The sequence below is a fragment of the Lepidochelys kempii genome, chromosome 22 (genome assembly GCF_965140265.1).
Source record: "Lepidochelys kempii isolate rLepKem1 chromosome 22, rLepKem1.hap2, whole genome shotgun sequence".
In the NCBI taxonomy this organism is placed as follows: domain Eukaryota; kingdom Metazoa; phylum Chordata; order Testudines; family Cheloniidae; genus Lepidochelys; species Lepidochelys kempii.
This window is the reverse complement of record NC_133277.1, coordinates 16,087,030-16,203,818: the sequence shown is the minus strand read 5'-3', so window position 1 is coordinate 16,203,818 and position 116,789 is coordinate 16,087,030. Positions and strand designations below refer to the sequence as shown.

At 46.2% G+C, this 116,789-nt stretch overlaps 5 protein-coding genes across 18 annotated transcripts in view; 3 read left to right on the top strand and 2 right to left on the bottom strand.

The window, feature by feature from the left end:
• Window positions 1-12,394: 12,394 nt before the first annotated feature.
• On the top strand, window positions 12,395-54,553 carry USP28 (ubiquitin specific peptidase 28). Of its 6 annotated transcripts, XM_073320519.1 has the most exons (26): window positions 12,396-12,501; window positions 20,774-20,851; window positions 22,727-22,859; window positions 27,022-27,127; window positions 27,993-28,155; window positions 29,355-29,441; window positions 30,067-30,204; window positions 30,711-30,784; window positions 31,926-32,002; window positions 32,519-32,667; window positions 34,860-34,987; window positions 35,188-35,283; window positions 35,538-35,717; window positions 36,473-36,693; window positions 37,032-37,102; window positions 39,569-39,797; window positions 41,643-41,849; window positions 43,271-43,410; window positions 43,602-43,787; window positions 45,208-45,303; window positions 47,416-47,594; window positions 47,687-47,765; window positions 48,399-48,478; window positions 49,830-49,953; window positions 51,008-51,206; window positions 53,296-54,553. In XM_073320519.1, the coding sequence occupies exons 1-26, from the start codon at window positions 12,442-12,444 to the stop codon at window positions 53,469-53,471; spliced, it is 3,456 nt and encodes a 1,151-aa protein (XP_073176620.1). In that variant the 5' UTR covers window positions 12,396-12,441; the 3' UTR covers window positions 53,472-54,553. The 6 variants fall into 6 exon arrangements, with proteins under 6 accessions (XP_073176621.1, XP_073176620.1, XP_073176622.1 ...); XM_073320520.1 differs by lacking the exon at window positions 35,538-35,717 and having other exon boundaries at window positions 12,395-12,501; XM_073320521.1 differs by lacking the exon at window positions 43,602-43,787.
• Window positions 54,554-58,847: 4,294 nt separating this feature from the next.
• Window positions 58,848-59,540, bottom strand: CLDN25 (claudin 25). The gene has a single exon (XM_073320872.1). The coding sequence runs from the start codon at window positions 59,538-59,540 to the stop codon at window positions 58,848-58,850; it is 693 nt and encodes a 230-aa protein (XP_073176973.1).
• LOC140901650 (G protein-activated inward rectifier potassium channel 4-like) lies at window positions 58,976-88,413 on the top strand. Of its 6 annotated transcripts, none has more exons than XM_073320869.1 (8): window positions 58,976-59,068; window positions 61,515-61,626; window positions 63,653-63,795; window positions 64,823-64,931; window positions 67,917-68,161; window positions 70,305-70,398; window positions 77,029-77,290; window positions 78,611-80,830. In XM_073320869.1, exon 8 carries the CDS (start codon window positions 79,086-79,088, stop codon window positions 79,941-79,943), a length of 858 nt encoding a protein of 285 aa, XP_073176970.1. In that variant the 5' UTR covers window positions 58,976-59,068; window positions 61,515-61,626; window positions 63,653-63,795; window positions 64,823-64,931; window positions 67,917-68,161; window positions 70,305-70,398; window positions 77,029-77,290; window positions 78,611-79,085; the 3' UTR covers window positions 79,944-80,830. The 6 variants fall into 6 exon arrangements, 4 of the variants coding, with proteins under 4 accessions (XP_073176970.1, XP_073176969.1, XP_073176971.1 ...); XR_012155916.1 differs by lacking the exons at window positions 58,976-59,068; window positions 61,515-61,626 and adding exons at window positions 81,431-81,531; window positions 83,665-88,413 and having other exon boundaries at window positions 63,279-63,795; window positions 78,611-79,854; XR_012155915.1 differs by lacking the exons at window positions 58,976-59,068; window positions 61,515-61,626 and adding exons at window positions 81,431-81,823; window positions 83,665-88,413 and having other exon boundaries at window positions 63,279-63,795; window positions 78,611-79,854.
• A 588-nt stretch (window positions 88,414-89,001) lies between these two features.
• On the top strand, window positions 89,002-107,907 carry ZW10 (zw10 kinetochore protein). 4 transcript variants are annotated; one of them, XR_012155895.1, is made up of 16 exons: window positions 89,002-89,219; window positions 90,298-90,432; window positions 91,585-91,686; window positions 92,583-92,660; window positions 92,815-92,974; window positions 94,644-94,793; window positions 95,525-95,716; window positions 96,681-96,844; window positions 97,988-98,170; window positions 98,752-98,990; window positions 100,949-101,020; window positions 102,478-102,647; window positions 103,902-104,032; window positions 104,548-104,679; window positions 104,756-106,056; window positions 106,192-106,273. XR_012155895.1 is itself a non-coding variant. In XM_073320624.1 (16 exons), exons 1-16 carry the CDS (start codon window positions 89,103-89,105, stop codon window positions 107,835-107,837), a joined length of 2,349 nt encoding a protein of 782 aa, XP_073176725.1. In that variant the 5' UTR covers window positions 89,003-89,102; the 3' UTR covers window positions 107,838-107,907. The 4 variants fall into 4 exon arrangements, 3 of the variants coding, with proteins under 3 accessions (XP_073176726.1, XP_073176725.1, XP_073176727.1); XM_073320624.1 differs by lacking the exon at window positions 104,756-106,056 and adding an exon at window positions 107,717-107,907 and having other exon boundaries at window positions 89,003-89,219; window positions 106,192-106,394; XM_073320625.1 differs by lacking the exons at window positions 104,756-106,056; window positions 106,192-106,273 and adding an exon at window positions 107,717-107,907.
• An 8,646-nt stretch (window positions 107,908-116,553) lies between these two features.
• The window catches only part of TMPRSS5 (transmembrane serine protease 5), a 14,170-nt gene continuing 13,934 nt past the window's right edge, over window positions 116,554-116,789 (bottom strand). Inside the window, exon 13 of the mRNA XM_073320880.1 lies at window positions 116,554-116,789. This exon is cut by the window's right edge and continues 266 nt beyond it. The gene's annotated coding sequence lies outside the window, so the exon portion shown is untranslated.

The window sequence follows — 116,789 nt, the reverse complement described above, 5'->3', positions numbered from 1 at the left end:
CAGGATTATTTCAAAGGCTGTTCAGGCCCCTTATGAATTGGCATCTGCAAATAAAAAGGGGATTAAGTGGTACGAATGCACTTGCTCTCTGTCCAGGTTTATGGTAGAAATGGGCCTGGATCCAAATACCCCTTTAACTTTGCAGCTTGGGCCCATTTCTGGGGTTTATGCTGCTGGTTAAATCTGGGGTTTATGCTGCCTGGTTCATTGTCCAGGCAGCTGCAGTGTCTCTGATGATGGTGTCAACCCAAATGGAAGTAAAGCTCCTAATTCTGGCAGTGGAGTTTCCCCTGGATAATGGGAGACATGTTTCCAGTGCTGGTTTGTATCCCCATGGGCCACCAGTGCAATGACAGAATGTCCCCTCTTCCTAAACAGCTCTTTGTTCTCTATGAACCATGCATGTATCAGTCCAGCAACTCTGAGGAATCCACCAGACCCTTCCTCTTGTCTGGTAACATGCCCTGTTACCCCAGAGCCAGGACTGAATCGGGGTCAGGGCATCTTCTGAAAGGTAAGAACATAAGAACGGCCATATTGGGACAGACCAAAGGTCCATCTAGCCCAGTATCCTGTCTTCCAACAGTGGCCAATGCCAGGTGCCCCAAAGGGAATGAACAGAGCAGGTAAGCATCAAGTGATCCATTCCCTGTCGCTCATTCCCAGCTTCTGGCAAACAGAGGCTAGGGACACCATCCCTGCCCATCCTGGCTAATAGCCATTGATGGACCTATCCTCCATGAATTTATCTAGTTCTTTTTTGAACACTGCTATAGTTTGGCCTTCACAACATCCTCTGGCAAGGAATATCACAGGTTGACTGTGCGTTGTGTGAAGAAGTACTTCCTTTTGTTTGTTTTAAACCTGCTGCCTATTAATTTCATTTGGTAACCCCTAGTTCTTGTGTTATGAGAAGGAGTAAATAACACATCCTTATTTACTTTCTCCACACTGTTACCCGAAATTGGGTCAGCTAGTCAGCTTAGGGAGGACTAATGACCCACCAGAGTTTGGCAGAAAGCAGCATGTTTATTATACTGATAGCTAAGTTCAAAAGAAGGGAGGGTCACACTCACACTCGCATACTCACGCTCCCAGGACAGCCACGGCACTGGAGATGTCAGGATCCTTCAAGGTAAGTGCTCCACAGCGCAGCGATGGACGGAGTGATGAAAGTAAGTCTTCCCGAGCACAATGAAATGCAACATGGCGAACCACTGGCCAGGCGGTCTGGGAGAAGGGCCTTCACGGGAGGTACAAGCTTGTGAATGCACTCGTGAGCACATGGCCCCTTCCCCTTTTAAGGACCTGCTCCTCATGGCCTGCGACTAGAGATGACTTGGCCACATCTGGTTGGTCACACTCCAACTCGGGCAGTGTCCATGAATTGGGTGTGTGATCAACCCTTGTCTACCTGGGAGCTCTTCTGATCTTCCAGCTGTTCAACCAGCCCATTCATCCCACAAGCACTCCAGGAGGGAGGGAGAGCAGGAAAGCCACTTCACAGGTATTCAAAGAGGGAGAGGAGACAAAAGTGGGGAGAAAGTGTAACAGACCTTTTGAGCATACAGGTTATACATAGCATAGTCATACAAATCACTGCTGCTCCTACAACACACACCAGTCATGATTTTATAGCCCTCAATCATATCCCCCACCCCCACCCCACAGTCGTCTCTTTTCCAAGCTGAAAAGTCCCAGTTTTATTAATCTCTCCTCATATGGAAGCTGTTCCATACTGCTCATCATTTTTGTTGGCCTTTTCTGAACCTTTTCCAATTCCAAAATATCTTTTTTGAGACAGGGCGACCACGTCTGCACGCAGTATTCAAGATGTGGGTGTACCGTGGATTTATAGAGAGGCAGTATATTTTCTGTCTTATTCTCTGTCCCTTTCATAATGGTTCCTAACATTCTGTTAGCTTTGCTTGGCTTCTGCTACACACTGAGGGATGTTTTCAGAGAACTATCCACAATGACTCCAAGATCTTTCTTGAGTGGTAACAGCTAATTTAGACCCCATCACTTTATATGTATAGTTGGGATTATGTTTTCCAATGTGCATTACTAAGAAGTTATCAACATTGAATTTCTTCTGCCATTTTGTTGCCCAGTCACCTAGTTTTGAGAGAGCCTTTTGTAGCTCTCCGCAGTCCGCCTGGGATTTAACTATCTTGAGTAGTTTTGCATCATCTGCAAATGTTGCCATCTCGCTGTTTACCCCTTTTTCCAGATCGTTTATGAATATGTTGAATAGGACTGGGCCCAGTACAGACCCTTGGGGGACACCACTATTCACCTCTCTCCATTCTGAAAACTGAAATGGGAAAGGCCTCCTTTCTGACTACCCAAGAGATAGCTGAGTTCACCAGTGTCTGATAATTTACCAGGATGACGCACTCAGACAGGATAGACGTGTCTGCTCCATTGCCCTCTGTTCAGACACACCAGCCTCTCCCTCTTTCTCCACTCCCCCTCTCCTTCAGGATCACCAAAGAATCACAGGTTCTTAGCATCATCACTGATCTGCAAACGCTCTCCTCCAGTGTGTCCAACTCCCACTCACTCTGTTTCAGATGCCGATTGTCACCAGGCAAAGGTGAGAGCGGGTGTGTCTGAGGGACTGAATATACCTGCATGAATGGATGTGTACAATATTTCTGTATGCAGAAACCTTCTCAGGGTATGTCTAAACTCCAGTAAAAGACACACAGCATGGCTGCAGCTGGTCCAGGTCAGCTGACTTGGGCTTGGGCTGCTGGGCTGTAAAATAGCGGTGTAGATGTTTGCACTCAGGCTGGAGCCTGGGCTTTGAGACTCTGCGAGGGGGTGTGAGTCTGAGCCCACCCTCCAGCCTGAGCCCAAATCTCTACATGACTATTTTTATCCCTGAAGCCTGAGTCAGCTGTCTTGAGTTCTGAGACTCAGTGTGGGGCGTTTTTATTGCAGTGTAGGCATACCCTTATAGGCCCAAATCCTGCAGTCCTTACTTTGGCAAAACTTCCACTAAAACCCCTCCCATGGAGGATTTCCCTGAGTAAGAGTGGCAAGGTTTGACTTAAAGTTCAGGCATTTTGATCAGAGTACAGTACTATTTCAAGTCCGGGTTCTCTTTGTTCTATTGCACAGAGTGTCACTAGATAGGTATTCATTCTAGGGCTAAGCTGAGATCTGCACAGAGATATGTAGCAAGCCTCTTGTCTGCCCTTCTTTAGCATGTTCTCTTGACCATCTGCCTGTCACCAGATGGCCATTGTTAATGATTTACAATCCATCACAACCTTCATTAACTAAAGTACCGTCAGCCTCGGGATCCCCAGCTTTATTATTCTTAGCAGGTAGACAATTGCTGCTAGAGCATGTGTCGCTTTTTGGTGACATTGATACCAAAGCAGTTCAGTGGATGCTAATCCCACGCTGTCCATCCTTCTGGAATACACTATGTGAGCTGGCCTTCCACTTCTGCAGTCATCTGAGTCTGCAGTTCTCTTCCCTCCATGCAGCCTCTCTCTCTAAGTCGGTCGATGTCTCTGTTGGTCATCAAATTGACGCATGTGTGTTTTATGAACGTTCTTCTCCTGGACTCCTTCTTTAAATCCACCCTCCCTAACTACAGAACAATCCTCTCCTCCACTGACCTTGGCTGTGATGGGGGAAGATCTGCCTACCCACCACATAATTCTTCTGTGCTCAGTTTTCTCTGTATTTCTCTTCTTGGATTAAGGAGAGGGAAAGGAAAGGCTTTGCCTATGGTAGACAACTTCAGGAAAAGGGTCTGCTTAGCTTTTGCAAATAGCAACTCCGGATGTATTCTCAGAGATTCTGAAAGGGATCCACTCCCTTAAGAGGGCATTACATGGAGTCACTATTGCATGCTGAGGATGGGGAGAGCGGGAGTAGGTGTCTGGAAGGGCCTCTTCTCTCTAAGCACTAAAGTGGTTTTGACTGGAACTCCATAGAAAGGAGCCAATTGCTGTGAGACCACGCTGAAAGGAGAGGAAGGATGCAGCACTGGGAGCCGGTAAGAAATGTGAGGTTTCAGAGTAACAGCCGTGTTAGTCTGTATTCGCAAAAAGAAAAGGAGTACTTGTGGCACCTTAGAGACTCTAAGTCTCTAAGGTGCCACAAGTACTCCTTTTCTTTTTAAGAAATGTGAAGAATTTGGTATGTGTCATAGAACAGAAGAATGGGATTCACTGAGTCTGCCTGATGTCCTGTGTTCCTTTCCTATTCTTCGCTTCCCTAGATGGCTGGACAGGCTGGGGTATGTCACTTGATGTCACCTGCTGGTTGGCACAAAAGCAGCAAGGTTAAATTGTTCATCCTCTTCTACACCCAAACTACTTCAGATTAGTTCTATCATCTTGATTTTGTTCTCTGACACACTCTACCCCACGCCCAGACCCGTTTTCCTTCTCTTGTCCTCCAGGTTGCACCTTGAGGTCGCCCTGTTCCCCGTGCTTTGGAGAGCTGGCTCAGCTTTCTCCAAAGCATGTCAGCATCGCTCCTGAGCTGGCTGGCTGCAGAGCTGTAAGATACATCCGCCCCCACCCCCAGGGGCTATGCACTCCTGTTCCTGGAAGGATTGGACAAGAGGCCAGAAGAGGTCTGCAGAGGAGCTGAGATGGGGTGCTGGGGAACTTTCCAAGAGAAACTGAGTGTGTTGCCTCATGGGGAGACAGTGTCATTGTCTAGATACTCCAGCAATGGGAACTTGGGAAACACCAGACACACAGAGTACATCTACATTGCATTAAAAGACCTGCGGCAGACCTGGGCCCGCTGACTCAGACTCATGGGGCTTGGGTTGCGGGGCTAAAAATTGCAGTGTAGATGCTCAGGCTTGGGCTTGGAGCCTGAGCTCTGGGATCCATCCATCCCTCATGGGGTCCCACAGCCTGGGCTCCAGACCAAGCGCTGTACGTCTACACTGATTTTTAGCCCAGGCAGCCACAACCATGCTACAGGTAGACATACTGATAGGGGTCACTGCGGAGCAACATGAGACATCTCCCTCCTGAAGGAGCTGGTTGTGCTGCCATCCCAGAGACATAAAGAGCCTTGAACTTGCCCTCTTGCCTACTGCTTGGTGAATCCTTGCCAAGGGTCTGGGGTAAGCTCTGCTGGGAATGCTTCCTTTCATCTCCTGTGCTCGGTTGCCCTCTGCATTCAATTCACTAGGAAGGCAGTGATGTAGCTGTGGCCCCTCCCAAATGGATGGCTGCCTTAACAGGCTGCGGAAGAGTTTATTATGCAAACGTAATAAACATAATAAGGGATGTGTTTATTATGCAAACAGCAACTGAGTTATGCGTCTTTTAAGACTACTAAATAGTTTTTAATTACTGCTATATCAGTAAATCCCATAAATATGCAAATGCAATTAGTTCACAAAATAGGCCCTAAATATCTTTATTCCTCTCCAACAAAGTTCTTTGAAGTTAATCGCCAGCTCCCTTTGTTCACTCCCTTGGCAGTTGTGCTGAAATTGATGGGAATTATGACAGATGTACAAATTCAGGGGTACCAGATTTTTTTCTGAGTGTCACATCTGGACAGGCAGGGACAGAAGACTGGGGGAGGGGGTGGTAAAAGCAGGTTGAGGGGCTGTTCCCTTCCAAACAGTAAGCTAGATCATCTTATATTTTACATGCCACATTTGTGCTCCGTGCTGTTCAAGACACGGATCTCAAGATAGCACTACACAGCCCATAACTAGAGCTGGCCAGACGATGACAATTCTGGTTCAGGACAACTTTTTGAGGTCTCAGAACTTGTATGTTTGGCATTGGAATGAAAACAGGACCTTTCAAATGATTGCATGAAATGCAAGTGTGCCGAAAAGGACAGGCTTTCAATTCCTCTCTCTTGCTCTGGTTAGAAATGAGCAGAGCGCCCTGGACCTCAGAAACTGTCCCAGCAAAAACTTAGTTGAAATTGACACGTGCCTGTGAAAACATTTCAACTTTGACAAAACAGCATATTTCAACAAAAATACATTTAGTCAAAAATGTTCAAACCAGCTCTACTTCCAGCTTACGAAAGCAAGCATAGAAAAAGAAGATGCACTGGCAGTCATTGTAAGTGTACTTTAATACTCTTATGCAAAGTCATTTTTCCTGTCCTTAGGAGTTTGGACTTCCTAAGATATTCCATATCTCCAGATCAACCTATTCCTCCTGCTCCTTCTTTCTCAGTACAACACTTCTATGTGGAGATGTGGCTCTCTGGAACCTGCAAGTCCTGTAAGTAACCAACAGGAGATGCTCCTTCTGGAATGTGCTTTATTTAGTATGTTTGGGTCAGATTTTTTTAAAGCATTTATTTAGGCACCTAACGATGCAGACAGGACACACAAAAACACGTTGGTCTCTAACTCAATGGGATTTTAAATACCTTTTAAAAATATGGCCCTTTGTGTTGTGGAAAGAGAGTCAGCTATTCACTGCATCTTACCACCAGGAAGTGGTTTCGTGTATGTCTGGATTTACTTATTTCATCTGAGCTGCTTCAACTACGTCTGTTTCATAAACTGCCACTCATTACCTGTTTCAGGTTAAGGTGATAGGAGACACTGGAATTAACACAGTTGAATGACAGAGCTTGACTTCACAGAAAGGCGGTGACTTCCCAGGAGCAGAGGCCTACACCTAGTTTGCTAAGATGAAGCATGTTGCAGCTAGCCACATTTTTAACAAGGAACAGCAACTGATGGGGAGAACCTCTCCCAACAAGCAGTGCTTCATCTTAAGTAGCTTCATGCTTGAACTTTCCACTCAGATGTAGCTGGAGCATTGCATGTTGGAAGCAGCAGTTTGCAAAGGATGCAGTTAAATACAGGAGAACCTCACAGTTACGAACACATCAGGAATGGAGCCTGTTCGTAACTCTGAGGCAGCCGAGCTCCCAGTGGGGAGCCAAGAAGCTTGGTGTGGCTGCCCCCTGTTCCTGGCAGGGGGAGATCCATGCCTAAGGCCAGTCAACTGCTGTGCTCCCACTGGGGAGCAGAAAGGCCAGGTGGAAGCCCAGCTGGGAGTGGGAAGCTAAGGTCTTGGGGTGCAGCAGGACTCTCTGCGGGAGTAGAGAGCCCAGGTGGCAGCCTGACTTGGAGTGGAGACTGGGCAGCAGCCTGACTGGGAAGCCAGGAACTGGCTTTCTTGTCAGTTTCACTGCTCCAGGATGACAGGCAATAAATTAAGTAATGCAATTTCTACAGGGACATTGCATTGTCTTAACTACTCCCACATAAGACTTACACCTCTTGTGGAGGTGGAGTTATTAGGTTGGTGTAGTAAGGCACTTACAGCAGTGGGAGCAAGGCCATAGGGTGTACGCTGACCTAATGAGGTCGATGTAAGGCAGCTTATGTTGACCGAGCGCTGTAGCATAGACCAGGCCTAAATGGAAGTACCAGCTAAACTGTTTGTTTTACGAAATCCGCATAGTCAGAGCGCCACCTTGTGGCCCTGGTGACAAACTTGGCTTTTTTTTCCCCTCTTTTTTTTTGGCTGTTATTGTCATGATCAGCCCTGGAAAAATGTGATCGGGTGAGATGGTGATCCCATACTGTGGAAACCAACTATGTTAAACATGCTTCTTTTTTTGTAACAGAAAATCAACAATGATTCATGAGAAGATGACCGAGAGAACTCTTTGTAAATGTGTGTCCTCTTACTATGGGAGTGCTATTGGATTCTCTATTGTTTTGTTTTGTTTTGAACTTCCCTTCCTGAAATTAGGTTGATGTGTTCTTCAGGGTAAGGAGGGGTTGGGCATATCCCCTTGCCCAGATGCTATTACTGCACCCCCTGGATAAGGCTGGGCTCAAGTAGTGGCCACAAATTTTGCCATGTGGTGGCTGCTTAGTGGACTGTATGAAAAGAGTTTGGGCTCAGGCCATTCCCCACTAGATAACAGTCCAAACCATATCAAGCACCAATACAACTGGCCCTCTTGTTGTCAATCCCAACAGAGAAGTCCTGCAGCATGAATTCCCCTCTCTCTTGAGGAGACCCCTCCTGCAGTTCAGGCGAGAGGCATAGGGGCAGTGTGCAGAATGGCAGGAGCTTGCCCTGCTGGTGCTTGTGCTGTACCTGCCCTGTGGATAAATGGAGGACTTCATTCTCTGGGGTTACTTACTTGATGTCTTCACCAGCATGCGCTTCATAGAATATCAGGGTTGGAAGGGACCTCAGGAGATCATCTAGTCCAACCCCCTGCTCAAAGCAGGACCAATCCCCAATTAAATCATCCCAGCCAGGGCCCTGTCAAGCCTGACCTTAAAACCTCCAAGGAAGGAGATTCTACCACCTCCCTAGGTAACGCATTCCAGTGTTTCACCACCCTTCTAGTGAAAGCTTTTCCTAATATCCAACCTAAACCTCCCCCACTGCAACTCAAGACCATTACTCCTTGTCCTGTCCTCTTCTACCACTGAGAATAGTCTAGAACCATCCTCTCTGGAACCACCTCTCAGGTAGTTGAAAGCAACTATCAAATCCCCCCTCATTCTTCTCTTCTGCAGACTAAACAATCCCAGTTCCCTCAGCCTCTCCTCATAAGTCATGTGTTCCAGACCCCTAATCATTTTTGTTGCCTTTCGCTGGCCTCTCTCCAATTTATCCACATCCTTCTTGTAGTGTGGGGCCCAAAACTGGACACAGTACTCCAGATGAGGCCTCACCAATGTCGAATAGAGGGGAACGATCACGTCCCTCAATCTGCTCGCTATGCCCCTACTTATACATCCCAAAATGCCATTGGCCTTCTTGGCAACAAGGGCACACTGCTGACTCATATCCAGCTTCTCGTCCACTGTCACCCCTAGGTCCTTTTCCGCAGAACTGCTGCCTAGCCATTCGGTCCCTAGTCTGTAGCTGTGCATTGGGTTCTTCCATCCTAAGTGCAGTACGCTGCACTTATCCTTATTGAACCTCATCAGATTTCTTTTGGCCCAATCCTCCAATTTGTCTAGGTCCCTCTGTATCCTATCCCTGCCCTCCAGCGTATCTACCACTCCTCCCAGTTTAGTATCATCCGCAAATTTGCTGAGAGTGCAATCCACACCATCCTCCAGATCATTTATGAAGATATTGAACAAAACCGGCCCCAGGACCGACCCCTGGGGCACTCCACTTGACACCGGCTGCCAACTAGACATGGAGCCATTGATCACTACCCGATTGATTCACATATCAATTTAAAAGTTAGACAAGAGCGTAAACTGTAGCAGCCTCAAGTTAGAGTGGTCATTCATGTAACTTTTCTAATGAATTACCCTGCTGTTAATGAAAAGTACATTGCTCTAGAATGCTGGCAGATTAAAAAATACAGCCTGGATTTTTTTCCTGATGAAAGGATACTTTGCACCACATAATCAGCAGAGAGGGAATCTAAAGTTAGTATGCTGCCTACAGGCTGACCACCATGGGGGGGAGGGAGTATCTTCCTCTGGTGTACAGTTTCTCTGCCACATCCCTCCTGCTGCAGATGGTGTGGCCAGAGAAATGTGGGTTAGACCAGCCTCAAATGCCAGACTGCCCCCTTGGCTGCTCCAGTTTACACCACTGGTTTGGTCTGGTACAAATCCAGCCTAAGATCAGGAATGCACAAATGGATTAAAGCTAGTTTGGCACCCCTTCTTGTGACTTAGGCTATCACCCATAGCAGGGGATTTTGCCCCATATGTATATTTTTTGCAAATACACTTCTTCCCTGCGTCATATCAGTAAAACAGCCTGAATTTTACCATTCTCCTTTATTTCCTCCATTGATGTGGGCATGTTTTTCACTTCACTGAGCTTGGCCAGTGAACAAAACAACTGAGTTTCATTTCTGTTGCTTTCTGGACACTTTTCTAGCTTTCCCACGCTAAGCCCAAGCTGCAGTGTTTGGTTTTCCCACAGGGCCAGGGGCATGTTTACAGCCAAACAAGCACTGTCTTCATTGACATATTTTCAAAACAATTTCATGACAATATTTCTGGGAAGGCTAAATGCTTTCAAAATATTTTGTTACAAAACTTAATGTGCCTGCCAGTGAAAGGGGTGGCAGCACCAGAATAAGGCATGTTTCACCAAAACCTTGAGAATTACACTTTGTGAACATGAGAGGACAAAAGCCCAGCATTGCAACAGTTGCAGTCCCATAAATAAAATATCATGTAGTCCTCTAGTCTAAAACACCAACCAGCACAGAGAGTTTCCAGGGCTGATTCTCTCCTCCTATTATTCTTTAGATTGCAGTAGCACCTGGGAGCCCCAGTGTATGGGCTAGGACCCCCTGTGTTAGGTGCTGTACAAGATGGTCCATCCCCAAGAGCTTACAATCTTAGTAACGAGGGCTCAGGTTTACAACGCTCAAAATGAATATGTAGCCCAGCAGCAATATCTAAAGAACTGGAGCTTGGCTAGCCAGTATGATAGTTAACCAGCTTAAACAGGTGAGGAGGTTTTCAGGTGATGGTTTGAAGGGACCCAGTGATGTTAACAGTGCAGTGGTGTTTGGACAGTCTGAACTAGACAGAATCTGCTAACTTTCAGAGCATGTAGCCAGGTCTATCCTTTTATGAGGGTTGCTGTGGAAGGGAATACTGTTTAAGGAAAGGGGGGAAGATGGGCCACTGGTTAGAGCACTAGCTTAGGATGGGGTGCTTCTGATGAAAGGACACTTTGCACCACATAATCAGCAGAGAGGTTAAATCTCTGATCTGCCACAGATGACCTGTAAGTAAGATGACTGGTAGGTAAGTACTTAGCCTCCCTGTGCCTCAGTTCCCGATGTGTAAAATGGGGCTAATAGCACTCCCCAAACTGCATTAAGGACTGTGAGGTGCTCAGACAGTGGGAAACGTGGGCCACTAACTCCCCTCGATAGATAGCTGTATGGCCTCATGGATGCTTGTTTGCTTTTCATAGGGATTACAGCGCGTTGAGCTTTCTGTGGGCTGCCTGGAGTACGAGAGCAGGGCCTCTCGTGGTAATACGTTCCTCTAGACCACGGGAGGGGATGGAGCTGGCGGAGTGGCCTAGCGACGCCTGGGGCGAGGCAGGGCTGTGACATAGCCAGGGCTCAGTAGGCGGGGGGCAGATGTGCTAGGGTGGTATGAGGCTGTGGGAAGCTGGGGGTGCTGGAGCGGGGGTGTGGGAACGTGGCCCCCTCGCCTCGGGCCAGAGCCTCAGCCTGCTGTGCCCAGGCTCCAACCTGGTGCGGGTGCCACGGCCGGGTGCTGGCTTGCAGGGGGCGGTGTGTGAGGGGGCGACACAGGGACTGGGTCTGTGCCCGCCTCAGGGAGCTTCCTGGAGGCTGTACCCACTGAGCAGGTGGGGGGGGCTGTGCCCACTGAAGAGTGTGTGTGGGGGGGTCTGTACCCACTGAGCAGGTGGGGGGGGCTGTGCCCACTGAAGAGTGTGTGTGGGGGTCTGTGCCCACTGAGCAGGTGGGGGAGGTGTCTGTGCCCACTGATGAGTGTGTGTGGGGGGTCTGTACCCACTGAGCAGGTGGGGGGGGTGTCTGTACCCACTGATGAGTGTGTGGGGGGGTCTGTGCCCACTGAGCAGGTGGGGGGGTCTGTGCCCACTGATGAGTGTGTGGGGGGGGGTCTGTGCCCACTGAGCAGGTGGGGGGGGTGTCTGTGCCCACTGATGAGTGTGTGGGGGGGGTCTGTGCCCACTGAGCAGGTGGGGGGTCTGTGCCCACTGATGAGTGTGTGTGGGGGGGTCTGTGCCCACTGATGAGTGTGTGGGGGGGGTCTGTGCCCACTGAGCAGGTGGGGGGTCTGTGCCCACTGATGAGTGTGTGTGGGGGGGTCTGTGCCCACTGATGAGTGTGTGTGGGGGGTCTGTGCCCACTGAGCAGGTGGGGGGGTCTGTGCCCACTGATGAGTGTGTGTGGGGGGGTCTGTGCCCACTGATGAGTGTGTGGGGGGGGTCTGTGCCCACTGAGCAGGTGGGGGGGGTGTCTGTGCCCACTGATGAGTGTGTGTGGGGGGTCTGTGCCCACTGAGCAGGTGGGGGGTCTGTGCCCACTGATGAGTGTGTGTGGGGGGGTCTGTGCCCACTGAGCAGGTGGGGGGGTCTGTGCCCACTGAGTGTGTGTGGGGGGTCTGTGCCCACTGAGCAGGTGGGGGGGTCTGTGCCCACTGATGAGTGTGTGGGGGGGTGTCTGTGCCCATTGATGAGTGTGGGGGGAGGGGGTCTGTGTCCATTGAGCAGGTGGTGGTGGGGGCTGTACCCATTGATGGGGGGGGGTCTGTGCCCACTGACGAGTGGGGGGGGTCTGTGCCCGGCGGGGGCGCGCTGCGTGCCCAGCCCCGGCGGGGGGGGAGGGGAAGGTGCTCGGCAGGGTTGAGGAGCGAGCGGGCGGGCGCGGCCCCGGGCGGCGGGGGCGCGCGCGGCGTTTCCCGCGGGCGGCGGCGGCGGCGGCGGCCGAGCGGGGCCCGGGATGACGGCGGAGCTGCAGGCCGCGGCCGCGGCGGGCGGCGCCGAGAGCCAGGGCACCACGGTGAGGGCCGGCGGGGTAGCAATGGGCTCCTGCTCACCTGGGGGGGGGGCTGATAGGCCTGTGAGGGGAGCCCCGCCCCGCCCCGGGGAGCGCGCGCCGCCGCCGCCGCTTGCGGGCCGAGATTTGGATGCGAGGCCCTGGGGGGCAGGCCCGGCCCGAGGCTCTGGTTTGGGTCCCGCCCCCGGGGATAGACCGGGCGGCGGGGGCCGGGGGGTCCTGGCCAGGAGGGTCCCGCTGCCGCCGGGCTCTGGTCTGTTCCATAACCGCTGCCCTCCGCCGCCTTGGGCGCGTTCCCGCTCCCCGGGGTGACCTCGGGGGTGAGGGCCTCGGGGCGCTGCCCCCCAGCTGTGGCCTTCAGGGGCGATGGGCGTTCCCCTCGCCCGGCGTCTGCCACCCGCAGAGCCGCCGGGTGACGGGGCCCAGGGGGGCGGGGGTTCGTCCCCTGGCGAAAGCTGCTCCCACCACAAAAAAGGCTAATTCCTTCCTTTAGTCCTGTTGTCGCCCGTCAAAAGTATTCCAGGCCAAAGAGACTCGCACCCAGGAAAGTTCAACCCATGCGCTTTCCTTTGCCGTCTTTTAAGTTAATACATTAAAAAAGTTACTATAATATGTGGCATGTACACACCGCACGTACCCGTTCAGTGCATTTTGCAAACTTCTTTGCTTTGCATGCTTATCACAAAATTAGCCCCGTTGTCCTGTTTACTTTATTGGGCGTTCATGATGCCGTCAGTTTATTTTTTGAAGGGCAAGAGATCTCTTTGGAAGACTTGCAGCATCTTTGAGGAATGATGATGTTTCCTATAATACAGGGATGATTTGCTGTGTATGGACAGATGCGAACATGAGTCATGTTCTGTCATCATTGTGCTGCACTAACATCCATGGATTTGTGGCTTAACATTGTACGTGATTTTAAAGCAATTTATGTTAGCTAGCTAGTGTCAAATGGGAAGAATTTTAAGATTTGAGAGATCAAAGATATTAATAAAAAGAAAAGGAGGACTTGTGGCACCTTAGAGACTAACCAATTTATTTGAGCATAAGCTTTCGTGAGCTACAGCTCACTTCATCAGATGCATGATGCATTTCTTTTTGCAAATATAGACTAACACAGCTGCTACTCTGAAACCTGATATTAATAAAGTTTTCTTCAGCTTTTTAATGGAAGTGCCTTAAACCTAAGCATGAATGTTCCTCTCGACTGGTTGGACTGAAATCTTTCGTGATGTCTTCATTTTCTTCACCACATCTGTGCATCTGAGACAGAATGGACACAGCTTTCAGAACACCTTGACTATGGAGCTTCATGTGTCTGTTGAAGATCTTGCTTGGGAGTGACTGTACCCAAGTCCACCCTGTATTCACACCCTACGCACTGTTCTAATAATCTTTGTTCACAGTATGCCTTGTAAGGTATCATTTGAAAACTAATAACCTGCTGGTCAGTAATGTCATGGTGAAATATATGTGGCAACGTTATATGTAAAGTTATGAACATAAGTTAAAATCACGATTGAAGTGTGTTTACTAGACAAGGTTGGGGAGTGGGTAAACCTGTTTCTCAAAGACAAAGGACAAAGCTGATGCTTCTAGCCAGGTGTCATCAAAGCTGATGGGCAGTCATTTATCAAATGGTCATTCTTTGCCAAGGAAAGGGGGCAGGAACAAACAGATATGCATCTTAGCAAACAACTCTATGGAACCTCTTTCACCACTAGGTTTCTTGATTCCATCCCCACAGCAGGAATGAACTTTATTTAGGGGTAACCCTCAGGAAAATGCTTTTCAAAGGTTGATTGAACTGTAAAGTGAGGGGCAAAAACACCCCAAATTATCTTTCCCTATCCATCTCTTGCCTTTTCACCCAAAAGACAAAAGAAACAACCATTGGACTTTGGGAGCAGATCCTGGCCTGAGAATTTGGTCAGCAATGTAGCTGGAAGCATGTGATAAGGGTCTTCATCTTGAACCAAGTTGAACTTGTTAAGTTTAGTACTAGGAAGCATTTTATCTTTTTCTCTTGTAACCATTTTTGACTTTCGTGCTTTATACTTATACTCACTTAAAACCGATCTCCTTGTAGTTAAATAAACTTTATTTTTCTTCTTTAATTAAAACGAATCCAGGATTGTGAATTGTTTTGGGTAGCTTCATTTAAGGTTGCAGACTGTGGTATATTGATCCCCTTAGAGGGCAACAGACCTAATATACCAGCAGAAGGCTGGACAATGCAGAACACATGTTTTTTGGGGGAAGAAATCCAGGACAGGGGCTGTGTTGGGATCACCCTGCAAGTAGTAGCCAAGATTGCTGGAAGCTGGAGTGTGGCTTGTTGTCTGCTGACAGACTGTTTGGGTCAGAGTTGCTGGACCAAGGCTGAGGCTACACACAGATAGACATTTAGGATGTGACCTGCATGCTGTTTCTGAGGAGCCCAGGTTGGGAGCTAAGGCAGCAAAGCATTGTGAGGCACCCCATGTTGCAGGGCAGGAGTGACAGCCCCTCACTGGTTTGGATTGCACCCCGAAATATCATAATGACAGGGTGTTTCCAGCTTCTGTCAGTGGGAGTTTTTCTTTTGCCTTCAGTGGGCTTTGGATCAGGCCTGTGGTGAACAGAGACCCATGCTTGAATCCTTAAGTGGGAGCAGTAAACGTATCCTGGGGGAAGGTAAGTTTAGTGTAAGGTTGCTGGTTGACAGTGCTGAAGACTGAATTATTCTATGGAAGGTGTACGGGACAAGCAGTGACAATGCGAGCCTCCCTCATCTCAGTATGTTTACACTGTCAATGTGCCTCAACACTGACTTGGAGGGACAGGTCTCAAGTGAAGAAAAGAGTTTGAGCTCCATGCTCATTCATTCCTTGTGCTTTCTGCCAAGGGTGCCGTTGGAGGGATCAGTTAGTAACAGGGCAGATGTCTACAAAGAACATCTGCACACTAGGAATCCCACTGAAACTCCCCCCCCCCCACCCCCGCTTGATTCATGCAGGCCATTGAAAAGAATAGCTATGGAAGTATGAATTTCTGTCTCCATGAAGGAGGCTAACCCCAGTGAATATTTATCTATCTGGATTCTAAAGTATACCTCTGCTGTTAACAGCATGAATTGTGTCTTGTTTCATTAGTGACTGAAGTGTTACATTTAAACAAACAGAAACAAAAGAAAACAAACAAACTACCACCAGACATCGTTGGAATGGCTTAGAATTTTCTTGGGACTCCACTTTTAAATTTTTTAGGTGGATTAGTACATAGGGATAAAATAATTTGCAAGAAATAACTTTCTGAAAAACTATCCACCACTCTATCTCACTGCCCAACTGGGAAAAATGTTTGGGAATACACTAGGGGAAGTATTTCCAGGGGGAACAAATATTTAATAATTTGCTTCTCAGTCTCACAGAGAAAGGTATAATATGATCCAATGGATGGATAATCCATCCAAAACATGATGCAAGTTGAAGCTAGACAAATTCAGACTGGAAATAAAGTGTACATTTTTAATGGTGAGAGTAATTTACCATTGGAACAATTTACCAAGGGCTGTGGTGGATTCTCCATCACTGACAGTTTTTAAATTAAGATTGGATATTTTTCTAAAAGCTGCTCTAGGAATTATTTTGGGGAAGTTCTCTGGCTTGTGTTATGTAGATGATCATAATGGTCCCTTATGGCCTTGGAAGCTACGAAGTCTGTGGACACCATTTCTGCCTTTAAAATCCCCCAGTAATTCATTTTACCTCTTGCCATTATTAAAACAGCCACCTTTAACTTCTGTGCCATGTACAAAGACATCTTCTGAAGTCTTTCTGAATGTAGGTTGTATTACTTGCCTTTAGAGGCACCAATTAAAACTATGCTGAAGGATGCAAGTTGTATGTCCATAGACGTGTAACACGAAGAGAACATGAATAGATTCACTTTCAATCTCATTTAAGTTTGAAAGGTCAGGGACTTGCCTAAGGTGCATTCATTGGAATTGAGCCCAATCCAAGATGTTCAAGGAACCTATGTTCTTGAGATAATTTGGCTGTTCCTTTGCTCTCCACTTCGCTCCAAAGCCGTCATGTATTTCAAAGCTCTTGTGGGTTCTGCACTGGAGAACTCTGTCGGAACAGGCGATTGATTTTGTTTGTGTTTCTAATTGTGCAGTATTTATGCAGTCCTAATGTCAAAATTGTGCAAGACTGGGAGTCTGCATATGGCCATTAAAGCAATGGCCAACTATTTTCATTCATTGCAAAAGGTTTTACTGTACAAATACTGCAATTGTTGTTGTTGTTCATTTGTAGGTTTTTAATCTTCTTGGTATCTATTTTTCAAGCATGATAAATGTGAAGTTAAAATGCAGGGGGTAAAGGTCACCTATTTTGTGTGCTGCTTCCATACAGGCCACTGTGTTGTCCTTCATGTTGACTGCTATTTCTGCAGTCCCTTTTTGGAACCTGTCTATCCTGCCTCTATCCTTTCCTGCTTTAAATCCCATATTACTTCAGGTAGTTTATATTCCATAGTCATTTTAACGTAATAAATCTCGGACTCTCATCACTCCCTTAGTTGACCACACCATCATCTTCCCCTCTGTCAGCCCCTTGTTTATCATCCTATTCTGTTGCATAGTCTTAACATATATTGTAAGTTCTTCTGGGCAGGGGACTCCCTTTCTTGTAATGTGCCAGGCATGTTTGTGGTGCTGCCGTATATTATAATTGTTTCAGTTACTAATGTCCAGTTTCCGAGGTGGCACAACACAAAGACAAGTCAGAACAGAGTGGGGATTTTTAAACCATATAATAAATATGACACTTAAAACATGCCAGTGCAAGTGTGTTGGCACTTGCCAATGCTCGTTCGCCATGAATGCAAACCCTCTTAATATGTTGTACAGAGGAAACCTTCAGTTGCTAAACCCTAGTCTTGTGACTAAAATGCTAGTGCAATAAAACACGCATTAGTTGAGCACTCAGAGGACCAACACAAACTGATTAGCGAGTAGAAAATAGTCTTTAACTGAAGGTTGGATAAAATTGCACCAGAAGCCTTCGGGATACCACTTACGACAGAGAGTTGCCTGTTGACTCTAGTTGCTTAGTCCCTCTTTTCACAGTAAGACTGTTCCTCCTCGAGTACACAACATGTCTTGTCCTGGCTTGAGTTTAGTTATTGTGCATTTTTTATTAACGTGGGTTAGATGTAGGTAAAAGTTAAGTTTTTTATGTTTTCCTCCAGACCAAAAAAAAATATGCCCTGCAGCTCAAAGGGGAGTTAAGCAACAGGAATACAACTTGGTGTGGCAGCAAAATTAGCAACATGATATAATGGGTTTGCCTTTGTGGAAGAACTGCAGCTCCGATCCTCAGAATGTTGGCATTTCATCAGCATGAAATTTCCCATTGTACTGCCTGCTCGTCCTAAGAATTTCCTGTTTCTTTTCTCACAGGATTAGCTTTGGGAGTGAGGAGAGTTTTTATCCAAGAATTAACCAAAGTGTTTATCTTTTGGGTGGGGCAGTAAGTTGGTTTTTACTCAATACTTTCTCAAGAATTTTTTATTTTTTATTTTTGGCTTTTTATATATTGTAGATTATGAAAAGGATAAAGAATGCGAGCTCTTTGGGGCAAGCGCTATGGTTCACGCTTTTCTGTAAAGCCCAGTGTAGGTTGATGTTGCTGTTTGTTTTACAGTGTTTCTAAGTGAAATAACAGGAATTGAATGACTGCTGTTTGTACTTTTGATGGATGGTTGGAAACAAAGGTGACTTGCTTAATTCCCATAGGAAAACATGACCCAAATTAGATCTGAATATGTAGAGTTACTGTTAGTCTTATCAGACTATGGGAAGGATCTTACAGTGGAATTGCAGAGCAATAGATTTAGGATCAAAGAATTGTACAAATTGGTGAGATTAAAATTCTGGATAGGACTGAGGGTGGGCTTCTAAAGAGCCTCATTAACATCAAGTATGTCAGAAGTGATGGTGGGTATTTCTTTCTGGGTGCTGATGTTTTTCCTACACTCGTGATTGCTGCATTGCAAAGCTGTATCTCATGCTCTCTAATTCCAGTTGAAACAAAATGCTAGCTTTAGAAGGTTGCTGAAATGTTTCTTGTGGAGGAAGAATTGTCATGGACTAGAATAATCAAGAGCTCTAACTCTTTATGGACAATTGACCTCTCTAGCTCACTGCTGTCTCTAAAGTTATTCATAGCACTGGGATGCTTAGACAGTAAAGCTGATGACCACTGCTACAAAAGGACAATCCTTTGATTCAGTGTTTATGCCAGAACTGGCAGTTAATACAAAGTAACTAGGTCTGTATGAAGCATTTATTAGTTTTCAGATGTGCAGTGGGTTATTATCATTAGGCTTGGCAGAATTCAGTTTTTATTTTTTTTATCATTTTGATGGTTAATATTGATTATTTTAAAACATTTTTTCATTGTTATCTGTTCAGATTTTCATGTGCAGGAGATTATGGGGCACCAGACAATAATTATTTAATGACAGTAAATATTGAGAGTCAAAAGTTAAAGATTTATAGCCCTTAAAAAACATATTGTCAACATTGTATGTCAAAATATACAAAGTAAATATCCATAGATCAAACTCTAATAAATTTTCAAGCAGCATTTTTCTTACTCTTTCTATCTGTAAATTTCAATAATTATCTATGGAAATGTTTTTTGTCAGTTTATGTGATTGTGATGAAGTTCAAGTTTGACATTTACTGATAAAATATAACCCTTTTATCTTACTCCATTGACCACAAATTCTTTGTCCGGTGATCCATATGGACTTTGGAGTTACCTCTGTGCAGTAGATGAATGCTTTTGTCTACCTGTAAGGCTGAAAAGCATCTTTCACCATGCTGTTATTGGAGCCCTAGGCTTTCAGATCTGACAGACCAAATGCTGACCATTCCTGACTAAAATTGTTTGACTCATTCTGAAGCGAATAGGATCACAGTGTGATCTGTAGAAAACTGGTGCCATGAACTCCCTCAGGTTATCTTCCACATTTTGCATAAGCTGTAGTGGTCAAGGGCATTCCCATCTGCCTTTCATAATAATTCAATGCGGAGGTTGGAAAGGCCTGGATTGCTCTGACAAGGATATTGCTCTCTCAATAGAGAGAATCTATCACACCTGTTAGACCAAGTGGAGGTTGGAAAAAAAGATTTCTGGCCACCAAAGCCATCTGTGACTTCTGGTCCCTTGACTGCTCCTTGAGCTTCTCTCAGCCACTCTTTGTCAATTACATTTGCAACTATCTCCCCCAATAAGAAGAGCATATACTGTCCCCACCATGCTCTTGAGCTGCTTCCACAATCAGCGGGAATCCCCTTCATCTTATCCAGTTTGAGCTTCAGCCACCTCATTATCATTCCAGCCCCTGTCTTGGCCAGGCTCTGAAAAAGTAGACATGCTGCACCACCCAGACTCAGTGAAAAAGACTTGTGAAACTGCAGATCACCCCCATATTGACAACTCCACAGCCTGGACTGCCCTGTTTATCCCCCATAGCAACCTCAGACACAGTAAATAAGGGAAATGTGGAATAAAGCGCTGAGGAGCCCTGTATAGGGTCACAGATATGAATTTTTTATTTTTCTGATATAATTTACTCCTGATGTTAGAGAGAAAAGAGAGAACTTGAAACCTAAAATAATGTTTTTCATGGTCAAGGGTTGGTTGTAGTCACTCTATTGAAAAATTTTTGAGATGTAACTCAACCAACAAGCAGCTAGCTAACCAAAAATTCAGAGCTTCTTGTGGGAAGAGGGGAAGAGGATTCTCCAGGCCCACTGTGCTGTATATCTCTGGCACCTTATTGTAAGTGAGAAGTGACACACACAAATGGCATGTGCAACTAGGCTTAAAATAGCCCTCCATCAAACCCACACAAATTCCCTGGGCTCCTTATATGTGGTAATGCACATGCTGCCTCTCTTTGAGAGGATTGATTTACATGGGGCACTGATGCCCTGCCCCTCTCCCCCAGTGTAGCTATTGGCATTTTTACCATTTCTTCTCAGATATGCCTTTTAACATTCTCTTTTAAATACAAACAAAAATTAATGTTAGTCTGTAAGCCAATTGGAAGAATTCTAACATATTCAGATTGAAGTCTGACAGTGTCATTATCTCAGAGTGTTCGGTCTTGTGTTAGTTAAAATCGTAAGTGAGCCCCTGACAAGCACGGCAGAAGCTTGGTATCTTTCTCATTCACCTCCTTACATGAGCTTTCTTTGTCCTTTGTACCACAGAATTTCCAAATGCTCTTAAACCGCTTGGGAGAAATCACAGGAATTCAGGATCCCTCATTCCTTCATGCAGCCCTGAAGGTTAGTATGGTTTGCGAAGATGCTGTGAATGTCGTCAATGTTCTGTTGAAAGGAAGTCTCTGCTGACTTTGTCTTGTTGTGTGCGCTGGTTCAAGCTTTAACCTGTATGTGAGCTTTCTGTAAATAGCATTTAAACTCCAAATGTTTGTTTGGCATTTGTAATATGCAAATATTAGAATACTGCCTTGCTTGAGATGCTCAAAACTGGACTCGACAAAAGTAGTAGATTATGTGCTACAGGGAACAATTCTCAGAGTAACAGCCGTGTTAGTCTGTATTCGCAAAAAGAAAAGGAGTACTTGTGGCACCTTAGAGACTAATAATAATAAATAAATAAATAATAAATAAATTGGTTAGTCTCTAAGGTGCCACAAGTACTCCTTTTCTTTTTAGGGAACAATTCTGTCCACATAGGAGGATGGATCAAGTCACCTATTAAGTTATCCCCTGTCTAACTTCTGTTCTTTTCAAGACATGAGACCTACATGAGTGGGTGGATACATGAGTGCAGCATATGATGTTATGGCTGAATGGGAGTAACCCTTCTTTGGATTAATAGCCATTCTTCTACATTTTGAATCAAAATACAACAGGAGCAGTCCCCATATTTTTCCAGTAGTAGGCTTTAAGAGTCTGTTCTGCAACTACAAGTATTATGCTGACATGCTGGAATCATTTCTGGGGAACACTGAGGTTTGTCTCAAGTGGGCTTTTTCATGTATGTACTGAAGCATAACAATAAATAAAAGTGTGGAGTAAAATAAGTTTTCCTTCAGCTAAACAGTCTTCACAATTCTCCACAGCTGAAACAACCACCACAGACTTATGGTTTGTGCTTTCAGCCTTGTGGTCGTTTTGCCAGAACTGGGAACAGAACAACGTAAGCTCTAAAGAGAGGCATATGAGAGGTCCTGGGTAGAAGAAGAAACACTTTCCTGGAAAGATCCCTACTGTAAATCATTGTATGCATTATAAATTGCAACAGAAAACTGGGAGGGAATGAAGGGTAGTACAGTACTAATATTACCTAGCGTGGGACCATTGGAGACTGTTCTCTTGAGGCCTGTCAGCCAGGAGGTGGCTGTTGATGCTGACTGTGCACAAGGAGACTTTTTTTTTTTTTTTTTTTAAAAAGAAGGAAACTAACAAATAACAAACAGAAAAGTCCCCTTCAATGTTTCTTCAAGTGGGAGTTGTAGTAAAATATTGGATTAAATTCAAGGGAATTAATTGATTACAGAGTTTTGGGAGGGAAAAAGCATTTTGTTTGTAAATTTTAACATTGCTTTGTTCCCTAAAACTAACTAGGTCTGTCTACCCATGTTATTTAAAGTTATTTCTCTTGTGATATGGGCTGTATGGGCTGTGTTTAACATGTGGTCCTTGTAGCTCCTTTACTCATTCTTACAATTATAAAGCAATGCAGAGGGCCACACTCATGACTTCTTGAGGACACAGTGCTTCCACCCATTAATAAGGCTTCCGTTGACTAAAATGCTGAGGCACATGCCTAACTTTAAGCACATGAGTAGTCTCATTTCAGTGGGTTACTCACATGCTTAAAGTTAAGTATGTGCTTAAATATCTTCCTGATATTCGAGCCTGTGAATGCCCTAATCTCTTTTAAGGGAACCAGAGTTGACTGAATGACACGGTGTAGAATGAACCCTAACTGTTTATCATCTGTCAAATTTCAGCCTTAAAATTTTAACTCCTTTCTGGTAGTCAGCTTTTTCTCATGGCTGGAGAAAGCTGACTTGGTGCCAGCGTGTTCTGTTTCACGTGCATGGTGTTGATTTTCATTCAGATGTATATAAAAGAATCTGGAATAATGGGTGCTTGGCTATTTCCCCCTTCCCCCCTTTCTCCTCTCAGGCCGCAAATGGTGACCTAACAGAAGCAGTCAACTTCCTCACTGAGGAGCGTGTTAAAGAGCCAGGCCAGGAAGCAGTCGCTGCGGAACCATCTGACTGTGAAGGGAGTGCTGTGGGCAAAGAGCGCCCCACCAGTAGGTGACAGGTGTCAGACTGATAGCCGTGTTAGTCTGTATCAGCAAAAAGAAAAGGAGTACTTGTGGCACCTGAGAGACTAACAAATTTATTTAGGCATAAGCTTTCATGGGCTAAAACCCTCCTTTATCAAATGCTTATGCCCAGATAAACTTATTAGTTTCTCAGGTGCCACAAGTACTCCTCATTTTTTTCCCACCAGTAAGTGGTTCATTCTTATCAGGAATATTGTGTGCATTCCTGGTCACTCTTTCTCAGAAAGTGAGATGGGTTTATCACTGATACAAAATTGCTGGGGGTGAAATTCACTCTGCTGGGCTACCACAAGGCTTGTGCCCTATATAAGCCCCACTTCGGCTCTTTTCACCAAGTGGATGAACTGTCACTTTGAATTCCTATAGCGAGGCAACAGAGAACAACTGAGTCCACTTTAGAACTCCACCTTTTTGTTTCACCCTTTCTGTTGCATAGGGCAGGTACAGCTCCGGCGCAGGGTGTCCTTGCTAGTTGAACCAATGTCAGTCAAGTGAAATGGTTAAAGAATGTGTACATTTAACAGGATTTGAAGTTGCTGAAAATTGGTTCAGTTTTATGGACCTCTTTGTTAGTGTTTATTTGTCTTGCGCAAACATGTGCTAGGCTCTTAGATTTTTTTTCTTTGTGCCCTCATTGCTTTACAGCATACTCTTTCACATAAAATATGAATGGTATGGCACAGTCGTGTAATTCTAGCAATAACAAATTGCTTAGTAATTGTCAGCCCTACTTTCACTCTACCTGATTTTTTTAAACTGATTCTCATTTATAAGATTATTTTCTTATTTATTTCCAGGTGGATGCTATTTCTCATTAAGAGTGCTCTCTTGTGTGTTCAGTTGGGTTTTAATTCTGTGGCCCTCTTGTACTTCAGGCTCCTGGGATCAGGCTCTGAATGTCCAGTGTTTCTGAGAGTACTTCCACTTAGCTGACATTTTTTCCCAGGTCAAGTAAACACCTCTTAAGTGATTGGCAAAACGCCCTATCTTCCATGCCCATGAGTTGCATGGTAGAACTAACAAACAGTGGTTGCTGATAACATACAGTTAAGAAGGAAACAAAATAATTACCAAGTAAGGTCCTGCCACCCAACTGGAAAACTAGAACATTATGGTCAACACATAAAATACAGACGGCCTTATTGTACAGCATTACAGAAGTTTAGTGGCTGAAGGACTTTGGCCAGGACTGGGTTTAAGAAGCTCTCATTGGGGAGGGCCTTGTAACTCAGGTAGCCAAAAGGAGCTTAATGTTTTCCATCCATTTCTAGTATCCTACAAGTAAAGAATAACTATAACTAAAGACTGGAATATAGGGCCATAAGCAGTGCTCAGCATGCCAGTTGTCCAGCTGAAATTATTTTCATTTTTAAAATCAGTTGTCTGCTAAGAACTAACAGCTCTTCCTGGAGGCTTGTGACCTTCTCTGATCGCTTCCCCTGCTTTGGTAGCCTTTTGTGACCTTAAGGCAGTCATACACCATAGCATAGAGAACTGAGGATAGTTGTTAAGACATGTACTTCTTTCTACAGATACCTGTTAGCAGCCTGGGGAAACCAAACTCCTCCATTTAGTGTTTTCTTGAGCATTTAAACTAGTCTTCAAGCACTTTCTCTGAAGCTTGTGTTCCACTCTTTGATCGGTCTTGCCCACTGAACAACCAGCTGCTTTTATCACAAGAACTTCCTCGCTATCCAGTTTCTCTTTCAGCTGGAGAAGTAGTTCTTCATTCACTCACACATTTACCATTTTTGAGCTTACTCCAGCCTCTAGGCCCCAAGAACCAGCAGGATAGTAGTCCTAAGTACCTGCGAGTGTGTCTGTACTATAAAATTATACTGATGTTAGAGCAACAGTGACATACGCAGCCACTAAGGGTAACATTTTCAAAAGCACCTGAGTGTCTTAAGTGTCTTGGGACCACTGCAAGTCAATAGGGTTTAGCTGATTTTGAAAATTTTACCTGGAGCAACTGGTGGAGACAGGCTTTGATGGCATAAGGTAAATAGCCTGTGCCCCATCTGCATTATATATTACACAATTGCTACCACAAGCACAGCTGTGTTGTTGATGTTAATTGCTGTAAAATCACTGCTGATTTTTCCTTAGAAGGTAGCTTACTGCACCCTTTTCCTGGAAACAGATAAATGCCAAGAGCTGATTTTTGCCAGAAGCATGGTTGGAAAGATAGTATCTGGCAGGGGCACGGAGCCATGCTTCAAATATCTAAAGATCAAATAAGTATTTTTAACTTCTGGGAGGGGCTTACTTTACCACATTTCAACGGGTTCTTGCTGCTCAGCAGCTAAATCTGTTTTGTGTTACTGCACAGCTGAATAACGCTACTGACAGCTAGAGCACCTAGACAATAGGCCAGATGACCTTCTCCCAGACAGATTACTGTGAACGAGGAGTTTGAATAACTGGAAATTGTTTTTAAAAGCAATTACATGCTTTAAAAACAAAACAAAACAAAACCCCAAGTATAAATATAAGCTAAAATTTAAGGAAACATATATATAAATCTAAACTTACAAGTAACTGGAAAGAATTTCCTTTAATCATGTAAAAGACAAATATGCTGCACAAACAATGCGTTCCCTAATTGAGCTGCCTGTTATGCACTAAACAGGTTTATAAAATAAGAAGCACCATATTCAGGAGTCGCTGGGGGGGGGGCAGTCAATTACATTTTATTCTGCTGTTTAAGGCCCATCTGTTTCAAAATGGCTGCTTTCTTCACTCTCTTACTCCCAAATAGGTGGCAAACCAAGTGACCTTGTAATTGGCTGAGCATTCGCAAGACTCAATATGGGACCAGTAGTACACAATGTCTGACTTGAATTTGATGCCAAGTCTTTGCACAAAATGTTAACAAACTAAACCCCTTTATTTCTTAAAGCCATTTCAGTAACTAACACTGGGGGGAGTGGTAATTAATGAAGAGGACTGGTCGCTAATACAGAACAATCTGGATTGCTTGCTAAACTGAGTGGAAGCAAACAATATGTATTTTGATAAAGCCAAATGTAAATGTATATATCTTGGAACAAAGACGTTAGGCCATACACACAGAATGGGGGGTTTCCTGGGAAGCAGTGAGTCTGAAAAAGCGTTGGGGGTTGTGGTGGATAATCAGCTGCACATGAACTTCCAATGTGAAGCTGTGGCCAATAGGGCTAAAGCAATCCTTGGCTGCATAAACGGGAATTTTGAGTAGGAGTCAAGAGGGTATTTTACCTCTGTATTTTGCACTGGTGCGACCGCTTTTGGATAACTGTGTCTAGTTTTGGTGCCCATAGTTAAGAAAGGATGTTGATAAATTGGAGAGGGTTCAGAGAAGAACCACAAGAATGATTAAAGGATTAGATAAAACACTTTGGAGGTATAGACTCAAGCAGTTCAATCTGTTTACCTTAACAAGAAAAGGTTAAGGGGTGATTACAGTCTAAAAGTACCTACACGGGGAACAAATATTTAATAACGGGTTCTTCAGTCTATCTTAGAAAAGTATAACATTATTCAATGGCTGAAAGTTGAAGCTAGACAAATTCAGACAGGAAATAAGACACAAATTTTTACTAGTGAGGGTCATTAGCCGTTGGAACTATTACCAAGGATTGTGGTGGATTCTCCGTCACTGACCATTTTTAAATCAAGATTGAATATTTTCTAAAATATATGATTTAGGATTTATTTGGGGGCAGAAGACCTCTGGCTTACAAGAGGTCTGACTAGATGACCGCAATGGTCCCTTCTGGCCTTGGAATCTGTGACTCTATGGTACTAAGAACTTTAATTAAGGCCCATTCACTTTCCTTTTGTTAGACCAATTCAGACTGCTGCTTATCCACTTCCCATGTCCTAATCAAGGTGTAAAGAAATCCTGGTCTTTCAGTAGCATCGTGGAGTGCACACCTTTTTCCCAGCTCACTGCTAGATTGTAGAGTATTTATTTTTTAAACTAAAAGGACATGGAGTTAATTTAAAGTTGTGATGTTTCTGCTGTTTGATTTAATTGCATTAATGAAGCAAAATTGTGTTAAAATTGTTTGGTCCTTGGCCTTTTTTTTAAAATGTTTCACTGCTTCTAGTGTAAAACTGATAACTCCACTTCAATTTCCAGATGTGATTGATCTAACTCCTGATAACAAAGATGACCTCCAGGCAGTCATTGCTCTCAGCTTACTGGAGTCTCTGGAAGTTCAAGCAGTAGAAAGAGATGCGAACAGGTCAATGAATGTGGATGTTGCTTTTTGTTCTTTGCTTCTACCTGGACCCTGGGGCTTTATGCAGAGTGCGTTCTTATCAACTGTAAAACAAATGTTATTCATTCAACTTAAGAGGACTTAGTGGTGATGGAAGGTGCTTCCACTATCACCCTCTGGGGACTGTCGCCAAGGTACTTTGTATCTGACTTGGAGAGACTGGCAGTACCGCACTACCATACTGAAGGCTAGTTATCCTCATGGCCAATCCTGTCCCTGCCACCTCTACCGATGTGACCAACGTAGAGGCTTTTGTGGGTCCTATCCATTAAGAACTGTACTGAGGCCTCCTGCCTTAATTTCTAGGCACTAGGTTACTAAACAGCCATTCACTTTGTCCCTTTTTAACTGGGTTGCGTTTGTTGAGTTTATCTCCATTAACTAATAAACAGAATATGCTCTGTCTACAAATCTGACATGTAGGTCTATGAAAAAAAAGTTTGTAGTACTGTTACCAGTTCAACCCTCCAGGCCCTATTTGATTCACCCAACTACCTCTCACCTTTAAGAATGGAAGCTCTGTGAGGCAGATGGGATGGCTGTGAGTATCTGTCAGCACAATGTGACCCTGACCTGTAATATAATAGATAGATAATAACATAATAGTCCTAGAGGTGACAGGCACTGTATGCCAGTCTGTGAGCCAGCTCCATGTATGTCTCCTGTTTGGGACTGCAGTAGTGTCCAATTCCTTTTGTCTTGTTCTGTTGTGGTTACTTGACTAGCCAAGCTTACATACCAAAATGAGTTTCTGTCCCTTTTAAAAGGCTGTCAAGACTCTGGGGATGCTTTCTTACAATGTGACGTTTGCATACTTGTCCTCTGACAGGCCCCACAAAGCAAATGCTGCTGAAAACAAAAATCGCTCCAAAAGGAAACGGTGTGAAGTCTGGGGAGAGAATCCCAAGCAGAATGACTGGAGGAGAGTGAATGACTGGCCTGTTGGCATGAAGAACATTGGAAATACATGCTGGTTTAGCGCAGTCATTCAGGTAATGCAGTGGTAACAGTAATGCTTTATACCCTTTTGTAACGCCTGCCATTTTGGGGTCAAAACGTGCCTTTCTTGCAATTAAATAAGCTTTGTGGCACCTCCACGATGGAAGTAATGTCCTCTTTTTGCAGGTGGGCAAATGTTAGCACAGAGAAGTTAGTTGACTTTTCCAAGGTCACAGTGAGCCAGCTAGCTAGTCTATATTTCTCCATATTCCTATCAGCAACTTCACATTAATAGAAAAAGAAAAACTGGGTGTCTTCACCCTGGGATGCAGTTTTTTTGAGAGACTTCAATTGCATAACTAAGATTTGAGAGCAGATTGTGCAGGCCCGCCAGGTTTCTGCTTCACGTTTTAAACAAAAATGATCTATAGTGTGATTTTCTTTATGTGGCAGAATATTTTACTCTGATCTTGTTCAAAAACAGCAGCCAAGTAGTCAGGGCAAAAATGAGATAAATGAGAAAAAAAGGCTATGTAAATATATCTATGTATTTATTATTATTCACAAATATGTGTCCTGTGTCATGGTGCAATGGTAAAATACTTCTTGAATGACAGAAGCCAGACTGGTAAAGTGGTGATAATGTAATTTTACTGGAGTGAATGCTGGCTCCACAGCATATGGTGTATCCGATTCCAGTTAATGGAGTACAGTGGCTTAGATGCCTGAAATAATAAGAAACTAGTCTGAGTGCATCATTAATGATTATTATTAGTGATTAGTAAAATGAGAAGAGACAGCAGAAAGAAGAACCAAACACACTTAATTCTTTGGGCTCTTTTTACATCAGCAGATAAGTGTCGGGGGTGGGTTTTTTTCTGTTTTTGGGGCGAAGTGGGGAACAGTTACCGAAATGCTTCTCTGGGGGTATGATTGATTCCCCTGCCCTATCATTCCAATTTCCAGTGTGAAATGGAAGAACTCTCCTCACTCTTTCTCAAAAGGTTTCTTTTAATTTACTTGAAAAATTTAGTTGGCATGGAGGGAGGGAATTGAGTCTTGGGGAAGAGGAAGGGCAGAGCTGTTAAAGGTTTTATTTCTTGAGGAGAAAGTCATTGAAGAATTTGGGGGTGGGTAAGAAAACATACAGTCTGCAAAGAATGACATGGACTTGGGAAATGAAGATGAGACCCAAGACCAGACTTGAGTTGACCAGCCCGGACAGTCTCTTTTAACCATTTTTTCCTTTCAGTCTCTCTTCCAGCTGCCGGAATTTCGTAGGCTGGTCCTTGGTTATTCTCTCCCACAGCGCATGCTTGAGAATTGTCGAAGTCGCAGTGTAAGTTCTCCTGGAAATGCCTGCCTCTTCCAGGGGATTCTGGCAGTTTGTATTCGTGACTCTATAAAAACTGAGCTGCTGCTTGTGGACAAGGGTGGGAAATTGCTCTTGAGGACAATGCGTTATCACAGAAATGGTTGAAAGTTTCTCATAAATTTTTCTCAAAAACTAGGAACTGCAGAGAGAGTGGAAAATCTGTGTCTTGTTAATCTGTTTTGGTGACTCTGGAAATTCAGGACTTGTTTCCTCTCAGTCTCCCCCCTACCTCTCCTTAATACCCCAAGTCTCTAGCTCAAGTCTGAACTTCAGAATATTAGAGTACAGCTTGGCCTTCTTATTCTAGATGCCATATTACTTCTGGCACCTCTCCTGATCCCAGATTTCCCACTTTGAGGAACCATTGCAAATTCTTCAGTTCTCCCATGTGCTTAATTCACGATCAGATTTGCTTTCAAGAAAGATCCTTGCATCATGGGGAAGGAGATATGGGTTCCTAACACAAGTTGGTCTCTTCTGAGACTGTCCCTTGTATTAACCTCCTATGTGCTGGCCCTGTAATTTACCTCTTCATATATGTGTCCTACTTTTATTGAGCAGTAGACTATTGTGCTCTCTTCTTTTCTAGGAAAAGAGAAATATTGCATTCATGCAGGAACTTCAGTGTCTCTTTGCTTTAATGTTGGGGACACATCGTAAATTTGTAGACCCCACTGCATCACTGGAACTTTTAAAAGGCGCATTTAAATCAGCTGACGAACAGCAGGTAAAATGGATACAATGCCTCTTGGCTTTTCTCAGAACAGCCCTAGCAAAGATGTAAACAGTCATATTTCACTTAATGCTACTATAATTCCAAACACTTGCCTGTCTGTGTTTCACCTGACAAGTGTGTGTAAAACTCTCTCTTAAAGATACATGACAGTGAAAGGTACGTGCCTACCAAAAAGACGGTTAAATAGTCAGTGTGAAATTTGTCCCTTCACTGCTATCGGAGTTGCTGTTGGGGATCATCAGATTTGGAACTTGACTTCTTCTCCATGTCCCCAGCATAGTTTCCTCTGACTTAGTACAGTGCAGGACAAAGTGTTCATCTTTGATCTAGAATAGTGGTAACAACACATAGCTCGTATAGGTCATTCACATGGTTAGAGATACCACAATAGTTTTGTGAGTATATTTGAAAAAGTGTGAGATTTTAATAAATCCTGCTTATATCAAAGCATTTTCTTGGTAGAATCTTTCACTGTCCAATTTCTGGCTCTCTTTTAGCAAGATGTGAGCGAAGTCACGCACAAGCTTCTGGATTGGCTAGAGGATGCATTCCAGCTTTCTGTGAATGTAAAGTGAGTTTTTATGTTTTGGGTTGTTTTTACTTAATGTCCAGAAAAATAGATTTTTAATGAGGCTGTTTGGCTAATAGATGTTAGAGTTTAAATTAATATTTTAGGCAAATGAAGAAACCATTTCTTCACTGCACCAGTCAGGATAATCCCTTTTCAATAATATTCAGCATTCTATGTTTGCATCAGCACTTCTTCCCTAGATAGGTGCTTTTATTCAGTGCCATTGTGACCTGCAGAGTACATAGGCTTTTATGGAACTCTTCAACATGGATTGTCCACCAGGTAATAAACTCCATATTGTATTTTTTAGAGTTGTTACAGCCAATGGGGTAAATTCATATTGAATAGTGCATTAATCTGTAGTGTGATAGTTACAATTATAATAAAAAGTCTTGACGTGTATGGGGTCACGCTGTATGAAAATCAGCTGCTTTTTACACTTAAATAACTGTTGATGATTTTTTTAAGTGCAGAAGAGTAATTTTTTTGTCCTTAAGGATAAAGGGGCATGTTAAAAAAGCATAACTGGAGTTCTGAGTGCAAACTTATCCAGAACGAGCAAGTATGGGTTAGAATAGAAGTCAAGTATCCAGGACTCCTGGGTTGCAGTCTTGTTTCTGCCACTGGCTTACTCTGTAACCTGATCTAGGCAAGTCACTCCCACCTCTGTGTTACCTATCTACATAAAAGGGATGATGATATTTACAAAAGCATCTTGGGATCCTTCTAAAGGCACTTTCAAAATATAGAGTATAATTATCAGTATTAGTACAAACTAATGGCTTTCTCTTCTTTTGGTTTGTTTTTAGGCACAAAGCCCAAGGCTGAGGTTTAGATGTTAAATTTAAGTCCATTTTAATACCTTGTGGCCTTAAAAAAAAAGGGGGGGGGAAGGGCAGCATATGTAATTCTTACTTATTAATTGAGGATTTAAACACACACACAACCTATTCCCTCATAGCTTGTGTTTTGAGCCATTTTTGCTACTTTTTCCTCCAGTTATATTAATGTTGGTTATATTTTGTTGATGCCATCAAAATAAAAATTCTAATATATGTGTATTCTTGTAAAGGCAAGTGTAACTCACCCATATGCTCCCTTTCTGTCTAACAAAATGCGTACAATCTCCTTTTGAAAACAGCAGCCCTCAAGACAAATCAGAGAACCCAATGGTGCAACTCTTCTATGGGACTTTCTTGACGGAAGGGGTCCATGAGGGTAAGTTAGAGATTTTTTTGTTTTACGTTTAATTCTTTTTTTGAGTGGTTTGATTGTTGCTGTAGTGTAGATCTATGATGTGATTTGTGACATTGTGTGTTATTGCAGTTTCTTGGTGAGATTGTCTGTCTGGTCCTTCGCTATTACAATAGGTGTATAGATAAGAGTATCTTTATATAGTTGTCCTAGTGCTGGCGAATATAATGTAAAGTTTGTTCTCCAAAGGGTAATAATCTCTATTAAATGCTTACCGTTATGAACATAGATTTGTAAAGGGTCTCACCTCTAGAGAAGATGAGCCGTAGGGGCCTAATTTCTCTACTGTGATGACATGTGTAACTTGCCTGCCCGATGAAAGATCTTGCGTGATTTGTTGCAAGATTTCGTGGAGCGTTACAAGCTGTTGTTTTGGTAGGAAACACATAGTTGTATATGATAAAATAAGTTAGAGAAGAGAGAGTGTTTTCTGTTGGTGTTTTAAGGTGGTTTATATTTTTTTCCTTCTCCTTTATTCAGGCAAGACCTTTTCCAAGATAGAGACCTTTGGCCAGTATCCCCTTCAGGTAAACGGTTATCGAAACTTGAACGAATGTTTGGAAGGGGCCATGGTAGAAGGGGAGATTGAGCCACTACCTTCTGATCAATCAGTGAAGTATGGACAAGAGGTTGGTTGCATGTATTGTTTGCTCTTCTTGAAAGGATGCAGTCAATGTAGTGCAGGGAGGTCCTGTTTTATCCTGGTAACTTAAAATGGTGACTGTAAACATTCCCTCTTCACCAAATGTAAAACATTACATGGTCAGTCTGTTAAATGTACATTACTGTTAAATGTGAGTTGATATCTAAGCCACCAAGCCCTAGTTTATTTGTAAAGACGTTGTTGTCCAATGTAACTTACTCCAGGAGTTTACCCTTTTAAAAAGGCGCCTGCTTCTGATGTGTAAGTGTGATAAAGTCTCTCTCTTTCTATTGAAGCCTACCTGTACCTGAGTAGGGGAGAACCACTGCCTCCATATTTTCGGAGGGTAAAAGTACAGTGCTTAACTCTATGGTATGCCATTTGGAATTTGTATTTTTTTTCTCCCTGTTATAGTGTGCATTTTTCTCTCTCATTGTAACTCTTAACCTTCTGCCTGTGCTGATTATTTTTTCCTTTTTTTAATTACTCAAATCATGAGCCGATCATAAGCTGCTTAACTTTGTGACAAATTAAAAAGTTAAGATACACACATTGCATTCAGCCTCACTTTATAGATAAAAGCAATGGGAAAGTTAGACTACAGAGAAGGTCAACTAAAATGATGGAAGGATTCATGTGATGTGAAGGCAGACTGAGGGAAATTAGCTTGTAGGCCATGTTAAAAAGGTGCTGGAAGATAATGCTAAAGAGATGTTTGCAAGGGTTGGTGGTAACAGGGGGAGGGGAAAAGAAGTTTCACTCATTAGATGAATGCCTGAAAGATGAGTTGCAGTGACTTGAATTAAAAAAGGAAAAAGAGGTTTGACTTCAGGGTGAGCTTGTTTTAAGGCCCATCTAACTTTGGAATCAACTACCTGATTTTGGTGATTGCTGCTCTTGTGTTAGTGCCACATGGACACAGTTGAAGCAGACTTCTGGTAGGATTGGTGTAGTGCAAAATCTTGAGCAGTGTGAGCAAGATGGAGTTAAACAGGTGATGGGAGAGGTCCATGGCACGTAGTTCCTTTAAATGGTTAACTGAAAAATAGGGGAAAGTGTCTCAAACCAGGACATGCATCAAGGACTTTCACTTTTATTTTTAAGAGATGTGATTGGAAAATCTGTGCTCATTAATTTAACTTCTCAGGATATCCTGACTAGTGGACTGCATGATAGGGGACGTGGAAAATAAAGTGCATTTTATCTTTTGAGACCTTAGGTGAGTGTTTTGAAGCCTGATTTGCAGCAGGATTAACTGGAAATCTGTTTCTTTACCTCAATAGCAGGTTTATAAACATTTCCCTTCTGTTGTTGTTTATGAGGATGTTTGGTTGATTTTTCTCAAAAGGGTCATGATAAATGGCAGCTTCCCTCTATATACATTAATATTGGCCGTCACTGTCAATATTATTGGTGCATTTTGATTCCGCGGATGAACTGTTGTGTTCTGGCTTTCTGATATGGATCTTTCAGAGCAGTACTATCTTAGAGTACTATCAGGAGCCCAAAACGGGGAGGGTACTGTCTGTCTGGCACTGCGTAAGAATGTGTGAAATATTCTTCTGGCAATGGATGTTAGAAATATTCTTGAAAACTGGGAGCCGGGGAAAGTATAAATGCAACTACGGATAATCTTTTCAGTGTGGCACTTATTGCACACTCCAAATATTGAGAAGTTGGGTCTGTTGTCTGTGCCTTTTAAGCTAAACAGTTTCTGAATAGACCAAGAGTCGCTGAATAGCTGAGTGCACAGAGATTGGTTACGGGCTGCTATTTGTTGATGTTCATTGCGTGCCAACAGCATTGTGAAGTAACTCTCCTTCTCTGAGGCCTTGGGCCTACATACATTGTTTCAGTGTAGCATTAGCCAACTTATTCTAAATTCGCTCCTTGACTAGATGGTAGTCTATCAATCTGAGTGCCCTGGACATCAAATATTGACTTTCTGGATATTATTTAACTATGTTTTGTATGGTGAAGGTCTAAAATGAAAGTGGAAGTCTTATATTTTGTAAAATTAGGTTTTCTAAATAGCAATTCATATTGATTTAGTACACGCTTCGTATGTATAAGGGAAAAAAATTATTTGGGGGCAGAATAACTTGTCAATATAAAATGTGCCATTCAGCAATCCTCTCAAAACCTGTGCCCTGGTTGGGGCATTTCTTTTTGTTACAGCGTTGGTTTACAAAGCTCCCTCCCGTGTTAACCTTTGAACTCTCCCGGTTCGAGTTCAATCAGTCACTAGGGCAGCCAGAGAAGATTCACAACAAACTAGAATTTCCCCAGATTATTTATATGGACAGGTGAGATTTTACAAGACTGTTGTATTTCAAAACTGATTCCTCACACTTTGCTCTGTTTTATTCTAATTAGAGAAATAGAGGGGTGGGTGGGTCTGTGAGCAGGGAAATGTTAAAATGTATGCATATGAGAGACAATGCAGAGCTTAGAGGTATACAAATCTCACTCAGTCACTTTTTTGGGGGGGGCGGTATTCGTTTAGGTATTTGTACAGCAATAAAGAGATTATTCAAAGGAAGAGAGAGGAGACCAGGAAGTTGAGGAAGCAAATAGCAATTCTGCAGCAGAAATTGGAAAGGTAAGCATCCAACTCCCTCCCCCAGGAGTTGGTGTTTTTCTCTTTAAACAAGGTATGAAATTGAATAAGGGCTATTTGTATTCAAGATCTTAATTTAAGTAACACAGCAGTTAGTTATTTGTATAACCAGCAACTACTAGGCATTTATATTTTATAATAAATATGGCTTGCTCATACTATTTTCCTTTCCATGTACAATGAGTTGTGTGAGGATTCAGTTAACAGACCTCTGCTGTCTTGCTTCTGTTCTTTAGATACATGAAATATGGCTCTGGCCCAAGCCGCTTCCCATTACCTGACATGCTGCAGTATGTTCTTGAATTTGCCAGTACAAAGCTACCTTTAGTTGTTCCCTCTGCTCAGGACTCTCAGATGATGCCCGCACAGTCCCCAGCTGAGTGCTGTGGTCTGAATGAACCTCTGCAGCAAAATAGGTGAGGAAAGAAAAAAGTTTGTTGGCTAAAGAGAGAGCTTTCACCTTTTGAGCTAAAGAGTCCCGGATCATTGCTCCAGGAGCTGTTATGTCGTGTGATTCAGTTGTCTAGGCACTCAGAACCTTGGGGATGTGTGGTATGAATACCAACACAGTTAGTCCCTGCTTTTGAGTATCCCTGCTCCCAGATGGGTGCTACCAGTCTGTGCAGATAACACTCTGCATCCAGTTTGTGCTTTTTTCCTCTCCAGATACAAAGTCAAACTGCTATGTTTAAGCAGTAATCTTGAGATAAATTATATGAACTCTTTGCACAGTGTAGTAATCATTTGTTTTGTTTCATCAACCATTAAAATAGTGCAATATTGAATTATCACAAATCTGCCCACCATGGTTGGCTTGCGCTCTAAATTTAAGCAAGCAAGTAAACGAGTTCTCTGGTAAAATGGGAAGGAATTGTCAGTGCTGTGGATTGTGGCTCTATGCTTCACTGTGGAGTCCTGTAAGAACTTGAACTTTTACATCACCTCTTGTCTTGGGATCTGGTCTTCTCAGAAGTGACTGCACTTTAATAAGCTTATAGGCTGCCAAACTGTTTCCTGACTAGTGAATAAGTCTAAGCCTGGCATCATCTGGGATGGAAACTTGCTTGTTCAGATCTTGAATATTTTTTTAAAGCTATGTGAACTTGCATATGCTCTCTGGAAACAGCAGCCTGAATGATGTGTCCATCAGTATGTGGTTTTTGCTTCATAGTGTATTAGAAACAGAAAATACTGAGAACACTGAAGGCGCAGAATCCACTCTGATAAACCCTCCAGCCCAGCAAGAATTAATGAGCAAACTTCCCCAGCCCTCCTGTTTACCAGCTGAAATGCCTGAATGCCCAGCTCCTCGTGTGGTCACAGAGGAGGAGATGAGCCTAGTTAGGACGTGCCTGCAGCGATGGAGGAGCGAGATTGAGCAGGACATTCAAGGTTGGCCCCAAGTATTTATCGTGCATTTCAGCCTTTTGCTAACCTAAATTCCTTCTGGTAGCTTCAGCTAGATAACTCCTGAACCATGCTCCACCCCAGAGGTGGCTGCTTTTCAGCCGTTAGTATAGAAATATCCTTATATGTCTTGTGACAGGGCCCTGGTCTATCACAGGATAAGCATGCACAACTTTCCATTAACTTCTGTGGTAGTAACTGCATGACTGTATCCGAGGGCAGGCATGGGCCTGTGTTCTGAGTATCTCTGTGCTGCCATGTATTTGGGGTTAAGGGGGCGCTATCTAAACAAAGTTGATGATCAGTGTTGTTCTTCTCAATAGATCTCAAGGACTGTATTACCAGAATCAATCAATCCATTGGTCAAATGTATGGTGACCCTGTCCTCCGTCAGGTAGGAAGTGTGGCTTTGTTAGGTTTTCATATAGGGGCTCATTAAAATTATATAGTTCTGCTGGTGTGTGCCTATAGGTCACGTTAATATTAGGAGAAATCGCATGCATGTACATAGGAAGGGTGTGTGTGTCTAAATGTTTTGCCAAGTTCACTTTGAAATGAAACACATGCCTTTCTGAGGAGGGAAATAACTTATTTAGAATGGTGTTCTTAGTAGGTGAATAATAGGATCCATGAACCTAAAAACAAACTGAATATAATGCACTTAATATAATCTTAGATAAATACTTGTCTCTGTCAGTTTCTTCCATTAGCATTTGGGCACCTGCACATGCTAAGATGAATGTTGTAGAGTCATAGATATCTGGATTGGTCAAAGACCATGAAGGATGAACTCCCCATGTCACTGCAGAGTAGCAGGGTAGTCATGCTCTACTATGTTTACCAGTTGAACAATGTCCATTGTCTAAAGTGAAATCCAAGTTGTTGGTGGTCAATTTACTTTTTCTGCGTTAGCATATTTCAAAAATTCCCCAGGAAAATCTTGTTTTGAAAAATTTAAGGATTTTCAAGAAATAGTGTCAGTGTTTTTCCCCCCTAGCTTTCTTGATGAAAACTGAGGTAAACGCTAACCTTTATTTCGCTGCCCTTTCCCGTTAGTATGTAACAGGTTAGCCCCTTTGTGTGGTCTCGGTTGTAGATAGCTGACTTCTCGGTGCAAGATGGCCTGGCTTAGGGCTCAGAATTCTTCTCTCTACTGAATCGCACTTTGTAGTTCTACCTACTTACATGACACCTTCTCAGTAGATACCTGATGTGAGATCTCTTGCCCTGCTACTTGGTGACTGGACCTGTTTCAAAGCTGTTGGGGATGGGGCGAGAGGTAGTGTGGGAATGAGCTCTCTTCCAGTTTTCTAGAACCAAGAGTCCAGAAACTCCTCCACTGCCAACTGTCTCATTTCTGTGCTTTTCAGTCTCAGTGGATGCAGAACCTAGTCATCTCCCTGTATTAGGATTAGAGTTTTAAAAAAGGGATTGTCATTAGCTTTTTCTTGTTTTGTGTTTGGATTTTTTCTGACAATTAAATTTTCTGTGCCTGGGAAAAGTGTTCAGATTTCAAGACTTCTGTCCTTGACCTAATATTTCTATCAAGTCACCTTCACTGTGGATGCCTTGCAATGTATATAACACCTTAGATAGGCAATTGCTCCATCTGCCCACCAGCCAGGAACTGCATTGCCAGTAAATACTGCAAACAGATAATAAAGGCTTTCCAGCAAGAACTGGCCTAGGAATGAGCCTGGATCTTGGGCCCACATAAGCAGGATGGGACTTTGTCAGACCAAGAGGGCACCTAAGTCTTTGCCTGAGAGGTCTCTGATCTATTGGAGAAAGAGCCTGGTGGTTTTGAGTCTGAGCCTATCTGCAAAAGAACTTCTTGCATCCACCAGGGCATGAGGTCTCTGAATCTTTACCTGCGAGTAGAGCAGCCAGTTACTGAGAGTCCCAGGCTCTTCTTGGATTCATTTGTTTCTGTATCAAAGAACAGGAAGCATAGGTTGAACAGGCATCTGAAAATTATACACTGATGTCCTCAGAGTTGTGTTAGATTCCCAAGATCTGAGAGTGATGAAGTATCCTCTGATCCGTGTCACTCAGATACTTTGGGCGGGAAGGACCTTGGGAACTACCGTCCTCTGAGTAGACTCTACAGAGAGGGCATTATTTTTGGATGGGTTTTGGTTATCAGCCTAGACTATTCTCTCTGATGTGAGAAGCGGGTCTTTGGGTAGTGTACTTTGCAATACGTTCTGTCACCACATAGCAGTGCAGGTAATCTTAGAGTTTGGAATTACAGAGGTGTGTTCAGAGAATCAAAGCCACTGTAGGAAGTGTATTTTTAAAAATATATGCAACAAACACTTGCAGGATGCTGCTCCAATTTTAATCCTGAAAATACTTTTTGTGCCAGGCACAGGGCTCTGTTACAGGCAGCCAGGCTGATTGCTTGAGAATTTTTGTTTCAGATTTTAATGCAAATGCAAGGGGGCTTAGCTCCAAGTTCCAATTATCTTTCGCCCCAGCAATAGAAACCAGAAGAACTTGTGTCTGGTACATCATAGGTCTCTGGCAAACATTTTAAAAAGAGCCCCAGTAGTAAGAAACTCATTAAATAATTTAGATGAGATATGATGACTTCCACACATGGAACATAAAATTAGTTTGACAGGTTTGGATACCAGTGGGGTGGTCAGGCTTAGGATGTCATAGTGACACTGTGGTAGTGGATAGAAGTGTTTTTAAGCTGAGCTCATCAAGGGGAAGGGAATCTGTTTGCATTAGGCAGTCAAATGTACAAATGGACAATTTTTAAGCATATGACAGCTGTGAATGTCTTCATAGATTTTCGATTACTTCATCCATTAAAGATAAGCCTGGAAATCCTGTTCATGTGAATTTTCAGGTTCCTTATCGCTTGCATGCCGTCCTGGTTCACGAGGGCCAAGCAAATGCTGGTCACTACTGGGCCTACATATATGACCAGCCCCGGAAGAGCTGGCTCAAATTCAATGACATCTCTGTGACAGAATCATCCTGGGAAGAACTGGAGAGAGATTCATATGGAGGCCTGAGGAATGCCAGTGCCTACTGTCTTATGTACATCAATGATAAGCTGTCCTACTTTGTTGCAGGTACTGGAACCAAAGTTGCAGGTAGTACTTAGTCACTTGTGTAGTATGTGTTGCCTTCATAGCATTGAATGATCATTAACCTGCTCAACTCCACTATGACACTAGTAAGTGTTATCCCTGTTCTGTGGGTGGGGAAGCTGTGACAAAGGGGATTTTAATTTGGCCATGGCCAAAGAGGAAGTTGGAAACAAAACAGATATGTGAAGTGAGATGTTTCCTGTCCTGCCTGTGCTTGATTCACCAGCCCAAGTGAGCGCTTGTTCAGACCTTTTGGGTTGATACTAAAGTATTGTTTCAAATAGCTTGGTTAATGTAGGCTTATAGGAATTGCCATACTGGGTCAGCCCCCTTGTCTATCTATCCTAGTATCCTGTCTTTCTGACAGTCGCCAGAGCAGATGCTTCAGAGGAAGGTAAAAGAAATCTTGCAGCAGGCATATGCGGGCTAATCTGTCCCCCATTAAATTAAGGATGTCCTAATCCCTAATTGTTGGAGATTGTCTTAACCTCATGCTTCAGGGTTTTTCTTAGCATTAACTGTAACTAACTATTCTTCTTATCCATATAAATGTCCAGTCTTGCATTTGTCTTTGTATTTCAGTTTGCCTGTATTCTGGCATTCTCATTGTGTGTGTGTGTGCAGTTGGCAAATCATTTATAAGATCAAACAGAATGTTTCCTACTTTGGCCTGGCCATTTATACCCTGCTTTTTGGTTTGGCTTCTGATAGATAGTGGTAGCATAATATACACAGCACATCCAGTGCATGTTGTTTATGCAGCGTATCGTCCCTTCTGTGCCTGAGATGAATTATCACTAATGATAACTGATCCTTGTAATTGTGTGTTTACAATGCATGAGTGTATAAGCAGCTACTTGCAAGCATTATCATACATGTGGCATCGTACAGCTGTTGGCCATCTAGAAGAGCCTAATAATTTCATACATGGCTCATTTTGTTATAATAGAAGCAAACAATGCAGCAATAGTCATTGGAGAATCTAGTTAATGGGAATGCGGAAGCTGAAACAAGTTCTTGTTTGTCTTCCTCATGCTCTGACATTTCAGTTTCTAAAATGAACCCATCCTATGCTTTTAATGAGACTTAATAGACATTTAGTGCTTTTAAAGATCCTTGTGCTTTTAAATATTTTTATAAAAGAAAGAATCTGGGATAGGGCATTATCATTCAGTATTAGATATATTCCTAAGTATGTTCTTCCCTTAAGCGGTACTATACAGCTGAAATACCATTATTATCCAGTGTCTCATTATTCCTAGATATTTCAGTACCTGTATAAAATCACTCACTACCTGGAATCCTTGCAGTTTCCTACCCCTGGGTTTCATGTAGTGGTGGAAGTGTAGAGTTTTAAGCTGAACTCCAAGTTTTCTAGTTATTGTCATTTTAAGCCCCATCTGTAGCATTATGGTAGCCTCTGGTAAAGAGAAATCATCTATGCCCTCTCTCAGTCCTGATTGTTACTTTGAGTGGGTTTACTGAGCCCAGGTGCGCCATGCAGAAATGTACCTTTCCATGGTTAGTTATTGTTTGTATTACCGTAGTGCAGAGGAGTACTAGTCATGGACTATTGTACTAGGTTCTGTATAAACACAGAACAAAAACACGGTCCTTTGCCCAAAGAACTGACCACCTACCATCTTCTTGTACTTATTTATGGAGTATCTTGAATTCAAATTCCAGGAAAAAAAATTCTTTTCCTTCTTTATTTTTCCAAACCATTTGATCAATCTTCTGTAATGTTTCTAGATATTCCTCGTTTGCAGCAGTATTATCTTGCTGCTGTGTGTTTCATTGCTAACTAAAAATCTTGCTTTTCTCCAGATGATGATGATGATGATGCAGAGACAGGACAGTTTCAGAAAGAAATAGAACTTCTGCCACCTGAACTCCAGAATTACATACAAGAGGACAACTGGAGGCTTGAACAGGAGGTGGAGGAATGGGAACAGGAGCAATCCTGCAAGATCCCTCAGATAGAGCCTTCAGCTACTTCTGAATCTCAGGATTTCACGTCTGAATCAGGACAAGGTAACACAAGATCAGTGTGTTTGCCGATCGTGTTCCATGTCTCTACAATAACTTCCCTGTAATAAATTCCACCATTATCTGAGCTTTTCATAACAATTTTGAACACCTTGGAAAAGCTACCAACTAAGCTCAATTGCTGAATTTCCATCATATCAGCAGAAAAAGCTAATGTTCTATCATGCGATGTGCTGATATCTGCATAGCTATAGACATGCCATCAAGTGTGATCATATCCTGTTTTACATTCAGCGCATGGCAATGATCTAATCTCAGTTTGATTTAATTATATTAATATTTTATGTGTTTATTGTAGAAAATTGACATGTTCACCTCTTGGGTGGGAGACCCCACCCATTACAGCAGTCTTTTATAGCATGAGTCTCGCTGAGCTTCACAAATGTGGTTGTGTATAATATTGCCATTGAAGTGCAGTCGTGCTGTTTAATGGTACACAGCAGCGTTTCATGTTTTAGGACAGGAGGTAAAGAAGAATTTGTTGAAAGTGCAGAGAGATAATTAATTAATTTGTTTCCCTTGGGATTAAATTTCAAACTCCAGAATCAAATGCGATGTAAAATTGGGGTTGTGCATCACAGTTTGCCAAATGATTAAGGTTTTCTGCCATGTGTAGTCCATAATTCTGTCCTCTGAGGCCACAAAATTGTTTTCTGAACGGCAAAATGTGTGAGATACTGACCCTTGAGCTCAGGGTCTGTTGAGCTGTGTACAAAAACTTGAGGCCCTAATCTGCCAGAGCATTTAAGCACGTGTTTAACTTTAAACACGAGCAGTGCCATTGACTTCAGTGTGACTATTTTTGTGATGAAGTGCTTCGCTTGATCGGGTATTTTAGAGTACCTCTATGCTGCAGCCGGGAGCAAACCTTCTAGCCCACGTAGACAGATTCATGCTAATGGAGCGTGAGCTAGTGTACTAAAAATTGCGCTAGCCACCCAAACTCAGACCCGGGGGTCAGGTAAACTTGAGAGACTGAGCTGCCACCCAAGCCACAACATCCGCACTGCTATTTTTAGTGTGTTAGCTTGAGCCCCACTAGCCCGAATCTGTCTCCCTGAGCTGGGAAGCTTGTTTGTAGTGTAGATACACCTTAGTAGCGTTTACATTGAATGACCTGTCATTTAAAATGTTGTCTTTTCTGGAATGTTACCCAAGAGTTGAGTTGTGTGTGAGGAAAATTGAGTTGGCTCTTCCATAACAAAGGAGGCTGCAACCAATTACAAGGTTAGAAAGTGGAGTTTCATGGGTTAACAATGGGGCAGGACATTGGTCACTGTGCCTGGTAAATACTAAGGTACAGTACCATGCAGCCATCCTATTTACCAATTTCCTCTCTTCCATTTGGATTTGTGCCTTCCTGGTGACATTATTGAATGTTAACATCTCTCTGAATTTCCAATCAGATCCATTGTCAGGCTGTGAACACAGCATACGCTCGCTGTCCTCCGAACATGCCAGGATTGCAAAGGACCAGACAGCGCAGGCCATTGCAAATACAGCTGATGCCTATGAGAAGAATGGTGTAGAGGCTGCTCTGTATGAGGTGAGAACTCTGGAACATGGGCCCTGCAGCAGCCAGCTGTTTTTGCATCTCTGTGTTAACAGACCTCTGTCTCTCACTTGCTTATAATTCTGTAGCACTGCTGCCTTTAACCCAACTCCTTTCTACTTTCCTGTTTGGTTTTAGCTTTTTGTGTGTTTCTTATTCTCTTTCTCCTCTTTCTGCTGCCACAGCCAAAGGAGGCAGAACCAACAAAGGCCCAGCTGAGAGAAACAGCCCTTACAGTTCAGTCAGAACAGCAACAAGATGCTAAAGGGACAGAGTCTGCTGCCCAGCCTAGCTCACAGGTCTCTGAAGTGGAGATCCCCAGAGTGGGGAAGATTCTGGTTAGATCTGACGCAGATGGATATAATGAGGAGGTACAGAGCCCAGTGCAGGAGCTAGTTATTTTTCTGGCATTAATCTTTGCAGTTGTGGGTTGCTTTGGGGCTTTCTGAAGATTTGTGGCGAGTAGTGGTTTTGCCATGAAACTGTGTGTCGTTCAAGTATATTTTTCCCTCTGTAGTAAGCAGAGAGGTTGGGTCCAATTGTTTAGTAATTTACTTTTTAAAACTATTTGAAAAGTTGTCAGAAAAGTGACTCTATAAAAACACACACACTCATCTTCTTACTCAATAGATCTGCTCCCACTTTTTTTAAGTCCTCTTCCTCTCCTTCCTTTCCTTCCTGTCACTCATATCTAAGGTGTTTCTAGGGCGCCTGGCTTCACAAGGTGGCTTTTGTACTTTTTTTTTTTCACCCAGTTGTCAATGGCTTTTATTCTACTTTTCACATAATCATCATAATTGTCAGCTGACAATGTCATACAGTCAATGCCATGTAACTTTTCCAATCACAGGTACTGTTATCTGATTCTGGCAATTGAAAGAGCCCTATTATGAGGCTCAGTATACCACATCAGACACCTAAAAAATTTTCACAGTCTTTTTTCTAAGACTAGACTGTAATTGCATATCAGCTACACAAATCTGTCTGCAAGAGAATTAATTTGTTCAGACAGTTAGTTTACATGGGCATTTTTAGGGTTTGGTGTGGGTTTAGCATTGTCCTTTGCGTAAACCAACATTTATGTTTTGTCTCACGGATTTTATCAATGCAATAGCTCCATCTGTTGAGCTGGATGTGACCTGATTGCATTAAATATACACTTGTGTTGTAATGGTAGTACAATGGAATGTTTTGCCTCAGGCGTTGCTCTCATGTTAAATGGTAGTTTTGCAAGGTTCTCCCCAGTCATGTTTCGTGTGCTCTGTATTTTCAAAAACAACAAGGAGTCCGGTGGCACCTTAAAGGCTAACAGATTTATTTGGGCATAAGCTTTTGTGGGTAAAAAAGCCACTTGGTTTTTTACCCACGAAAGCTTATGCGCAAATAAATCTGTTAGTCTTTAAGGTGCCACCGGACTCCTTGTTGTTTTTGTGGATACAGACTAACACGGCTACCCCCTGATACTTGACACCATGCAAGACTCTCTGTTTTCACTTACTGATGATTTTGGGGGGAAAGAGAGTGCAGGAGGAGTAGTTGGGGTGGCACAGTGAAGGGTTCAAACATCTGTAGCAGCATGGGCAGTGCATGCAAGAGATGGACTTGCACATAATGACAATAAAATTAAATTTGTAGTCAAATGGCAGCTCTGGGTTGCCCTATCTCCATTCAGATCTGGACAACTTTTCTTTAAAACTTTACCTTTTTTGTACTTTTTTTCTTTTATCACTACAGCTTTTCTTCTATTCCTCTCTGTTTTTGTGTGTGGGTTTTTTGTTGTTCTTGTGGTAGGTGATGCTTAGCCCAGCCATGCAGGGTGTGATCCTCGCTATTGCTAAAGCCCGTCAGACATTTGACCGGGATGGGTCTGAAGCAGGGCTTGTTAAGGTACCCTTTTATTTTCCTTTTTAAAAATCTCTTAACACACAAGTCTGACATCTTCAGTGAAAAATGCATGCTATTTCAACATATTACAGATGTGAGTGGGCCACTTCTCTCTCTTCCTGTGCAGTTTCTCTTCAGCTAAGATTTTTTTTTCTATTCCACCTTTCTGTTTATCCACTCCATTACTTGTTCTAAGAGGACTAAAGAGAGATTGTCAGGCTAAAACCATTACATTTTATAAGCATCCTTTCTTGTGTTACAGATAACCCCTTAGACTGCAAGAACTGAAAGATTTTCCACGTCTCATGCTTGAGCCCAAGATTGCAGTGTTTAGGTTGCACAGAATGTTTTTGTTTGAAACATGCATGCACACACACAAATGTTGGAATCTAAGGCAAATAATATAGAAATATTTCTGGTAGTCCTAGGTTTGGAAAATTTGTTGTTTCCCCCTTCCCAAGCCTGCATTTTGGACCAGAGTAGACCTAATGTTGTCCATTTAAGTGAGCAACCCCACAGTGTTTATATCTAATGAAAATGGGAGGTGTGGGTGGGCACTTTCAGAAGGTAGTGTAAGTCCACACGCTGCAAACGCTTACGCACAGTCACATTAGTCAGTGCAGCCCTTGAGTAAAGTTAAGCATATGCATTTGTCATAGTCTGTTTAAAGCAATGGATTGAGAGTTAAGAGACATGTGTTCTTGTCTCAACTCTGATCATGGCTTGCTGTGGGACCTTGGCCAAATCACTCCACTTCTCTCTCTCCCCAAGTGCAAAAATGATACTTACCATACATATCTCACAGGAGCTTGTGAAGTTTAATTATGTCTGAAAAGCACTTTGGAGCCCTTGGATGGAAGGTACTATATAAGTGCTCAATATAATTATCACCAGAAAATACAAATTAAATTTTAGTCATAACCAGACTGTATATAGTGTGTAATTAAATTTGGGCCATAAATATACACACTTACTGTAGGAATTTCTGTAAAGTATGTCCTCCTGAGCTTATGCAATGGGAAAAGGGACTAGAAAAAGGTAAATAATCCTGACCAGAGAGCAAGTCATTGCTAGTTTGGGCTAGACATTGTAGACAAACAACTAAAGTTAAATTACAAGAGGGCTTAGGAAAAATCACTCATTCTAGCAGACTACTGGCTTCTGGTAGTCATAAATCACACCAGTGGCTTTCTGCAACTGCAATTGAGAACGAACATCGGATGGGGCTTTTGGTTTACTGTCTATCATGTGTTATTGCTCAGAGTAACATTTTGCCAGCTGCATTCTTGTTCCTCTCACATTTTAACACAGGTTCCTTAAAATGAGCACTTGGACTGGGATATTCAAAAATGCCTAAGAGAGTTAGGCACCCAACTCCATTGAAAGTCAGTGGAGCCAGTGCCTACCTCCCTTGGGTTCTCTTTTTAAAGGTGATGTTTTTGTTTAAGACATAGATTGATATGATTCATCCATCTTTATATAGTGGAGATGGTATATCAGTTGGGTGGAACTGTGCTCTGACTTGGTATAGAAAATCCTTGAAGAAGCCTGGCTAGTGTGTCTTGCTCACATGCCCAGGGTCATAGTGATCACCTATTTGGGGGAAAAATTCATTTCTGACCCCAGCCAGCCTGGCAGGCACCTTTTGGGGATGTTTCGCTTTTTGTTGCGTTGTGGGGTATGGTTTGCCTGCTGGGATCACCTGAGCCTATCTCACCTACTCAGTTCCCTGCCATCAGAGGGGCCTTGTTCATTGGTGGCACCTCGGTTTCTCCTGTTCTCTGCCTGTAGCACACAACAGTGTAGTCTCTTGTAGTTTAACTGAAGTTATTGGGCTCAGCATAGGGTTATCTGGAGGATATATAATATATATCACATACAGGAGGTTACACTAGATGATCTAATGGTCCCTTCTGGGCTAGAACTGTAGGAACTGTGTGCCTAATTGAAGATACCCTAGGCAATTGCCAGCTAATGTAAGTTAGACATCTCTGCACCGAATCCTGCTAAGTTACAGGACAGTTATAGCCTTATCAACCTTCCCACTGCAGGTTTCAAATTCAGTGTGGAGCAATAATAAAGAATAGTCATTTAGCATTTGCTTGACTTTGATAGGCATTCCATGAAGAGTACTCCAGACTGTATCTGCTGGCCAAAGAGACCCCAGCTCCTCACAATGACCCCCGGCTGCAACACGTGCTCGTCTACTTCTTGCAGAACAATGCTCCCAAGCAGGTAGTGGAGCGGACCCTCCTGGAGCAGTTTGCAGATAGAAACCTCAGCTATGATGAAAGGTTTGTGCCAGGGGATCCAATATCATGACTTTCTTATTTGGGATTCCGTAGCTTCGCCATTCTCTAATGTCTCTGTCTGTTGCACTGAGCAGGTCAATTAGCATTATGCAAGTAGCACGAGCTAAGCTGAAGGAGATTGGCCCTGATGATGTGAATATGGAGGAGTATAAGGTAAGGGACTAGAACTTTTTCCTTATCCTTTTCTCTAATGCCTTAGTGCTGGAGGTGTCCCAAAGCAGTGAGCAAGATAGTGGCAGCGCACTGACTGTGCAAACAAACACAGCAACTATTCCATACCCGTTGGTAACAGTTATATAGTCAGAAGCATTAGGAGCTGTTTCCCAAGGAGTGCTGACCAGGACACAGCGGTTTCAGTTGAGCCCTATCCTTTTTTGAAAGGTACAGTGGGATCTTTAACTTGCTCCTGGAACAGTCAGTCTATATAATCAGAATGGGAGCCATGAGGCTAACCTCTTCCCCCGCACCCCCCAACAGAGCATCAGCTGTTTGTGTTTTCACACTTGTTCTAGAGGACTCATTTGGTGCTCTGTGTGGAGTTAAACACTGCCAGAGACTCATCTGTCTTGGTGAATGTGTTCTTGAGCTGTTTGGGGAGGCAAAGGGGATGTTGGGAACTTGCCCTGAGCTTGAGTGAATTCATGTCCCTGTAAGAGCACTCCGTGCCAGAGGCTAAATGAGCTAACATACCAGGTTTTGCTGGGGTTGGGGGACTTGTCCCAGACACACAGGTACATGAAAGCATGTTATTGACTAACCTGTAATATTTCCTGTTACCCTAAACAGAAATGGCATGAAGACTACAGTTTATTTCGCAAGGTGTCTGTTTACCTGCTGACAGGGTTGGAACTCTACCAGAATAGGAAGTAGGTTTAATTTAATTATATTTTGGATGAAGCTATGGGGTAACTTATACCTAAAAGTGCCTGCTTCTCTGCTAGTACCCTTGCACATGCAGCACCCCTAAGTATCGCCATTTGGGGCCCCTTGTGCTTTTCCCAAGGTACTTTATTCCTGACCTGCTGATACTCCTTGCAGTACAGGCTCAGAGCTGACCTTGAGCCAGAGTGTAACTATTGTGCTGAGTTAATAGGTGGTTTTGTGATATGGCCTCTTACACGGTTCCCAGCTTGTTTTCCATGAGCAGAACTTTACATTCTGGTCCTTGGAGAGGACTTAGTGCACTAACTGCCATTACTGCTTGGCTCTTGGGAAAGCTGGGTGAAAATGAAACTCTCATTACAATTTGATTCCTATGTAGAGACAGAGGTCCCTGGAACTTTGACCTGAAAAGCTGGGCTTTTTTCCCCCCATACTGCAACCAGTATACCATATAGACATCTGAATGGAGAAAGATAATTCCCTTTCACGGAGGATTTTGGTATTTCAGAATTTGGTTTGTACCAATTTGGAATGTAAACTCAAAGTTTTGGAATTCATAGAATATCAGGGTTGGAAGGGACCTCAGGAGGTCATCTAGTCCAGCCCCCTGCTCAAAGCAGGACCAATCCCCAATTTTTTTTTTTTGCCCCAGATCCCTAAATGGTCCCCTCAAGGATTGAACTCACAACGCTGGGTGTAGCAGGCCAATGCTCAAACCACGGAGCTATCCCAAGCTCTAGCTTTGGGAGAGCTTGATTGGCCGGCTGCTGGAGTCATGAAAACCCTGGGGTCCCTGACTCCGAGGCAGTCCAGCAGGTGGGTAAGCTGGCAGGAAATCAAGCAGGTCAGAGAGTTCTCCATCGGAGCTTGGTTGAAATTGAACAGTCTCACAAAACGTTTAGAATTAGATGAACTGGCAAGTTCTAATGAAAACGTGTTTCATCAGATTTTTTCGACCAGCTCTAAATATAACCCTGGAGTCTCGAAAAAAAAAATACTGTTCTCCAAACATCTAATAGTGCCTTTCATCTCCAAGTTCCCATTGAAACCAGGGGAAATCTAGACCAGAGTCTAAATGTTGCGGTTGAAACCAGAGTGCCAAAGTGTCCCTGAGGCATACGGAATGCAAACCTGCCTAGTATGGGGGCTGTGCTTGAGAGGTTTGATGAATGAAAAAGAGAGAAGGGAGAAAATAACACTGTTCATGAAGGTGAAGTGTTTGTCTCTGTTGGGGAGGAAGTGGGGAATCTGGCCTGGGTGGACAGCTAAACTGGAGCTTTTGGAATGTGTGACAACTGGTGTGTTGGACTACTACCACCCTTCTCCTCCTCCAAGATACCAGGAAGCACTGACCTACCTGGTGTATGCCTACCAAAGTAACACCACCCTGCTGATGAAAGGACCCAACAGAGGGGTGGATGAATCACTGATCGCTTTGTACAGAAGAAAATGCCTCTTGGTTTGTATCTTTTGAGTCTTAAATTGAAAGTGAACAATCTCAGTGGTAGACTGGTTAGCCTTAAATACTCAATCCTTCTAGTTCAGTGATTTCAGTTCACATCTGAACATTCTCTCTTCACTCCAGGTTGCCCAAAGAGACAAATGTATCATGCACCTCCTTGTAGTAGAGCTTGTCATTAAAACAGTTTTTCAGAGAGGGGGTGGATGCCAGCCATTTGCTTTTCACAAAGAGCAGTATCTACTCTTCCCTCCCTGTGGGGAGCCAGCATCACCTCCTCCTTTGTAACCAGTCAAAGTGTTTTGCTGGGCACTAGGTGATGTGGCTTTCCTTGGGAAGGAATAAGTAACAGCAGACTGAGACTTATTTTTAGTTCCTGCTTTATTTTGGCTGCTGAGGCCAGCATAATCATATCTAAGGCACCTATTATTATGGCATCTACCCCTTCCCAAGTGCCAGCACTAATATGAAAATCTAGGAAGCAGAATTCACTGAAGTGAGTTTGGATTTCAGGAAATCCATTTGGTGTTTCTGGATCTGAATCGTAGCCTCTCAAAGCCAAAATTATTTGTATACTTTAGAGCTAATTCTGGAGCAATATGTTCTCTCTGATCTAATCCTTCTAAAGCGATGGTCCCCAAACTGTAGGGTGTGCCCACATTCGGGGGAAGGGAGGGTGTGGCGGGGTCTGGGCCAGTCCCACAAGGAGTGGGGAGGGAGCGCCACCCAGCCCCACCCCCAGCTGCAGCTATTTCTGTGGCTCCGTGGCCCTAGCTGTGCCCTTGATCTCGGCTGCGGCTCCACTCCCAACCATGGCCCCGGCCCCTCTTCCAGCCGCGGCTCAAGTCGGGGGGTGACCACAAAAATGTGGGGACCACTGTTCTAAGGGTTACGTTCTCTTGGTGCACACATGCAGCTCTCATTAATCTGTGTGTGTTCCATACATACCCATCAGGTAGAAGAGGCGTGGGTCGTGTGCACCTTTCCTAGGAGCCTGTTCATGCTTTGAAGTCAGGGCTTTTTCAAATGTCTGTGACCCCTGATTCTCCCACAGAAGCTGAATGAAATGGCAGCGGCTTTGTTTGTAAGCAATACGGAGGCGGATGTGTTGGAGGGTATTAACATCCTGAATGAGCTGATCATCCCCTGTATGCACCTCATTATCAATAACGACATCTCCAAGGATGACCTGGATGCCATTGAGGTCATGAGGAACCGCTGGTGCTCTTATCTGGGACAAGAAGACATGGATGGTAGGGAATTGCTGACTTGCTTGCTTCCCTTAAAATCCTATGTTCTGAGTGGTCAGGATGTTCCATAGGTCTAAACTAGAAAGGGGCTTTATTGCCTATTTAAAATCCTTCCTAGCATTCTTAGGATTTGCCATATATATGTAGCGTATCTAGGCATTTGTGACTGGACTTATGCCCGAAAACGTGCTCATATTTAGAGTGAAATGTGTTAATGGGACAATTTGATTGTTGTTTGTCCTACAGCTACAGAAAATAGATCCCTGGCCATTGAAATATAAGAAGTGAATGATTTTAAAATATGTGAAATAGGTACCTTGGTCTCATCTGTCCTTTGTGATCAGCACTTTAACCTGCATTTCAGCCAGTGTGATTTCACTGATACACTAACATTAGCAGATTTTGTTGCTTTCTATATGAATGCTCACCTGTAAGATGAGAGAGAAAAGATTCTAAACTGACTGGGTGCATTTGTGCTTCTAATCATGTAGTTGGTATGTGATGCAGTCTGACTTCATGCTAGAAATGAGACACACTGACAGGAACTTTTTCTAGCTGTGTACAGCTTCATAACTACAAATGCATGTACAGTATCCAACAGGTTTGAGGAAGGGATGGGGGAAGCTGTGTCAAGCTTTGAAGAGGCTTTGCAACGAATTGCCCATTAGATCCAGAGTGTAGTGAGGAGATGCTGGTCATTCTGGGTCTGAATTTCAGTTTGGGATAACTGCGTTTGTTCTGCATTTCCTTTCATGTGCTGAAGTTAAACTGCCATGACTCCTCTTAGGCTGGGTAAGAGAACAGCGTTGAGACTCTTAACACTGCTCATTTTAACCAGCAGAGGGTAAACTTGCTACAGGAAAGTGAGGTAAAAATATGGAGGATTGTTCTCAAAATGCTGCTGCAAAGTAGAAAGCTGGAGAAATTTGCTAACAGTTTGACTTCCCCAAATTTGGCTTTCTTATTAACTCCTCCATGTAATGGAATCCCAAACAGTGAAACTTGAGATTTGAAAGGAGCAGAACTCAGCCGTTTCCATCTCTCTTTGTGTTGCATGGGCCAAGTCTGTTGTCCCCAGCCTGTTCATGTTGCATGTAAAATTGCTTGTAGATTAGGTTAAGTCAGTTGATTTTTAATCTGTCAGAAGAAGAAAAGGGTGTTGTGGTAATGATTTTAAGCACATTCATCTGGAAAGTCTTGAACTCCTCAAATTAATTACCGACTAGAGAGCTGGCCTGCCAAGTGCTGAAATAGGCATGGAGTTTCTGCTAACACCTGATGTGACAGGAAGAGTCCTCCCACAGGAGAAATGTTTCCATTCCCCCATTGACTGGACAGTGAGGTCAGAATTTTTTGTACAGTAATTGGCAGTTCCGGTTAATTTTTGCAGCATCATCAATTAGAGGACTGTGCCCTGTTCTGCTTGTTCTTCTGTTGGGGCTACATTCCCATCACTCTCAGGGAAGAGGGTGTCTGCTTTTGGTTTTGCATTGTTGGATGGTTACAAATTTGACTCGTTGTCTGTTGTTGGAGTTTGCTGGGTCAGCACTGGGAGGGTAGTCATTCATGAAGGACTGAATAATGCCTGGCCTATACTAGATATAGTGCATAAATCTGAGATTGCAAGGTTAGAGAATTAGGTTTGGGACGACCATGTAAAGTGGCCTGGATTGAGGAAAGCCTGGCACTGGTAACACACTCCAATTGTATTCCTACTAACTTCACATCACTGGTTTGCCAAGCAGCTAGGTTGTGATATAGTGTACGTGTGTGTGGGGAGGTCAGGGGGAGGGAGGGGAGGAGTTTGGTGTGTCACCACCCCTCCACCATCAACCATACAATATTGGTTACTGGTAGAGACAAGATACAGGATTTAAATAGACCAGAGGTCTGGTCTAGGATGACACGATCTCTTCTCCGTAAAACAATACTCATCTCTGTATGCTCGAGGTGAGCAGTTTTTTGGCTATGGTAGATAATTGTCTAAAAAGCAAGCAACTGTTTTTCCTTACAACGCTAAAACCTGCTGCGATTGGCCTTTTTTTGTAACTGCCTGTTCCAGTGCATTTGACTCTTTCATCCTCCTCCACAGCCAACCTGCAAATGAAGCTGGGCGAACTGCTCCCCAGGCTCCTGGACTGCTCTGCAGAGGTCATCATTCTAAAAGAACCCCCGAAGATCCGGCCCAACTCCCCCTATGACCTCTGCAGCCGCTTCGCAGCCGTGATGGAGTCCATTCATGGGGCCGCACCTGTGACTGTCAAATAAACTTCCAACTTTCCAGCCCTAGATGCGGTACATAGGAACCCATCTATCGGTGTAGTATCCTGCTGTCGGACAGCATTTGAATGGGAGAGGGAGGAGAATAGGTAGATAAAGACGATTCATATCCAGATGTAAACCATGCTCTTGGTGTCGATACAAAGGAATGAAAAATGGTATTGAACTTTTAAGATACAATTGTCAATGACAATGCGAAGGGCAGGAACCACTAGCACAATATATGGCTGGTAGTAACAGCTGTTTCTCATCTCCACAACAATAAAAAATGCATTGTCTCTCTATTTCTTGCTACTTTCAAAAAATGTCCCTCAGATACTTGGGACAGTGACAACAGCTGCACAAGAGAATGGTTTATTGACAAATCAGTGACACTTATTACCTTGGTTCCAGCAAACACATTCACACCTTTCTAAATTCTTAGCTGAAAGAGCTTATAAATCCAGATCTTGGCAAAGTACTGCTGGCAGGAGTCTGAGTCGGGAGACTGAGAGACAGCGAGGATTGATGGAACGCTGTGTGTAAGACAGGCAGGCAGTCATGCGTGCAGCTGCATATATTAGCTGAGTGAAGTCAAACAGGAAGTTAAGTTGTCTCTTGTCTTTTTAACTGCCAAACAAATATGCAGGGCTCTTCTTGTGAGACAGACAAAAGCAAATAATGACAGCGTCCTATGATGGAACCTAATTTTAAAGATTGACTTGTATACAATATCACTGTGCTAATGATCAGTAACTGGTTAAAGAAAACAAAATCCCTAAAGGGAATTCCCTTCTCGGATCTGAAAATATTTCCTCCTCCACTAAGGTTATTGATGAGAAAATTGAGCATTGGACACTTAAGGTTAGAGTAAAAGCGTGTATATTTGTATTTTTTTGTAAAAATGTACTGGGGAGTGAGGGGGAGAACCACAGTTGGACACTTTTTAAGGGCAGTCTGTGTTTTATTTGAATAGACAAAATTGTTTAAACCAAAATGTTCTGAATAAATGGGGAAGAGAATTCCTATTTGATAGGACTGCAGGTTTTATAAATGTGCAATAAAAACATTTGTTTTATTTTAGAGTGAAATAGCTCCCTCTCTGTTTTATTTTCCTTTGCTGTCAAGTTTTAAAACACTTCTGTGTCTTGGAATGAACAGAAGAAATGCGAACATTGGCCCACAAGATCATTTTAAACTTTCTTAAATTACAAAGATCGGAACTTCAAGAAAGCTTTGAGGCTGACCTACCAAACCTGTGCTAGTTCCTTGATGAAAAAAGAATGACACCTAGTGGCAGAGAGATGTGTGTGTGTACAGTTTCTATTGTTAGCCAAAGGTGGTACTGTTGTTTCAACCCATCATTGATCAACATTTAACAAATCGATCATTAAAGAGTTGGCAACACTGTAGTTTGTAATCGCATATTAACATGCTGTAAATTGTAGTGTAGGTAAAGAAAAAAAATATGATACAAGTCATATTCTATCCTAGGGTTAAAAATAGCTAGCAACAAACCTAGAGTTTAAAAACAACTAGCATAAACATTTGTTGTTTGTCTGCACTACAGTTTTCAATCTTGTTTAATGTGTTAAAAAAGATAAGTTACAGTGTAGCTGAATCTTTAGTGGATCAGAGAATCTTGCGTTCTCTTAAATGTAAGTTAAATAAGGGTGGAGCTAGCTGTAGTTTTTGAGTAGCTTTGAACTGTAGCTTTGAGTTTTTCCCCTGACTTGTTTTGTGTCCAGGTTTTTTTTTTTTACTTCAAGATAAATAGTCTAAGTGTAGTTGCACATTCCCTTTTGCTCTGGATTAGCTTTTCAATAGGAGACAGATTTCTTGAGTCCTTCCTGGTGGTTGTACTCTTTGTCCTGACCTACATCAGCCCATCTGGCAAGAATTGAGGTCTAGACAAATGGAGCCATTAGTAGAGAAGTTTTTTGTATCTTACTTCTGGGTGAAGTTCACCCACCTTGAATACTGCGTCACCTAAGGCTCTTTCACCCGCCTGTCCTCCACTGTACATAATTCAGAGACTTTGGCACACAGGTTGCTTATTGATGCTAACTGGTTTCTTTTGAAGTCTCCTTGTTAGGACAGGCCACCCAAGAGAAATTCCTTTAGAGAGCCCCACTTTGAACCCCTTTCTATTTCAAGTCATTCTGCAGGAGGCTCTCTCTATGCACAATGCCTTCAGGAAACAGCCATTTCTAACACACCACAGTGAGTAATTCAGTTGGATTAAATTAGCAAAGAGGAGGGAGAAGCACTGTAAGCTTCTGCAGCCAAACAGTTTGTTCATTTGGGACTGAGATGTTTGAGTTTCATATTCAGTGGCTCACATAAATCTGCATTATAGCAGAACCATTACCCTTTTTATAGTTAAGCTTCTGTTAGCATTTCCCTAGCAAAGCACAGATTTATTCCAACAGTTCAAAACACAGCTGTAAAAATTAAAATAAAATACTTCCCAGATGGGGGACTCGATGGGAAAATTGAAGATAGACATTTATAGGGCTGGGTTAAGAGTGCAAAATAGTAATAATTAGTGGAGTTCTGTTTGAATGCAAACAGGTGAGGATTAGTTGTCAATGACAGGATGACTCACTTTGCCTGTTTCACCCTCACCTGGTTATTTAACTTTGGAGTTGGGGTTCACCCTCTTTTTCCCCAGTTAACATAGAATCAAAACTGAAAACACTCTTAAAGAAACCACCCTACCACTGTACAGAGATAGTCACATGCCGTTACCTTTTTAAGGGGTGATGTGGAGCCAAGGGCCTTTGATATTTCAACTTTATGGCCTTATTTGTGTTTCATATTGTCTTAAATGGCTTGCTTTTGCAAGGTGGGATGGTGGTGATTCTCTTGTTTCTTGGCTACTCTCTGTTATCATCTAGTACTAAAACATTCAGGAGACCTCCGTTTTTGGTAGTTTCAAGTTTGGCTTGTTGGGGAAAGGGCATGGGGTTCTGAGACATCCTTAACTCTTTGTCTTCCCTGTCCCCAAAGTGCCTATCTCTTTTGCCATATAGGTAATTTCTCATCAAGTCTTTACTCCATGACCCTGGTAACAATATTTGCTGTTCACCACCCTTCTAGACTCCCTCATATCCACTGTGCTATGTTGAGAGTTTAGTAGAAGGTGTGTAATTTTAAAGACCTCTCTGTGTAAGAACCATACCAGTCGTACCCCCCCCCAGTCCTAATATGCACAGAGTGCTGCTGTTCGTACAGTCATGGGTATATTTCCCTGTCCCATTAAACTACTACCGAAAATAAAAGAACAACAGACCTCCAACCCCACACACTGCAAAAAACAAATATTAGGAAATTAAAGAACTTGTTTACTGTAACCTAATCTGCTTGAAGAGCCCAATCCAGTGCCCAGTGAATCACACGGAAATCCTTCCATTGACACTGGATCAGGCCTTAAACACATAACAAACACATAAAGGGAGCCCACTGAAGCTAAAAAATCTGGGCTGTCACCACAATTCTCTTCTCTCCCCCCTCACTCCCTATGTTGATTTCTCAAGGGTGCGGATGACAGTAACAGCCAACACCTGAGAGTCTCTTTTGCCTTTGGCGGTTTGTCAGGCCTCTGGAAAGCAGCGAACAGTTTGTATAAATCTTTGAAAAGCACATTCCACCAGCCAAGAATGTTGCCCTCCTGGCCCCTGCGTTTTGCATCTCTTGATCCTTGTTACAGAAAGAGGACTCTTGGCTACTGCTCTGTACAGTTCCTAAACTGTCTGTCATCGACTAATTTCCACACCAGCCAGCGGTGTTGCCACAAATACAGGATTTTGACTTGGTGTGGGGCAACAGGAGGGAAAGGGGGAGGCGAAGTCAGCAGCAGCAGCACCAATAATTTTTTCATGCGAATTTAGCGGACAATGGGGAGCAGCAGAGTTGGCTGAAGGAGAATGTTGTTCCGAATTTTCGGTGGGTTCCTTTCAGTTCTGTTTAACGTGAGTTTTAAGGTTCTAATCTGTACACACTTGAGACCTGATCCAAACCTATCTGAGCAAATGGGGAGACCTTCTGTTGACTTGGATCAGGCTGTGAGACCACATCCTGAGTGAGACATGCAAGCGAAGTTCCCATTCATGAAAGAAATATGTGCATCATTTCAAGTAGTGATTGGGAGATTTGAAAGGCCGAGGGAGCTCGGGCTCCCTAAAGGTCATTTTTTGGCCTGTCTGCTAAGTTTCTAAAATGTCCTGGGTTCAGCCAAGCTAGGAAAATCTCTGCCCATAACCTTGCTCTCTGCATATTGGTATCCCTGCTGGAACGAAGAGCAAATTGCAAAACCAAACTTTTTAAACCAAAAGTGAACTTCTTTGATGCTCAAAAGAATTCTGGTTTTGGATGGGGGCTTCCTTGCTTCAATCTCATTGTCACAGACATTGTAAGCAAAGGTTTTAAAAATAACCAAACAGAGTTGTTAAATAGTACTGTAGCATCAGATTTACTCCTGATCAGGCTAAAATGAATATTTAACAGGTTTCTTATGTGTAACTCTTAGTAGTAGTAATAGTAAGTGCATACAAGCTTTTTTTTTTTTTCTTTTTTTTTTTTTTTTGGGTAGCCAAGTTAAAATTTAGGAGATCCTTAGAGGAACAGTTACATTCTAATTGTTATACACAAGTGATCTAAAAAAAGAATTAAATTGGATAGCATTCTAACTGTGGGCCTGATATTTTTATGATTTCACTGACTAGTAGATATATGGGTGAGATACTGCCACTGATTTTGCACCTTTCATAGATGTAGAAAATGCATTTTTTGTATAAACTGGCTTTCTATCAGAAAATTTCGCTAGATGAACAAAAATAGTACAGTGTTGCTTTTCATAGATAAAATCCTGCATCCCCATCTTCTCCTCTTATGCTGTTCAAGATGCAGTTACTTTTTGAGAGCACAGAAACGTGTTGCCATCAAATTGAATAATTGATGTGGTGGAATTCATCCCTGTGTATAGACAGATAGATATTTCCTCACCCACCTTGTCTCCCTACAATGGACAGTTAAGGAGCGATAACCTTCAGAATTGTGTACAGATGTTACTTTCCTATCAGAAATTTCCAAAGATGCTCAAATAGTATAATCAATAACATGCTGCATTGCTAGAAATATGAAGTGCTGTTTAGTTTTCTGTGTTCACCTCTTTGATTTTATAGTGCTAGGTTCAGTTTGCAGGTGTCTCAGAAAAAGCTGTTGCTCTTTAAAACTTACAAACACACAGAAAGACAAAACAAATAGCAAGACTCAATAATTTCTTATGGACAAAAAAGGAGCTAAGCATCCTGTAAATCATTATGGGAACTGTCTCAAAACCTGAAAAGCTAGGGAGCAGTACAGAACTCTGTGCTGGAAGTCTTAGATTACCAGGTCAGCGTTTTTGGGGTGTGAATGTTGGCCGCAGTGTTGCATTGCTAATGGAGCTTGCACCTGTGTTGGTCCGCGGTAAGCTGCTAAAGGCATTGTTGGCGTTTCTGTCCCTTTCAAACAGGCTGAGCAGACGATGAGCAGCCCGCCTACTACAAGGAAAAATCCAGCAAACCAGCCCAGGAACATTGCTTCCCCGAATTCCCATCTAGGTACAATTTCTGGGACTGTTTCATCCCAGAATTCATTTACGGTGTTATAGGCGACCCAGGAAACTGGAATGAGGGTCATAATTCCTGAGATGCCAAAAATCACTGCTCCGCAAAGCGCCAGTTGTTTCTTTAGAGCTGTTTTTGCTTCCCAGGCCTTGCAACAGTCCAGCCCACAACTGGAGATCAAGAATCCAAGAAGTCCCAATCCATTAGAGAGGAACATCAAAATTCTGGACACCCTGAGGTCCAATGGCAGAGCCAAGAAAGACTCATAGCTTTTACATTCCATAATACCTTCCTCTTGCGTTACGCAGACTTGCCAAAGCCCCATGGTCCAGATCTCCATTTCATTCAAGTCCAGGTTGCGATTCTTCCAGAGTGGCACAAAAGTCACAACACAGGATGAGACCCACCCAAAGAATGAGAGAAATATTCCTCCCAGGTGAACCTTCATGTTACAGCTCCAAGCCATGCTGATGCTGTGTGTGTGAGCTGTGTGCCGGTCAAGATGAATTTGGGTGTTTGAGCAGAAGCTTTTGGTATTAACTCTTTTGAAGCTATGCTTCAGAGTTGGTTTCCATGAATATGCTCTTTCAGTTGACGGGCTGTTGACTGAGAGCTATTATTTGTTTCTAGCTTTCAGAGGAGTAGCGTGGGGGAAATTCAAGCTTATACCACTAATTCCTGGGTGTGACCACAATTATTTTCATGTTTTGTTGGTTTTACTGGATTAAAAAAAAAAAATTCTGGCAGGAGTGCCTTCCAGCAATCCAGCCAATTCAGTGCTGTGCAATAGGGCATCAAATGATCAACCACCACCACAATACGTAAGCATACATGAAAACAGCCGCTGTGGGACCCTGCAACTACTGCAGTGTGGGTCCCAACCAAAACGCACTAACATAGCCCAGCCCAGCTCAGCACTTTGAGGCAGATTCAGCTGCTGCCAACAGGCTGGGAGGGTCTCCTGTTAATTGCCGCTGAGATTCCAACATGCAAGTGGGTGTCCACAGTGCTACTGAGAGATGGACGTTGCAGTACTTGGATCAAGTCTGGTCTTGTGCCTTGTCGTCAAGCATCTCCAATCATTTAGTGCTCCTCACTTGGTGGTCATCTGGCATGGCTGGCCAGGCTTTTTAAGGTTAAAGCCAGTGCTATAAGCAGTACTTAAAAGGCCCTCTGTTGATTTTTGTACCCGGACTACTATCTAGCTGATCCTGCCATGAATCAGCTCCAGAAGCCAGGTCTGAGGGCAGGTGGTGTGAGCCACCCAAGTGCATTTTACCATTGAGGAAAAGGAGGAGAGAGGGAAACAGAGTAAAGAAAGAAGCGGGACAGAGAACTGGGAGAGCAGGTGTGGGAAGGGGAAGAGGGAGAAGAGGAGGCAGAGGAATTAGGGGGTCTGTGCTAGTGGAGAGCAGGACGGCAAGGCAGAAAGGAAGAATGGAACTGGTGCAGTTAGATTGTTCTCAGGCAACACATCTGAGAGAAGTTGTCCCTAAAAAAAGGTTTGGTGGGGAGAGGAGGGTCTGGCTCTCTATGCAGGCTGTGTCAGTGCGCTAAAGTCAACCTAACTACAACAGGCAACCAGTCCCATTGAGTTCTGGCCACCACTCCTTACGCAAGAGGGTTAAGCAAAAGACTGACTACCCCACCCCCACCAGGCCTCAGAAACCCTGCAGTGAGAGGCTTGGCAGAGAAAGTACCTCTGAACAAATGGCAGCTCCAAGAACAACTGGGATGGGGTGTTGAGAAGAACCCTTGAACAACTAGAGATGTGGAATACTTGAGCCAAACACCTCCTCTCCCCCCGTTAATGACTCCAGCCTGATGAGTGACTCTCTATCCCATTCTCTGAGGCTTTTTAAAGTGTTGGCCATTATTCAATCATTAAATAAATATCAAAGGAGCTTGGCATGCCACAGTGAGAAATCAATTGTGGGCAGGCCTTTATGAGAAATCCCGTCATCTGCATCTCCCAGGGCTCGCTTGGCATGCCGAGGGGAAACGCGACCTGTTTGCTCAAGGTGGGAGTTGGAAAGACTGCCGGCTGGGCAGCACTTTCGTAATAAGCGTAATGACAGTGATCAGTTCACCTGCAGCACTTTACCTTCAAGGAGCTGGAGGCCATTTACAAACTCTGCTGAATTACACCTTTTAACCTGCTCTAGCGGGAGGTGGGGAGCATGTTAAAATGCCAGTGATCTAATGCCAGGGTGCTGGGCATGATGCAAGAACTTGAAAGGAACAGCCAGCTGCCTTACCCAGATGGGGGAATGAAGGCAGAACAAAGCGAACTCGCTTGCCCGAGGTCCCACCCCATGTCAATGACGGTTGTAAATTCAGGAGTCCCGACTCCCAGTCCTGCTGCTTTAACCACTAGGAAAACTTCCTTTGGTACATATACTTGAAAAAAACTGTTTGAATTCATCTCCTTGTTTCACAGGTGTCATGGTTTTTGCAACCAGGCAGCGCCAGAAGGAGGGAGCCCATGGTCTGAGATCATTTAAACTGAATGGGAACCGGCTCACAATCAGAAAAATGTATCTGTTTGTTTGGTATGCATTACTCTGCTCTATTATTGAGCCAGGCCCATTGGTCCCACCAGATCCACCCTCCCTTACCCAGCAATGACTCCAGCCTGACGAATGACTGGTTAGCAATGGTCACTAGCTGATGCTTCCAAGGAAGGCAAAACATCCCTTGCACTGGTGGCCAACTTCTTCCTGTCCCCAGCTGGTGAACGGCTTCTGTCTTGATGCTGTGTCCAAGGAGATAGTAGAACTCTGCCATCTATGGTTGAACCCATCCCCACCCTTCCTCCAGATGCTGCAGAACCCGCCCTGCCCTGGAAACACTTGTCCATGCCCATTCATATGCTCCCAAAGAGCCAGCTTTTTGCCTTTGAAATACATCAGGTAGCAGAAAATGGGTAATCTAGAAGGGGAGACCACAATGTTGTGGATCCCCAGCCTTCCCTTCTTTCTCAGTGGGATCCCAGAAGGTTCTGTGAATTGCAACCACATCTTTGGACTTAAAGCCTAATGGCACGCCACATCCTCAGGAAATGCTTTGCAAGGATTGATCCTCATGACAACCCAGGGACTGGTCCATGTTGTTATCCCCATTTAAGGGTTAGAGCAACTGAGACACAGATTGGTGCAAATCTATTCCAGGAGTTGGTGGCAAAGCTGGGATTAGAACTGAGGGACTCCTGGATACAGGACATGTTTTGTTGCTGAAATAAAATACCCTGTTGTTTAAAAAATAAATGATGGAATACGTCATAGGGAAGGTCTTAAGTTTCTGTTTCCATTCAGTGCCCATCCATCCCTCTGTGCACAGACGTACAAAGGGAACACAATGTCCAGCTTTTAGAATTCTGTCTTTATTGGGGGATTAGTGACTCTAATTTCTCACTCACTCCTTTGTTATTGAGAAGGATATTCAGGGACGAGGCTGGTAAATTACTGCATCTCCCTCATTGTGGCGGTGGTGTTGGGGATACTGTGGTCTTCCAACTCCACTTGAAGGATTTAGTCTCAGATCATCTACAGCTTGAATTTACAAGTTGTGTCAGTGTTTCCTGTCTGGTTCCCCCTCCAGTACCTGTGTTTTTAGGTGTGGATGGTGGGAAGTTATCTCAGCACCGAAAATCCATTTGTGGCTGGACGTTAGCTACTGGAACTGAAGCTCCAAGTTTGGCTCCTATTTTGTGTTTGGCACACTGAAACCATTGGGCTGCTGCTTAGGACCTGCCCCTGTGAGGCACTGAGGGCCCTTTGCGGGTTGAAGAGCACGCAGCGTCTTGCAGGCTCAGGCCTTTGTGCTGCAGACATTCCAAAGGGAAACCTCTGCTAGTTTAGCTGCCATTTTGCATTGGATTTTCAAGGGCTCAGCAACCACCACTGGGGTCAGATTCTCAAAGGCACTCAGTCCCCAGCAGCGCCCAGTGTCTGAAGAGCTCAGCACCCAGTGCGCCGAGCTTCTTAGACAATCTGGCCACTTACATAGGAGCCTAAATGGGAGCTGAGTAGGGTGACCAGATGATCCAATTTTATAGGGACAGTCCTGATATTTGGGGCTTTTTCTTATATAGGTGCCTATTACCCCCACGCACACACACACACCCCTCCTGTCCTGATTTTTCACACTTACTAACTGGTCACTCTGGAGCTGAGCCCTTTTTGAAAGTCTAGTTCCAAGCGCTCTTGTCCTTCAGCGGGTACCGGTGGCTGCTATTTGGTAACATTGTCAGGTGAGTTTGGCATTGATACAAGCAGCTTGAAGGGGCCATGCCAACGGGGTGGGGGGGACTGATGCATCCCTTCCCAATCAAAGTCACTGTCCTCATACTCCAGATCCCTGTGCGGGAGCCACGGGAACCCCCACAGTAACAAACCCTGGGGCTGACAACTGCACCTCTCCGGCAAAGTATGGAGCACTTTACAAAAATGTGGGCATCAGGATGCGTTTGTTTAGTCTGAACCATTGCTAGCTTCATTCTTTGGGGTAACCATGTGTCCTAACCTCCTTGGGAGGGTTTCTTTCTTCTCGTTGTCTCTGTTTGTTCTCCATTGTCAGGGCCCCTGCTTTCCTGCTCCCTCGGCCAGGCTCTGCTGTTTAATGTGGGAGGAAAACTTGGACCTTGTGGCTCGGCTCTTGGCCAGCGTGTGGCACTGTGTGCTGAGAAGCAGATCTTGCTTTCCAGCCCTGGATGCAGTGAGGTGAGGAGATGGCTCTGCAGCATGTAGCTTGTCATTCTGCCTGGCTTGTGAGGTGTGACCTGAATCCATAAACTGCAGCAACTTCCGGCTGTGCATAGTCATCCAATCTGAGCACTCGCTGGCGCTGAATCCCCTCTGCTCCCATGGGAGTCCAAGGCCAAACTACCATTGGTGTCAGTGGGAACCAGATCAGGCCGTCTTAGGGGAATGCAGCTCCTCCATGCACTGCAATCAGCAGTGGGGGAATCATTTCCTCCGGCCACTGCGGGAAATGGCTCTAGCAAGGGGGTTTCAAAGGAGCATAAAGGAGTTAGGCAGTCACCCCCTGGTGAATTTCAGCTGAAGGCAAACTCCCTTCAGCCCCTTAGGAAAGCTCAACCTTTGTCACTGTCAGGGTTCAAAAGGCCAGGCACAGCTGGGATTGGAGAGGGAGTACAGGTCTTTGCAGAGATTCTTCCCCCGGCTCATGGGCACACACACGGGGTCAGGAAGCACAGTGGCATGTGTTTGGGGGAGTAAAATCCCTGCAGGACTTCTCAGAGTCAGGCCAGGGTGATGCTGCCCAGCTGGGATGTCATTAAGTGCAACTGAGCTCAGTGAAGGTCAGAACCGCCTAAAGAATTGGTGGAAGGGGTGGAGGACCTGCTGCCGAGAAGCTCATGGACTGTGTTTGCTATTGAAGCATTTACGGCCCATGCAGGGAATGTGACCAGAGGCTGTGCTAGGGGTTAGTTTACTGGTGTTCTTTAGACTGTACAAACCAAACCTGAAACCCCAGAGAGGGGGCTACTTAACAGGGGTCCCCGGGGGATCTTTCCCTCTGGCTGCACAGGCTATGGCTCTTCCCCAACCTCAACCTCTATTAATGGCAAAATGCTCCAATCCTGTCCCTTTGGAGTGTCTTGGGGAGCAGGTGTTGCTGCCAACACCTGCAGCCTGTTTTCCCCAAGGGCTCTGGGCACAGTCAGGATTCTCAGAAGCACCATGAGGGCTGTTCACAAAGTCTCTTGTATTCTTTGCATGACAGGTCAAGGGCACCAGAACAATGAAGTTCCCGAGCAAATCCTCCATACCGATGCATTGGGCAATGTCTTCTGCTCCTCTTGTGAGAACATTGGCAGAGAGATCGGCTCCAGGTGTGTCTTCCCCCGGCCATGGGGAGAGGTAAAGGGGACTGGCCCGGTGCACGTACCCCAGTGATGTGGAAGGTGCCATTGAACATGCATGGAGCATGAGAAACCTGTTTCTCTTCATTTTTCAGTCCCTGCTGCCTGTCGCTTCATTTGCAGCATTGACATTTTGGCTCCGTGCCCCCTCTTTGTCTCTCACCCCCCCACCCCACCCCATGCCTGCAGAGAGGGGCTGGTTCAGCCTCTTGGGGCTGCACTGTTGCTGAAAAATGAAGAGAAGCAGGCTTCTCATACTCCAGGAGTCTTCCGTGGCACCTCACTTGTCACTGGGGTACACCTCCTCCGCAGTGCACGTAAACCCCACCGCCCTTCTGAGCTCAGGGGGAGCCCTGGGTCACTGGGACCCAGGGAGAAGAGGGGAATTGTTGGCCAGGGCAATGAAACCCACCCATCCCTATCTCCCTCCTCCAAAAGGCACCTCCAGCGTTCACCTGGGACAGCTGTAAGGGACCTGGCCTGGTGTTCCCTGGGGATGGCACTGCACACCCATGGCCCTCTTTAGCTCCTTGCTGCACTGTCATCATTGGGTCTGTGCCCAATTTGTGGCGCGTGACTTGGGATCTCACTAATCCCGAGGGGAGGAAATTCTGCATTCTCTTCTGGCACAGGGCCTTGGGGCCTGGCAGCCGTTTGGTTAGAGCAAGTGTCCTAAGGGCCAGAATGGGTGTGGGGGAGCGGTTCGTCCTGATCTCTGCGCGGGACTCCCACTGCTCTTTGTCGGGGTATGTCGAAGGGGGGGCCAACCCCCACATTGTCACCGAGCTACATCCGAGAGCAACCTGGGAGTCACTCTCTGTCGCTGACATCACAGCGTGGGTGGCTCCAGGGCTGCTGGAAGGGGGCGGACCAGAAGACCGAATCCCTCGGCACCCGGGGACAGTTCCAGCACCGCCCCCTCTTCCCTCCGCTGCCCTTGCTAAAGGGACCTATCCCTAACCCAAAGGCACCCCCTGGTGTGAGACCAGTCTCCCAGGCCCCTTCTCTCCTTGGGGCTTCCAGCCATGCCACGGTGTTTGGGATGTGGGCATCTGCTCTTTGGAACCCGATTTCACTTCACACAGGCTGCTGAGCAGCCAGCAGACAGCGGTGGCGACTTCCAGTCACTACTGACCTGGGACGAATTTGACATACTGAACATTGAATCCAGCTGATACATCCCAGGCCCAATCCCTTGAGGCAGAACACTTGGGATTGTCACTTACTAGTAAACATGTTACCTAGGACTGTGTTGTTTATTTCCATGGCCTCCTTCATCCCCACGATCCCAAAATGCATGCAGGACTCCGCACTGTTGTTTGGGAGGGTAGGTTTAAACATACTAGCAAGGTATTAACCGGGGGGGAGGGGGGGGAATTGTATTGGTTTCCAAACTGACCTGTAAATTAAGAATGAATTTGATGTCTTCAGACATCATTTACCTGAACTCTGACTGCAAGTTACTAACTTGTACTGTATTAAGTACTAAACTGTACTGTATTAATAACCCTCGAGCCGTTTAAGACACTGGCTAAGCAGTTATTTATAATGGGGATGCTACCTGTGCTATTTTTAACCTTCCCTCTGTAGGGAACTAGGTTTAAATGTAGCATGTGGCTGCTTTTAACAGCCCCAGTAGCTTACATGGCACTGAGGCGGTATTGATAGGCTGCAAGCTGTTAGTTACCATTACCAGACAACACAACACAGTGTTGTTAGATCCTGAATCGTTAGCAGAGCTGCTGGACAGGCCTATGCTACGTAACCACATGGTTGAATGAAACACTCACAAAATGTCAGTTCTTCGTTTATGGACCTGATGAGAGCTGGCATTGTGGGGGGAATGAGGGGTTGTGTTTCCTAGCGACAGCTGACCCCTACCACCCAAAGACAGAGAGGGAATAGTCCGAGATGGGTGGCATCATGAATGCTAGAGCAGGGAAAAGTCCCCCTTGCAGAACTCCTTATCAGAGCAGGGAATGGTCTTCTAGTTCTTGCCCAGCGGGCCCGGGCCAGGGCCAGGGCCCTGCTCTCATTATGCGTTTGGTTAGACCACGTACTGGCACAGCCATTTCCCCACTACCCGCCTCTGACTGCGGCTTCTTACACTCACTCGCTGCATCTTGTTTTTAACTGAACTGTGAGCTCTTTGGGGCAGGGACCGTGTCCTCCTCTGGCGCATCCGCACACCTGCAGAGCAGCCAGCACCACGGAGGTGCCCATCCTGGCTGGGGCTTCTGGGTGCTAGACAGTACATAGAGCTCCCTTCAGGGAACGCAAGAGCGGCATTGGAGAATCCCAGAGCAGGAAGGGGCTGAGCCTATAAACCATTCTCCAGGGTGGGTGACTGGGGCCACCTGTCATGCTGTGACCCTGTTTGAGCCCCTATTAGAAACCGAAGAACAGCTCTTTCCCCACCTCTCCTTGTCCCAGTCCTTTCCCCTTTCTTGCACCGTCCAGCATCACAGGCAGGAGTGCACAAAGCTCTGCAGTCCTGCTGGGAGTTGGGTGTTATCTCACAGTTCACAGATGGGGAAACGAGGGGTAGATTCTTTCCAAGGGTTTGTGCAGCATCTACCACTGTGGGGTCCTGATCCAGGACTGGGGCTAGTAGGTGCTACCACAGTACAAACAATAAATAATTATTAACGTCTCAGAAGTAGAACCGAGAAGTCCTGTCTCCCAGTGCTTCAGCCAGAACTATCTGTCAGCTATCTGTCAGTACGGTGCTGGGAAGGGCAGGGCTCGTGTCCTTGGGCGGGGGGTTAGCGAACATTTTGTTCAATACCCTTCAGTGTGTTGCACGCACTGGATCAGAAGCCCTGGGAGATTAACCCTGCACACTCCAGCTCTCCCAGGCATGTCTCCTCCTTGCCCAAGCCTTCCTGATTAAATCATCTTGAGGTAATTTTGCGTGTCATTGAGACAGATTAACTGGTGACCTTCTTCTCCCAGAGCGGGATTGGAAGCTGACACTGAGCTCTCGTACCCTGCACACTGCGAGAGGATTTGCATCCAGAACTGATGGGAAGATGCGTGGAGGCAGATGGGATTCCAAACCGTAGGCTGGCCCCAGCCCAGGGACGAGGTTCCGGATTGTGTCGGGAAGGTCGGTGGGAGAGTCGGCTGGAAGAAGAGGGGTTGCATGCCTTGAGCCCACCATTTCCTGCCCTGGCAGGGCACTCAGCTGGAAAGATGAGGTAGGTGCATTGCTTCCCAGGAAGTCTGCAGGCTGTGGGCTCTGAGCTGCTATTGCATGGTTACCGTAGGGGTCCTCTTGGCTAACACCAATCTGGAGGGATTTGTCCCAATGGGAAGGTGCCAGGACGAATGACTGAGCCAACCTCTGTTGGGAAACCTCAAGCAGGTCTATAACATGAGTCTGTTCTGCAATGGGAGTCTGGGGAAGGGAGCTGAACAAAGCATTTGGGGTGCTAGGTGTAGGCCAGAGGAAGATGATGCATGGAAGTGGGGTCTGCTAGGCAAGACAGAGTGGTTTGCATGGCCCTGTGCAGCAGGGATGTTGTTAAGTAGATGGCGTCACTCTGGGAGACACTTACACAAAAGGCTTGTCAGGTGCCAGGCTCTCCCATGTCAGTCAGTCTGGCCTCTCGGCGGCGCGGGATCATGTGCTGGAGGGAATGTGCATTGTCTTGAATTGATGCGCAGCTAGATTGAACTGCAGCTGGGTGCTGCCTGGAGGGAGATTAGAGGCAGGGTCATTTATCTGAACCCCACTCTTGCAATCTGGGGCCCAAACTGCCCTCCCCCAAAACCACATTGAGGAGCAAAACAAAAAAATCCCCCATTTGTCCATTTCCACCTGTAGCACTGTGTCCCTTTACTGTCTGAGTGACCAGTGAGTGCCTGGCTTCCATGGGGTGCAGTGCGGGGCCGCCTCCGCTATAATCCCAGATGATTCTCTGCCAGGCGGAGGCTGTAGGACCCAGCTCGTAGTCAGCATTGATTTAAGATATGCTGCTGAAGCTCAAGGGCTGGCTTTGTGAGCTCTGAAATACTCCGCAGGCTGGTGAACTTGGCTTGGTCCCAAGCAACTTGTAGCTCACCACTTAGTTTAGTATATAGTGGGCAAGACCAAGGGCTGAACAGAGCCTGCTGCTTCTGTCCTGCCAGGACAGGTGGATACTGGGCAATTGCATTAGTGGCAGTAGTTAGAACCTGGGTGCAATTCCCAGGCACTTCTCTAAATAGCAGCTTAAAGTACAGACTAAGTTCATGTGGCAACAGTTTCTTACAAAGTTTGAAATTTTGTATCTCATGTCCCACGTTACATGTTGGCTAGAATCCTTCCCCAAATATACATTTGGGCCCAGTTCATCCACATTGGAATGACAGAACGTGGCTGGAGGGAAAACAACCCCAGCTCCCTACCAACATTGGGTTTCCAGCAGTGGGGTGACTCCGACCCTTGGAAGAATTTTAAATAGCAACTCAAAGTAAATCTGCCCCTAGCTGGGATAGAAATGTACAAGGGCTATCAATTCTCATGCTTCAGGGCATAAACTGATCAGCATCTTAGAGGAAAGATGGCCCAATTGGGAGGGTGCTAGCTTGGGACTCAGCAGATCCATGTTCAATTGTCTGCCCTGCCACAGACTTCCTGTGTGATATTAGGCAAGTCACTTAGCCTCTCTCTGCCTCAGTTTCCCATCTGTAAAATGAGGGTGATAGCACTTCCCTACCGCACAAAGGTGTTGTGATATATTAATGATTGTGATGTATCCAGATCTTGATGGGGGCTAGATATTTACTTTAGACAGACAGCACCTGGGAACAGGAATGCATTTCTCCCTGGAGTTTGCTGGTACTGACCACTGTTGGAGACAAGACAGAGCTAGATGGGCCATTTTCTGGTTTGGAACGCCTCGCTAAATTACTGTATGTAGAACCCAACAGCACTCTAGCCAAGCAACAGTGGGGAAGGACTTTCATGAGTAGCCAGGAGCCAGGCTAATCGTGTGGAGAGGAGACCGGCTGGATGCCCTAGGTGCTCTGCCAGACGATGACAGTAGCTGTTTAAAGTGTGGCGGGCATTTTCCAAATCCCAAAGAAGACCCACTTCCTGCCCCAAAGCGTGTACAGTCTAAAGAAAATGACCAGTGACAGCAGCCCTGTCTGCCCAGTGCTTTGCTGGAGTGTCCTTGGCTTTGAAGGTGGCTGGGGGGCTCTGTCTCCTTTCAGGGACCCCATGAATAAGCTAGCAAGTCCCTGAACACTTGGTAACTCAGGCCTACACAGAGCTCTGTCTCAGCTTGGAAGCTTGTCTCTTTCACTAACAGAAGTTGGTCCAGTAAAAAATACGAGCTGCCTTTTCTCTCCAAGATCCTGGGACCAACACGGCTACAACCACACCGCAAAGAGCTGGAGGGGACATTCGAACAGCCAGATGTCCAGCTGCTGTGTATGCGAGTCTGAGGTCTGTCCCTTTTCACTTTGCAAGTCCTAAAGGGCCCATCCAGTTCCAGTTCCCCTTTTTGTCTGAAGCTGATCACGATGGTAACTGGTTTGGGGAACTGTAGAGAAACCAGCTAATGCTGGGGGTACAGCAGAGCCCCTCTCCCCCATGAGCACGGCTTGGTGTTTTGCTGCCTCACTTTCCAGGGCGGATTTCCAGGAACTTGGCATTTGGTAATATCTGCCTTCCTGGGATTAAACCTGCCACAGCTGAGCTGACTGTGGAAGAGAGGAGCTCAAAGCTGATTGGTGCTGAGTGGGACGGGTTTCCCTTCCCCCTCCCACAGCCTTTTAGATTTGAAGCACAAAGCTGAGATGACAATTCTCAGCAAGGAGATGTCTGGGGAAGGGTGTTGGGACTCCACCATGCCTTCTCAAGTGTAAGCAGGGGATGGTGAATCTTGTGAATATTACTTTACAGCCAGGAGTGACTGATGGGGTGGGAAAACTGAACTGAGATCTCTCTTCATTCAGTGAGTGGGGCAAAGAGCAAGTCCCAGAAGAGGCTAGCACATCCAGGCTCCCAGGGGCTTGACCAAGGGAAAGCCACTCCCAACCCAGTCCAGTTCTTAAATGCTAGCTGGTAAATGTTCAGAGACTGAGGTGCTGTTTGGAGCTGTCCCTGGGCCTGCCCAGGCTTGGGGTGACAGAAGAAGGAAGCTAGGTGCTGCTGAGGTCTCCCTTTGCCACAGCAAAGGACGCAACAGTCCGTGAGTCAAGCCAGTTGTTCGCCAGTGCTGCCTGGATGCTGCCAGAGTGGGAGGGCAGATGCCTGTGTCTTCACCGTGAGGTGTCCCTGCCCATCTGGCATTGCCAACACGGGATGTTTCTCCCCTCACACCGCTTTGCTGTTTGGAGATGCCTGCCACATAAACCTCCCGGTAGGCAGAAGTTTCTCCTGATCCCCCCCTCAGCCCTTTTGCTGCCTTTGGCCTTTTCTTAACCCACTGCCTCTTGCTCCTGTGCCTGTGACTCTCAGGAGATCTGCACAACTCTGCCACAGACTGCCTGTGGGACCTCGGACAAGTCACTTAGCCTCTCTGTGCCTCAGTTCCCTATCCGAACTATGCAGATAATAGCCCTGTGCAACTTCACAGGGGCCTTGGGAGGATGAATGCATTAATGATTGCAAGGAGCTCAGGCCCTACAAGGAAATGGGACCATTGCAGGCCCTAGACAGACAGGTAGTTATGGTCTCCATGTTCTCTGCCCTCTGGCTTGGTTTGAATTTCCTTGTGGGCTCACTGGTTCTCTGGCAGGCAGAACAGAGTAGGAGTCTCTGCTCCAGACAGGGCTAAGCTACCATGCCAATGAGTCTGTCCCCTGACCTGCAACCTCCACTGCCAGGCACAGCTTCCTGCCACTAGTGTTTGGGCCAGGGGCTCTCGCAAAGCATTCCCCCTCAGCCTGGGACAAACCCACGTCCTCTGAGAGGAGCTCAGTCCATTCAAACAGGAGGAGCCAGCACCACTCAGCAAAGGGATTGATAGTCAGGATCCTTTTTGCTGGATGTTTATATCTTTGCTCTGGGAAAACACATGAGCCTAAAGACTGTGTGGTCCAGGAAGGAGAGCAGGCGACTGCCATCGTAGTGAGATTGTCACTTCTTCCACCGCCAGGGAATTTCTTATTAAACCCCGGACATGCGGTGCGAACTGTGAGTCATTCCAGCTTAGTCCTGCCCGGCAGGGGTGATCCCATCAGAGGCAGGGAAATCACCTTGCCCATGGGCCCCCTCCTGCCCAGTGTGGAGACCCAAGGTTACGATGGCCCCTGGCTCTCTGAGTGGGTAGACACCAGGAGCTCTGTGAGATCAGTCCCTAGTAGGTAACACATCAGTGTGAATCAGGAGACCCACACCAACCAGTGTTTAATGGCCTCAGTAATGGGGTTTATCTGGGAGGTTAAACTGGGTTTAGCCTGATGCTCAGAACTCTGTTGGGGACGTGGTAGACTCCCTCAAGGGAGGCAACACGGGTCTGTCTAGTTCAGAGCATCTACTGTGTTCTACAGGTCATTGACCTAGTTGTGTGCACAAATGAAATTTAAAACTAGTAACAGTTTGAGCTGTAGTCTCCTTCTGCATGTTAGAGCTGGATGGGCGGTATCGCTTGGGGCTTGTCTGGATGAACAGTTAATGCTCCGCAAGCTGGGTGTCATTATGCAGTGCTGCTGCGCACTGTCTGTGTGGACCCTGCTGCCACGCACTCACAGTCCCCGAGTGTGCATTGACCTGTTCGGTGGCAGGGTTCCTATGAACTGCGAGCACGCAACAGGTCAGTGCACTGTAGATTTACACCCTATCTTGCCATGCACTGACCGTTCGTCCAGACAAGCCCTTGGATTACAGCAGCACCTCAAAGCGCTGACGAACCAGGTGTTATACAAAACAGATTGCCAGGGATAGTCCCTGGTCTAAAGAGCTTACTGTCTAAATAGACTAAAGGAGGCAGGGGAAACAGAGGCACAGAGTGGTGAAGTGATTGGTCCAAGATCACACAGACGGTCAGTGGCAGGATCAGAGGTGAGGTCTCCTGACTCCCAGTCCAGTGCTCTGTCCACTAGGCCATGCTGCCTTCTCGGACAGCCCTAGAGGCTGAATTTTCTACAAGAAAATTACCTCCTTGGCAGTGCAGGCTGTTGCCACTCTGACCCCTAGAGCGTGAACTTTCCAAGTGATGTGTGCGCCACGCTTGCACATGTCTGTTCTCAGCTGGCCACTGCAGCCTGGAAGAGGGGAATAGTTAAGGCCGATAATTATTTCTGAGGTAAACTACCCATCCCAAAGCCTGAGAGACTGTTCCTCCCACCCACGTCCAGAGATGGGCAAACAGTGAGAGAGAAAGGACTCTCGGATATTTGTTGGCCATGTCTTTCACATCAGTACCTTGCTTATTAAACCATGCTCCTCACCGTTTTACCTGCACCCAGCCCTGTCTAGCTTGGTTTGCGTGTCCGTGCCCATCACTGCAGGATAGGAGTGCTCTGCTTTTGGGGCCTGTGCCTACGAACATCAGGTGAATTAGTTTACTACTAGAACCAAAACAGGGCAAACTGTGGGCCAAACTACGCATTGCCAGACTCTGACCGCTCTCCACCTCCCACAGACCTGAGAGCAGCTCCTGGGGAAGGCCAGCTTGCCTTGGTGGGACGCAGAAAGCACCCAGGGAGACAGTTGTCTCCTGCTTTGATAGCTTGGGCAATGCTGTTATGTCACATAACTGGCATTGCATTGGAGCCCCCCAGCCTCTCACCCCAAACTCTGTGTCCCAGCTCTGCCTTAAATTCATTATCTTAACACACTTTGCTGGCACAAGGTTTCAAAGCCAGACCCAAACTCCCAGAGCCACCTTGGGGCCAGACTCTCATGTCTGTTCTTCAGTGCCTTTGAACTGAGGCTTCCCTGGCAGCATTGCTGATGGATGGAGCCCTGAAGAGCTAACAATGGGGGATTTACGGCTCCTGGGGAGGTGGTTGGTCCTGGCCCTTGCTAAATGTCTGCCAGGCACAGTTTGGGGGCTTCCAGCAGAGTTCTCTTCACAGCCCTACCCCTAATCCTGCAGACCTGGCAGTGAGGAGGGGAGGGGGGATGTCAGAAACCAGGAGGATTGGGAGAGACTTGAAAAACCAATATGCTTGACAATTAGCAAATGTTTCAAGTACGGTTTGGAAACACCCTATAGATAGAGTTCTGCTGGGTCCATGGTGGCGTTACTATTAAGTGCTAAGTGTTTTTATTACTAATAGTAATAACTATCCCTATTTTATGATTTGTACTAAGGTAACAAATAGAGGCCCTAATCATGGATGGGATCCCCACTGTATAGGGCAAGTCAATTAGTCTTTCTGTACCTCAGTTTCCTATGGTTAAAATGGGGATAATAGCATTTCTCTACCTCGCAGAGGTGTGGTATCTCTTTGCCTCACACAGGAAAGGTTGTGAAGATACTACGGGAATGGCTGCCATACGTGAACCATAGACAGATAGAGAACCACTGTGCTAGGGCCCATGTTAGGTAGATCTGGATTTAAAATAGTTCTACCCAGTGGATCTAACAAACGTGCGTCTGTAGATGGCAGGCTTCTAGAGCCATTGTGACCTGCCCGCTGTGACATTCGTCTTGCTCTCCTTGGTGCTGTTTGTGTTTCTAAGTAGCAGTTTGGGCTGCGTCCAGCTTCCCTTTCTATGAAAACCTCTGTTAAAATAAACACAACTTTGGGGAGTGAGCGAAACGTGATCTCAAGACAAAGCGCTGTGTCTCCATTGACGTCACTAACGCTGGCAAAGGATTTAGAGATCTGTCAATGAAACCCTTCTTTTTTTAACCTATGGCTTTGGGCAAATAGTGGGGCTGTCATTAGTGAATGGCCTGTCCCTTTTTTCCCCCTCTACTGAAGCAATCATGCAGAACAACAAGTTCAGGGGATTGATTTGCTGGGGATTTATGTCTTGCTTTGTTAATCCACCTCCAAGCCCCACGTTGTGTGTGTGTGTGTGTGTGTCCCACCCCAGATTGTGTCTGAATCTTGTGCAAGGTGCTGCTTCTGTGCTAATGAAAAGTCTGCAGTTCATCTGGGACTTGGCTTACTCCCTCAGAGTTCAGGACAGATGCTCTGGGTTATTAATGCTGGGCGGCAGCACGAGGGGTGAACTACTGGTGAATTTCAGTGGGGCCCTTTAGCTCTGCAGCCTTAGCACACATACAGAGGAAGGTGAGGGGGAAGCGTCAGGGCTCCCCAGTCATAGAGACTGGACCCAAACACTGGTGGTGGGATAAGGCCCAGGGTAACATTTGCAAAAGGATCTAAGGGACTGAGGCACTTAAATCCCATTTTCAAAAGAGATTTGGGCACCTGTGTCGACGCTGCGCAAAAAAAACCAAACCCCACAGCAACAAGTTTCAGAACCCGGGTCAACTGACTCAGACTTGCGGGGCTCGCGTTAGGGGGCTAAACATACCTGTGTACACGCTCCCACTTGGGCTGGAGCTCGGGCTTTGAGTCCTCCTGCCCTTGCTGGCTTTCAGCGCCTGGGGGCAGGCCCAAGCGCGAACGCCTGCACTGTTATTTTTAGTCCTGGAGCCTGGGCTCTGAGACGTGCTGTCGCATTTTGTTGTTGTGTTTTTTGCAGTGTAGATGTCCCCTAGAAGCCTGAGGCCTGGCCTACACCTAAAACTGGGCTCGACGTTGCTCAGGGCTGTGAAAAACGTCATGTGGCCTGTGTGGCGGAGTGAGATCGACCAACCCCCCGGCAGACTCAGCTAGGTCAATGGCAGAATTCTTTTGTCAGCCTCGCTGCTGCCTCACAGGGGGGTGGATTCACGACAGTGACGGGAAGCCCCTTCCATGGCTGTTGCACATATTTACACCCCGGGGATGTCGATGCAGGTGTGCCCCTGGAGCACTGGTAGCCTAGATGTACCAGGAGTCCGTCTGAAAGTCACTGGCCGTAGGCTTCTAAGCGCCTGTCTCTTTTGAAAATGAGACTTGGGCTCCTCAGTCTCTGAGGAGCTGCTCCCCTTGTCTGTCTTGGGAGGAGGTTGCCCTGCTGTAGTTACATCAGTGCTAGCCTCCCGTGTGGCAAGCTCCACGTGAAGTGTCTCCACTCGGGTTTTGCACTGGTATAGCAGTGTAGTTACACTGGTGCAGACTTCCTTGGCTAGACGAGCCCTGAGATTGGCTATCCCTGGTTCCCTTAGAGAGGAAGGAGTTAGGGCATTTGCCTGGAGACCTGGATTCCCATCCCTGTTCTGCCACAGCCTGCTTGTGTGACCTTGGGCACGTCACTTAGTCTCTCTGTGCCTATTTTGCTGAAAGGGGTGAAGGCTGCCTACCATCTGAAAATCAGGCCCTTCTAAGGGGGCTCAGCGTATCCATGCTTCTGTCTCTTTTAGTGATTATCGGGAGATATTCAGCAATCTCCAAATCATGTTGGAGGCTACAAGGGACTGTGGTCTAGCAGTTGGAACAAGTGACGGACTCAGAAGACATGGATTCATGTCCTAGCTCTGCCACACACTCCCTGTGTGACCTTGAGCAAGTCACTTATTCTCTCTGGGCCTCAGTTCCACATCTGCAAAATGGGGATAATGATCCTTCCCTCTCTTGCAGGGGGGCAATGCAAGGAGAAACCCACTGATATCTGTGAGGCACTTCGATATTTCAGTGACAAGGGCAACAGAAGCAGCTAGCTAGAGACAGACAGATCAACTGAACTTCCCCCCCAGCTCAGGAATGTTGGGTTCAGACACTATGCAGCCTCTGCAAGTTCAGGGGCTTCTCTGGAGTCGGTCTGTCTGTCTGAGAGCAGGCTATCTCATGGGACCGAGGACAGCCTTTGTCATATCCCCTCAGTGCACCCAGCTCCGGTCAGCGGGACATGGGTGTGTCTGCAGCACTAAGCCATGCTCAGAGGTGAGCACCTGGGCTCTACCAAGCCAGGCTGGCTCCCCTCTATGCTGAATCTGAATGGGGTGCATGTACGACTCTGGAATGAGGACCCCAACCTCACTGACAGTGAGCTGGCTTTTGGTACTGAACTTGCCCATTCGCTGGTTAAAATAACCCCCATCTCTGTGTTCTCACACGGCAGGATTCCCCACTGGCGAAGGTGCAAAGCCCAACACTGAAGGTCAGCCATGGTGCTGCCCATCGCCAGCAGCAGCATGGAGCTGCAGCAGGACAACGGGCTCTGTGTCCGCAACAGCATCGGTGGTTGCTGGCTGAAGTACGAGGAGCCTCGGAGCTGGAGGAACTCCATCCCTCCTGTGCAGACTCCCACCGCTAAGCACATGCTTGCCTACCTGCCTCGGCCCCCGATGGACACCAGCAGATATGGCGCCTTCCCTCAGAAGGTAAGGTTGCTCCCATCATTAAAGGACACATCGAGGCTGGGCACCTCCGTTTGACATGTAGCCCTGCCTGATGCAAGCGACGAAGAAATCCTGCCCCACCCCATTGCCCACAACAATCCTGCTGAGTCCTGATCACTCTTCTACCCATGTAGCTAGGAAGGTAGACAATGGGACAGCCCAGACCAGTTGGGGACAATGTTCTTCCCAGCTCCTTTATCTGAACGGTTCTTGACACAGCTGAGGGGTGTGTTAGCCCCAATCATGGGTGATTCCATTCTGCCTCACTTGCTTTACCTCCAGCCCATTGCAGTGGATTCTTCTTCTGCACTTCCTGTCCTGTGCTTCTCGGCAGCTGGAAAACAGCCACATGTTGCTCCCAAGCGGGGGGCTCCATTTCAGTTAACGTAACTTCCCAGCTCTTAAATCTGTCTAATGTAGCTACCTAATGTATAGTACCCATTAATGTGGCATATGCTACCCTGAACATATATATATTGGCTAAGACGGGGTGGCCAACCTGTGGCTCCGGAGCCACATGCGGCTTTTCAGAAGTTAACATGCGGCTCCTTGTCTAGGCACCGACTCTGGGGCTGGAGCTACAGGTGCCAACTTTCCAATGTGCTGGGGGGTGCGCACTGCTCAGGCCCTGCCCCCACTCCACTCCACCCCCCCCCTTGCCATGCCCTCGCTCCTCCCCCACCCCGCCCAGAGCCTCCTGCACGCCATGAAACGGGTGATCGGGAGGTGTGGGGAGGGAGCGGGAGGTGCTGATCGGCGGGGCTGCCAGTGGGCAGGAGGGGCTGGGAGCTGATGGGGGGCTGCTGATGTATTACTATGGCTCTTTGGCAATGTCCAGTGATAAATTCTGGCTCCTTCTCAGGCTCAGGCTGGCCAGCCCAGGCTAAGAGGTATCTAAGTGTTGTACAAGTATTCAAAATGCAGCTGCAATGAGTTTGCTCGACATAGCGAAATTCTTGCAGTTTTCCCTCCTTCCTTCTTTACCTCTTGCTTCCTACTTCCCATCCCTCTAGTCTCCTCAGTAATTGGTTGTTCCTGCACCGATGCTGCTACTGGGCTGGGAAAGGCTTTATCACAGAGATGAGGCTTTTATTTAACTCTGTCATGGCAAGGGCTGGGGACTGAATCTGGTATCAGTATTAATAATTGTGTGTGTTAAGGTAGCACCTAGTTGCCCAGCTGTGATTGGGGCCCTATTGTGCTGTACCATAGACATGAAGTGCTTAAGGTTTAAATAGACCAGACAAAGGATGGGAGGGAAAACAGGTGCATTTCTCTTGATTGGTTCTTTTCCTCTTGCAGCCTGAAATGATGGTCATCCCAATGGGCCTATCAGAAGATAGCCAGCAGCAAACAGACCCTGCGGCTGAAAAGAAAAATGCCCTGATGTCAAACTTTGTCTCCCGCTCCTGTGGCTCAAACATCCCCGACGACAGATCAGTCCTTCAGAGGAGACTCAGCATGGTGGAGCAGAGCAGCACAGGGGCAGTGGTACCCGTGAAGCACCGGCCCAGCGTCTCCATCAACACTGAAGATCTGCCCAACTACCACCAGGCATCGCACAATGATCCCCTGCCTCCGCTCCGGGACATCAATACCTGGTGGTACCCACGACATGCCCTCAGTGTGCCCAACATCCCCAACTCAGCACGGAAAAATACACCCACCCGGAGCATTGTCTCCATGACCCCCTCAGAACCGGCGTGGCGAGCTCGTCGACGACGATCGGCAGTTCAGCTCCTCCAACAAGCAGCAGCGGCAGCGCTGTGTGACCAAAATGGGCAAGTGCCAGGTGACTCTGGGCCGCTTCCAGGAAAAGAAGAGGTTCCTGTCAGACATTTTCACCACCACTGTGGACCTCAAGTACCGCAGGTTCCTCTTTGTCTTCATGATGTGCTACATCGTCACCTGGGTGATCTTTGGCATCATCTTCTTCTTTGATGCCTGGATCAGGGACGACATCAACCACATAGGAGACCCGGAGTGGAAGCCTTGCATCGAGAATGTGGACAATTTCATATCTGCCTTACTTTTCTCCGTGGAAAGTCAAAGGACCATTGGTTATGGCTCCCGGATTGTGATGGCCAATTGCACTGAGGGCGTCATTTTGCTGATGGCCCAGTCCATCGTTGGGTCCATGATAGATGCCCTCATGGTGGGATGCATGTTCGTCAAGATCTCCAGGCTCAAGAAGCGTGCCCAGACCTTAATATTCAGCAAGAAGTGTGTTGTCTCCCACCGGGATGAGAAACTCTGCCTGATGTTCCGCATTGGGGACCTCCGGGACAGCCACATGGTGGATGCAAAAATAAGGTCCAAACTGATCAAATCCAGACAAACCAAGGAAGGGGCGTTCATCCCCTTGGAACAGTCGGAGCTGAACCTGGGCTATGACACAGGGGAGGACAGGCTCTTCTTGGTGGAGCCACAGATCATCTGCCATGTCATCAATGACCATAGCCCCTTCTGGGAAATGACAGCAGAGTTGTTGAAGAGGGAGCAGTTTGAGATCATCATGATCCTGGAGGGCATCGTGGAAGCCTCAGGTGGGAGCTCCGAGGAGGGTAGGCAGACCCCAGGTGGGTTTGGGAAGGTGTTATCCTTCCCTAGCTCAGGGGCTGCTCCATACTACTAGACCCAGGGCATTGTGTTTGGGTTTCCTTCCTTTCGCAAACTATCAGGAGTCAGGGTACAGTACTGGCAGGACACTCAGTTCTAATACTCCCTCCCTGTGTGTCCTCAGGCAAGTCTGACTCGCTCCCCCATTGGGACAATGAGCCTTCCTTGCTGGGTTGAGGGGGGGTGATGTCAGTAGGGTCTGTAAAGTGCTTTGAAGATGGAAAGCTGGGAGGTGATAAGTATTATTCACCCGTTGCTCTGATCCAGGGCAGCGGGACATTGATGTCTTGCTCAGAGAGACAGCTGGTGGGGCAGGGGGCTAGAGGACCTGACAGTGTGATCTGCTACAACAGGAGGTGCCATATCAGTCTAAATGGCCCAGTCACCTAACCTAGTTCAAAAGATTAGATCCCACACTCGTTGGTCTCTTCATCTGTTGTACTGAGGTGGAGGGTGGAGTACCAGCCTAGATGGTCTGTCCCCCTGCTGCAGTGAGGTGGGATGCTGCATGACATGAACTTGGCTTTGTTATCTCAATCCCTGTGTTCCCCTAAACGGTTACTTAACACAGTGAGCTGACTCAGGGATTTTGTTTGTTTGAAAGACGTCCAAAACCAACCACCCAGGCAGCCGTTGTCACCAACTGCTTCTCCCGCCTACACAGGGCGGGTGGGCAGACTTGGATCCTACACGTTCCACAGAGCCTTGGCACCATCCCAGGGGAGAAGGAAAAGAGTAGTTGGGATCCAGCCTGTCCTGAAGAGAGATGCTGCAGCTCTAGGTGGTACTGCAGGAAATGCCCATTCCCCTGCTAGGTGGCGCTGGGCAAAAACCAGATATTTTGGTTCACTGGCAGTTTTGAAAAGCTGAAACAAATCATTTCAGGTCAGACCAAAAATTAACATTTAAAAAATTTTCAATGATTCAAAAAGTTAAAAAATCATTTCAGGTCAAACAAAATGTTTCATTTGACTCACAAGTAAATGTCTGTTTGATTTTGAGCATTTTTAAATGTTTGAATTTTTTTTAACAAAAATAAATACAGAGCAACAGTTTGGTTTGAAATTTCCTTTAAAATGAAAAACTGTGAAATGTTTCATTTTGAAAATGTCAAAACCAAACGTTTTGATTTTTTCCCCTTGAATGCTTTTTTGGGGTTATTTTCAGAACGAACAATTTGGCGAAACGGGTGCGAATCCACACAACATTTGTTTCACCAAATCAACCTTTTTTTCCCACTGAAAAAAACATTTCGGTCAAAAAATTTCATGCAGCCCTACTGCTACACAGTTTTAGCAAGAAAACGGCCTCCGTTGCCACTACCTGTACAGCTGCAGTCAAGTTCAGCAGCCTGTCAGGTAACCCTGCTCTGAGCCCCACTTACTGTGTTGGCTCCCAGTTGGCTGCTGGCGCAACATCCCTCAGCCCTGACTGGGAAGCACTGGGAGGGATGAGAAGGGAGTTCACAATCCATGGCCCAGCTAACCCGTGGCATCTTTTCAGGATTCCGGCAGAATTAGCCAGAACATGCTCATCAGCCAGGTGGCTATGGGGACCAGTACTGAACCTTTCCCCTGGAGGTCACTGGCATGACTGGGGCACAGGTGGGTAGTGAGGAGTGACCAAAGGTCGTTGCCATCGAAGGGTTGCTGGGAAGCCATGAGGTGACCCAGGGGTGGAGCAGTCCATTTATCAGTGGAGAGAGAGTTTCATTGCAGAAACCATCACTGCAGCTGGTACTGATTGACCGCCTTGCTAACAGTCTCAGCAAAAATGCTGTGGACTGAATGGGCCCTTCTCCCCGTTTAATGAGAGGTCCCTCCAGCTCGGGACTGTAGCCCAGTGTTGAGCTGACGTGGAGGAAGCCTGCTGTGGATTCCCAAAGGACCCAGAGGGGTGAGTCTGGCCCTTTTCACTAGCATGATATTCACTTAAATATGGTGGGAAACTGTTGGAGGGAGAAAATATCCTCCTAACTCTCATGATTTTGTGGGGGAGGGGTGGGAAGACCATTCTTAAAGCCCCAGACTGGAATCATGAGATAACATGAGAATCTCAGCTTTTGTTTGTATAAATACTCACTTTTTAGCCCTCACGGTTGTGGAGAAAAGCTTGAATTTGTGCACCCTAGAGATTCCAAACCCAGAAGACAACTTGAACAAACCAGAAATTGGTTATTTTTAAAAATCTCTTTATTTTTAAGCTCATCTCATGTTCTTTTTTCTTTTCGGGAAGGGGGGGGGCACGGTGAGGGAAGAAGGGGCTGACTTGTGATTTTTGAATGCTTGGGGTTGGTGACATTGGAACTGTGTTAATTACAGGTGTGTGGATGGATGATTTGATGTTATGGTGCCCAGCTACTTGATATGAATTTTTCATGTCAATGTTTTAAGCTGCTTCTTCCCCCATCCCATTTAAAAACCCTTTCTTTTTGTTGTTGTTCTTTATCAGTTCTCCACCTCTTCTCTCTCTCCCATACAAACATGCACGCACTTCTCATGGAGCACACACCCTTTCTCAATCTAACTCTGCCGCCTTGCTGTTCTATTCTTCATTACTTCCAAATAGATTGTCAACTGATTTGGGCTCCCTCTGCTGGTCTTTAGCTCTTGGGCTTTCCTAGAGTCAAAAATGGTGATTTAAAAACACAAGCTGCCAGTTCCCATCTAGTGTTCAAACTTGTTCATGATAGGGATGGGGCGGCAGAGGGACCTGGGTGTCTCCTCCCCCAGAGGGAAAGTTAGGGAAAACTTGCTGCCTTTTAAAGCAGTCTGGCCCATTCTAAAGGCAAAATATTAGAGATTCACAAGCATTGTTTTGAGGCCCAGGGACGAATCTTCTCTAGCAGGGACAATAGAACCATTTGCAAAACTATTCCCTTGCTACCTCTATCAGGGCAAGGAAATCACCCCTTGCAATCTGGTGACACAATATTGATCAGGCGTTCCCAAAAGCCCTTCCCAGTGTGTAACTGATCTAGTCCCTGCCAGTACACGATTGTTCCCTACAGTCTATCCTCCAGATAGAGTTCTTTCTAGCCTAGTTTCATAGCGAAGCATTGGGGAGACAAACATGTATATGAAAAACTAAATAGCTACTGTCAGTCTACATGAGTCTGACAGCAATCCTAGGACAGGTCAAGTCAAACTTCGGGCTGAGAAGAGAGCCCCGCTGGCCTAGAATCACAGACACAGCAGACATATTTGGTTCCATCTAGTTCATAGCCCGGGGAGCCAGCACAGGATTGGTTTCTTCTTGTATATTTATCTGTATATTGTCCAGTCTAGTTTAAATGTCCTGGTTTTGGTGCACAGATTAGCACTGTCTGCTCCTGTATAATACGGGTCTATATCTGGCCCCCACAGCTGTGCTTGTCTGAACCTAAATATCCATTTCACATGCCTCAATAACTGCACAAATACCCATTCAGCACAGGAGACTTACCCTCAGAGGCTGAACAGGCACATGGGAATTGCCAGGTTGTTCAGACCCACTATATGAGTCCCATATCCTATGTCCAACACTCATCAGTACCAGCTGGCTCAGAGGAAGGTACAAGAAACCATGCAGCTATGGGATAACCTGTCCCCAGGCAAAGTTTCCTCCTGACCCCATTAGTCAGCAGTTGTCTTCTGCCCATGAAGCATGAGGGATTATATATCCATTCTGTGTCCCTTTTTGCAATACAACCTGCCCAATTAACCTTCCTGTCTGCATATGCTTCTTTCTCACTGCAGGAATGACATGTCAAGCCCGGAACTCTTACACAGAGGACGAGATCCTTTGGGGATACCGGTTCGAGCCCTGCATGACCCTGCAGAAAGGAGCCTTTCGAGTAGACATGTGAGGTGCAGACCCCAGGAGCTAGTGCCAAGGAGATGCACGAACTGAAGGAGATGGAACATCAGGACCAATCCACCCTGAGCTTGTACCGGGACCACCTGCTTCTCAGCTGAGCTGAATGATGTCCAGCAGGATGAGGGTCCCTGTGAGGAAACCCTGGCCAGGCTGGGCATCCCCAACATCAGAGGAGGAAACAAGTGCTGCGTTCCAGAACCAGATGAGTGTCTGAGCTCCTCCAACACAGAGTGACGGGAGACACCCCTGTGCAGTCACTCGCCTGCCCCAAGGAAGAGTGCCGCTGCTTTGCAGCCTGAGATGTCCCTGGTGCAAGTGGGGGGAGGGGCAGGGGGAAATGTGCACTGCTGTTCTCCGGCCAGCCTGAATGTGCATTGAAGTCTTCACCAGTGAGCTCTGTGGTGGAGCCATTGTGCTCTCTCTCTCTCCAATGTGGGCAGTTGATGCTACCTTCCTACGGAGGAAGCAGCGGGGTTAGAGACTCCTGTAGCTCCCTATTGGAGGCTGGGGTAAGGTACCAGGGAAATGTGGAACAAGGGCTTGGGTCACACAGCCAGGAAGCTCATCAGCCATTGACTGTTATGGTGGAGGAAATGTCACCTTCTCTGTGAGTATAAGGTGATGCCGCAGGCTAGGTTATAAGCAGCAGGGATCTAACTTGAGACCTCTAGATCTAAAAGCAGGAGCCTCTACGGCCTTGCTAAATGACCAGCTCTGCTAGCTCACAGGCTGTAGCAGACAGCCCTACTGTGTAGGTCACAGGACAAGAATTAATAATCCCACCTTCAGTCATCCCAGGGAGTGCTGCTTGGAGGGGGGGCAGGGAACCCCTCTCCATAGTCTCGGATTCCCCTTGGGCCCACATCAGTCACTCGAGGGTTTATGCAGCCCTTTTGGTTGAACATGTTCTCCTGCCACATCCTTCATGTACTGTAGGTACCTGGAGCTGGTGCTTCCCCCAGACGCAGCTCAGGCACTCACGTGGAAGCGTCTCACACTGACAGTGCCATATGGAACTCTCTCTCTGTACGGTGTATCCCTCACCCTGCATCTTCTGACCCGCTGTCCCTAACCTGTAAACACATCCTGCCTCTCAAGGTCTAGCTGCAGCAAAGTGGAATTATTTTTGCAATGTCTTTTGTAATAAGGTCATGGAAAAACAAAAAATTCAGCAGGTGATTAAAATCTCATAGACCCCCAGAGAGTAGTGTTTTCTGGGTGTGTTGGTACTGTGCATGTGTGTTTGCAGACGCAGAGGGTGTCTGCTCAGTCAGCTGAGAATGGGAACAGGAGCCTTCTACCCCTTGGGATATTGTTTCAGATCTGAGCCCAGGTCCTTAAAAGTATTAGGCAGCTAACTCCCACTGAAATTAAGAGGAGTTAGGTGTGTAAATATCTTGGAGGATCTGGCCCTTGATCTCTCACTCCCATGCTTAAGGGTAAGCAGGCTGAGGCAAAGACAGGGCATGCCTGCAGGGCTTTGTTGCGGGGGAGAGAAGCCCTTCTGTTGCTGCTGTGCATGGTTCAGCATTCTAGGAATAACCAGAAACTGTTAGGCCCCAGCACTACAAGCTGACACCTTTCGCCAGCATTGCAAATTTGCTTGTGTGCAACCTCACTTCCCAAACTCAAAGATCCATTGGAAGCATCTTCTAGCATTTCCCTCCATCTATTCATAGCAACAGGATTTTCCCCTCCCAGTAAATTAAAAAGGAGCAAATTCATCTGTATTGCTCCTTCTATCTGCCACCAGCCTCTGCAAGGCCTTGATCTTATATGATCAATGGGAATGAGGTTATATTTTTCATAGTGTTTAACAACCACCAGGCAAAATGTATAAAGCCAGCACTGAAGGCCATCAGATGCCAACTTTGTCTGCAAGAAACTCACAATTTCTTTGTATCTAGGCCTGTAGACTGTTCTTCAGTTGGGGGTGATCATAATGCTAAAATATAGGGATGAGAGATTATCTCCTACCAGTTATTTAATGAAAGTTCAGAGGAGAGACTATAGATACCTGCTGATAAAATTTTATGTGAGAAAGATGGCTGACTGCAGCATTAAGACTAGTGATTTCCCTCTCCAAACTGTTGGGGAAGGCAAAGCAGCTGGGCTTGCCTGCTACTGCTTGCACTGTCTGAGATACTTGGCATCTCTGCACACTCAGTCTGGTAAATGCAGCAGGGTCACAGGCAGCTGTCCAGATTAACTCAATGCATCCATTGCAAAAGCAGAAATGCAGAGGAGGGAAACTGACAGCTGTTCTCATGAGAGTTCCCTGCAGTTGCATAACAGAGAATGGAAAGTGGGTTAAGTCTGTTTTCCTTTGCTGCTATTTCATAAAATGCGAGATTGCTAAGGGTATTATCTCAGTCATATGTTCCTTGTGATTAGCCCAAATATTATGCAATCAGCCAAAAAGAACCCTGTTTACCACTCACTGATCCCAGGTTTACTTTGAGCTGTTTAGTATTTAATTGTACTGAAGTCTGCAGAAAAAGAATTGCCACTCTGAGATACAACTACAATCTGTGAAGAGTCTAGCCAGTGGTCAGCTGTATCTCTTTAGTTAATTCCCCAGTTATCTCCCACTCCACCTGAAAAATATACTCCTACCAGCTGCATATTATTGCTTTGCTGATAGAACTGTAGGGGGGAAGCAGATAAAATGCAGGTTAAAGACTTTGTAGGTCTCACTACTTTTGAAAGACCAGGTCCTTTTGCATCCAGGTTTAGAAGGGCTCATTATTACTGAAAGCAACACCTCCACTGTAGTTATGGGACAAGAAGAAGAAAGGAACCAATTAACTGGTTGATAGATTATCTCCTGTTTTGTGTGTGTGAGCAGATGAGGACAGCAGCAGGTTATAATGCAATCTTTTCTTCAGGAGACATGCTAGCAGTCCTGCTCTACCTCCCAGAGAGAAGTTAATCTGGAGAAGGGTGAATGTTAGCTGTATTTCTACCCTTTACAATAAGCGTGCAGGGCCTAATCTCCCTTACAGTATGTTCTGCAGAGAGGACCAGTGCTAGCAGTTCACATGGACCTTAGCTCCAAGTGGTCATAGATTTGGATTACTTAGGTGCAGGCCTCTTGCAGCTTGCCACCCTGAATCCTAATTGAGCCAACTTTGGGCATCTTTCTCTGCAGCTGTGTTGATAAGCACAAGGCAGGTAGACATTTGAGTTTAGAGGTTAGCAGTGTAGTTTCCTCAGATGCTGGTGGCTTTGTGCAAGCAGAAAAGAAAGAGCACAGTACAGGCTTAGCCACCTACAAGAAAAACAGTCTGCTCTGCCCCAGAAATACACATTCATTTATGCAGCACCCAACCCCTTACCTTGTGGATGTTTGTGTTGCAGCAAGGGTAGGGGACAAACCATACAAGGTTTCTGCTCTGAAGAGCAGACAATTTTAGGTAAGTCAGGAACACCAGAGCTGGTGGAAGAGGGAGAACAGTTAGTGATTACCCTAGAAGATCGCTTTGTTAGAGGGCTCTGCAGCTGGGTAGATATTTGCAGTAGATCTGATTTCTACTACCAAACAGAGGTAGTTCAACCCTGAGGCTTCCAACTCCTGCAGCCTCTTAACTAGGTGTAAGTAAGTCTGACTCTTTTGGGAAGGTCCATTTACTGGAGCCAGCAGCCACCCATCATCCTGATGGCCTTGCAAGCCCAAGCTCTGTGCTCAAAATCTTCTACTACTTACAAGTCCCTCAAGCTACACTGCTCTGGAGTCCCATCAGCCCATGGCTCAGTTCTCAGCTCTCCCTGTGAGAGGCTGAGGTCAAACAGCATGTAAAGGTTACCTGCAGAGAATCTTGCATCCTTCACTTTTAGGGTACACAAATAGCCTCAAACATTTAGCTCTAGAGCAGCAATACTCAGACCAAAGTAGTTCAGGAGCCAAATTAGCAATCATTACCAAAAAGCCCCAGAAGTGTGTATTAATTGTTTCATTTACTATAGTTTCATATTTAAACAATATGACATGGGAAATCTTTAGTTTTTCTATGTTCACAGCAACATCGATGGCTTTGTGCAAATATAGGAAAAGCACCCTGAGTGGTTAATTAAATCAGTGTTTTAATATGTGCTGCAAAGAGCTGCAAGAGACAAATTAAAGAGCTACTTGTAGCTTCCAAGCTGCAGTCGGAGTATCACTGCTCTAGAGTTTGATGTCTCAGAACATGGCGTCCCTGACACTTGCTGGAGAACCAGGGGGATGGTGTTCTCAGGGAGGTTAGCCAAGCCAGCTGTGAGGGATTTTAAATCAAGCTTCAAAACCTCCAACTCAGAACCTCATAAGCAAGGGGGGAACCACCACACTGTAGCTGGTTGGAAGTTTTGCTACAAGCTTTTCTCCCCCCCCTCCCAAAAAAGAAAAATCCAACACTTGTGATTAAAAGTGGAAGCTTTTACTGGAAAACCAAAGACCCTTGAAAACCATTTATTCCCCCTAGTTTCTGCTTTTTCTAAAAAGAGTGAGAAATTGACAAGTAAAGTTGGTCTGGAAGGTCACACAGTAAGTCAGATACATTTCCCAACCAGATCTCCCAGGAGAGCCAGCCCCCTCCACACCGGAGGACAGCGGAGTGCGGGTGTCTGATGCAAAGCCTGAGCAACCTTGCAGCAGGTAAGGGCAGGTGCAAAGTGCTTCCCCTTCACCGGCCGCTTTTCAGAAGCCGCCAAAGGGCTCTTCCCCCTTTGCAGCTGCCGCCTCCCCAGCAGCCCCCCTGCCCGAGCCCAGGGCGCCCCCGCCCAGCCGCCGGCCCCAGCCCAGCTCCCCTGCCCGAGCCCCCCGGGACCAGGTCCTGCTCCCGAGCCGCCGCCCCCCGTCACCGCCGCCTCTGGGCTGCTCCCGCGTTCGAGCCACATCTGGCCCGCGGCACCGCCTCCCCGCCCGCCCTTACCGCCTGCTCTGCGCGGCCCAGCGGCAGCCCCGGCCCCGCTGGGGGGGCGGCTCCTCCCGGCCGAGGGGCGCCGGGCTCGGGTCTCCCGGTTTATATTCCCCGCCCCGCGGCAGCGGCCCAATCAGACGGGAGGGCTCGTTCCCTCGCTCGGCGGCTGCGGACCAATAGAAAGAGGGGGGGAAAGAGCGAAACGTTCTGAATCGGTGCGTCCCACGCCGGAGCTCGTAGGCCCGCTCTGCGTGGTGCACTCTGGGAGTTGTAGTCCCGCCCGGGCCGCCTCAGAGACATTCATGGGTATTGGAGTCCCGGAGTAGGGGGCGGGCGGACTCGTTTTCCCGTGGTGCCGCGCGCTGGCGGGCCGCTGATGCGGAGGTGGCAGGGGGTCTGTGACCGGGCGCTGGGTCCCCATGGCCGCCCCGTCCCCCTCGCTGGTGGCTGCGGTGCTGGCGCACTCGGGCCGGCTGGAGAAGGAGGATCTGGGCACTCGGATCGCCCGGCTCTCCCGCCGGGTGGAGGAGCTGAAGGTGGGGCCGGGAGGGTGATCGGGGGGGCTGGTTGGAGGGGGGGACCCGGGGGGCAGAAGGGGGATCCAGGGGGACTGGGGGGGATCCAGGGGGCCTGGGTGTGGGTGGATCCAGGGGGACTGGGGGGGACCCGGGGGGCAGAAGGGGGATCCAGGGGGGCTGGGGGGGAACCCTGGGGCGCAGAGAGGGGATTCAGGGGGACTGGGTGTGGGGGGACTCGGGGGGGGCAGAGGGGGGATCCAGGGGGGCTGGGTGTGGGGGGACTCGGGGGGGGCAGAGGGGGGATCCAGGGGGGCTGGGTGTGTGGGGGAACCCTGGGGGGGCAGGAGCAATCTGGGGACTGGAATATGGGGGGGACCCCAGTGTGTGTATGTGTGTGTTGATAGGGGCAGAGTTGGGAAGGGGGGAGGAGAGAAGGGGACTCCAGGGGGAGAGGGAGTGCTGGGGGTAGGGGATGATTGTGGGATCGTGGGAGGGGGGAGTTGGGGAGTAAATTAAGGAGGGATAGAAAGGCTGTCGGGGGGGCCCAGAGAAGGGAAGGGACAGGGTGTGAGTATGGTGGTGGTGACACTGGAGTGTCGGGGCACCAGGCATTAGGGGGTGGGTAACGCTGAGGGGTGGTGCATGAGGATCTGGATGGTGGGGTGCTTTTCCTGCCAATGTTTGCAGGCTGTAGTGTTGGGGGATCTGTGCTGCTCCCACCTTGGCCTGTGAGACGTTCCCTTTGAGCTACTTGCCTTTGTCCCGCTAACTGCGAAATCATTCTGCCCATCTCAACAGTGTAGGGTTGCAGAGAGGGCTGTGATGGGGGTGGGAGGCTTTGGCCCTGTGGTCACAGCTTTGGGGTTTCTCTCTGTGGGTGTTTAGGGTTGCCAACCCTCCAGGATTGGAGTCTCCCAGAATCGGCATCAATCTCCTGGTGACTATTGAAAGAAATCTGGGAACTTTTAATAGGGTATTTTAAGAAAATGACATTACATCATGTTGGAAAAAAATATCTCCCAGAATAGCTTCAGTCAGAGTTGGCAACCCTATGGGTGTTTGTTTTTCTGATCCTGAGTCCATCCCTTCTTCCTAGGGCGAAGTCTGCAACATGATTAACAAGAAGTATAACGAGTTCCTCCCGAGCATGCAGAGCGCTGAGGACTTGGTGTCACAGGTGGACAGTTTGTCCAGCAACATTGACCTTCTGAAATCCAGGATCGAAAATGAGGTGACACAGCAGCAGTTTCGCTTCATCTGTATCTAGCAGCTTTCATCAAAGCAATACAACTCCACTGATATGCAGCCATGAGCATGCTGCACAGGAAGGCAGGGGAGGGGGAAAGAAAGATCTTGACTAAGGATTCCAGGATGAATCTCCGCCTCTTATAAAGGGTGCCCTTGACTGAAACATACCAATTTATGATGTGTCAGACCTGGGATATAAATAAAGGGCGGGCTGTAGCTTATTCGTTAATTATGTTGCTGAATGGTTTTCCGTGATGCTCATCACAGTAGTTTCAGAGCCCCTCATGTATATTAATGTATTTATCCTGTAAACCTCCCTGCATTGAGATAGGGAGGAATCATTCTTATTTTGCTGATGGGGAAACTGAGGCACAAATAAGTGGAATTACTTGGCCAAGGTCACAGGAAGGTTCTGTGCGGAGCTGGGAATTGAGCTCAGATTTTCTGTATATTGATTGCAAGTCTGTCCTTTCCCAGCTTCCTGTGGCAATTGACCTGTTTATATTTTTTGTGTGTGTCGTCCTTTCTATACTCCTGGACTAATTCTCTTCGCTGTCCTCTGCTTTGCCACTCTGGCTTTGAAATGTAAGTTAGAAAGGCTCTAATGCAGGTGGGATATAAATCTGGATTTTTTTTCTTCGCAGAGGAGCATGATCAACTCAAAAATCACACAATGTGAAAATAACTTTTACATCTGATACTAATTATGCTATGTTAAAAGTGAAAGAATCTTAAACATCCACTTTACTTGTCTCTGTTTATTTGTTGCTGTGTATTTAATTTATGTTTCTTAAGGTATACAGTAACAATCAATGACATCAGTTACACTTGTCTGTAGTGAATTTCAGCTTCAGCTTCCTAGTGCTGCAGTATTTAAGGTACAAACAATGCAGGAGATGAGCATGCAGTCAAATGCACTAGGTAAATACAATGGGGAAATAGAAGCTTTTCCCTTCTAATGTCTTTCAGTTAGAATAACCTTAGGTGTTGGCTGTAACTTTGGGGGGTACGTACGTGTCAGGCAGCATGCTGGTGTTGTCATGTCGGTGTTACTTTTGAAATAGAAATGGCTCTCATCGCCTTTGGTTACTGTAAATGAACTGCTCAAGGCTTGAGGTCTGTGCTGCTGTTCTAGGTCCAGCAAGACCTGAATGTGGCCGTTGCAGAATTTACTGAATTGAAGCAGCAGCTGGAGCGAGACTCGTTGGTTCTGAGTGTGCTGAAACAGCTACAAGAGGTGAGGAAGGAGACTGGGGAAATGGCTTCAGATTGCTATGTGTTTCTGTATTTTTTTTTCACTGACATCTTTCTAGGTCTCCAGAGTGAATAAATAATCATGATTCTTCTATCGCTATTCATGTCATGATTTTAGAAAGTGCTCTGTAATCTTAGAGCTGAAACTTATTTGTGTGTGATTATAAAATCATAGCAATGTAGGACTGGCGGGGACTTCACTAGGTCATCTCATCCAGTTCCCTGCACTGAGGCGGGACCAAATATTATCTAGACCATCCCAGATATGTCCAAACTGTTCTTAAAAACCTCCAGTGACAGATTTCACCATCTTCCTAGGTAATTTGTTCCAGTGCTTAACTACCTTTACAGTGCTTAACTTTTTCCTAATGCCTAACCTAAATCTCCCTTGCTGCAATTTAAGCCCATTGCTTCTTGTCCTGTCCCTCCTCAGCCTTCTCTTCTCCAGACTAACCAAATCCAGGGGTGGTTTTTTTTCAATCTTTTCTCATTGATCATGGTTTATTGACCTTTAATTATTTTTTTTTGTTTTTCTCCAAATTGTCCACATCTTTCCTAAAGTGTAGTGTCCTGAACTGGACACAGTACTCCAGTTGAGGCCTTATCAGGGTTGAGTAGAGTGGAAGAATTACTTCTCGTGTCTTGCTTACAACACTCCTGCTAATACATCCCAGAATAATGTTCACTTTTTATTTGCAACAGTGTTACATTGTTGACTCATATTTCGTTTCTGATCCACTATAACCCCCACAGTACTCCCTTTCCACAGTACTCCTTCCTTGACAGTAATATCCCATTTTGTATTTGTGCAACTGATTATTCCTTCCTGAGTGTAGTACCTTGTATTTGTTTTATTTAACTTTTATTTAACTCTTTCAGTTTGATACAGCTATTAAAGAATATAGCACTGCATTACTGGAAAAGAAGTATGTTGCAGCAGCTCGCCATCTGGAAAAGGTAGTAACAAGCTTCTCAAGTATATGTAATTATATCTGTTATGAATATCATCAATAAATATCCCGTGATTCCCTTATGTTAGCACTTGCATGCCATCGGATCAATTTGCCTGGTGCCCGTGCTCTGTGCATAACTGTCGTCCTCTTATTGCTAGGCACGAAGTAGTCTGAAAATGCTAGAATCCCGCAAAGGCTTTGAGCTGAAGGTTCTGAAAGCACTAGGGACGGAGCTGACGGTGCAGACACAGAACATGCTCTATCACCTGGGAGAAGAGTGGCGGCAAATGGTTTTGTGGAAGCTGCCTCCGTCAAAAGGTGCTGAACATCTTAGTTTGGTTCAGTGACAGAAATGATCCTGGCTTGAAAACCTCTTCAGAGCTAGGAAGTTAGTTAACATAGGTGAGCTAGGATGGATTCAGCTAGCCCTTCCGGCCAGTGGCATATTCCTAAGTGAGAAGGATTGACTGGAGGCAGTGCTCTTTGAATTTCACACCGTATGGGGGTGGTTTGGAGCTATCACAGGCAGCTTGATACATTCAGTGGCTCTTAAAATTTACTTGAATTGTTTCTTCTGGCGCATACAGCAGTATTTCCTAGTGAGTGATACAGAGAAGCCCAGAGAGTTCTCTGCCTCTAGCTCCTTTCTCAGCCATGATGCAAAACCTGAGAGGTTGTAGGATTTCCCCATATTTTATGTGCTGCTCATCTGCTCCTGAGGAAACGAGCTTGGACAGTATCAGGTTGTGCGTTACTGAGAAACTGACTTGGCCCATTAGCTGGGTGAGGCTTCTGAAATCTTTCGTCAAGATGAACATGCTCGCCCAGCATAGACTCGTTTGGCAGGTTACACCCCCTTTCTCCTGTTCCTTGGAGCCCGCTCTAGTCCCAGGGTGAGGAGGCAATGAAGGAATAACAAAGTGCTGTTTTGAATGAAAAAGTGTAGTTATGGTGAGGAATAAAATAGAAAGGATAAGTTTCCTCTGACCTATTTATGGTAGAAATTGGGCTTAGTTTGCCAGATTGTTGCACAGGTAATTGAAATGGAAAACTGCTGGTAATTGAAACTATGTCTGAAGTGATACTGATTCTTTAACACCTGTGGGGTGTTACAGCTTCCTCTGTTCCATGTAAGAATACCCCGTCCATATCCACATGTTAGCGTCTCTGTTCAGAGTGAGCTGTGCGGGTGCAGCATGTCTGATGCAAAAGGATTTTTCCAATTTGGTTTTCTGAGGAAGTTCTCATCCTTGGAGACCCACTTCAGTTAGATCTTTCAAGTGACTTCAGTTTCATTTTCTTGTATATAACTGTAGCTCCTTGAGCATGTCAGGAAATCCAGATTGCTTAAGCTCAGCCTTACAAATTCATCATGAAAACTTACCAGTCCAGGCATTAAAATAGACTCACCCACTCTTACCATGACGATTATGAACACACTAATGATATTTGACTTCAGGTGAGCAGAATTTTGCCAAGCTGCTTTAGATAGTTAGGAAGAGGGTAAGCAACTGACACATAGCCAGTGCCCAAATGTATGTATCTCGGTACCCTCTGTACCACAGAAAGTCCTCATTTAAAAAAACAAGCTCATGCATCAGTTGAGTTTATATTGGAGGAGGAAAAGTCATTAGGGCCAAAATGTTCTTTACATCTTAAATTTGCATAGAAATTGAAATGGGGAAATTGTCTCAAGACCCGTGTAAAAGACCAACACAAGCAGTTTGCAATATGCCGCTATTCAGGAGATAACGATTCCGGTGCCAACTCCCAAGGCCGGCAAGGGCTGATCATTATATGGGAACCAGGAGCAGGACACTAGATCCCAGCCACTCTTGAGATCTCCCTGACTTATGGTCAGGGAAATGAGGTAAAGAAAGGAGAGCTTAATGTTTTGTTTTAGTGCCCATCCAAGAAGTCCTGTAGACTGTCAGCTCCTCTCTAGCCCAGTTTGCATTGTAATGGAGATGGCTATGCTCTCTCTTAGAAATCAGCAGTGCAGAGACGGTGATGCAGACGGAGTTGCATTTATGCACCATGCCATTGAAGGAAGATCAGATCGCTGGACCACCTGTTGCTTCTGTGCTCCAGGCATTTGCTGTCCTTGGAGAACTGCACACCAGGCTTAAACTTTTTGGTAAGACAGGCCTTTGTGTCCCATTAAAATGAGCTGTAGAGAGACCTGCTGTTAAATAGTGAATTTGTTTCAAGAATCTGCCAGCGTGGGACTGGGTTCCATTGTCAGTGCAAAATAAGGAACAGAATGTGGGAAGAGGGAGGCATTTTGTTAATGGCCTAGCCCTTGGTCAGATAATTCAACCCTTCCCTTGTTACACTTTCCTCTTCCCATGACTCCTATTAATGTGCAACTGCCCTGAATTATTTATCCCTCCCTGTCAAGTTGTTTTATTACTTCGTTTTGATCTGTGGTTTTGTGGCTCGATGGGCTCATGTTGAAAACTGTTTTCTGGTTGTAGTCCCCTCCCTGGCACAGAGCCAGGCGTTAATTTCAGGCTGTTGCAGGTGATTATAATCGCAGGTTGTAGTAAAGCAATTAGCGAGCTCTGCCAGTTGCCAGCATACAGTTTCACATGGCTGGTTTTGTAAATAGTTTATCATTTGATTTATAAAATCGTAGGCTCTATGTCTGAGTCCCCAGTTGTATTTATATGAATAAAACATGCTTAAACCAAACACTCTGCCTCAAGAACACTCCCGATTTTACAGCTACCCCAGGGGAATGTTCCTCGTCCTGAATTTGAGCAATCCTAAAACCGAGGTGCTGGTCATAGCTAGTCCACTACTGGAGCAAAGAGCCTACTTGACTGCATATGGCTGCTGAAGATTATCTTTCTCTCCCTTTGTCAGGCCAGTTACTGCTGAAGTACATCCTCAAGCCACTGATTTCTTACCCCTCCCTTCGGCCCCTGCTGGAGGAGCAGCCTGACACAGTCGTCTTGCATTTTGAGTCTGCGGAGCCTAATCTGGAGCATCCATCCCCAATAGAGGTTTTTGGCAAGATCTCGCTGGTGCTTGAAGTTCTTCACACACACTTGTTGAGTAAGTAGTTCATCCCCTGAAATTAGTGTGCGATGCTGCTCTCCACCGCTGGCTCGTCGAGCTGTTGTGGAGGCCACTTGGAACGGTTAGCAGGAAAACAGCACTGGTTTCCGCCAGGGCGCCACTGCTCCCCGTAGCAGTGCCTGGGAGGTTCTGCTATAGCTCAGTGAGGCTTTGCAATGCTTGGGCAGCTTTGAACACTGCAAAACTGCGCTTGGTTCCCTCTCCTTTGGGACCCTTTCATCTATCCAGCTCTGTTGTGCTTCCTCCTGGTGGCTTTGCAGACCGTCTTACCTCCTCTTTTCGTGAGAAGTGTGTGGGGTATGGGGAGGGCATTGATACTACCAGAAGATGGGAATTCCTGAGCGAGGAGTCACTTCTTGAAGACTAGTTTAATTTCCTGGTCTCTTTGAGGAAGGAGCCAGCAGCATTGAAATGAGAAAGTGGGGTTTGAGTGACAGCATCTGCAGTGACTCTGAGCATTCAGGAGAAACCAATACCATGAAAATGAAGAACAAAGAGTACTTAGCTTGTAGAGGATCTAAGAAATGCTTTATTTCTCTGTCGAAAGAGTTGTTCTCAGATGACCAGTATTACTAGATCATTGCTTTGTGAGAAGCTCTGGGGAACTTGAGGAAAAAAGCTTGAAATGCATGATACAATCTACGCAAAATTCCATAGAGGACTAGTCATGGTGGAGGATCTCTTCACGAAGAGTGAATGGGGCACATTCCAGGCACTGAACAAACTCCATGGGAACACAGGTTCAGTGTACATTAAAAATCTGTTAGTGACTCAGGAGGCAGGGAATTCCTGTACGTGGCCCGAGACCAGAGAACATCAGATGAAATGGAACCATTGACAGTTCCTGTTCTGAGCTCTCAGTGGGGTGTGGAAGGGGTTGAGAGGTCTGCCCCCTGGACCATATTTAAAAACCCATTTATGTTCTTTCTTTTGAATCCAGATGTGTCTCTCGATGAGTGTGGGGAAAATGACAAGGACTCCAAAGTGGTATTGGCAGAGATGCTGGGTGACATGGTTTGGGAGGAGGTATCTGGCTGCCTCATTCAGGAATGTCTGGTGTACTCGATTCCAGCAAACAGCAGCAAACTAGAGCAGTACATCGAGGTAGGACTCAAAACATTTAAAATCCATGCAATGTAAAGCCTGGAAAGGCAGATTCTACAATAACGGGAATTGTCTCTGATCTTTATCCTCTGCTTTCAATAGGAACTTTCAAAGTCCGTCTCTGCCTTAAGCAGTGTCTCATATTCCTGCAGTGCCAGTAATGGTGCAATGTTTTTACTACGTATTTTGCTCTCTTCTGTATCCTAGCATAGAAATCAATCAGATGCAGTTAAAGATAGCAGCCCTGAGTCTGAACAGCAGCTCGAACTAGCCTCAGACCTCTTGCTTTTGCTAAACAAGCTGCAATCACCACAAACACTCTTGTTATAAAGAAGAGAGGGTGGCAGTGAGGGCTGGGACTTACTCCCTTCATCGTCCAAAGTTGACCAAATCTGTTGACTTGCAGGGCATGCTGCTGAAGGCATACTTCCTAGATGATGAGGAAGATTGGTAGCTGGCTGACAAGCCAAGTTCCTGTGGAAATTATTTCAGTGCTGCTGAAATTTAATTGAATTGTGTTTACTGTATGATTAATTGTGTTACAGCTCTTAAAGCCCTGGGCAAGGGTCTTTATTATTTTAAACCTAAATAAATAAAATAGAACTTAGTCCCAGTTCACAAATGGTATTTAGTGCCTAACTCCTGTAGAAATCAATGGGAGTTAGGCACCTAAATACCTTTGCGATGCTGGGCCCTAGTGCTGGTGAAAGGTGCCAGACTGACACCTGGAGTCTTTTCCCCAGCAGAGCAGGTAGCAGCAAAGCTTCTCCCATGCCGCTTGTCTGCAGGGAGCCCCTCTCTTTTCAGTTTCATTCACTCCTTGGCACTGTGGTTGAGATTGCTAGCACAGGGCGGACAGTTAGTGTCCACTGTACTATTTTTGTTCTGGACGCATGTTCAACTGAAACAGGGCCACTGCAGGGCTGTCAGGTGGTCACAGTTTGGGGTCATTACTGACTGGAACCAGATCCAAAGCTGTAACCTAGAGCATTTCCTACCCTTGTACTTCCTTTGCACCCACTCTGTGCCTTCTGTTGAAGAATGTCTGGAGAATGTCCAGCTGCTTTTGATCCTGCCTCTTGGTTATTACAACTCACAATCCATAAGAGTGTGAAAATGGTTTGTGTTTAACTCTCTTCTCAGGTGATTAACTCCACTGAGGAATTTGAAAAAAGCTTGAAGAACATGGGTTTTTTAAAAGGAGATGCCACGGACTTACTGAAATACGCCCGCAATGTCAATTCCCACTTTGCTAACAAAAGATGCCAGGACGTGATCGTGGCAGCCAGAAAGTTGATGACCTCAGAAATACACAACACTGTAAAGGTGCTAGAGATCACAATTTACAATGCGTATTTCTAAGAAACCATCTAGCTGTTGAGGGGGAACAGCTTAAAAACACTGAGTCTGGTTTTTATAGAGGATTGGTTTGTTTTTGTTATTTGTGTGAACTCTGCAGGAAATGGTTGTTCCTTAAAGCTTTGGGTAGCCCTCAAGTGCATTTTCTATAGGGCTGATATTCTAACTAACAAGCTGAATATGATTTTTTAAATAATGGAATGAAGCCTTCCTCAGAACGAGAGAGCTGGTTTTCTGAGGATCATGACAGCTAATAGAAATGTAAAGAGAAAAGATCCTTTAGATGGTGCTTAAGAATGAGATAGTTGCCTAGTATGCATCACACATTCAGCTGTTATCATGCCATATACATTTGTGAGCCCCTTAGACTAGCTCCCGTGGAGTCCCGTGGAATTCACAGCCTGGTGTGTGTGTTAGTCTCTAAGGTGCCACAAGTACTCCTGTTCTTTTTGCACATAGGGTCTTTGTAATTCACTGTTAAACTGCCTTATGCTGTCTCCGTTCTCTGGGAACTAAGTTGTGATGTGTGCCTCTTGTTTCCTCCTTAGATCACACCTGATTCCTCGGTAGCGATACCAAAACTGCCTGACCCTGGGGCAGGTGATAATTTAAAAATGCAAAAAGCCTCCAAAATGCTGCACAACAAGCTGATAAATTTGGAGAATGAGACCAAACTGAGCCAGCACACATTCTCTCTGCCTACCTGCTACATCAGTGTATCTGTGGAGAAATTAATGGAGTTGGCTTATCAGACCCTGTTGGAGGCTACAACCAGCACAGATCAGTGGTAAGAATTCTGAATTGGTGGGTAAAGCCCAAGGGACGCTCTTGGTATCAGGACACCTGATTACAGGCACCAATACTAGAACGGGCAGAAAATGTAATTCACGTAAAAATAATCAAGGTGAAATTGTTAATGAAAGCTGCATATTTGCCAGTTGGAGACTGAATCCCCAGATTAATCCAGCAAACAGGAACAGCTGCCATGCAGCCTTCCTTGCAGTGCCCTGGTGGCACAACATCTAGTGGTGATGGCCTCTAAGGGTGTGTTGAGATGGGCTTTATTTAGCTAACATGGTAAAATGCTAGTGTGGACAATGCAGTTCGTAGTTTTCAATCATGTTAGCAGATCAGGATAAAAACCGGTGCCTTGTCCATGCTAAAATCTTACCATTTGTTAGCTGACAGTGAAAAGGACTTTTTTCCCAGCCAAGACAAGGTGTTAGAGTGTCATTGCCGGTGAGGGTGAGCTGCCTGTTTTCTTACCACATCATCACCCGAGTGAAAACAAAGAACCTGAGTTGTGCATTAGGCAGGGATTTCGAGGAGCCAAGTGTCCAAGGCTGTATTTGTCTGGCCTGATAACTGGAGACTGTGGCTCTGGTTGGGGAGGGAGGATTGCGTACAGAGTGCCCACCATTCTGCAACAGCAGAGTGTTAATTTTTCAGGCTTGTGTGTGTGTGTGTGTGTGTGTGTGTGTTCGGAGGGGAAATGCTGTCTCCCTGGTTAAAGATGGATTTCAGAGGTCTCATTCCTGACATGTGGTCTGTGGTTCTGGAGTTGGCCTCTATCTTGTAGGTCTTCCTTGGGTAGCATTGCAAAACTCTCAGGAGTGCAAGCAATGCCAGCTGCTCAGCCTCGATGTGACAGGCTTACCAGAGAGCTTGGGGGAAGCCTTGGTAAGATTTCCAGGATGCTGCCTGTGGCTTACAGACTGTATTTGCTTTCAGAACAGGTCTGTAAAAGCCTGTGCTCTGGGGGTAGATTGCACACTGCCTAGCACATTGGTCCATGAAGGGGGGCTCCTGTTCGCGACCGTAACACAAATATTTGATAGTAATAATAGTTGCTATTCACAAAAATGTGTGCCCCTCGCTATTCCCTGTGCCGTGATTATTATGTTAGTGGAGGTTCTTTTCCCCCTACCCGTGAGGAAGAAAACACGTGGCAAATGGCTGTCTGCAGTTCCAGAATGAACCGTGCTTTCAGCAGTGTGTGTGCCCTTTGCAATGCGCGTTGTGGAGAGAGTGGCATTCATTGGACCTTAGCGCATGAATATAGAGGAACTGCAGGTGCAGCAGGACACCATGGTGAATGAGGTTGGAGCCCCAAAGTGTTTGGTGACTGCTCTTCCTATTCAATATGCAGCTAGGTCTCCAAGTGGAAAGGCAGAGCTAGTGAGGGCCAAGGGTTTACCATATCTGCCTTGACCAAGCATCTCGGTCATCTCCTCTTTGCAACCTCAGGTACGGTTTTCGGAAGTGTCTCTGGGTGTGTCTACACTGGCGCTCAGAGTGTGATTTCCAGTCTGGCTTGAGTTCTGATCAAGTTAGTGCACTAAAAAGAGCAGGGTGGCCACAGTGGGACAGGCAAGCCGCCCGAGCACGTACCCAGAGTCTCATATGGGAATGGCTAGCCCATCCTGTCATCTGTGCAGCTCTGGCTGCACTGCTATTTTTAGCATGCTAGCTTGATCAGCGCCAGCCCAGATGTGTCTCTCCACGCTGGGAATTACACCTGGAGCACGACGCCCAATTGCCTTCCAGTGGAAACTTGTGCTGCTAAGTTACTTAGGCACTTCTGAAAATCATCCCTTAGTCTCTGCTGGTTATGTTTGATGTCAGGGTCCAAAACACAGCCATTGAATTCTTTCTCCTTTCAGCACCGGATTAAGAATGCGCTGCTTGCTGCATGCATTAGTTCCAACTAGAAGATTGTTAACATGAACTTTGTTTGCCTTGCAGTTGTATACAGCTCTTTTACTCGGTGCGAAATATCTTCCATTTGTTCTATGACGTCGTGCCAATTTACCACAAGTAAGTGAGTGAGTGTTACACAGGGGCCTGCTTTGCGGGGGAGGAGCCAAGCTATTTATGTATAATACTCCTAATGTATAATACTCCTGGGCTTGTCCTGGGTGATCTTTGGTTTGGTGGACGGATACTCCCTTCTCCCTTAGGAAAAACAGCACTCCATCTCTTTTAAAACCCCCTCATATAATAATAATACATAGCTTTTATATAGGGCTTTTCATTAATAGGGCCACTGGAGAATCTTTGACTGTCTGCAATCTTACAACAAAGGGAAACTGTTTTTTGTGTGTTTCATTAATGTGAATAAACTATTTATATCCCTTCTGGACCCTGTGTATGCTGGAACAGTCAGTGCTAGCTACCGCTAAAGCATTATCAAGCCTGGTAGAACAGCTTTTGTCAGCTGTCACCAGACATGGCCGAAGGTAGCTTAGTCGAGTACTTCTTTGTGGACTGGTGGATTGGTATCTGTTAGCACAATTTAAGCAACAATTTTTTAGGCTAACCCCTACATGGAAATGGTTTGTATGCAGCTCATGTTACAGTTGGGTTGGAAACTTCATTCCAAGCCTTGCTATGGACACTGCCCATAGCCTTTCAACCCAAGTGTGGCTTGTAAGACTGTTCCAGGATGTGTTTCCCTGCCCCCATCTGCTGGTGTCTTTTCCTTGGGGAAAAGCAGTGGTAGGAAAGGGTTAAAATCCAAGGCTACAACTGAATTTGAGGACCCTTAGCTCTGGCGGGCCCTGCCACAACCCAGTGCTTTCCTCTCCTTTTGACACTGGTGAGAGTTTCTTGTCGCCTCCCTTGATTTCACCTTCCTGCTATCATCAAATGGCTTTCCTGCTTCTAAGTCTTCACATTAACTATCATTTGAATCTAGACATGGCTAGAGTGTGGGCATGACTACACTGAAAACACTACAGCAGACCTGTGTCGCTGCAGTGCGTCAGTGTGGACGCTGTCTGCTCGATGGGAGGGGTTCTCCTGTTGGCCTGGGTAATCCACCTCCTTGAGAGGCGGTAGCTAGGGTGACGGAAGAATTCAACCTAGTGCTGTCAACATAAGGACTGAGGGCAACTTAACTACGCCGCTCAGGGGTGTGGACTTTTCACCCTCACCCCCCTGAACATCGTAGCTATGCCGAGAGCAGGTCTACAAAGGAAATGACGTTGTGCTACCCTCTCAACATGTAGTTTCCATGGTGTGTGAGAGTCAAGAGGCCACATGCTTTTATTCTCGCTAACTGTCCCCCATGATGCATGTTGCTTTTGATTAGTTAGCATCAGCATTGATCTAAGAGTGGAGGTAGCCTCTTGCCTATTGAGTGTCTGACCTCTTGAGCATTTCTGAAGTATAGAACAATATCAGGATATTTATTTTATTTTTAGAGGCCCGGATCTGATTTTAAAAAAGTCTCTTTATTTCTTCCCTTCTCTTCCTCCACCTTCCTTGGGTAGAGAGAACCTTCAGAAATTACCACAGCTGGCTGCCATTCATCACAACAACTGTATGTACATTGCCCACCACTTGCTGACCCTGGGGCATCAGTTCCGATATCGCCTTACCAACATCCTGTATGATGGAGCAGCTACTTTCGTAGATCTGGTACCTGGCTTTAGGAGACTTGGTAATTTTACCTTTGAAACTGAAACATACTGACTAGCATCTCATCCCAGCATTTGTAATTGAGTGATTTATAATTTAAATGTGACTTGGTGGTAAAAGAAGTGGACTAGGAATTAGAAATCCTGGCACTGTGTGACCCTCAGCAAGTCACTTAACTTCTTTGTCCCTCATTTTTGTTATCTGTGTAATGGGGTAGTGCCTCAATGGGAGATGGGGGCTAGCTCTGAGGCTTAATTAAGCTTTATAGAGCATTAGAAGAAAGGTGCTACAGAAGTGCTGAGTATGATTAATGTTACACAGAGTAATATTGGTCATAACATGGTTTATTCTACATCAATATCCAATGTAATTTGTTAATCCTGTTGATTTCAGTGGGAGTTTGCGTACCCAGGTTTACATTTTCAGTTCCCTGATGCTGTCAGCAAGGAAGTTGCTGTGCCAGAGTATGTCTTTGCCAACTTCCAGGTAGCATTTGAGGTATAACAGAGGAATTCCCAGAGTGCAGAATCCTAACATTTGGTCTGTGGCCATTCCGGTAATGCTAAGGGGTGGTCTCCTGTTCTGCCCTCGTTTGATTAGAGCAGCCTTCTTCTTTGGCTACTGGTGGTATGAATCGTTGTTCTGAGATTACATATTACACCCCCTGCATTTGATGAGAAGGCTGCTCTGTTTGGTAGAGCCCTCTGCCACTTCACAAGTTGGCAAGATAGCCTTTGATTGTCCCTTTCTGTATAATGATGCACAGTTCCAGGAATGATTTTTTTGTACAATCAGACACCAAGCTCACATGGACACTCTGGAACCTGCTGTCCTCTGTTCTGAACATTTGCTAGATTGTTGTAAGAAGCCAAAGAAACAAAATGCAGAAAAAACTTTCAATGTATTGATCTGACAAAAGCAGGGAATCCATAGTTAATGCTTCTGCTCAGATTTTCAAGTTGTTTATTTTATCTTGCATTGTAGGAATCAGATTTGTGTGAGATCTCACATACTGTGGGTGGGTGGGTTATGGGTGCAATTTCATCTTCCCTGCCTGTGTGACGGACAATGTATGCCTGGCAGAATGGTACCATCTGGCTGTTCTGTGAAACTGGAAAAGGCGAATGTATTAGTCTTGTAAAAATTGATCCTAATTTTATGGCAGGTTTATGATTCCAGTGCTGAATGTCTCGGAATAGGCAAATCAGATTTAATGCGGACATCATCTGAGGCTGTGAAATAAATGACTTCTTCCTCCTCTCGTTTGCTCCTCCAGGAATGGAGTGTTTTCTGGCCCAGATGCGTGTGCAGAAAGGAGAGCTCCTGGAGAGATTGTCAAGTGCAAGGAATTTTTCCAATATGGACAATGAGGAAAACTATTCTGCAGCAAACAAAGCAGCAAGGCAGGTGAGTGATGCCAGCCAAAGGGCTGTACAGACCCGAGTGTAATGTGTCTGTGTGGTTTTCCCCTTTTAGTAGCAGTAGGAATTCTTAGCGCAGATATAATGCTTGGCGTTCAAATACAGTGGAATTGAAACAACGTTTTTTTTCTTTTTTTGATACGGGTTTTTTCTTCTCCCTGCTTTCTTTCCCTTTTGTAAAAGCTGAAAAATGTTCGTTTTGATTCCATTCACTTCAACTCAACATGAAAGGGGTTTTTTTTATTTGAATTGCTTTCTTAAAAAATTAGAAGATTTTGGTAAAATTTTCATGTTGTTTGAAATTTTTCAGGGAAAAGAGCTTTTTTTGCACGGGGACCACTTCTAGATCCAAGCTTAAAAATACTAGTTTTTTTCTTAATATGATACCTTATTGCCTTCTCCTGCTTTTGAAATCTAGTTTATAACTGTGTAATTACCTTATCATCTTTAACATCTATCTGTGTTTATGATTCTGGATAAGATGGAGTTGTTATCTTCCAGGTACTGCACCAGCTAAAGAGACTTGGCAAAGTATGGCAAGATGTGCTTCCGGTCAACATCTACTGCAAGGCCATGGGGACCTTACTGAACACAGCACTTAGTGAGATCATTAATAGAATCACTGCCCTAGAGGTAAGGGGTGATTGCATGTGCTCTGCATACCAAGGATCAAATGTAGTTCTAAATAAGGCACTTGTTTACGTTACAGATGAGCTTTCAAGAACCAGCTTTCAGGGCACTCTGGACTTTCACTGATATCTAGGATCCAGTGCAAAAGAAATACTTCAAGCTTCCATCACCCAGAACCAACTGAGACCACGCACACAAACAGGGTGAAATCCTGGCACCATCGAAGCCAATGGAAATGCTCCTACTCACTGTAGTGGAGTAGCTGGATTTCACCTTTTAGTGTTGAATTGAGTGGGTGGTGCACCCTAGGGCTTAGCAAAGTGTAGTAGGATGATGGAGTTTGTAACGTGTTTGCAAAGTTTCAGAGGTGGTTTATCTGAGTATTGCTTAGAGCACCTTTAGTCATTTTGAAATTTCCTGCAAACCAGGGAAACTGAAAATTTTTGTTTCAGAAACATCAAAAACACCAGGATTCCAAAATGAAATATTCTTCTGGGACCTCCAGCAGCTGCTCAGTGAAACTGACATAAATCATGTCCGTTTCACTGTTGCCCGCTACTGAATAGCAACTGTTAATCTGATATGAATCCTAGGGTCTGCTGGCTCTGGGGACCCCAGGGCTTCCAAACTCCCAGGCCAGCTGGCTCTCCAGGCTCCCCAACTCATGCAGGCTGGGGAGCCAGCTGACCTGGTAGTCCTGCTCAGTGGCAGGGAGCCTGGAAGCCCTGAGAGCCCCAGCTCCCTGCTGCAGTGGTCGGGGGCCATACATTAATCTGTCTTCATCCTATCTAGGCACCATATACTGAAATGAGTGCATGATCTCAGTCCCAGATTTTGCTCTGTTTAAATAATCTGGTTGTTTCTACCTCTTTCTCTCTTGTATTTCCCTATTCTATGTCTGTTAAGCGATTGGCAGGATATGCTGGGACAAGTAGTAAAATGAGCATATTAAATTGTTTAAAGGAAATACCATTTCATACCAAATGACTGAAATGTGTTTATCCATCTGATCCAATTGTGATCTGTACACAAGTATACCTGCAGAGAATTAGACCGATAATGCATCTCTTCTTTGTATGAGCTTCTTTACAGGAAGATTGCTATGGCTGTGTCTGCTAATAAATGTAAAGCTTATATTTATTAGGCTGGCATAGTCTGAGCGATTTCCCTATAAAGTGTTCAAGCCTTTATAATCATGTTCCTTGCTTCTCAGTAAGATGTTCTGCATTCCGTTAAGACATATGTGCTCTTTGAAGCAGACACAGATACTGTGCTGAGTGGATGCCAAGAACTTGTTGAAATGCGCACATTCATAAATAAGTTCTCTTGGCCTAGGAAGAGTGGCAGATAGGAAGCTGAAGAAACCTAGTGTCTCATGTGGTATGTTAAGTATGGTTCAGATCACTGTTTTATCTTCACAAAGCTTTCTGGTCTTTTCATGTCACTTTCTGCTCTAAGCACGAGAAAGTACTTAATGGTTCCTTTGAACAGTGCTCCCCGTTTGTGCGATTCCAGGATATCTCTGCCGAGGACGCCGATAGATTGCACTCCCTGTGCAGGATCATGCTGGAAGAAGGACCTCTGGTTTTCACTCCATTACTGGAAGAGAACAAAAATAAGAAATACCAAGAGGAAGTTCCAGTCTATGTGCAGAAATGGATGATGTTCAAAGAGCTGATGATTATCCTGCAGGCCAATCTCCAAGAAATAGTAGATCGGTAGATGTCTCCTTTCTTCTAATACCCACAGGAATTTTTTCACAGTGTATGGAGTTGATGGATAATGCCATCAAACTTGCAGTGTTCTCAATTCAAGGAATGCTGTCTGCTTGAAATCGAGTTAGTTTTGGATATTGCACCTGCCAATAGTCCCCCCTTTTTCTTTTTTGTGATTTTTATGCATATTCCCTGTTTCTTTGCGAAAGACCAACCCAAATGGGAAAATGATGGACTGTGCAGGGGAGGAGTGAAAGTGACTATCCACAAAATGCTGCCCAATGCCCAAAGAAAAGTGTAAAACCTAACCAATATGTTTCTCTCTATTCTCTCATAAATCAGCGTAACCTTAGGCCTGCCTTGTGTATCTCATTGCAGCCACCTTGGCACTCTGCCCATCACTTTTGATGTGATCTGTGCCTACTTGCTGTTTACTGCAATTATACCAAAGAGTCAGGCTTTCCTGTGTGGCCAGTTTGAACTTTAAAATGCTGTGGCTTGCTCCTTTAGACTGGCATGGGAGACTCACATGAATTTTACATGAGGGTTGGGCCAAAATATCTCTGACTGCAACACTAACTGGCAGTAGATGTCTGGAACCAGACAGTTCCCATCCACAGTTGCGCTACAAGCATCTTTGAGGGGTGTGGATTGCCTACTGTCTTCGGCAGTCTTCACTTTGAGGCCCAAAGTGTGTGGAGAGCAAAGAGGAAAATCAACTTCTCCCCTGTATCAAAGAGCTCTGCCACAGCCTGTACTGTGAGCTACTTACAGCTGCTGTCAGAACAACTGGAGATATTTCTGAATGCTCTGGTTCCACCCCAGGTCTTGCAGTCCCAAGAGATGCTGACTTTGTTGGACCCAGTAAATACAGGCAGAGCAGGCTGTAAGTTTATTCTGAGCTAGATGCAAAGTAGAGAGAGCCCTGTCTATAGTGAAAATTCCTAGGAGCAGGTCCTGCTGTTACATCAGTTGCTTTATAAATATGACCATTTTAATAGTGGACACGTGGTTAGTGGGTCGGTAATCAGATACATCTGAAGCTGTTGGAGCAGGCAGTGGTTCTTTGCCCTAGAATTAGTTGTAACAGTACCCAAACTTCATATCACTGGGGTGAGAGGAAGTTATGCAGGCTAGAACTGTTCTTGTAAACTAAGCATAGTTGAAATATTCAGGAGTGTAGGACTGGTTGTGGGGAGCAAGATCCAGAGAACTGGATTGATTTCATTAAAGGGGTCAGAAGAGCTTTTGTAGAAATATATATTGGTATTAACCTGTAGTTGTATAGCTCAGTAAAACGACGATTGCCTTTTCCTCTCTTCCAGATGGGCGGATGGCAAAGGGCCCCTTGCAGCTGAATTCTCCCCCACTGAGGTAAAGAGTTTAATCCGAGCCTTGTTCCAGAACACTGAGAGGAGAGCAGCGGCCCTTGCGAAAATTAAATAGCCTTATGCTTACTCCTGTACAGTAGACCTTTTCCTGGAAAAGCAACAGTAAATCAGGTTTCAAACTGTTATTTGGATTTAACCCTTTTTATACCGATGTCTAATAAGTTTAGCTTTATGAAAGCACTTCCTGGAGGCCTGACCAATGGGAAAGTAACTTCACCCTGCTCAGTATCTATAAAATAAATGTAGCAAGTTAATGCAGCTTGGCCTCCAAAAGCAAAGGAGAGTAACTCTTTGACACTAGCTGTTACTGCTTCATCCACTACTCAGAGAGAGTGGTGTGCAGTAAAACTCTGGCTCCTGACATGTAGTCTACCAGCCCGCACCCATTTCGAGCAGTAAGGGGTAACTTATCAGACAGAAGAATTTCACGGCTACCACGTTAAGCACATTTGTTGAGGTCATCACTGAGGTGGCGGTAGATTCTGGAAGTGGTGCAGTTTTTCTAGATCATACAATGTTTAAATGGGACTGGGCATCAAATTTGAAAAAATCATAAAATCACAAAAAGGGCCGTAATTCAGATGCATAGTTTAATTTTGACCAAAATTGGCAGACATTTTTTAAATACAAATCGTACTGTTTTGGAAAGTTTGGGAAACATTTAGCCCCAGGTGAGCAGTTTTATGCATGTTCCTGTACTTTTTTGCCTTTGGTTAAAGGAAAAGTCTGTAGTCACACAACAGTAAGAGCTTGTTTGTACCATGGAATACATCAAAATATTTGTCATTATTTGTAGAATAGACTGATTTGAGATATTTTTTCTGTCTGTTATTTTTACTAAGTTATGCAGATGACAAGATCCCCACCCCCTAATTATAAAACCTATTTTTGATGTTGTCTGCTCGGCCAGAGACAGAAGCCTAAACCACACATGGTACATATGTAATTTCAGTAGCAATCCATGTGAACGCCTTATATAACAGTAATGACTCTTTGTAGAAGGGCTGTGGAATGTTTTGTATGAATATATCATGTGAATAACAAAGTATAGCCGTGTGCTCTCAATGTAACCCCTACATCTAACGATGGGCTATTGAATGTCTAATGCTGCACCCCTTCAAACTATACTCACATAGTCTCAGTAATATGCAGATAGTTGAAACATTTCTGTGCCCCCTGGAAGAGTCGCTGCTGAGTTCGATACTCTGCTGCTGCACTCGTCCCTGTCACAGCTGCGTGCATGGGAGCACAGCAAATCTTCCCTGCGGCAGTCGCATCTCTTCGTCGCACGGGCATTCTCACCGCCCCGCTGCGCAAAGGGCAGGGTGGCTTCTGGAGCAGGCAGCACCACCACCAGGGTAGGGACGAGACGACCCGTGCTGTCTGTCACCCATCCGGGGATTACAGGGAGCTCTTGAACATACTGAACTTGTTGCATGATTCCATGTGAGCTGATACTTTGCACGTTTCAGGTGCCACCTCAAAGAAGCCACTGTTGGTAGCAGTTTCTCACTTGTTTTGTTCTTAGCAAACAAACCGTAGCCCACGTTCTCCAGAGCTGCTTGCTCATACTGCAGCACAGTGAAGATACCAGTGAGACACAGGCTGCCGCCTCTGAAAAAGCTGCAGTTAGCTACCGTCTAATCATGCCAGTGATACTGAGCAAAGGCGACTTGACTCAGCTACTTCTGGGTTCTTCATTAACGCTTTGGCTAGTCAGGTCTGTCCACGCCATTCATTCAAAGTAACGGGCCTAATTTATAAAGGCACCAACGGGCAGAAATATAGTTACCTCCTAGAGAGTCGTATCCTCTTTAATATGTGAGTGTGACAAATCCGCAGTGCTGTGTAGTCTACTGGTTTGGGTGCACACCCTGAATGTAGCGGTTTCAGGTTCACATCTGCCTTTATGCTGGCTAAGAAGGGGTTTCAACCTTGCTCTCTTACCTCAAGTGAATGGCCTAAATGCTGAGCTAGGAGATATTGCAAGGGGCTGGCTCCCTCAGTATTTCCCATGGAAGGTGGGCTACTGTCATTAAATGATTAAATAGTCACTGGGCCACAACCACCCTGTGAGACCCCTGTAGTCCAGTGGTTTGGATGCTTTCTCCTAAAAGAGGGCAGGTGCCACTTCAGAACCCCTTTATGCTCCCTCTTGATTGATCACCTACCTCTCAAGTGAATGGCCTAAGTGCCCGGCTAGGAGGTAGGGGGATGAGGGGTCTCCCTCAGTCCTTTCTGTTGAAGATAGGACACATTCAGTAAATATTAAATTAGAATTCGGCCAGCAGCTAAGTGTACCCGCAAAGTAGTCCTGTGGCTTGGGTACTTACCCAAGACGTGAAGACGTACTGGTTCAAATCCCTTCCCCAGGAAGGGAGTAGCAGTATCATATCTTACTCCTGAAGCGTTCCACTTTCACTATATATTAACTGAGGCAAAGGAAGCTCTCCAAGCCCTCTACGGGGGTGAAGGTGTTCGCGTGCTGTGTGCATGCTCCTGGTTCAACTCCCCTGGGTGCTGTTTGAGATGGGAGGGGGCGCCTCAAATCCCCTTCTTTCTTTCTTTCTTTCTTTCTTTCTTTCTTTCTTCTTGAAGAGAAGGGGCTTGAGCCTTGATGACTTATCTCTCAACTGAAAGGCCTAAGTGCCTGGTGAGTGGGATGTGGGGGATCCCTCAGTCTCTTCTATTGAAGGCAGGCCACTTTCAGTAAATATTACATGAGAATTGGGAACCCCACTCACCAGGATTCCCCGTGTAGTCCTGCGGTTGGGCTCCGTGCCCCCGAAGCAGCGAGCCGCTGGTTCAAATCCCTTTTCCGTTTGTTGAGATCAAGGCTTGGGTCCTTAACCTCTTGCCCCGCGAGCGTTCCGCTTTCACTAGGTATTAACCGGGGCAAAGGAAGCTTTCCAAGCCCTCTATGGTATGGGGGTTAAGGTGTTGGCCTGCCGTGTGCGTGCTTCCCGGTTCAACTCCCCTGGGTGCCGTTTGAAACGGCCGGGGGCGCCTCAATCTTTTACCGCTCAAGCCTTCCACTTTAACTATATATTAACCGGGGCAAGCTAAGCTCTCAAGTCCCTCTACGGTACGGGGGTTAGGGCGCTCGCTTGGATTGCGGGTGACCCTGGTTCGCATCCCCGCTCGGCGGGACGGGAGGGCCTCTGGCGGGTGAGAGGAGGCCCCTCCTAGCTGAGCAAGAGGCCCGACACAGGGCCTCTTGCTCTTTTAATTAAAGAGGCAATGCTGCGCTACAGTAAAACCCCCCTCTCACTCTTGTCCACCCTGATCAGGATACACGCCCAGGTTGTGGCAGACCCCAGGGCACTCCCCTGCTCTTTTGAGGGGTGTGAACTGGGGGCCGCCACCTCCTGGGGAGAGTCACTGGCGAGCGATCCCTGTCCGAATCCCCTCTCCGTCCCAAGAAGACAACGGCCTCTTGAGAAAGAGAGGGGCTTCGGACAAGGATGGCCCACCCAAAGGACGGTCGCCTAGGAGGCAGGAAATCCCTGTGCAAATCCCTGCTGAACAGGCAGCTGGGGGATTTGAACCAGGATCTCCCCCAACCCAGGCGAGTATCCTAACCACTGGACTAGAGAGTGAGGGTAGCCGTGAGGCCGGCCCACAGCCCACTTAACTAAAGTGGAACAGCTTCAACGAGCAAGAAGGAAGCAGGCAACCCCCTCGCTAAGAGAGAAAGGTCTAGGGGGACACACCCACCCACCCACGGGGAGATTCGAACCCGCATCTCACGCACCCCAGGCACCCAGTGTGACCATCAGCCTACGGAGGGTGTTGCGGCAAAGAGAGTCCCAAATACCGTTTAATTCAAGTGGAACAGCTTTGAAAGGCAAGAAAGGAGGCACCCCCAGAAAGATGGCCGCCCAGGCACCAGAGGAGATTTGAACTCACATCTCGCCCACCCAAGGTGCACAGTCTAGCCATCAGCCTACAGAGGGAACGGGGTCTGCCTGAGGCCCAAATACCATTTAATTCAAATGGAACCGCTTCCACAGGCAAGAGAGAAGTTGCCCCCCTCTGGCGATACCCAAAACCTACCAGGCCTGTGGTAGGCGCTCATCTCCAGCCCTTTTTAGCATCAGCAGACCTGGGGAATTGAACCCACAGCCCCCACGTGCCACACATGAGGCCCAACCGCTGGACCACGGGAGGAGTGGTGCCGGGCGCTTTGCCTGAACAATAGTTAATTAACGTGGAACACCTTCTCCGAGCCAAAAAAGCGAGGGACGCCACGGATTCAATCCAGGACCACATCTTCTCAAGGGTTTTCGCAACAGACAAAGGGAGGATTGGACCCCACAGCGGCCACAAGCCAGACCAGTAGCGTAACCACTGGACTACATAGGAAGCTGCTGAATTGGTTGGCCCAAATAATATTTCATTAAAGTTGAACAGCTTCACGGGCAAGAGGAAGGGATCACGAGACCCCCCACCACTGGAGCTACGGAACCGCAGAACACAGACAGCCCGTAGGGCAGCGCTCGTCAAAGCCCCCCACAACCTTCCCAGCAGAGAGAAGGGGGATTTGAACGAGCCAGCCTCTTAGCCCCTCTCTGAAGCCTAACCACGGAATCAGAGAGGGAGCCACAGCCTGTAACTGGGCTCAGGGCCCTTCAATTAAAGTGTAAGAGCTTCAAGTGAGGGTGCTCCCGTCACTCTAGCCCAGCACCCAATGATTAGGGCCCTCACCCGGGCGGTAGGTGAGCCCTTCGCAAATCCCTTGTGCTCGTCCGGCAGAGGGGCGAGTTAGAAGGTGAATGGCCATAATGCATCAGACCCATGGCCCAGCTAGCCCACTGTCCTGCTTTCCGACGGCGGCCAACGCCGGCTGCTTCAAAGGCAGTGAACAGAAGAGGGCAACTCTCAAGCGATCCGTCCCGTCGGGCCCCCCTCCCAGCAGCTGGCCGTCAGCGGGCGAAGGACGCCCGGACCACGGGGCTGCGTCCCTGACCGTCTTGGCTAATAGCCACGGATGGACCCATTCGCCACAAACTTTCTCAGTCTTTCTTTTCGAACCCACTTACAGTTTTGGCCCACCCCACCTCCACCGGCAACCACTTCCACAGGCTGAGCGTGCGTTGCGGGGCCAAGTACTGCCTTTGGTTTGGGTTAAAGCTGCTGCCTGCTCATTTCAGCGGGTGACCCCTGTTCTCGCGTTGCGTGAAGGGGTAAATAACACGTCCCGATTCCCGTTCCCCACCCCAGTCATGACTGGCTAGCCCTCTGTCAGAGCCAACCTGAACCGTCTCTTTGCCCAGCTGAACCAGAAGCACGCTCCCCCGCACCAACCTCCCTCACCGGCGAGGCCCCGAACCACGAGGTTAAAAGTTACACGAGGGGGCCTCCGCCTCCATCCCCTGGGCTGTTTTGTGGGGCGTTGGGCCGGTCCCTAACCAGCTCACGCTAAGTCACCGGAGGGGTTCCTGGCCGTGGCTGGCAAGCAGAGGGCTGTACCTGGGAGGGGAAGACGCTGGGTCGATTTCTTTCTCCCCGCCTGATGAGCTGCAGGGAGTTGAAGAGGGCTCTGCAGTCTCTCAAGCGTGAGCCCCAATACTGAAGTGAAGAACCGCCTTAGGAGGCTTGCTCGTTGTAGCTTGTCGGGGCCTGTGCCACTTCCATGAAGTGGTAACTGGCCAGCCTTGCGACATGAATCCCTCTGTAGTCCAGTGGTTTGGGCACTTACCCAGTGCGTGGGTGATGCTGGTTCAACTCCTCCCCCAGCTTGCTGAGGAAGGACTTAAACAGCCATCTCCCTGGTCTCAAGTGAATATCCAGCTTCTGGACTAAGAGGGATTCTCCTGGGGCACGTGGGCCCCTGTGCCTTTCTTTTTCTGCTGAAGCTGTTCCACTTTTACATGACATATTCATGGGGCCAGCAGTCCACCCAGCAGCCCGCTGTAGTCTGGGGGGTGTGGTGTGCGCCCAGCGTGTGGGAGGCCGCGGGTTCAAAGCCCCTTTCTTCTTGCTGAGAAGGGATTTGGACTTTGATCTCCTGCCTCTCAGGCAAATTGCCTAGGTGCTGGGCTCGGAGGTTTTCCCATGTGGGGGCTCTCTCGGTCTTTTCTGTTGTGGGAGGGCCGCGTTCCGTTACATATTGATTGGGGCAAAGCCAAAGCAGGCAGGCCTGGGTAGTCTAGTGGCTTGGCAAGCTGCCCAGCATGTGGGAGCTTGGGGTTCAAATCCCCTTCTTTCTTTCTTTCTTTCTTTCTTCTTGAAGAGAAGGGGCTTGAGCCTTGATGACTTATCTCTCAACTGAAAGGCCTAAGTGCCTGGTGAGTGGGATGTGGGGGATCCCTCAGTCTCTTCTATTGAAGGCAGGCCACTTTCAGTAAATATTACATGAGAATTGGGAACCCCACTCACCAGGATTCCCCGTGTAGTCCTGCGGTTGGGCTCCGTGCCCCCGAAGCAGCGAGCCGCTGGTTCAAATCCCTTTTCCGTTTGTTGAGATCAAGGCTTGGGTCCTTAACCTCTTGCCCCGCGAGCGTTCCGCTTTCACTAGGTATTAACCGGGGCAAAGGAAGCTTTCCAAGCCCTCTATGGTATGGGGGTTAAGGTGTTGGCCTGCCGTGTGCGTGCTTCCCGGTTCAACTCCCCTGGGTGCCGTTTGAGACGGCCGGGGGCGCCTCAATCTTTTACCGCTCAAGCCTTCCACTTTAACTATATATTAACCGGGGCAAGCTAAGCTCTCAAGTCCCTCTACGGTACGGGGGTTAGGGCGCTCGCTTGGATTGCGGGTGACCCTGGTTCGCATCCCTGCTCGGCGGGACGGGAGGGCCTCTGGCGGGTGAGAGGAGGCCCCTCCTAGCTGAGCAAGAGGCCCGACACAGGGCCTCTTGCTCTTTTAATTAAAGAGGCAATGCTGCGCTACAGTAAAACCCCCCTCTCACTCTTGTCCACCCTGATCAGGATACACGCCCAGGTTGTGGCAGACCCCAGGGCACTCCCCTGCTCTTTTGAGGGGTGTGAACTGGGGGCCGCCACCTCCTGGGGAGAGTCACTGGCGAGCGATCCCTGTCCGAATCCCCTCTCCGTCCCAAGAAGACAACGGCCTCTTGAGAAAGAGAGGGGCTTCGGACAAGGATGGCCCACCCAAAGGACGGTCGCCTAGGAGGCAGGAAATCCCTGTGCAAATCCCTGCTGAACAGGCAGCTGGGGGATTTGAACCAGGATCTCCCCCAACCCAGGCGAGTATCCTAACCACTGGACTAGAGAGTGAGGGTAGCCGTGAGGCCGGCCCACAGCCCACTTAACTAAAGTGAAACAGCTTCAACGAGCAAGAAGGAAGCAGGCAACCCCCTCGCTAAGAGAGAAAGGTCTAGGGGGACACACCCACCCACCCACCCACGGGGAGATTCGAACCCGCATCTCACGCACCCCAGGCACCCAGTGTGACCATCAGCCTACGGAGGGTGTTGCGGCAAAGAGAGTCCCAAATACCGTTTAATTCAAGTGGAACAGCTTTGAAAGGCAAGAAAGGAGGCACCCCCAGAAAGATGGCCGCCCAGGCACCAGAGGAGATTTGAACTCACATCTCGCCCACCCAAGGCGCACAGTCTAGCCATCAGCCTACAGAGGGAACGGGGTCTGCCTGAGGCCCAAATACCATTTAATTCAAATGGAACCGCTTCCACAGGCAAGAGAGAAGTTGCCCCCCTCTGGCGATACCCAAAACCTACCAGGCCTGTGGTAGGCGCTCATCTCCAGCCCTTTTTAGCATCAGCAGACCTGGGGAATTGAACCCACAGCCCCCACGTGCCACACATGAGGCCCAACCGCTGGACCACGGGAGGAGTGGTGCCGGGCGCTTTGCCTGAACAATAGTTAATTAACGTGGAACACCTTCTCCGAGCCAAAAAAGCGAGGGACGCCACGGATTCAATCCAGGACCACATCTTCTCAAGGGTTTTCGCAACAGACAAAGGGAGGATTGGACCCCACAGCGGCCACAAGCCAGACCAGTAGCGTAACCACTGGACTACATAGGAAGCTGCTGAATTGGTTGGCCCAAATAATATTTCATTAAAGTTGAACAGCTTCACGGGCAAGAGGAAGGGATCACGAGACCCCCCACCACTGGAGCTACGGAACCGCAGAACACAGACAGCCCGTAGGGCAGCGCTCGTCAAAGCCCCCCACAACCTTCCCAGCAGAGAGAAGGGGGATTTGAACGAGCCAGCCTCTTAGCCCCTCTCTGAAGCCTAACCACGGAATCAGAGAGGGAGCCACAGCCTGTAACTGGGCTCAGGGCCCTTCAATTAAAGTGTAAGAGCTTCAAGTGAGGGTGCTCCCGTCACTCTAGCCCAGCACCCAATGATTAGGGCCCTCACCCGGGCGGTAGGTGAGCCCTTTGCAAATCCCTTGTGCTCGTCCGGCAGAGGGGCAAGTTAGAAGGTGAATGGCCATAATGCATCAGACCCATGGCCCAGCTAGCCCACTGTCCTGCTTTCCGACGGCGGCCAACGCCGGCTGCTTCAAAGGCAGTGAACAGAAGAGGGCAACTCTCAAGCGATCCGTCCCGTCGGGCCCCCCTCCCAGCAGCTGGCCGTCAGCGGGCAAAGGACAAAGACAGCCCATTTAACTAAAGTGAAACAGCTTCAACAGGCAAGAGGAGAGTAAGCCCACCGCTATTCCAGAACGTTGAGTATAAAGGCACCAGGGTAGATTTGAACCTATATCTCTCACAGGCCAAGCCGATAGGCTAACCATTGGGCTATTGAAGGGGTCTGAAGAAGGTGCTCACCTAAACAGCATTTAATTAAGGTGGAACAACTTCCACAGGCAAGAGACATGAAGCACTACATAGCTCAGGGCACAGACAGCAAGATTATATTTGATATCTGTCCATAGTCCTTCTTAACGCAGGCCAAGGGGAGATTAGAACCCCATTATACACAGCCCAAGCATGGGGCTAAACCATTGCACTAGAGCAGGAGGACTGTAGCAGCCTTTGTCCAAACATTAATTGTTTAATATGGATTAGCTGCAA

What these genes read in the sequence shown, in the direction of transcription:
- USP28 (XM_073320519.1), top strand. Translation starts at nt 12,442, where the DNA reads ATGACGGCGGAGCTGCAGGCCGCGGCCGCGGCGGGCGGCGCCGAGAGC. An exon ending in TCCTTCATGCAGCCCTGAAG is followed by an intron (nt 20,852 to 22,726) that starts GTTAGTATGGTT and finishes TTCTCCTCTCAG; the next exon opens with GCCGCAAATGGTGACCTAAC. An exon ending in CAGCTTTCTGTGAATGTAAA is followed by an intron (nt 30,785 to 31,925) that starts GTGAGTTTTTAT and finishes TTTTGAAAACAG; the next exon opens with CAGCCCTCAAGACAAATCAG.
- LOC140901650 (XM_073320869.1), top strand. Translation starts at nt 79,086, where the DNA reads ATGGGCAAGTGCCAGGTGACTCTGGGCCGCTTCCAGGAAAAGAAGAGG.
- CLDN25 (XM_073320872.1), bottom strand. Translation starts at nt 59,540, where the DNA reads ATGGCTTGGAGCTGTAACATGAAGGTTCACCTGGGAGGAATATTTCTC.
- ZW10 (XM_073320624.1), top strand. Translation starts at nt 89,103, where the DNA reads ATGGCCGCCCCGTCCCCCTCGCTGGTGGCTGCGGTGCTGGCGCACTCG. An exon ending in AAATACACAACACTGTAAAG is followed by an intron (nt 98,171 to 98,751) that starts GTGCTAGAGATC and finishes TTTCCTCCTTAG; the next exon opens with ATCACACCTGATTCCTCGGT. An exon ending in ACAACCAGCACAGATCAGTG is followed by an intron (nt 98,991 to 100,948) that starts GTAAGAATTCTG and finishes TTTGCCTTGCAG; the next exon opens with TTGTATACAGCTCTTTTACT.